This window comes from Lygodium microphyllum, chromosome 8 (genome assembly GCF_053477565.2).
Source record: "Lygodium microphyllum isolate KBCC chromosome 8, Lygodium_microphyllum_v1.1.10, whole genome shotgun sequence".
NCBI classification, from domain to species: Eukaryota; Viridiplantae; Streptophyta; class Polypodiopsida; order Schizaeales; family Lygodiaceae; genus Lygodium; species Lygodium microphyllum.
This window is the reverse complement of record NC_141142.1, coordinates 158,019,304-158,163,482: the sequence shown is the minus strand read 5'-3', so window position 1 is coordinate 158,163,482 and position 144,179 is coordinate 158,019,304. Positions and strand designations below refer to the sequence as shown.

General features: G+C 42.4%; 3 protein-coding genes and 1 pseudogene across 4 annotated transcripts; all 4 read left to right on the top strand.

The window, feature by feature from the left end:
* The first annotated feature begins 45,254 nt into the window (after positions 1-45,254).
* LOC148033047 (selenoprotein family protein) lies at positions 45,255-143,378 on the top strand. Of its 2 annotated transcripts, XR_015691773.1 has the most exons (5): positions 45,255-45,497; positions 101,583-101,641; positions 141,857-142,038; positions 142,875-143,057; positions 143,157-143,378. XR_015691773.1 is itself a non-coding variant. In XM_087684225.1 (4 exons), the coding sequence occupies exons 1-4, from the start codon at positions 45,335-45,337 to the stop codon at positions 142,945-142,947; spliced, it is 477 nt and encodes a 158-aa protein (XP_087540351.1). In that variant the 5' UTR covers positions 45,256-45,334; the 3' UTR covers positions 142,948-143,378. The 2 variants fall into 2 exon arrangements, 1 of the variants encoding a protein (XP_087540351.1); XM_087684225.1 differs by having other exon boundaries at positions 45,256-45,497; positions 142,875-143,378.
* On the top strand, positions 116,604-135,146 carry LOC148033049 (uncharacterized; annotated as a pseudogene).
* LOC148033050 (uncharacterized) lies at positions 133,461-134,179 on the top strand. Its single transcript, XM_087683857.1, has 2 exons — positions 133,461-133,771; positions 133,819-134,179. Exons 1-2 carry the CDS (start codon positions 133,473-133,475, stop codon positions 134,177-134,179), a joined length of 660 nt encoding a protein of 219 aa, XP_087539983.1. The 5' UTR covers positions 133,461-133,472.
* LOC148033048 (uncharacterized) lies at positions 137,337-137,900 on the top strand. The gene has a single exon (XM_087683856.1). It carries the CDS (start codon positions 137,337-137,339, stop codon positions 137,898-137,900), a length of 564 nt encoding a protein of 187 aa, XP_087539982.1.
* Positions 143,379-144,179: the final 801 nt, after the last annotated feature.

Sequence of the window (144,179 nt, the reverse complement as noted above, 5' to 3'; positions counted from 1 at the left end):
TCCTCTATTTTTATTCTCTCTATCTTTTTAAAATTTATCTTTTCTCTCTCTATAATTCTCTCTCTTCTTCTTCTTTCACTTTCTTCCCCCCCAAGTCTTTCTTAAAATGTGTAAATTTTATCTTTTTCTTATATATAATTCTCTTTATGTTTATATTCTTCTCTTCTCCTCTCTCTCTCTCTCTCTCTCTCTCTCTCTCTCTCTCTCTCTCTCTCTCTCTCTCTCTCTCTCTCTCTCTCTCTCTCTCCGCCCCCTTTTCTTCTTATTCCCTTTCTCCTAATTTTCTTTTTTTCTTCTCTCCCTCCCTCCCTTTTAAATTTTATATTTTTCTTCTCTCCTTCTCCCTCTTTTAAATTTTATCTTCTCTCTCTCTCTCTCTCTCTCTCTCTCTCTCTCTCTCTCTCTCTCTCTCTCTCTCTCTCTCTCTCTCTAAAAATATTTTGTTTACCATGTTTACCGCAGCACAGAGGAGCGGGAAAATCGAAAAAAGGAAATAGCAAAAAAGGTGCAAGATAAAAGAAGGAAAAGGCGCCTTGACCGGTAACCAGACCCTGAAAAATTTAAATGTTCGGGCACGACCCCCAGAAAGTCTCAGTGTCGCCGCGAGAAAGCAAAAGAGTAAAAAACGCACCATTAAATGTGGAAGCGCTCCCGAATCCTTGTAAAAGAGTGCCAGGCTCGCTCCTGTGCAAATTGTATACATTAGTTGGGAATAGGATAAATTAGAATAGTGGGAAATGAGAAATGGGCTTAGGCCAATGGCCGGCCATGTAAAAAAGGGGATGACTGCCCAAAGAAGGGAGGGCATGTATATAAAGTTCAAAAGTGAATGAGAAGCTCATTCTTGTGTGTGGCTAAAGCTTCTTCTTCTTCTTCTCTTGTTTCTTGCCTTCTTGCTTGTGCTTGAGAAAGGGAGTGAGGGAGTGTAAGAGGGTGAGGAAGTGAGTGTCTGAGAGTGAGGGATCGTGGAGAAGAAGCTCTCCATCTCTTTCCTCCATCTTCTTCTCTTCTCTTCTCCATATCTTCCCTTGTCTCGCGTGTGGCTATGGAGGATGGAGCTCATGGGAGAGGGATTGAGGTTGCTTGAGCTTGCCACAAGGATTGTGGAGCTACCAGTATGCAAGAGAGAGGAGGGTACTCGATTGAGCATCAAGGTAAGCTCACTACACTCATAAGGTAGGCATGGTGTGTCGGCTATGTGAGAGATAGTCATGGCCACTCGACTTGAAACACTTGATCAATAAGCGGTCCGTAGGTCTCGGGGTAGTACTTGTAGCTCCCCTTCATTTTGGTTCCATTGCCGGGACAGACGGAATCGACCCTTGAGCGCCGCTCTCATCAAATCGAGCATAGGAGTAGGGTATTTGCCCGAAATGATGCTTGAGATAGATAGGAGATTTAGGATGTTTAATTGTTAGAACAAGTAAGTATTTTGAGTTTTTTGATGAGTGCTTGAGTAGGTAAATACAACCCATGCTTGGTTTTGCGATTTTTTGTTAGCATTAGGTAGGATAGGATCAAGATTCAAAACTGAAATGGTAGGGTTTTTGCTGCTGTAAATCTGGTTGCAATACGAAAAAGAAGGTAAAAAATTGTGTTTTTTATGGGGGAAATCGCAACGGGAAGAGGCTCTAAGGTTAGAGAGTGGTTGGGCAATGCTATGTAAGGCTTGGGTAAGGGGAGAAGAGCTCATTTGCATTCTGACTTAGTTGAGAGAGGGCAAGAGAGAGTGAGAGAGCTACAGGCACAAGAGAGGAGCGGACGCCCTTCGATCACACTTCTGGGGTGCTACAGGTATACAAATCTCTTCCTCGGCATGCCCTTGTGTGTATTTAACAACCTAGAATAGCTAATCATCAACATAACACTAGATTCGTCACCATTTTCATTGTCGGACGTGCGCTGACCCTGACACGTTCGGACGTCCGAATCCTAGAATCGGGCAGTTGGTTGCCCCTAACCTAGGGTTCGGTGTTCGACCTTCGGGCATTCGGCCACGTGCCGTTCGGGATTCGGGCTTCGGGTTTCGGCCGCCCGAACGAAGGCCTTTCGGCTTCGGAGTTCGGCCTTCACGCCGTCTAGCTATTCGAACCTTATCATTAGGGCTTCGGCGGTTCGGCCCCTCTGAATTCGGGATTCGGCCATTCGGTGTTCAGACGGTTGAATAGGCCCGCCCGAACCCGGCCATTCGGCCCAACTCGAGTTCGGCCCTCGGATTTGGCCATTCGGCCTTTGGCCCGGCCGAACGAGACATTTGGATTTCGGTGGTTCGGACGCCGATTCTGGGATTCGGACCCTGCCATTCGGGCCAATTTTGGTCGAATGCATTTTTTGACATCATTTTAATAATTTAAGCCCAAATCCGCGTTGCTGACACTAGTGCGACCCTATAGATGCGAGAAAATCATAGAAAACTTGGCCGTGTGGCTAGGAAACCTAGCAGAGTGTGTTGTCCCAGCCTAGTCGCAACAGTAGACCAGACATCAGACCCCCACATACATGAGAGACGCAGCAGAGACCCAGATTTTAACCAGGCAGTCGTGTGCTGACCTCATACCCAGTGGCCAAGAGCTGAAGGTAACATTGACATCGCACTTGAGTGCCGTAATTCTGCACACACAGTAGGCCACATTGGTTGTGCACTGAAAGAGCAAAAAGCCTGATTTCACACCAAACGCATAGACACCACACTAAGTGTACATAATTTGAGGATTGGTTGTAATAACAATGTAGTATGCTATACTCTATAGCTTTGTTTCTAATTGCATTCAATGCAAACTACCTCTTGTCAACTAACTTAATACATGGCACCTTAGTGGGTGTTTGGGCATATACGTCTTATCTTGCTTTTAAAATGCGTGTATACATGTTCAAAATTTTACATTTTTAGACCTTCTTTTCATATTTTTCTTCAACCTACTTTTAGTTAGAGTCCCTTGTGGGTTTTGATTGGGTTTCTTCATCTTGATGGACTGGGTTATAGCTTTCATTATGCTTTTCTCCATGTGAATGCATTGGTGTTCTCGTCACAATAAACCCACTAGGTAAAACATCACTCATTGAGAAATCTAAGCATATGTGTGTTGTACCACCTTCTTTGCACCTCAGGTCATTATCTTCCTTCTTTAGCCACCTCTTATTAGATTTGTGATAGAGATTCGTTTCTAGTCTTCCTTGATTTACAAAGTTTCTTGTATGGCCAATAAACAATGGGATGAGAGCTTCTTTAAGAATATGGTTTGCTAGGGAAGACGCCTTTAAGGTTTATGCCTTTGGAAATTGGATGCAGCTCCACTCTAGGCTATATAGTGAATGCCTCTTAGCCCTCAATGTCTCGATAGGCTTTTTAAGGTCTTGTATTGTAAGGTCAAGCTTCTTTAAGGTTTCACTTTCAAGTACTTGTAGATTTACATGTTTTCTCTTAGATTAAGATTCAAGCTTCAATTTTTGACTCAATCTTTTAGCGTTTAAGCATCTTGAGTTTGGATGGCTTTCTCTGTGCTCCAAATCTCCTTTAGATTGTCAAATCAAGTCCATGGGTCTTTGTAACTTGAGTATGTTCCCCTTATCTACTTGGTCAACAACCTTCAATTAAGTGCCTAGTAGACTCAAAGTTTTCCAAAGTATGTTGGAGTACTCAAGGCACTTTTGCAATTTCTTAAAGGCCTTTTTGAGCTTAAATTTGATATAGTCTTGACTATGAATAGTTGTACGTCCTCTAGAGTGCTAAATGGTAAGTTAGGATTGGTTCTCCTTGCTTAAACAGGTCCAAGGGGTCAAAGTATCTACCCTTAGGGTACTAAGAACAAGGCTTGTGTGACTCAAGACTATTGTGTATTGTTAACGGTAGATCTATCTTACTTAGAGTGCTCATCTCAAGGCATTAAAGGTCCTTATTCAAGAATTAAGGCACTAAAAGGAATGAATCCTAAGTTTTTTTTATTAGCAAGCTCTCAAGGTAGTGTATTGTTGAAAGGTTTCAAGTCAAGTGAAGGTATTGACAATCATCCACAATCATTGTCTTGGCTTGAATCGGCCTAGGTTTTAAGGGGAGTTAAGGGTCACGGTATTGTGTGAACCCAAACAATGTATTACATTGCTAGTGGTTGTAATATCACTCGAGGTATCCAATAATGGTAATCCAATTGTGGTGATGATAGTCAAGGTGATCTAGTCTCGATGACCATTTTCAAGGTGATGATAGTTAAGGTGTCTAGTTTTGGTGATGATTGTTAAGGTGTCTAGTTTTGGTGATAATCACTCAAGATATCTAGTCATGGTAACAATCACTCAAGGTGTCCAATCACGGTAATGATCACTAAAGGTGTCCAACAATGGAAAATGATCACTCAAGCCATCCAATCATGGTAATCATCACTCGAGCTCTCCAATCATGGTCATATAGTCATGTGATGAGATCGAGGTGTTTTAGTCATGGTAATGACAATCAAGGGTGTTAGTTGTGGTAATGATCACTCAAAGTGACTAGTATCAATCACACAAAAGGTGTCCAATCATGGTATGATCACTCAAGGTGTCTAGCTATGATAATCACTAACTAGTATGATCACTCAATGTGTCTAGATATGATAATCTAGTCATGGTAGTGGATGTTGGAGTAGATTTGGAAGTCAAAACAAGCAAGCTACATAAGGTATACATCAAGATAAGGTAGTCCACAATGCACAATAACAAGCTACTTAATGGAGGACTCTCAAAAGTGGTCAAGCATCAAGAATAAGAGTTTTATTCCTTGAACTAAGATAAAACTGAAAATCTTAAGCTATTGTGTTGGGTCTCTATGAGCTTAACAATGGAACATTGTTATAACTTTATTGTTTCAATAGCTTCCACTCTTCTTACAGCTCAAGCTACCTCTCACAAATCTAGGTCATACTCTAGCTCCAAAGCGACCATGCTCTCACTTATACTCAAACTTATGAATGCAAAAGCCTAATAAAAAGCTCAAACTTGTAGTAGATTCACAAAAAATTACATTTCTTGGCATAGTCCAATATGTTTAAATGAACATTGATGAACTTTGATGGCCTCTTGATCCAAGTATGCCTTAGTGATGATCTCTTGAAGCTCTCAAGTTGGCTCTTCCATTAGATCCACTTTTTCCTCTATAGTTACCATAACAAGAGAAAAAGGAAGAGGAAGAAGAATAGAAGCAATAATGGAGGACATCTCTCTCTCTCTCTCTCTCTCTCTCTCTCTCTCTCTCTCTCTCTCTCTCTCTCTCTCTCTCTCTCTCTCTCTCTCTCTCTCTCTCTCTCTCTCTCTCTCTCTCTCTCTCTCTCTCTCTCTCTCAATATGGCTATGGGCACCTGAAGCTTCCCACATGGTGGTGGAAAGAGGGGAGAATAAGAAGAGGATGGAATAGAGAGCTTCTCCTTTGCACTCTCTCTCTCTCTCTCTCTCTCTCTCTCTCTCTCTCAATATGGCTATGGGCACCTCAAGCTTCCCACATGGTGGCAGAAAGAGGAGAGAAGAAGAAGAGGATGGAATAGAGAGCTTCTCCTTTGCGCTCTCTCTCTCTCTCTCTCTCTCTCTCTCTCTCTCTCTCTCTCTCTCTCTCTCTCTCTCTCTCTCTCTCTCTCTCTCTCTCTCTCTCTCTCTCTCTCTCTCTCTCTCTCTCTCTCTCTCTCTCTCTCTCTCTCTCTCTCTCGATTTGGTTGTGCGATGAAAGCAAGAAAGGAAGCAAGAGCTCTCAAATTTCCCTACATAAGAATGAGAGGTTCTTTTCAATTTACACATCATAGACACGAGGTTTCATGAATAGCTAGCTTGAACTCCTCTATCCTCTTAAGTTCAATAATCTAGTCTATCATAATGCCCATTGGCCTTCACGTTGATGAGTGCTTTGACATGGACTTCTATGCCTAAGTTACTTGTTGTGGATTCAGATTGCATGCAAAATTATTTGTATATACATAAGTAAAATCTAACTCTAAGAGATATTACAATGTGCATGGGAATGAACCCAACTTTAATATTTAACCAAGATGTCCTACCCAAGATTTGGGTGCCTAAGATCAACTTCAAAACATCCAAAAAAATTATGATATCATTTGCCAAAACCTCTCTAGATTTTTAACATGCCTCTTTTATCTTTAGGTCCATGGTTTGAACCCCAACTATTTTGCCCTTGATATGCTCTTGATTGGAGATTGAGGAATGAAGGGCTAAGAGCAATGAGAATACTAACTCTCAATCATGTTCTTCTATAACATTGTAGTGGTCTTGTAAAATGTAAAGACCAAACTTGATAGTTGAAGTCCAAGATATTGCATCTCCATGCTAGTTGGTCAATATATGTGTCCTTGGTTCTCATAGCATATTTGGCATGCCAATCCTTGCCATCATTGCAAGACTTGGGAAAAGTTTCCTTATCAATTTGGTCAAATCACACTCCAGTTTTGAAGAGGCTTACAGTGAGATAAGTAGAATGACTATGGTGGTAGGTTATACCATCTCGATTTTTTATGGGGATGTTGAAGTCAAACACAAATGGGAAATCATATTTGACTTGCATTGTTTGGAAATTCTCATTGGGTTTGTCAAATTCATCAGTCTCCTCAATCATTGTTGATAGCTCAAACTGGATGTATGTTGGTTGGAGATATGAGTGTCTTAATCATCTAGTTGACTAGCTCTAGGTTTGGTTGTGGAAGTTGTTACTATTTTGTCCCAACTATCAACATATACTCATGGTAGAGATACCACTCATGGAGATTCTAGTGTAGCTTATTTTTAAAGCTTTTGATCCAATGGTGGAAAATTATGTCTTTCTTGTAATAATAGGCGATTTGTAGCCTATCTCTCTAATCTCCCGAACTTGTAATCAAGTTCTCTATATCAAACCTTCTTTGGCATGATCATACTATACTCTTGGAGATGTGATGCCAAAGTTATGCTTTGAGAGCTACCTTTGTTGCAACTAGCTTCTTCTTTGAGCTCTCATTATCCATCTCCTCTACTAGCTTAATGGCTATTTTGATAACATTTAGACATATTTTGTATTGGATGAATGAGAAGTGGCTTGTGGCTACTTCCCTCTCCTTCAACACGTTTCTCTCTAGCAAAATCCATGTGAGGTTTAAGACAAGCCTATGAATTTTTTATTTTCTCTTCTCTTATACCTACTTCAACTTGCCATGAGAGGTTTGGGAGAGTTAAAGTATTTTCTTGGCATTGAAGTGATCACGATGTTTAAGGGGATATGCCATGAACTGTGTGGTGGATCTTGAGCTAGTGCACCAAACACACACAATATGCACAAGAGGAAGCTCACTCAAGGATATAAGGAGAGAGATGGAGGCCAATATGTTTTCTTGTTGGTTTTTATTCCTTCTTCTATTCACAATGCAATGTACACCAAGTATAAATTAGATATAACATAAAGAAAAGTGGTCTACTAAGTCAAATAGTGCATACTAACTATGCTTGCTATAAGTAGATGTAACTAACCAAATATAAAAAGTGATAAGTCAGTGGCCATGTGAGGATCATAATGACTACCAAGGTGCTAAGTGTAGATGTGTAGATCCATTTAACGAGGTAGTCCATTATCAATGTGTGCACGTGTTGAGCTTGCAATCTCAATGCTTCCCCTAAAGCTTAATTGCATCTCTACAACTGCAAGTAATCTTTGAAATCCTCAAATATTCTTTGTACCTAATGCCTTCATGAAAATATCAGCTACGTGATCCTATGTGGTGACACATACCAAGCCTATCTCTCCTATAAGTATCTTCTCTCTCACAAAGTGGTAATGCACCTCAATGTGTTTTGTCCTAGCATGGACCATAGGGTTCCTAGTCAATTGTATAGTGCTCACGTTGTTAGAGTGACTAACAACCAAACGATCTCCCTACACAACCAAATCACCTAATAGCTTTTGCAGCCATACGATCTCATATGCTGTCATAGTAGTACCTCTACAATCAGCCTTTATACTTGATAAAGAAATCATTGGTTGCTTTTTGTTGCTCCAAGTAACTGTTGCACTACCAAGGGAAATCGTAAATTCACTAGTAGATTTTCTATCGGACTAGCTACCAAGCCAATCTGCACATGTATACCCAAACACATGTACATCCTTACCTACCTCATAAAAATTTCATAATGCAAAGTGGACTTCACATACTGCAATATGCATCTAACTACATCCAAATGAGGCTTCCTAGGTACTTGCATCAACTAACTCACAAGTCCAACAACATAGCTTAAGTCTGGCCTTGTGGTGATTATATAGATCAGAACTCCCAACTATGTTCTTGAACATAGTATGGTCTTCTATCTCACCCCCAACCTCAACACAACTTTACATTTTTCTCCAATGGCACCAAAGGAGGCTTACATACCATCATACTATACTTGGATAACATATCCAAGCCATATTGCCTTTGGGACAGCCATATACCATAAGCACATCTGATTACCTCAATACCAAGAAAGTACCTTAGGCTCTCAAATCTTTCATCTCAAACTTTTGCCTCAAAAGTCCCTTGACATTAGCAATCTAACTATCACTATCACCTGCAATAATCAAGTCATCCACATAGATGACTATGATGACCAAACTTGCATCACTCTTTCTCACATAAAGTGAGCGATTTGCATTAGAAACATAAAAGCCAATGTTATCAAGATACTCTTCGATCTTGTTAGGCCATTCTCTAGTGCTTGTTTTAGCCCATAGACTACCTTCTTTAACTTGCATACACATATGGGATTCTCTAAATCCTCATGACATATTGGTGCCAAAGAAATCACACATTTGATAATTGCCATTCTAGCAACTGGACTAATGTCTTGTCATAGTCTACGCCATATGTTTGTGCATAGCCTTTTGCAACCAATGTTGCTTTATACATGTTATTAGAGTCATATGTATCATGCTTTATTTTATAGACCCACTTATAACCAATAGCTTTATTACCCTTGGGCAATGGCATTAGATCCCGATTCCTATTGGCCTCTAACACATCCATCTCTCCATCTATTGTTACATCCCAATGAGCATGACCAACAGTCTCCTCAAAGCAAGTGGACTCAACATCCTCAACTACATTTACCATATAATCATAATGGTGAGCTACATAACTCTCAAAACAAAATTAAATGTAACACATATTTTGCACATTCGTAAAGTTCTCCATTCTTGGAGCTTAAGGGTTTCATACCTTTCCCCTTAACATTGAGAGTGCATAATCAATGCCCACCATTGCAATGAGTGGGTTTTTTTACAACAGCCTCTCATTTGATTGTCACGATGTATATTGAATCAATTTAGCTATGGCCACCTTGTGTTGTTAGTTAATACAAAGTTTAGCTATGGCATTCAACTATGGCATGGCTATGACTAGTTGATTCATATACATTTTCTTGATTTTCTGTAACGAGCAAGATACGCGAGAACTAGAGGTTAGATAACCAGTCACATTGATTGGGGTATATAAGGTGTAAGAGACCCAATTTAGGGCATTCAGACATAATCGAGAGCTGACTCTTCACCTTCTCCTTCAACTTCCATGGCTTCCTTCCTCCTCCCCCCTTTTCTTGTCCTTCTCTCCCCTCTTCTAGTATTTCTCTTTCTTCTTCTTCCTCTCATTCTCTCTCTTCTGCTCATTCTCCTATCCACTTAGCCTCATTCATTACAAGTGGTATTAGAGCTTCAAGATTTAGTCCTTTTCTCCTTTCCTCTTTCTCTATCTAGTTCCCTTTTCAAGTCTAAAAACCCTAGTTACTTAGGCAACAAGTACAGCTATAGCAAGCACATGACTACAATTAGTGAGAGCTTTCTTGAAGCAAATAGGAGCTATGACTAGAGTCTCTTATATATCTAGAGATAAAATGGTTAGCTTAGTAGGTTGTCACTCTTTTCCATGCAACTTTTAGGGGTTCCAAGACAAAGTTGGAGGCTTGGGAGTTAGAGAAGGGCAAAAACCTCAATTACTTTTTACTCCATCTCTCTTTCTCTTCCTACTCTTGCAAGCTGCCATGGCTACCAGGTCCAAGAACCCTCAAGATCTCCACTCCCACTTCTCCAGGACCTCAATGACCATCAAAGCTTGACTCCTTGCATCCCTAGCATTAGGTAGAGCACCATATTGGTGGAAATCTTCCTAATGGTAGCAGCCATGGAGGAGCAGCTCTACCCCTCCTCTCTAGTGCCCTACTTAGCTCAAGCAACCTCTCTTTACTCCTCTTCATAATGCATAACAAAACAACCCAAAAACACTAACTATTGATCATTGGTGGAAGGATTACCCAAAACTCTCAAAATCAAGTTATAAATTGTAATATGTGTGCTTTTCTACAAAATAGCCACAAAATTTAGCCTATAGTGTGCTATCTATGTGGTACGCTAATCATCTCTACAAGATTAACATACACCTCACATGGCATATCAATCTAATATCATTTGTAATAGTGTGGAAGAGGCTTGCAAAGAGGAATGTTATAAAGCCTTTAATACTAATAGCCTACCCATCTCCACGAGACGTAAAGTTCACATCACCTAAATGCAGCAATTTGATGGCATTTGCAGTGTTTGGGATAGCCTTATAAAAATAGGGTTTGGAATAAAGGATCTAAAACAATTGCTAGAGACATTGCAAGAATACAACTACATAGCTTAGAGAAAAAGAAGCTTGAGAGAGCACAACTCAAAGTGAATATAGAGGTATCGATAAAGTAGATTTACAAGACCTACTATACTCTAAAGTGAATAGGTATATATACAAGGTCAAGGGAAAGAAACCTCTAAAGAGGGAAAAAAGTGCCCTAGCAGTCCTAAGTGTGTTCACATGCATCACTATCAAAATACGGTGTCAAGTGTTTTTCTGAAAACTGAAAAGCCCTAGTTAAATTGTAGTTAGGTTTTATTTTTGTTAGCTTAGTTGTTTGCGTGATAGTTTGTTTTGTTATTTCGTAGTTGGATTTCTTGTGTTTGTCTAGCTTAGAATTTGTTTCTGTCATTTTGTTTAATTTGTTGAGTGTGAAACTTGATAGCCTTGGTCAAGCTTGGTATTTTTTGAATAGGATAAAGTTGGATTTTGCTATTAGCTACCGAACATTGAGGAGCTAGATATGTATTTTTGTTGAGACTCTTGCACATCACAAGGGATAAAGGGTTCACGAGCACTTCACGTTGCACTTATTGATGCACTACACTCGGGGGTCGTCTCCTGTCCTTATCAAATATTTCCATGCCATGGGCTGAGATTAAGCACATTCTACACCATCATTGAGCACTAGCACGGCATGAGGTCCGCTGCAACTATATGCAGTAAATTTTAGATGCACGTGCACATCAGAGAGCACATGTCATTGAGCACGCACATTTTTTGCACGCACCATTTGGGATACTCATCACAAAGTTAGGAACCTCTGGTTGAGTGTGTAAGGAGGTTGGGTGAGTTAGAGGGTCGTGAAGGACGCCACCAATTGTGAGATGGGTTGTTCATATTTGGTCAACATCTTGAGGACCATGAAATTCTTGAGTCATTGTGAGATTTTGGATGGGTGGAGCGGAGATTGATATTTTTTTATGAGAGTTGAGAGGTGAGGATAAGGAATTTTAAATTAACAAGGAATTTTGTTTGCATTTTGCATGATGCACGATCATATCTAGATAGGCTAGACACAATTTCTTCAATGCATACATTATTTTTGTGTGTAGCATTGATTGATTGGTTGCATATCATGGATCCAACATTGCATATTTTACCAAATCATGAATGGTTGGGCACGGAGTTCATTTGGAAAACCATATTCCTGCTAGGGCACACTGCATAAAAAATAGGTTCATATCCAAAGAATATTTATTTTGAAAACTCAAGGATCAAAGAAAAAGATCATACGTTTTACATCGTCAATGAGTATTTCTTGAAGAAAAGGGGACATGTGTGCTGAAAGTATGTGCCATTACAAGAACAATAGACCACAGAAGGGAATAAGTTGTCCAAGTTAAAAGATGGAAAAAAACGATGCGATTTACAAAAATTAGTATTTTTGCTTGATTTTGATGGATTTTTGTAATTCTGCCCGCGTTAACTTGTCGACCAGTTAAATTCTGATCCTTTTGAGTACCCAAACAACTATATTCGGAGTTCAAATAACGAAGTTATGATCCAAACAAGTTGCAAACAAGCATAAAACAGAAAAAAATGAAAATAGTGAAAAACAGTAGAAAAGCAAAAGCCAAAAGCTGAAAGCAAAAAGCATAATGTGTGTGAGTGTGGATAGAAAACTATATAAGGAGATGAGAATAGCGAGTTAAGGGCCTTCCCCCTTGCTTACAATTGTATTTTGTGAGAGAGGAGAGTGGAGGGTCGCATGCTAGAGTGAGCTCTTGTCATGCCAATTTGGAAGTTGTAGCTTTTGGGTGTCAAAACGCCGAGCATCGGCTCAAGGTTGTTAAGGTATGAAAATATATCTCACTTGGTTTGTTTTTGAATTATTGGTATTTTTGTTGTGTTGTGGTTGTGTGATGCTCTACCCGCATACAGGTTTTAAAAAATTTTTGAGCTATAAGAGGCTTTGTTTTGTTTTTGTGTGGCTTGTGGTGTATTATCGAATATTTGAATTTTTCAAGTTGTGTTGTGCATTCGACAAAGTCAATTACCCCAATCGGCACTCCTTAACGTCTCGTTATCGGGTTGTGAGTGAGGCTTGCTCTCGATCACCGCTCGTGTAACATCTTTTTTTGTGCCCCTGCTGAGGAGTGCCGAAATTGACATCGTTGTTGTTTTGAATATGAGTTTGTTTTGATTTCTTGTGATTGTTGAAAATGGCTGATGATTTTCCTGAGTTCCATGGTAATCATATTGAAGATCCCGAAAGATTTTTAGAAAAAATAGAGCTGTGTTGTTTGATAGAGAGAGTGATTGACCCTAAGGATAAACTCCAGGTTCTTAGGTATCAATTGCAGGGAGAATCACGAAATTGGTTGCTTGACTTTGAGAGAAGACTGAAATTTAAGAGACAGAAATTGGACTATGAGACTATTAAAGATGCATTTCTATCTAGGTTGAAAAAAAGTGAAAGTCAAAGTGAGATTTGGGCGAAAATAGAAACTTGTGTTCAAAAAGATGATCAGTGTGTTGAGGATTTTGCTACGGAGTTTGAAAGATTGTGGAATCGATGGAGTTTAACATTGTTAGAAGGTGAGATAGCCCCAGTAATGTTGAAGATAATGTATTTTGTAAATGGGTTAAAATTAGAAGATTGGAGAGTAAAATTAGAGGTAAAAAACCCTAAGACTTTTGAGGAAGTGGTGAAGATAGCTCAATATCAAGAGAGGAGGACCAAAAGAAAAAAAGAGTTAGGGTTTGATGAACCAAGGGAAAGGTTAAGTTCAAGGCGAGTTGAGAGAAAAGTTTTTGAGGAGAAGAGAGTTAGTTATGCCTATCCTGAGAGAGGTATACTATATTCTCTATTTAGAAGAGATGAGTTGACTTGTGAGAAATCGATTGAAGTCTGTGAGGAGAAACTCCCTAGGGTGGTTGAGGAGAAAAATACTTGTTTGACTGATTGGAGTGAAGAGTCTAGGAGTGTGAATTCATGCCCATTGACCACATATACTTCTAGTTTAGTGATTTGTGATTTAACTAAAGAAGAGGGATCGACTGATGATACTTTGGAGCTTGAGGACTATAAAGATGAGCTAGAGATGGATCTCAGTTGTAAAGAAGAAAATGAGAGACCAGATTGTTTTAAGGACCAAGAGTTCTCATGTTCCTTGGGAGAGGATGAGAGTCAAGAAAGTTTTGATATTTTTGATGAGGGAAGGTGTGATGAAAATTCTGATAGTCATGGTAGTGTTGAAGAGAGTAAAGATAATTTAGAGAGTGAGCTTGTTTGCCTTGGTCATAGTATAGATGGATCTGATTGCTTGAAAGATGAAGAGAGAATTGAGGATGAATTTTTGAGTTTGTTAGAAGACCATGAGGGGGAGGGCTTAGAAACTGTAAGTTTTCAAGATGAAGTTAAGGGTTTGAATTTGTTGCCTGATGAGTTTGTTGAGATTTGTTGTGAGTTTGATTATCAAAAGAGTATTGAGGTTTTAGGTTCTGACTCTTGTTGTGATTTTGGTTTTGGTGTTGTTGACTCAGTTGAGTCTTGTGAGTTGGTTGGTGATGTTTTGAGTAGCCCTGGAGAGGCTTTTGTTTGTGGTGTTGATGATGTGGTTTTGAGTAGACCTAATCTCTTACTCCTTGATAGTTGTGATGATGATTGTTTGGTTGTTTTAGGCAACAATGTCGAAGAGAAAACTTCATTTTGTAGTCTTGTAGTTTCTTTGAATTCTCCAGAAGTTTTTGATGAAGTTTGTGATGATTCTGATTGGGGTTTTAAGGATCCTGAGAGTGACATTGAAGAGGATGTGAGAGCAAATTTGAATAAGGCTTTGAAAAGAATTGAAATTTTGAGGGAAGAGCGATTTAAAACCAAGGAAATAGAGCTGGAAGGTATTTGTGAAGAGGAAGTTAAGGATTTGGTAGTTGAGGAGTCTTTGGTTGAGGTTATTGATCCGAAGTTGTTGCATTGTGAAGATGTTGTTTGTGATGATGAAGAGGTGAAAGTTTCTTTAGTTTCTTGTGAGGGTGTTTGTAAGGATACTATGGAAGGTGTTTACTACTCTTTGTGTGTGAAAGACTCGACGGAGTCTTGTATTGTTGATGATGAAGTGACCCCATTTGTGGATGTTGTTGGTTCTTGTGGTGTTATGAGTCCGGAGTTAACTCCTTTTGATGTTGTGTTTGATTTGGATATTGAGTTGGGACATCCTTACATAGTATCTTTAGGAGAAGTTGTAGATGAATCAGTGGATGAATTTGAGATTGGCAACAAAGAAAGGGTCAAAACTTTATTTAGAGACTCTAAAAGTACCATATTTTTTCCTAGGGAGGATGGGTGGGATATGAAGATTTTGGATTATGGTTGGGATTTGAAGAATTCGGAGGATGATGTATTTTCCTTAGAAGGAGAGGATTGTCTGAAGGATTTTGATGAGAATTTCATGGATGAGTTTTGTCTACATGTAAAGGAGTTGTTTGAGAGAAATATGCCATTTGTGTTTGTTGAGAAGATTGTGGATAGATCATTGGATTTCATTTTTTATTGGCTTATAAATGTTGCATCGTTTTATGAAAGTAACTGCTGCACATAAATGTTTGCAGACTAGGGGGAGGGCTAAATATGTCAAGTGTTTTTCTGAAAACTGAAAAGCCCTAGTTAAATTGTAGTTAGGTTTGATTTTTGTTAGCTTAGTTGTTTGCGTGATAGTTTGTTTTGTTATTTTGTAGTTGGATTTCTTGTGTTTGTCTAGCTTAGAATTTGTTTATGTCATTTCGTTTAATTTGTTGAGTGTGAAACTTGATAGCCTTGGTCGAGCTTGGTATTTTTTGAACAGGATAAAGTTGGAGTTTGCTATTAGCTACCAAACATTGAGGAGCTAGATATGTATTTTTGTTGAGACTCTTGCACATCACAAGGGATAAAGGGTTCACGAGCACTTCACATTGCACTTATTGATGCACTACACTCGGGGGTCGTCTCCTGTCCTCATCAAATATTTCCATGCCATGGGTTGGGATTAAGCACATTCTACACCATCATTGAGCACTAGCACGGCATGAGGTCCGCTGCAACTATATGCAGTAAATTTTAGATGCACGTGCACATGAGAGAGCACATGTCATTGAGCACGCACATTTTTTGCATGCACCATTTGGGATACTCATCACAAAGTTAGGAACCTCTGGTTGAGTGTGTAAGGAGATTGGGTGAGTTAGAGGGTCCTGAAGGACGCCACCAATTGTGAGATGGGTTGTTCATATTTGGTCAACATCTTGAGGACCATCAAATTCTTGAGTGATTGTGAGATTTTGGATGGGTGGAGCGGAGATTGATATTTTTTTATGAGAGTTGAGAGGTGAGGATAAGGAATTTTAAATTAACAAGGAATTTTGTTTGCATTTTGCATGACGCACGATCATATCTAGATAGGCTAGGCACAATTTCTTCAATGCATACATTATTTTTGTGTGTAGCATCGATTGATTGGTTGCATATCATGGATCCAACATTGCATATTTTACCAAATCATGAATGGTTGGGCACGGAGTTCATTTGAAAAATCATATTCCTGCTAGGGCACACTGCATAAAAAATAGGTTCATATCCAAAGAATATTTATTTTGAAAACTCAAGGATCAAAGAAAAAGTACAAGAACAATAGGCCAAGGAAGGGAATAAGTCGTCCAAGTTAAAAGATGGAGAAAAATGATGCGATTTACAAAAATCAATATTTTTGCTCGATTTTGATGGATATTCGTAATTCTGTCTGCGTTGGCTTGTCGACCAGATATATTCCAATCCTTTTGAGTACTTAAACAACTATATTCGGAGTTCAAATAACGAAGTTATGATCCAAACAAGTTGCAAACAGGCATAAAGCAGAAAAAAACGAAAATAGTGAAAAGCAGTAGAAAAGCAAAAGCCAAAAGCTGAAAGCAAAAAGCATAATGTGTGTGAGTGTGGATAGAAAACTATATAAGGAGATGAGAATAGAGAGTTAAGGGCCTTCCCCCTTGCTTACAATTGTATTTTGTGAGAGAGGAGAGTGGAGGGTCGCATGCTAGAGTGAGTTCTTGTCATGCCAATTTGGAAGTTGGAGCTTTTGGGTATCAAAGCACCGAGCATCGGCTCAAGGTAGTTAAGGTATGAAAATATATCTCACTTGGTTTGTTTTTGAATTATTGGTATTTTTGTTGTGTTGTGGTTGTGTGATGCTCTACCCGCATACAGGTTTTAAAAAATTTTTGAGCTATAAGAGGCTTTGTTTTATTTTTGTGTGGCTTGTGGTGTATTATCGAATATTTGAATTTTTCAAGTTGTGTTGTGCATTCGACAAAGTCAATTACCCCAACCGGCACTTGTTAATGTTTCGTTATCGGGTTGTGAGTGAGGCTTGCTCTCGATCATCGCTCGTGTAACAACGGTAACAAACCCCCCCTTGGAGTGATGTAGTGAGCAAGAGGTGGCACTCATGTATAGGAGGGAAGTGCCAAGATCGATAGACTAGATCAATCCAAAAGGGGGAGTAAGCCTAAAAATTCGTGGAAAGCCTCAAAATTCTCATGAGGCAAAGCCTTTGTGAAAAGATCCATAAGTTTGTATTGTATTGGCATATAAACCAAGTTGATCTCTCTTGTAGACTGCCTCTCCTAGAGATAATGATAATGCACTTCATTGTGCTTAGTAGATGCATGAAACACTCAATTCCATTAACTGCGAGGCTACAAAATTGAATGCCAAGCTTGGTAATACATAGATAAATCAAGCATCCAACAACCCGTTGTTAGAAAAAGACATCAAAATAATCTTTGGTATCATGAATGCTCAAAGTATACAAACCAAATACCTCTATGTATACTTTGCCCTACTATCTAGGGGGTATGCCTACTCACTAACAGATGATTTGTGACATGTTTGGGTGTTTGCTCAAGGTCTTGATGGCTGTTTGGTGATGAATTATGCCCATTTATGGCTGGTCATGTCTTGGTTGTCATTTATTGACTTGGTACAGTGATTTGGTCAGAAATTGACTCTCATAGTACCCTGTTATCATTTATTATAGCAAGCATATAACTCCAGATTGACATGTATTTTTCATGCTGAAATATTCTGAAATGATGTACTTTCACTAGTACTTGGTGGGCAGCAGCTTTGGTTACACTTTTCTCGCCATTTTTCTCTCGATTTTGGTGATTTTTTGGTCATTTACTGCAGTAAACAGCAAGCAGTTTTAAACTGTCTGTTGTCTTCCAGCCTGCATTATGGCGAGTTCGACCACTGATCATGCTATTTTCAACATCACTAAGCTTGATGGTACGAATTACTCTTATTGGAAGAGCCAGATTTGACAGGTGTTGGTGCAGAAATCGTAGATCAAACCTTTGAGGTTGAGCATGCATCCGCTTACAACTGTGCTAGATGAGGAATGGCTTGAGCTTGATGAGTTACGCAAGTCCACTATTGTATTATCTCTCACAAAATAGGTTTACAATGTATTTGAGGAAGAACAGAGTGCATGGCAATTGTGGGATAAAATCAAGAATCTCTATGACAAAAGTCCAGCGAGTTAGATGTATTGGCTGAAGCAGCTTATGGATTTGCGCATGAAGGAGAATGTGACTATGTCTGCTCACTTGAGCTAGTTCCATGCTATACTCAAGAACTTGACTTCATAGGACATCACTTTCGCAGAGGATGTCACTCCTCTTTTCTTGCTTGGTACTCTTAATGAGTCATGGGATGTATTCCGCACTGCATTATGTGCCTCTACTGCTATCTTGAAATTATCTAATGTTGAGAGCACCCTTCTACAGAAAGAGGTTAACTGTAAGAATTTGGATGCCTCTCATGTGTTGCATGCTATGACAGTTAGAGGTAGGAATGATGGATATGGAAAGCATGGCAGTGGCAGTGGTCGTGGATGGGATTCTAAAAAATATCGGTCCAAGTCTCGTGGGAAGTCACGTAGCAAATCCCGTGGCAGGAATGTAGATGTTACTTGTCACCATTGTGGGAAAAAGGGCCATATTAGGCCACAATGCCATGAACTGCGCAATGAAAGGCACAAAGATAAGGGGAAAGACAAAGTGCAGGATAAGTCTTTTGGTCGCAGCATAGTGCCTGCAAAGTCTAGTGTTAAAATTGAAGAGATCAATGTTATGCAGCCTGAGGATATTGATGATGATTATATCCTTGCAGCTTCTTCTAGTGCTTCGCAAATGACATAGATACACTCTATGTATGCACGGTGTTGGCTCTTGGACTTAGGCGCATCCTTTCATGTGACATCTTGTTGAGAGTGGTTTCATTCATACCGTACTGTTTCGGGTTCTGTGCGCTTGGGTGATGATAGCTCTTTTGATATTGTGGACATTGGTGATGTTAGGCTGCAATTTCCTTCTGGCATCAGTTTTGTTATACATGATGTAAGTCATGTACGTGCTTTGACATGTTGGGGGTAAAGGCGCCTTCGCCTAGCCACCCGTGTATTACTACATTGACAGTCATCGCCACTGCACACTGCAGGTGGCGGGCGCCCGTTATTGTCACTTTATTCTTTATTCTTTTAGTGACAGTTTGAATAAAGGAAGGCTCAAACACACATTGTGACTGTTGGAGTTCCCATTTCTTGCCTCTCTCTTTCTTGCTCTTGCTCTCCTGCCATAGCTCTCGAGTGCAAGCTTCGATCCTTCTCACCTTTCAATTGGTATCAGAGCTCGGCTTCCCAACTCTTGAGCTTGGTTTGTGGCATTCTCAACTTCCCATGGACTCCCTATTGACATTGGGTCTCCTTCTCGACAGCCATATCTGACTCCTTCGAGCTCTCATCACTCCCCGGCTTCCCGAGCACCTTCCCGGCCCCTTTGGGCACCCTCAAGGCATTCACACAGAGGTATTGCTTCACTCTTTACAGGGTTTACCTTAGTTTTTAGCCCTCTTGAAACATGACAGCCATTACACTCCCAACTCTCATTTCATATGTGGGCTGCTCTCCCCTTGCTCAAGCTTGTTTGAGGCCTTCCTTGGTTTTAACCGGACCCCTTCGAAGCTTGGCCACCATTTTTTGCAGCCCCAGGACTAGCATTTACAGTTGGCATAATCGTGTAGCCCTACCATATGTGTCTTCAGCATTGACAGTCACAACAACAGCTCTCCCCCTCCATTGGCACTTGGAAAGGCTTCATTTCGGGCATATGAACATGCTTTGATGCTTGATTTTGATGGTTGATGTGTTGGCATAGTATTTGGACTGATTTAACACTGTTTTGGGACTGTCATAACAGTCCAGAGGCAATTTATGATAGTGTTACACTGATATTTGATGCTACAACTTGTTTGGCATTGTCATTTGATGCCCGGTTGGTCCCGTTTGATGCCCGGATGTTAGGGGAATGTATGCCTATTGTTTGGCAACCATTTGGAGCTGATTTTGGTGCTGAAATTCTCAGTTTTAAATAATAAATCACTGCTATACACAGTTGGGCTGAATTCATTTTACTCATGTATGCTTATGCCTATGCTTTTTGGGCTATGTTTCGGATATATATGGTGATGTATTGACACTTGGGGCTCGGCATAGAGCTTGGTTTTTGATTCGGGATCGTTGGTTGAGCTTGAGCTCGCTTTGCAAAGCATTTGGATGCTTCGTCTTGGATGTACTTATGACATGTATGTTGCTTATGTCTGACCAGTCTTGACATGCTTAGCCTATGCCATTACTACATGCTAGTTACATTGCTTGGAGCCTATTGCTAATGGAGCTTGGTCTTGGCTTGACCTTGGATTCCCAGAGCTTACTTGAGCTATTTTTTGGCTTGCCAGAGTTGTATCTTGGGATGTACTTGATGTCTTACATGCTTATGGATGCTACATATAGATGCTCTACTGCCTACATGTCCGGGATGTACCATTGATACTTGATCTTGGACACTTGTCACCATTGCTTGTACATGCTTTGTTCGAGCTTTGTTGCTTGATATTTATGGCTTTTGTGCTAGTGGGAGCATCTTTGGATACTTGACAGCCATTGAGCAGGCAGTCTATGCTCTTTGATCTTTTGAGACTATTTGGGATCTTTTACTCTTCAGGATGATGCATGGTTCATATGTCTTGGTTCCTCTGATGCTTATGAGCTGACTCTTTGCTTTGGGTCCCTCTCTTTGTGAGCTGACACCTACTTGTGTCAAGTCTTGGTAGTGGCAGGAACACTTTCCCTCTTTGACTGGGAGGTGTATCTACTCACTAGCAGATGTTTGTATGACATGTTTGGGTGTTGGATTCATGCTTATTGACTGTCATATGCCTATGTTATGCCCGCATGATGTTGGCTTTGGTCTTAGCAGTATCTGATTGACTTGGGATCCGATTTTGGTATTGTTAGCTCTCATTTACTGAAATCTATAATTTATTACAACAAGCATATATGTATGGACTGACATGGATTTTTCATGCTAAAATATTTTGAAATGATGTACTTGCACTAGTACTTGGTGGGCAGCAGCTTTGATTACACTTTTCTCGCCATTTTCTCTCGATTTTGGTGATTTTTTGGTCATTTACTGCAGTAAACAACAAGCAGTTTTGAACTGTCTACAGTCTTCCAGCCTGCATTATGGCGAGTTCGTCCATTGATCATGCTATTTTCAACATCACTAAGCTTGATGGTACAAATTACTCTTATTGGAAGAGCTAGATTTGGCAGGTGTTGGTGCAGAAATCGCAGATCAAACCTTTGAGGTTGAGTGGGCATCCGCCTGCAACTATGCCAGATGAGAAATGGCTTGAGCTTGATGAGTTATGCAAGTCCACTATTATATTATCTCTCACAAAACAGGTTCATTACAATGTATTTGAGGAAGAACAGAGTGCATGGCAGTTGTGGGATAAAATCAAGAATCTCTATGACAAGAAAAGTCTAGTGAGTCAGATGTATTGGCTGAAGCAGCTTATGGATTTGCGCATGAAGGAGAATGTGACTATGTCTACTCACTTGAGCTAGTTCCATGCTATACTCAAGAACTTGACTTCGCAGGACATCACTTTTGCAGAGGATGTAACTCCTCTTTTCTTGCTTGGTACTCTCAATGAGTCATGGGATGTATTCCGCACTGCATTATGTGCCTCTACTGCTACCTTGAAATTATCTGATGTTGAGAGTGCTCTTCTGCAGGATGAGGTTAACCGTAAGAATTTGGATGCCTCTCGTGTGTTGCATGCTATGACAGTTAGAGGTAGGAATGATGGATATGGAAAGCATGGCAATGGTAGTGGCTGTGGACACGATTCTCAGAAATCTCGGTCCAAGTCTCGTGGGAAGTCACATAGCAAATCCCGTGGCAGGAATGTAGATGTTACTTGTCACCATTGTGGGAAAAAGGGCCATATTAGGCCACAATGCCATGAACTGCGCAATGAAAGGCACAAAGATAAGGGGAAAGACAAAGTGCAGGATAAGTCTTCTGATTACAGCATAGTGCCTGCCAAGTTTGATGATGATTATATCCTTGCAGCTTATCCTTGCAGCTTCTTCTAGTGCTTCGTAGATGACATAGATACACTCTATGTATGCACAATGTTGGCTCTTGGACTTAGGCGCGTCCTTTCATGTGACACCTTGTCGAGAGTGGTTTCATTCATACCGTACTGTTTCGAGTTATGTGCACTTGGGTGATGATAGCTCTCTTGATATTGTGGACATTGGTGATGTTAGGCTGTAATTTCCTTCTGGCAATAGTTTTATTATGCAGGATGTACGTCATGTACCTGCTTTGACAGTTGGGGGTAAAGGCGCCTCCACCTAGCCGCCCGTGTATTACTACACTGATAGTCACCGCCACTGCATACTACAGGTGGCGGGCGCTCGTCATTGTCACTTTATTCTTTATTCTTTTAGTGACAGTTTGAATAAAGGAAGGCCCGGTCACACATTGTGACTATTGGAGTTCCCATTTCTTGTCTCTCTCTTTCTTGCTCTTGCTCTCCCGCCATAGCTCTCGAGTGCAAGCTTCGATTCTTCTCACATTTCATGACACGCAGTCTCATGACAGTTGGACAGCTTGCTGACGTAGGTTATCATGTATCTTTTGGAGACTTTGCATGGAAGATCATTAGACGCGATAGGCATCAGGGACTCCTCTACTTGTCACAAAGGGAGTACATTCATAAAGTCCTTGAGCGCTTCCGCATGCAGGAAGTAAAGCCTATTGGCTATCCATTGCCTTCTTATGTGAAGGTATCACAGGCTGATTGTCCGCAGACAGATGAGTAGAGGGCCGAGATGGCCAAGATTCCCTATGCACCCGCAGTGGGTAGTCTTATGTATGCCATGATCACCACTCGTCCAGATATTGCCTTTGCAATTGTGTTGTGGCACGCTATATGGCTACACATGGCAAGAAGCATTGGGATGCCTTGAAGGGTATCATGAGGTACCTGAAGGGCACTGCAGATATGTGCATATGCTATGGCAGCCAGGATACAGGAGTCATGGGGTACACTGACTCTGATTATGCAGGATATGCAGATAGTGGGAAGTCCACTTCCGGCTATGTATTCACCTATGCTGGAGGTGTTGTTTCTTGGATGTCCAGGGTGCAGAAATGCATGCCCTTTCTACTACAGAGGCTGAGTATGTTGCAGCCACTGAGGCTTGCAAGGAGGCCATTTGGTTGGGTCGTTTGGTTGCTTACCTTGGTATTGGTGCTATCCCTACACTGCATTCGGATTCTATGAGTGCTATTCAGTTAGCTAAGAGTCTGGTCTTCCATGCGAAGACGAAACACATTGAGGTGAGGTATCACTTCATACGTGGGGTCGTTGAGGACAAGTCTGTTGACCTTGTCAAGATCTCGACTGCTGACCAGAATCCTACAGATCTGCTCACGAAAAGCCTCTCTACAGAGCGCTTTGCCTTTCTCAGGAGGTTGATGGGCGTGGGATGAGATGACGTCTTTCCTCATCCTGTTGTACATGTGTACATGTTGTACTATCTTTTTTTTTCTTTTTCTTTTCACTCCTCACTAGGGTATATTCGCCTTTAAGTGGGAGGTTGTTGGGGGTAAAGGCGCCTTCGCCTAGCTGCTCGTGTATTATTACAATGACAGGCACCGCCACTGCACACTGCAGGTGGTGGTGCCCGTCACCGTCACTTTATTCTTTATTCTTTTAGTGACAGTTTGAATAAAGGAAGCCTGGTCACACATTGTGACTGTTGGAGTTCCCATTTCTTGTCTCTCTCTTTCTTACTCTTGCTCTCCCGCCATAGTTCTCGAGTGCAAGCTTTGATCCTTCTCACCTTTCAGATACATGTTTGGTTACCAGAAGGACTTTCATGCGGTGGGTTACAAGACCCAATAAAGGTCTTGTTGCTCCATAGATTTCACATGAGTTTGAGCATAGATTTGACCAGTTGGATACTGTAGAGGAGAAGGTTCTAGAATATAAGAAGATATACTTGTTTTTACAAGATGTAGATCTTGCTTTGCAATTGAACTTGGAAGAGCTCCTTGAGGATGAAACCATGGAACATGGTTTAAAAATAGAGTGGCAAGATGTCAAGGATGATGTCTCTATGCTTGTTTAGAGACAAAGGAGATGGGCTAGGATGCATATTGGGCCTATGTCTTTGGCCTCTAGCAAGGTCATAGAGCATGCAAGAAAGCACCCTATTTCTACATGTTCCTCTATAAAGGAGGATGTGATGGATGAATTGGTGAAGGGTATGCATGACTTGTAGTTAAAGCTTGCAAAGTTGGAGGATAAAGGTCGATTTGTTGCAGCAAGAACCTCAGTTCACATCACAAGAATGAGCTTATCCATTCAATTTTAAATGTTCATGCATGGCATTAATTTTTTGGCCACCCTCTTATCCTTTTGGCCCAAATTGGTATTCCCTCATTTGGTGTGTACTCTTTCCTTTTTATATGCCTTTTTGAGTTTTATTGAGTTAGAAATTCATATAATGATACGTCCCTCAATTAATATTAAAATTTACATGAGAGTGAGCTTGGCTTTCTCTCAAAGTAATTTACAACAATTTTTTAAATTAAATCTATGATTGTCGAGAGGTGCTCTTGTGTCCGCTTTTCCCTTTTTTGAAATTTTGGATTTTTCCTTGAAGTCACTTGCTTGCCTTGCCTTTACATCTACGTTCATAGAAGGGATTAACAATAGTTTGTTAGCATGGCTAAAAACATGTCAAAATGTAAATTGGACACTCGATCATGAGGGGAGTACATGTCTAAGGAACTTAATGCATGTTTGGCTAAACATGGGATAAAACATTGATGCATTGTGTTGTATACACCACAACAAAATGATGTAGTTGAGAGGAAAAATATATTATTTATGGAGATGGCATGATGCATGATTAAGAGTCATGCTTTGCCACATAGTTTTTGGCTTGAAGTTGTTTTATTTATAGCATATGTAATTATAGCTATCCAACTAAGACTTTGAAGTCTATCACTTCATACGAGGGTTGGCGTGGTAAAAAGCCATATGTAGTGTACTTGCATACTGTTGGCGACTTGGCTTATGTTGCTTTGATACTAATACAACAACACAAGAAACAGATGTCAACACTATAAAATGCATTTTTGTTGGATACAATAATGAAAGCAAAGGTTATAAGTTATACCATCCATAAACTAACCATATCCTGGTTAGTCGTGATGCTGTCTTGGGGGAAGATGATGTTCAAACCTTTACTTCCATGCATGAAAGAGACAATTGTATGCTCATATGGTATCTATGACACTTTGTTGCCTCTTTTTAGTGGTATGTAGTCACATACAGTGCCAAATGATATAGTTTTTCAACCCATGTAAGCTTCTTATGATAATGCAGATAAATCTATTTCTAATGTAAATGCAAATGATGTCCTTCTTGATAAGAGAGTAGAGATTGAGCAATCTAGGACTATGCTGAAATGACTGATGCAAATAGTGTGTAATAGTAAGTTGGACACACCATTGGCTAGCCATATTCATTAGATTCTCATAGTACTTCTTATGCATCGGATTGTTATGCATTGGTTGTTTCTAGTTTGTGTGACGAAGATGAGCTTGTGTCCTTTGAAGAGGCACAAACTTCAAAAAATTCGATGACTACTATGCACTTTGGGTGTGATGCTATTGTAAAAAATGATACTTATGTGATTTGACTCTTGGCAAGAAGGCCATAGGTACCAAGTGTATTTACAAGTTAAAGTGCAAACTAGATGGTAGTCTTGATTGCTACAAAGCTAGATTTGTGATGACAAGCATTATGCTCAACTAAAGAGCATTGGTTTTGATAAGACCTTTGCTTCCACCTGCCATATGACAACTATTCGTAGCATTGTGCATTAGCAACTCATAATCTTGGAATATACATGAGTTGGATATCACAATTGGATTGCTGAATGGTGATTTACATAAGTGTATGCTTTTTAGCCTTGTGGTTTTGTGTAGAAAGAGAAAGAAAAAAAAGGATGCACATTGAAAAATGTTTTGTATGGCCTAAAGCAAGCACCTTGGGCTTGGTATAAGAAGATAAATGTATACTTGATTGCATGTGGTTTTGAGAATATACATTGAAGATACACATTGAAAAAGGCTTTGTATGGTTTGAAGCAAGCACCTTGAGCTTGGTATAATAAGATACATGTATACTTGATTGGAAGTGGTTTTGAGAATAGTCCCATTGGAGAGTACATTATATGTCACACGTGAGGGTGACATGCCTTTGATCATTGTGGTTTATGTTGATGACATACTCCTCACTAGTCCTAATGGGACACATATTATCGATTTTACAGTTGAATTGATTTCAACTTTTGACCATGTATGAATTGGGCAGCGTAGTGCATAATTATTTGGGCATTCAATTTAAGTAGTATGATCAACGTATTGCTTCATGTCAAATAAATACATTAATACATTATTGTAGAGATTTAGTTTGGAAGATTGTGTCCTCTCTCTCCCTCTCATCATTTTTCTCTCATGTCCTTTCTTATTTTTTCTCAAGTCCCTTGTCTCTCATCTTTTTTCACCTCATATTTGTGCATGTTGTGTATGTATGTTTGAGCACGTGTATGCATATGTGTATGTGTGCAAGTATATGCATGCATGGATTTAAAGTGTGTCCATTTGTGTGGTCTCATAAGTGTATGTGTCTCCTCTCTCCCTTGAATCATTTTTTTCTCATCTCTTTTTTTTCACATGTTCCCTATCTCTCATCTTTGTCACTTTATATGTGTCCATGTTGTGTGTATATGTGTTTGCATGTATATGCATATGTGTGCATGCATACATGTATATATGTAGATATGTGTGTGTGTTGATGTATGTGCGTGCATGTGTATGTATGCATGTATGTTTATGCATGTTTTACAAGTTTGTATCCATTCTCTCTCCTCTCCTTTATTTCCTATATTCTCTCTCTTTCTCAAATTTTCTAGTCCCCCTTTCCCCTCTCTCTAACTCCATTTTTCTCTTGCTCATATGTTTATGTATGTACAAGAATGTGTGCATATGTGTATACATGAGTGTATGTGTTTGCACACGTGTGCATATATACATGTGTGTGTGTATATATATGTTTTGTGTGTGTGTGTGTGTGTGTGTGTGTGTGTGTGTGTGTGTTTTTAGTATATGTACATTTGTGGGTGTTTTTAGAATATGCACGTATTACATGCATGTGTTAAACAATAATATCATCTCATATCTTCGATAAGAGAAGAAATTAATCTCTTTAGGAGAGAAAGAAAGAAAGCTATATTAATGTCTACAAAATGCAAAATCATCCTACGAGACTAAACCGTTACATTGAAAAGTCAATGAATTTTCCCAAGTCCCAACCCACTAATGCTTATAGTGTCTAGGCTATGCATAAACCTATTGATCTATGAGATTGCAAAGTGAATGTCAAGCCTCATAATGCATACAAAAATCAAGCATCCAATAGCTTGTTGATAGAGGGATATAAAAGGTATCTCCAGCATCATGAAGACTCAACTTCAAGCATGTCTCTATAGGAGTAGCAATAGGTTTGTGCACTTTGATGAGACCACACAAATGGAAACATCCATATTAAACACACACATACATATATACATATGTGTGTACACATATACCCACACACGTGTGTGTATATGTGTGTATTCTTTCTCCCTTCTTGTGTTGTTTCTCTTTACACACACGTACACGTGCGGGCATGCGCATACCACACACACACACACACTCTCTCTCTCTCTCTCTCTATCACTCACTCACTCTCTCTCTCTCTCTCTCTCTCATGGGTTGACAATGACCCTATGTGGTTGCTTAACCTGTATGAGGCCTCTCATAGTGGTTTAGCCATGTTGCCATTTGAATAAAAGGCATGAGGCATTTCAAGATTCTAGGTTGTGTAAAAGTGCATAATTCCTCTTGTCAAATAAATACTCCATGGTTGCTAAGAATCAAAACACTTTCTCCTTTGTCTTCAAGGGCTTAGCTAAGTGATACAAATCACTTGGGAATTCAACTATCATCATGGATGAGACAAATCATATGTATGTATGTATGTATGTATAGAGAGAGACAAAGAGAGAGAGAGAGAGAGAGAGAGAGAGAGAGGAGAAGAATAAGAATAAGAGGGGAGGGATAGGAGAGCGAAAAATAAATAAGAGACAAGAGAGAGAAAAGAGAGGGGAAAGAAAAATATTGAGCTTCTAAGACCAAACAAATGGACACCCCCACATATATATTTTTGGAATAGATTTGGATTTTAGTTTTTCAGAAGCTTTAGAGGCATTCATATGAAAACCTTTGTTACCGTGTTTCCGACCGCGTTACCGTAGCACAAAGGAGCGGAAACTAGGAAGAAGGGAAAATAGCAAAAAAGGCGCAGGATAAAAGCATTAAAAAATAAAAGCAGAAAAAGGCGCCTTGACTGGCAACCAATCCCTGAAAAATTCAAATGTTCGGACAAGACCCTCAAGAGGCTTCGGTGTCGGGCCACGGCAACAAAAGAGGAAAAGGCATACCATTAAAATGCGGAAGCGCCCCGAATCTGTGTAAAAGAGTGCCAGGCTCGCTCCTGTGCAAAGTGTATGCATTAGTGGGAATATGATAAATTAGAATGGTGGGAAATGGGAAAGAGAGCCTAGGCTACGGCCGGCCATGTAAAAGAGGAAAAAGGGGATGACCGCCCAAAAGGGATTTAGGGTTTTGTATATAAAGTTGAAAAGTGAATGAGAAGCTCATTCTTGGGTGTGTGGCAAAAAGAGTCTTCCTCTCTTCTTCTCTCCTTCTTGCTTGTGTGTGCTCTTGAGAGAGGGAGTGTGAGAGTGTGAGGGAGTGAGAGTGTGTGAGAGTGAGGGATCAAGAGGGTGAAGCTCTTCACCATCTCCTCTTCTCTTCTTCCCTATCCATGCATGTATCAACGATTGCATGTTGTTTTGAGGAGACTGCGGAACTATGAAGACATGTCCAAGTGTGCTCACAGGTATTGGCAGGACTTGCAAGGGAAAACCATCCCTCAAAAAGTTCTTAGACACTTTCCACTTATACCACATATACATCACATGTTTCGTACGTCGGGCATGGCGAGCTTGACAATGTGGCATGTGCAAAATAGATCCATAAATGGAGTCCAACGAATACGACAGATTCACACGCATGGAGCCACATTGACTCTACCTTTCCAGGCTTTGCACGAGAGCCAAGGAATCTTCAGCTCCGTCTGGCTATGGATGGCGTAAACCCATTTGGTCTCCGCTCAACTTCTGATAGTGTGTGGAATGTAGTCCTTATTAACTACAACATCCCACCATGGCTTTCTACAAAGAAAGGACACCTGATCCTTAGCTTGCTCATTCCTAGGCACTATAAAGTTCAGAATATGGATGTCTATCTCCATTCATTAGTTGATGAGCTCAAGATTTTATGGGAGGAGGGGATCACTGTGGAAGATATGAGCAAGCATAATGGTCAACGGTCCACCAATATACGAGATATTCTCATATGGACCATGCATGACTTTCTGTCCATGTGGATTTCTAGAAATAGATTCGGAGAAAAGATGGACGGATCTGCACAACACATTTGTCTTACCGGCCCATTGTGAACAGTGCATGACCTATTTTTTCAAATTTTTCCACGACACAGAACTGTCACAAATATTGAATCACTCTTATGTGTGATTTTGAGCAAGTAATTTTCTATCCAAACCCCCGAAAACCTCGATAGTGGTATGTTGTGTCGTCGACTCCTCGAAGTGTGAGTGTGTATGATAAAAGCAATGTTTCCAGCGTAAATGCAGAGAGTATGTAGGTGGAGGGGTCAATATTGCAGAGGGTGGAGATCGAAGAGGGCTTGGAGCATATAGAGAACATAGATTCGGGTAACAATGATGGAAAGACAAAAGGCCATGAATTCTTTGAGAAAGAGGTGGACTCTTCCTTCTGTAGTGGCCTATCTATAGGCCTTTCAGTGTGTACGTGGAGTTGTGCTAGGAGATTGACATGGAACCATAGGTTAGGTCATACTTGTTGCATCCGCCTACTCAATTCGTTGATGAATTGCTTTTAAGGGTACTTTAGAATATGCATTTTAAGGACATGATTGGAGATAGGGGTTGTTGTGCATCACACTTGGGGAGTGGCGACCACAGGACTTATTTTGAGGACTTTGTAAGTTTTTCTTTTGTTCGTCTCGCTTTCTTATTTGCAATATTACTTGTACTAACAATCGTGTTTTTAACAATTGTATTCTATTTTATTTGCAGCACTCCATCATGAACTGCGATCCCACCAACTTGGAGACTTGATATTCAAAGAGATAGGCTCTCACTCCACTAATCAATAAACTGTATGCACATGGCAACCCAATAAGTCAATCATCTTTCTTGTTCGTAGTTACTTTTTTTAAAAAAATGCATTATGTATGGTGGACTGATGTGTAGTTGTTCATTTTGCAGAGTCCATTTGATGCTCCTTTGTGTCGAGACGAGCTTTCTGAGATGATGGCAAGGATCTATAGCTCCCGTTTGGATTCGTGGAGTACACACCCTCTTCTTTTTTGGTCCTGTGATCTGTGCAAGCATCTTCCGTGTGCTATTCCTTAAATATACTTATCATCCTTTGTATAAAATTGTATCTTGCAATAATTACATATAGAATTTCATGTTAGTTTTGGCTCTCCTCTCTGTTCATGGTTCCATGTAATGTCATGAGTTTTCATCAGCGGTCTTGTATTTATTTGATGTATCAGTCTTGTGGGTTCAAATATATTTTGCGCCCATCTTGACAACCATTGCGTACCCAACATGTAATTCATTTGTAGAATATTATTCAACACACACACCAAGCTACCCTGCCACAAAAAAAAAATCTTTGTAACCATCGCTATTACCATCGCTAATTTCTTTACACTCATCGCTATTGCCGTTGCAATTTACGTCGCAAACCATCGCTATTTGCATCGCAAAAGTGACTCAAATAGAGATGCTTATACTGACGCTTTTAGTGACAACAGGGGTAATTTTTTTTATGAACATTTGTGTCACTTTGAATGTCGGTGTGAGGCTTGTATCTTGTAGTGATTGCCACGATTTTCAAGGTGGGGTGCTTGTGGAGTAAAACCTCGTTTCACACACGAGATATATATCTCACTTCCCTCTTGTATTTTGAACTATGCAGCATAGGCCCTTGTTGCACTTGATGAGTTTTGTAACATGCAAGATCATGAACATGTGTTATCAACTTCAACTTGTCAAATACGTTCCATTTCTATCAATCCCAGCACGATCCATGTCTAGTAATTCTAACCTCTTCTTCCCAATGTTCTTAAGGGAGTACCTTTATCAAATCTATCTTGTTTAATGATGGTGCTTATAACTCATGTAAGATATTGTAAGTGCGACCAAATGTTTCATAATGTTTATGTTTCATTTCAATGTCGTTAAATATAATGAATCGCGACAAAGACTCTATTCCATGTCAAATCAAAGTATTTTTATTTTAGACAACAAAAACAAAATCTAACTATTTGTGTGTATTTTAGAGTTGACATGTGTGCACCTTCTCCTATTTCGCCATGTAAAGCAAGTAAGCAACTTCATAGTAGATGAGGTGTCCATTGTCTTGGAAATACAATCAAAATATTGCACTTCATGAGCTCAACATCAGAAGAGTTGGACAATGCACTGTCACATGGCTATCTCTCACCTAGCCAACTTATGCATGAAACCTAACAATGAATCTTGATTCACCATTTGCAATAATAGATAGACTCAAAGCTTGGGCTTGTGAGACTTACCATGTTATAGTTATGATACCACAGTAAATGACACTCCATGATCCTCCATGCGATGTTACTTGGTTCAATCCACGTCCTCATGTTTACCTTCTCATGCAATATGGAGAGGAGAAAATGAAGAAGAAGGGGGAAAAGTAAAAGCGAATGTGTCCCTCACTCTCTATCAGCTCATTTCACACTCTCAATCTCACGTCTCACTATAAATAAATGGATAGAAAGACAATAGAATAGTAATAGCTTTTGTCTACCATGTTCCTCGCTCTCACACTTACTCTCTCCCTCTCCTTCACTCTCATGCAAGCATGAAAGGAGAAGCAAGAACAAAGAGTCCCAAAGTTTGCACTCATGAATAGCCTTCTCTATAAGGTTTCATCTTGTGAGGTGCCTCCTCCAAGAAACCCGGAGGAGTCCTCTTAGTAGTCGACTGAAATTCATACCCATGCATATCACCATCCCATCTCCTCATGGGAAACCTTGGACTTAATTGAACATGGGAATATCAATTCTACTTCACAAGGGAAGTGTGGACAACTCACTCCTAACAACAATCTAACGCCCACCTAAGAAAGACCACTTTGTAATCAAGCAAAGGCAGGAGTGAGGTTAACATAGCACTTGGTTCAAAGAGAGTGAGAGACGAGGGAGAGCGTAACTCAATCCCCCTACCCATAAGGTAAAATCTCAGCTCCGGTCCCCTAAAATGATTTTAAACATGGTAACTAATCCTACCAATATTATGAGGGTCACGATTTAACCAAGTCTATCTAGTGTTGGAAAGTTACCCGACTTATTGGGTCCAGCAGCTATAGGCATCCACCAGGATCAAAGCCTCCCACTTTCCTCGATGGGGTTTGCTTAGTTTTCTAATTAGCAAAGCATACTACCACGTTGTTTAGACATATAAAATCAACTTCCTTTTACTACTTTGTTAAACTGGGTTCGTTAAACTCAATCTTTAGCACATAAAAAACAATTCAAAAATTAGATACTTTATTTCACCATCACTCTGCAAAGTGATACAAAACCATATTTTCGTAAAAAGACATTGTTCAGCAGCCTAGGATAGGACCTTCCAATCCCTCGATATTGGACTGTATATGATTGTACTTCATCCACGGTCAACAGGGAATTTATTGGCTAAGATCCCCTCTAAGCTTCCCTGAGCCTCCAGAGCCATCCTACATAACAGGAGCACTTATCACTCGGCCATTTGCCCTCTCAAGTGCTCGAGTGATCAAATATAAAAAACACCTACCTCCCTCGAGAGCGTGGGACCCCCACCCGCAAGTGAGTTATTCCATACTCCGTAGAGTGTTAGGGAGCATTGGGTTGGGGATCCCAATGTCCCAAACCACCATAATCCACAACTCGTCTGGTTGTGCAAGCCCAAAATCATAAGAGCCATAACTCATCATTCACAAATCCAAAAGCAATCATAACCATAAAACATTTTTAACACAGTTGTCAATGTATGCGATACATAGAATCTTTCCCCTTCATCAATTTCTGTGATGCTTTTGTAAGTTTAATAACTAATTGTAATGCTTTTCTAATGTACTAACCTAGTTATCTCCATTCGGCCATCCATTGTGCTTACGGGTTAGGACCACAACCTCAATTTGTTATGGAATAATTGGTCCCTTGGGTTGATTGGATTCAGGGTTAACTTTCGCTTGCTCTTCAACAGCGACTACTTCCTCACATTGAGGAGCTCTTTGAGCATGACTTCACTCAATATCTCAACGTCTCTTGGGAGCCATGGAAGAAGCTTGATGGATTTGGGCAGCACTTGTGTGTAAGGGTGGAGGTGGAGAGAGAGAGAGAGAGAGAGAGAGAGAGAGAGAGAGAGAGAGAGAGAGAGAGAGAGAGAGAGAGAGGCTGATTGCAGCAAAGTTTCATCGCATCAATAGCAGAGAGACTTCTACACCGATCATTGTGTATTTGTGTGTGTCTCCGTGTCTGTCATGATGCTCTACCCCTGTTTATATAGTAACCGGGGGGTAAAGAGAGGATGCTTTCTTTTTTAGCGTTTTTTTATGATGTCATCGATGATAAAGAGAGAACACTTTCTTTTACCTTTTTTTATGATGTCACTAATGACATCAGAAAGGGGGCTCCATTTTTGTAGCATGAAGATAAAAGTTGACAAATATATGGGTGAGGATACACCACGTGTTGCGTCATCGCGACGAGCGTTACTCTAAGGCATATGATCGGCGGTGACCAAGGTATAGACCTTTGCATCTTGGCCTTGGCATACTTGGCAATGGGCTACAAAGGCTTCGTTGGCTCCATTGGCTACGCGTGGGAAGCTCCCACTAGCTTGTAGGAAAATCTTCCCAGGAGGTCACCCATCCCAAGAGTGTCATCATCCAATGCACTTAACTGCTAAGTGACTATCCACTAGGCTAGTTCTTTTTTGTGTTCTATACTACAAACATAGTTTTAATAAGCTAGACTTGGGAAGGTTTCCCAAGTCTTCATTCCCTGAATTGGCATATAATACCTCATTAATAATAACAAGTATCTTAAAAAGTAGAGCCAGTTTCATAATTAGAGCTAGTTTTTTAAAAAATATGCAACATAAATCAATTTTCTTTGGAATGTATACGCACATTGTTTACTAAGTAATGGGGACATTACATTCTTCACTCCTTAGAGAAAGCAAGATATCCTTATCTCAAGAGAAACTGGCAGTATTCTTTCATAAGGGTTGCCTCATCAACCCAAGTGGCATCTTCTTTAGGATAATCCTCCCCTTCCATTATACTAGGTGTTCTCTTAGGATTCGGCTTCTTAGAGGTTTCCCCCTTGTATCTAGAATCTTCTCAGGTTGCATTTCCAAAACTCCTTGGGCACATATGACCGTTTGTTCATCATTAAGCACATGATTGGGGTTTGGTACATAAGGTTTCTATAGACTTCCATGAAATATATTGTGAATCTTCAGATGGGGTGGTAATTTAAGCTTGTAGGCTTGCCTTTCCATTGCTTTGATTACTTCATATAGTCCACATTACTTTGGACTAAGCTTTTTGTATTTTCCCAAGGATAATGAGCTCTTTTCAGGCCTTACCCTTAGAAACACCATGTCACCTTCCTTGAATGTTCTTATGGATCTTTCAAGAACTGCATAGGTCTTTTGCCGATCTTGAGCAACTTGGATGTCATGTCGCATCAATTTGATTTGTTGGTCCATATCTTCAAGCATAGCCTTAGAAGCCTCTACCTTGAGAGTGGGATTTGAAAATTTTAGAGGTGTACGACATTCTTGCCCATACAAGGCTTGAAATGGCGGCATCTTGATTGTTTGTTGAAAGGTAGTGTTATAAACAAACTCCACCAAAGGTAAATGTTCAATCCACCATTTCGGTTATTTGCCACAATAAGACCTTAGAATATCTTCAATGGTCTGGTTCACTCTCTCAGTTTGGCCATCAATTTGAGGATGATAAGTAGTACTAAAGCATAGTTGCGTTCCAATTGCTTGGAATAGGCAAGTCCAAAACTTAGAGGTAAACCTGGAATCTCAGTGATTATGCTCTTTGGCAATCCATGTAACCTAAATACTTATTTGGTAAAGACTCGAGCAATGCCAGATGATTTATAGGTTGTTTTAACTGGGATCAAGTATGCAACTTTTGTCAATCTATCAATCACTACCATGATGGAGTCATATCCAGCCATAATAGTAGGTAATCCAACAACAAAGTCCATACTTATTGACTCCCATTTCATTTGTGGAATGTCCAAAAAAGTTGTAACTCTCCAGGCATCTTGATCCTTTCTGCCTTGACTCATTGACAAGTCAAGCACTGAGTTACATACTTTAAATCCCTTTTCAATCCTGGCCAATGATAGCTCTTACAAACTGCGTTGAGTGTCTTGGCATACCCTGGATGTCCTGCAATGGGGCTATTATATGCTTCCCATAAGATCTTGGCCTTCACTTCTGGTCCTTTTGGGACACAAAGGCGATCATGGTAATATAGATAACCATTGCTAGCACGATAATCCTTAATCTCAAACCTTTCTTTATAAGAGCTTTCTCCTTGAAGTACCTTAGCCATGAGTCCTTCATATTCCTTATCTTGAGAAATAGCTTGGCGTACAAGCTCAAGTACACAGTTATCATATATGGATACAGTTCTTAATCTTCAAACTTCTACAACGCTATTAAGAAAGGATTTTTGGCTTAAGGCATCTACAATAACATTATCCTTCCCTAGAGGATATTTGATTTTTAAATCAAACTTTTGTAGTATCTCTATCCATCTTCTTTGCCTCATGTTTAGGTCAACTTGGGTGAAGATCCACTTAAGAATTTTATGATGTGTCTTCACTAAAGTGAATTCCCTTCCTAATAGATAGTGTCTCCATAGTTTCAAAGCATGGATTACTACAAGTAACTCAAGGTGATGAGTGGCATAGTTGGACTCGTGGGATTTCAATTTTCTGGAAGTATAGGCCATTGGTCTTCCTTCTTATACTGGCACCCCACCAATTGCAAGTCCACTTGCATCAGTGATCACCTCAAATGGTTGATTGAAGTCAAGGAGTTTTAATACAAGTGCAGAGGTTACATCTTCTTTAAGCTTATCAAAGCTTTCTTGATGCTCAATGGTCCAAAGGATTACTATATTTTTCTTCAAAAGATTTGTCAAGGGTGCAGGGATGAGGGAATAATCGCTAATGAAGATTGGGTACCATCCTGTCAATCCCAAAAATCCTCGGATTTCTTTTACTGTCTTAGGTATTGGCCATTCTAGGATATTTTTGACTTTGGTAGGGTCTACAGAGATTCCATTAGTGAAAACAATGTATTCAAGATATTCAATCCTGACAGTGAGAGAAATATACGTTTACTCATCTTGGCATAGAGCTGATTTTCACAGAGTGTTACTAGGGCGATCTTTAAGTCACCTTCATGTTCCTCTATTGATTTGGAGTATACTAGTATATCGTCAAAAAATACTAGCACAAAATCATCTAGATATGGTCAAAAGATGTCTTGCATTAGATGATTGAATATAGTTGGGGCATTAGTCAATCCGAATGGCATGGCTAAAGATTCATAATGACCATACCTAGTGCTGAAGGCAGTCTTTGGGATAACTTGTTCCTTGATTCGAATTTGATAGTATACGAACCTTAGATCTATCTTGGAAAAAACCTTGGCTCCGTGTAGGCGATCTAAAAGTTCATCTATCCTGAGTATAGGATACTTGTTTTTTATCGTAACCTGGTTTATTCCTCTGAAGTCAATGCATCGTCTAAGTGTTCCATCCTTCTTTTTGTGGAAGAGGACAGGCGCTCCCCGAGGTGAATTACTTGGGTGGATAAATCCTTACTCTATCACTTGCCTCAATTGTTCTTTAAGCTCAATAGCTTCAGGAGTAGACATTTTGTATGGTCGTTTTGACATTGGCTCAGCTCTAGGAATCAATTTTATTTCATGATCAAAGTCATGCTTTGGAGGTAGTTTAATCAGTTCTTCTAGAAAGACATCCTTGAAGTCGTTGATCCAGGAAGGTAGAGTGTCTTCATTAGACTTTTCGACCTTATTCAACAGGATTATGTAGGTTAGTTGACCTTTCTTCAATCCCTTCCTGAGTCAACTTGCCTTAGCTAGTTGGACTCTAGTTCTGCTAACTTTCCCATATGCCTTTACGGGTTCTCTTTCCAAGTCTTGAAAGACTATTTCCTCTTCAGCACATAGAATTTGGGCTTTGTTCTTCTTGAGCCAATCCATTCCTGGAATGCAATCGTAGCATCCTAGTGGTAGGATTCAAAATTCTGCTTCTGTTATATGGCTGTCTAACTCAATTTGAAGTTTTCCTACAGTTTTTGTTGATGTGATTTCCTTCCCACTAGCCCATTTCTACTATCATTTTCCTTGTCCCCCTGGATTCTAGATGCAATCTTTTAACTGTCTTGGGTGCAAGAAAGAAATGTGTGCTACCACAATCAATTAAGATTCTAAACGACATACCCTTCTAAGTAGTTGGAGATTGAATTACTGAACATTTATGTTCCACTCCTTTCCTTTCCACGGCAACATGAATGGATCCTCTTTCAATTTCTTCACCTAACGTGCATTCCTCGGAATCATGGTATTTACGTGGGCACTAGTTGTTCTTCCACGTCCACAACCTGGGTTATTGTTGTCATTCCATCGGCCTCTTCTGCCAACTTGGTTTGGGCTAGGATTTAGGACAGTTATGACAATTTTCCCTTAGGTGTCCAATCCTTCTACACTAGTAGCATTGCCTGATTCCTATCCCATTTGGTCCTTGGGTGATTGCATTAGCTCTACCATTCCCTCTGCCATTGGCCATGTTGACACCACATTTTGGGTAGCCCCTTCCATAGTTGTTTATCGGAAAGTTCCTTTGGCCATTTCGAGCAATTTCCTTGGCCATAGGTTTTGCTCGCATAAGAGCATCTTCGAGAGTTATTGGTCACATTGATTCAAGGCGAATGTCCAAGGTGGATTTAGTCCTTGGCAGAACCTTACAATCTATTGAGACATTGTCATTGGGGGTGCATATTTGCGCATACTCACAAACTTAAAATAGTATCCTTCTAAGGTTAGGCTTAATTGTTGTAAGTTGTAGAATTCATTCATCTTGATTAATTCAAAAGATGAGGGAAGGTAACATCCTTTCACAGCTTCTTTGATCTTCTCCCAAGTTTGAGAAGCTTCTCTTACCCCTTTATCTCGACAAAACTGTTTCCACCAAAGCTTAGCTTCACCAGTAAGACAAAGACAAGCAGTCATGGACTAATTTGCAAACAGTAGTTTCAGCGTGGCTAGGAAATAGTCATGTAAAGCCTCAATCCAGCATTACACATCTTTTTTACTTACTCAAAGTGCATGCACTCTACCTAGCCTAATCCATATCTTTAAATTAATTTGTGCATGTTGTAACCTTGTGGTGCCATCAAAAGAATTTATGACTTTGCATAAGAGAGAGCTCTTGGATCTTTAAGTTTTTACTTCAAACTAATTGTGCAACATGTCATATTCCAAAATAAGAGTACAATTCTTTTGTTGCGCAGTGCCTATAGTCGTTTTTATACCATAAAAAGTATCCATAAAAATTTCTGGTATGTCCTTTAGTCAATCTTACATATTATTGCATATTGTCATCGACAAGTTTCCCAAAATTTCTCAGTATACCACCTATTCTATAGAACATCCTTGCTCAAGGGGGATGAGAGGAGGATAAGTGTGAGGGAAATACCGAGTAGTCAAGGTATGGAGTGTAGAAGTGAGCTATATCATGAACTCCTCCAAGGGTATGTATGGATCCATGTCCTGCATGGATACATGTATGTATGGATCGTGAAGTGAGCTACATCATGAACTCCTCCAAGGTATGTTTGGATCCATGTCATACAAGGCTAAATGCAAATGGTCAGAGTAAGCGCACACCATCTCTTTGGTAAAATGATACCTAGGGAATGATAGAGAATATCTCCATGGTGAGGGTGAATCGTATTGGTAGGTGACACTAAAATGAAGGTGGGTATGATGCAAACCTACTACAATGGGATGTGGAGAGATGGTAAAAGCCTTTAAATATGAGATAACAGGTAAGGATCTTAATAAGGGGGGAGAGAGAGAGAGAGAGAGAGAGAGAGAGAGAGAGATATATATATATATATATATATATATATATATGAAATTAGATGATATATCAACGTTTGCAAAAGATATCCAAAATCCCATATACACAATGAGTACAATGGTACTATCCAAAAAGCTATAAAGGCATGTACTTGACACTCATTTCCATGTAGTGGTACTTTTAGTTTGAGTCACTCAAGATTGTGTTTATGAGTCCAAGCTAATCTATCTTGGAACCTAATTCACTTGAGTTACAATCTCTTCTCTTTATCATGTATCGTGTATTTGATTTGCGTCCAGCATAGCCCATCTAGTTCTAGGTCCATGATTCTCAACATGGTATCAGAGCCATGGTTGAGCTAGGTAGCTAGTGGTGTGATTTCTTCCTTAATGAATCATAGGTATTATTACTTCTCAAGTTCCCCTTCGATCTCTTTATCATATTCATGTGCACCTGCCCTTAATAGGTACTCGTACATTTTTAAAGGAAGAAATCATGGTGCAAGAAGAGAAAGTACGAACTTGGAAGATAGCTAGCCATGACCAAGATGTCAAGTAACAAGACAGTGCGTAAGATCCGGGTTAAGGGTGGGAACTTCAAGTTCAGGCTCTTCGGCTTGATATTGGCAACTACTCTTGGGGTTCTGAGGCTCCTTGGCTTCAAGATCAGGGCTCTTTGGCTTGATACTGACAACTATTTTTAGAGTTATGACGCTGTAACTCACAAGATTCGTATTTTGGATGTGGTATACAATGCCTCCAACAACGAGCTTGTTTGAACCCAGACACTAGTGAAGTCTGCTATTGTTCAGGTGGATGCTACTCCATTTCATCAATGGTATAATCAGCACTATGGTGTAGACATTGGAAGGAAAAAGTAGGCTTCTAGTGCAAAGAAGAAGGGGATGCACCCACCCCGCTTACCAACCCTCGGGCTATGGCAGAAAGAGGCCAAGATGCGTTCTCCCTTGCACTCTAGCATGGTCGCGGCGTAGTAGCAAGGATGAAGCCCGCAGAGCCACAAAGAACGAGAAAGAGAATCGGAGAGAAGACTGGGAAAGAAGTCTAGATTTGGTGGGTCTCTTAGCAAGTCAATGCATCATCGATGGAAATCCGTGCCAACAAGATATGGCTTTTGTTTTGTTTTCTTTCTTTCTTTCTTTCTTTCTTTTTTTAAAGGCCTTAGTAATCTAAGCCTTAGCTTATAAAGCCTATTCGCACCTCCTTCTCCAAAACCACTCCATTCACAAGCCTATTTCACACTCTATCTCTTCAAACAAGCCTACTCATCTCACACAAGATCATCAAATTGCCTTCACATTTAACTAGCCTTCACACTATATGTCTCAACTTGGCTTGAACTAAAAGAATGGATTGTTAATACTCTTGATAATTAGTTATCAAAAATCCTAAGAGGTTACTTGTGATTAGAGTCTCTATTGAACTCCTATTCTTGTAAGGGACTAGACACTGCCGAGTATACTCGCGATAAGACCTTCCCGCATGAAATGATTTGCTTGCACAAGAGTTTAAAAGGAAAGCCAATGCCAAATGAAAACCCAAAAACCATGTATCCTAAAATTCATCTCATGTGTGAGAGTTTGTCAAACAAAGCCCATGTATCCATCAATGTGCTCACGTGTAAAAGCATGAAGCAAAACGACCGTGTCAAGAAGATTGAAGTAAAAAGAGAAGTACCACACATCAACAAAAGGGATAAGGAGTATAACAAAAGCCAAGGAGCATGAAGATAAAGAAGTCCAAAAAAGATGAAGAAGGTCAAAGGTTGCTAAAGAAGCAACAAAACAAAAAGGAGGAAGAAAATATTTTCCGCTGCTACAAACCAACAAAATGTTTTGCCCAAAAAAAAAATCCCATAGAGGATCTCGAATTCCGTGAGTGGATCTACTTTCCACAGTGAATGTAAAAGCCTACCAAAGATGTAAAGTCTCAAGCTTTAACTTGACTAGGTTGCCAATGAGCTAGTCTCCTGGTCCATGTCTACATGTAGGGGAGGCAAAAGCCATCAAGGGTAGAGACTCATCATTTGAGGGGGGGTGTCGAGAATAGCAAATGATGGTTGCCCACAAAGGCTAGATGTATGCCCTGAAGAGGTTAGGAGATATGACAAAGATGTATGCTCTAGAAGCTCTAGGAAGAGATGTCCAAAATCCCATATGCATAATGAGTACAATGGTACTATCCAAAAAGCTATAAATGCATGTACTTGACACTCATTTCAATGTAATGGTACTTTCAGTTTGAGTCACTCAAGATTGTGTTTATGAGTCCAAGCTAATCTATCTTGGAACCTAATTCATTTGAGTTACAATCTCTTCTCTTTATCATGTATCGTGTGTTTGATTTGCGTCCGCCATAGCCAATCTAGTTCTAGGTCCATGGTTCTCGACAAGAGGGAGGGAGAGAAACAAAGAGAGATGAAGGGAGGAAAACAAAGAAAGAAAAAGAGAGAGAAAGAGGGGTGGAGAGAGAAATAGAAAGGGAAGAGAGATAAAAGGGCGAGGTAAAGAGAGAAAGGAGAGTGAAAAGAAGAGAGAGGGAGTGATAAATAAAGACATGGAGAGAGAGAGAGAGAGAGAGAGAGAGAGAGAGAGAGAGAGAGAGAGAGAGAGAGAGAGAGAGAGAGAGAGAGAGAGAGGGAGGGAAACAAAGAAAGGGAAAGAGAGATAGAAAGAGGGGTGGGGAGAGAAATAGAGAGGGAAGAGAGATAAAAATAGAGAGGGGGAGAGGAAAGGAAAGGGGAGAAATAGAGAGATAGAGGGAGGGAATAGAGCGAGGTAAATAGAGGAAGGGAGACCTTGCTTGCCATTTCTTTGTTTTTTAGTTTTTTACTTTCTCTATGTACTTTTCTTTGTGGGGAGATGGATGGGAAAGAAATAGAGAGGGAGGGGGTCACAAATAGAGAGATGGAGAGAAATATAAGAATAGAGAGCGAGAAAGAAAAGTAGAGACTAAAATGGGGAAAAGAAAAACAATGAGAAAAATAAAAGCATATTGTCTACCGTAACATAGACGAAATGGAGTGTTGGTTATCTATAGACCATATGCGATGCTTTGGCGAGTTTCAATTAGAGATCATTGACCAAGAAATCATTAAATATCACATGCAACAATATTAGATGTGCAGCCCATAAGAAGAGTTTGTGGGCATGGGATGGATGGAGTACTACCTAAGTTGATAAACCCATTAGAGGGCATGCCGCTAGCTATGTCTTAAATACTAGAAAAGATGGTGGACCTTACAGACCTTCCTCCAATCCTGGAGCCCAAGATGAAGGCAATGATCAATGCATTACTACCCATGGATACCAAGTCATTTGATCCACTGAGAGAGGAAGTGCCCATACCATTGTATGATGAATGTCGAGTAACTCGCTTAAAGATGCTACTTACACTCCTAAGTGTATAGGCAAAGCACAGATGGAGTGATGTGCGTGTGACTGAGTTGTTTATGTACATACTATGCTCCTTAGTCTTTGACTCCATTATAAAAATGGTTTTTATGCTCTTCAAAGGTGTTTGGTTTTTTTTTACGTTGCTAAAATATCGCATATTGCCACCTAAAAACATGATGCCTAAGTCCTGTGATGATGCACGAATGGTATTACGAAAGCTTCGCATGGACTACAATGGCATCCATGCATGTGTCAATGATTGTGTGATGTTTTAAGGAGATTACAAGACTATGGAGACATGTTTGAAGTGTGGTGCTCATAGGTATCGACAAGAGTTGCAAGGGCAAACTGTCCTTTAGAAGGTTCTCATTCACTTTTCACTTATACTACATATATTGTTACATGTTTTGTACGTTGTCAGGCATGGAGAGTTTGACAACATGGCATGTACAAAATAGATATATAAATAGAGTCCAATGAATATTAGCAGATTCATGGGCAACATAGATCCACAGATGGAGTCCAATGAATATTAGCAAATTCACCCACATGGAGCTACATTACTCCACCTTTCTAGGCTTTGCACAAGAGCTAAGGAATCTTTGGCTTGGTATTGCTATGGATGGTGTGAATCCATTCGGTCTCCGCTCAACTTCTTATAGTGTATGGCATGTAGTCCTTGTAAATTACAATATCTTGCCATGGATTTCTACAAAGAAAGGACACTTGATCCTTAGCTTGCTCGTTCTTGGGCACTATAAAGTCAAGAATATGAACGTCTATCTCCGTCCATTAGTTGATGAGCTCAAGATTTTGTGGGAGGAGAGGGTTCTTGTGAGATACATGAGCAAGCATGATGGTCGGTGATCCACTACTATACAAGTCATATTTATATGGACCATGTATGATTTTCTAGGATTTGAGGAGTGCTCAAGTAAATGGGCTTCGGTTATTGTTGCTGATATCTAACATGGCTCGTCAAAGTTTGTTGAAGAAGCATGTTGGTCGAATGAGAACTTGATCATATCTCTTTGGATCTAGATCACCATCAAATGAGGCGTTACAAATGTTTGGATTTGTTGGCATGTTGTGTGGTGTTTCATTGTCTGATCCAACAAGTCAGACATTATCTCAATGTATTTTGATTTCAGAGAGGTTTGACGTATATCTAGATCTCCAATGTATTGAGAGAGTTTGTGATGTTTGAACTCATGTGTTATCTAATGTACTATTGGATACATAATTTAATAGTATTCACTAGGGCATATTCTGAGTATTTCATCTCTTTGTCTTTTTGTTTTCTTTCTTGTGGGGTTGATTGTCATAGCTCATGGATTTGGGGATGACTAGATTCACCTATTTACATACCATCTTGTAGCTTGTTGCAACTCACTAATTATATTAGCATCAATTGAAGGGGTTGAACATTTGGTAGGTCCCTAAGACCTACACCATTGAAAACTCTAAGCTCATTTGGTTATTGTAAGCAATGGTTGGCTTTAGGGTAGAAAATACCACATAAGATGCAATTCTTGAATCTTCATACACCTATGCTAGGCTAAATACATATTTCATTAATTAGTTTGGTTGCCTTTTGTATTGTCAAATGGCAATTAGAGTTGTCCAAACCTCCTTTCTTGCTTGAGAATGTGGGTGGTGTGATCTAGGTTGGCGAATATACTACCCATAAACGTGAGGATACATGTGATTCTACAATAGGTCGATATTTTTCTCTTGCCATTGCTAGCTCCTTGCATGACTAAGAGGGGTTTCACATGAGGCGTTTGAAACAACCCCCTATGTGTTTTGTGTGTGATGGAACATTTAAAGATGTGATTTTTTTTTCAGCACCTTTCCTCGAGATGTTTTAGTTGCTTCATGTACCTTCTATTATAGGTGAGGACGAGCCTCCAATGGGTTCAACCATCTATTGAGAAGGGAAAAGGTGCATTTAGTAGGGGAGGAGGAACCTCCAACAGGCAGTTGTCTATCAAAACAAATAGGACACTTGGGTAAGGAAAAGGAATCCTCCATCCCTTTTTTTGCGGATGCTAATGCAATACATTGTGTGAAGGTTTGAAAAGCGAGCCAAAGTGATGTGGTTCCTTTGTGGAGCTTGTGGCATGAAGGTGCTCTAAGATAAGTTGTGGGACCCATGGCAACATTTAAGCCTATTTTGAGATTGCACATGAGAAGCGGTGCTCAAAGAGTGCACAAAGCATTTATTCCACGTTTTGAAACTAAGTCTATTACATTTATTCCATGTTTTGAAGCTAAGTCTATTGCACTTATTAAGTCCACTTCATTTACTTGTTTGCTTAATCGATTGTACTCAATAATACATCTTCGACCTTTGATATCGATCAGAGTCATTAGATCAGCGATCACATTAGAATTTACTCACGGAAACAATGGATGCCTGTAGACGCTGGATCCTGCGTCCACTGATCATCTTTCTGGTGATTACGCTCGCACGTGCAGAGGCGGCATCCCAGACATGCGAAGATTTGGGCTTCACCGGACTTGCGCTATGTTCCGATTGCGATACCCTCGTCGAGTACGTGAAAGATGAAGGTATGGACTTCCTGCACAATCTAGTCCGGTACTCGTACTGGGCCTGTGAGAAAAATCATTCTTACAATACAAAGCTAAACACTCAATAGCACACGGTTGCTGTCTGGAGGTTCATAGGGACACAATAATGTTGTTTACATGGATGTGTTAAGAGGAAATTGAGCATTTCAGTGCTACAGTATTGGACAGAGGTCTGGTGCCTATAAAAGGGGGCTTCACGATTATGAGAGCGTTTTAGGGGGTTTGTGGATGAGCTGGTTATGGGCAGAACAGATAATCCATAGTCACAAGTGACAGTCATTTTTGGACTTGAGGATTGTGGGGTCGGTGTCATTCCATGTGACTACTCACAAGTGACAGCAATTCCTCCCCGTCCACATCCCCATTCTGTGACTATGCACAACACCCTATCTTATCTAAGAGATGAGAGATGAAAAGAGTATACTCAAGCAAAGGAAATATTAGCCTGCTAAATAGTCAAAAGAAAGGGAAATGCTGCCAAGGAGGCTAGGTCAGAGAAATGTATCAAAGATAATGGAAAACACACCGATGAGGGAATCGTCAACATCATCAAGTGAAAAACAAGCATTACAAGATCTATGGAAGAAGAGAATGGACAGAAAAGTCAAACTGCAAAATCGGCATGTGGTGTGTTTCTAAATTTTCCACCAAAGATTTTCAAATAGCTAGGAGGCCTTTCCAAGTTCCAAATGGTGTGTCACGAAATCTCCCATTGATTCGGTGATGCAATAGGGATTGTGAATGAGGACAACTCCAAAGGAAGTGAAGCATAAGTGCAATTACAGCCCCATCTCTTACAAATTTTCAAGTTTTCTTTGTTGTAACACCTTGCCTGTTGACAAAGCTCACACAAAGCATTTCTAAGAAAGCAACTTGAAAGTGGCCCTTGATATGCTCTTTTGGCTAAGATGTTATTCAAAGAGTAGTAGTAATCGCCAATGGCTATATTCCAATCCTCCAATGAGTTGGTTGGATCAAATGGAGAGGAGAGCTTCAATGTTGTAATGGGTGTATCAATCCTATAGTCCTAGAAATTCCTATGTGCTTGCAGGAAAGAAAAATGAAATTCTATCTCTGTTTTAGATCACATAAATAAAGGCAAATGGGACGGCACACAAGTCATCAATATAGACTGGAATATTGAGAGCCGAGCATAAAGTCGGTGAGTTCGAGGTTGCTCCAACATGGGGATGCACATAGATTGGGAATGAGGGACAATGACAACATCCCACAGGTCAAAGGTGTTGAGGTCACTTGATGTGGGAAGAGAGGATAGGATGGGCACTTGTAAAAGGTGGTGTCATAATCGCCAATCATGCACTCAAAAGCCATGAAAGGGGGAATAGGGAGAGAATGGTATGAAGGTGGTCGGGAAGGAACTTGGTCACAACCCATTTTTCGATCTGTGTCATGATCTGTTGCAAATGTGCTCTGATTGTTAGTGAAGATGGTGGTGGCAAATGACTTTCCAATACTCAAGTTTGCCAAAAGGTGTATGAGCCCCAAACACATAGATGTCCTAAATTATAGCAATATGTGGTCTCCTTTGGTTGAAGTCTCCACATCCTCACTTAGGCAATGACACCATGTGAGTGATCAAAGGAAGAGCAACATGAACACGGAGAGGAAAGTGAAGAGAGAGATAGCAAGAAAGAAGAGAATGAAGTGATAATGTGTAGTGAATCTAAATGGAATGCTGAATATAATGATGGATTGATCAATGTGTGCACGGAATCGAAGGCTGAAGGTTGGAGTAAGTTGAACCAATAAGAAGATAGTGTACTCAGCCAAGTGTGGGGACCGGGGGGGGGGGGGATCTATAAATATTTGAAATCTGCCTAAACTAGTTGACCCCAGCTGGAGTTGGGCATTAAAATGCGAATGACCTGCAAAAAATAATAAAATAATACTGGGAAAAAAAATAAAGAACATGCTTCCCTAATAAACCCCCACTGGCCATTGAAAAAGAAATGCAGAGGCTGGTATACTGCACTTTGCTAGTGTGAACACTCCTTAAACTCACTGAAAAACAAATGCACATAGAAATAATAGGCTGGAATAGTGAGAGCTCTTGTGTCTCCATCAGACTTTGATGGAGTTGACAGGAGATGATAGATTGACAAAATACAAGCTAACAATTTCATGTTGATCGTCAATGACGACAATAGGAAGATGTGGGTGTACTTCCTTCATGATAAGGCTCAAGCTTTTGGTAAGTTTAAAGAATGGCTAAACTTGTTGAGAATGAAACAAAGAAAGTGCAAAGAAATTTAGAATAGATGGTGGTGGTTAGTTCAACTCAAAGGAGTTTGAAGATGTTTGCAAGGGCAAAGGGATTAATTGTCAATTGATAACACCTCATACACCTTAATAAAATGGTGGTGTTGAATGCCAAAATCATACCATTGTGGAAATGGCTAGGTGCATACTTAAGGGCAAGGGATTGCCTAACGTGTTTTGGACCAAAGCTATTAATATTGCAATATGTATTTTTAACTAGAGTTACACAAAGGTTCTCAAGGAAAAAAGACCACATGAGGTCTACATTGCTAAGAAACCATCTATCTTACATTTTTGGATGTGAATGTTATGTACACCTTTCAAAGGATAACTAGAGCAAGTTAGAATCAAAAAGCACCAAATGTATCTTCTTGGATTATGGTGACGGGCAAAAAGCTTATAAATTGCATGACCAAGTGGTAATGAAGATCATAGTGAGTTGTGATATGGTGTAGAAGAAACAATGATATACAATGAAGGAGGAAAAGGCAATTTCTTCCACTTTATCATCAAGAGAAGTGGTCCATTGTGAACTTGTCCTAAGAGCTATCCTTAGGGAGGAGGAAGATACACATTGGGAATTTATAGTAGAAATTAGGATTTAACAGTTAGCTTGGGAAGTGTGCTTAGAAATTGAAGGTCTAGATACTTGAATTTTAGTCATTGAAATTGGGGCAATTTCAGAAGATTCAAGTGCCGTTCATTAAGCAGAATTTTGGGGCTGATTCGTCATCCAAGGAGCACAATTAAGGCTAATTTCCGAGTAAATCAAGGGGCAAATTGGTTTGAAGGCTTGCTGGTCATTTATGACAGCAAGAGGTAATTGGAGAGTGAAGGAGACTCGGGGAATCTCATTGTATTCCATCTAGATTGCAATTCAAGATAAATAAATGCCAAAAGGGGCACTAGTTTTGGGGCCAAGAGGCTCTCCATCATCCAAGATTAAATGGTAATTATTGCATTTTCAATTTATATGAATTTTATGCTTGTAATTGTTGATTAATTCGGTCATTACCACTCTCTACGAGAAGGAAGGATGGTTTCATGAGTGCAATGATTAAAACATGAGAATCTGTTGTAATTGATTGCGCAAACACGAGAGAAAAGAAACATTGCAAAGAAGAACATTGTAAAAGAACTCCAAAGAGGAATGCTTGGGAAATGAAATCCATAAACCAAGATAAGAGATAGTACAAACTCAATAATGAGTCATTGGCTGTGTAGGCATTGGTACTAGGTCTCTCTCTATAACAAGATTTGCAGACATAGGTGTATGATGAAGTGACTATGGAGGGAGCACCTAGCCATAAATAGGCCATTAGTATGATTAGGTTGGCTAGTAATTTGGCATTGCAATAATAAAGTTAGCTAGTATGAAATTGTAAAAAGTACACAACACAACGTATAGAATCTGAGCAAGAAATAGAGAGTACATATTTTTTTAGAACTCCAAACAAAAAGTACACAGTGCAATATATAGAATTTAAGAAAGAAATAGAAAGCACATAGCAAACGAGAGAACAAAACTTTTTAAACTTCCAAACAAAAGTACACAATGCAACATATAGAATCTGAGCAAGAAATAGAGAGTACATAGCAAACAAGAGAGCACATTTTTAAAAAACTCTAGACAAATTGGTACAAAGATGGCTTTGTCCACTTGTGTGCTTTCATGTGAAGTTTAGATGGCAATCTAGATAGATGATAGGTGAAAAGCTTAAGGCTAGCTAGAAATACTCTGATTGGGTGAAAGATAGATAATGATGGCTCTGAAGGTGTTTGCTTTTTATAGCTTGTGAAGGTGGTTAGGTTAACTTATCTAACCTACCATATTATAAATCTTGGCTAGTCAGCTAGAAAATATTCTAGGCCCCAATAAATATTTCCTTTACAGTTAGGTTGGGGCTCCTTGAGGGCTCCCAACTAACGGCCACTTTTGCAGTTCTGAGACCCCAAAATAGGGTTCCTTAATAATTCCCATACCTTGCAACCCAATGTAATATGTCTCAAGTTGCTACAAGCATAAGTACTCAATCTAACATGAAGGGTAGTCTCACAAAGGTCACCTTTTTGCTATCTAGTCACATAGACCTCATTTGACATACAAGTCAGGACCTAACTAGTGTTCGGGCTCACGCATGGCTTCTCCTTATAATGGAGGCCTTGCAACTTTAAGCACCGTGGATCATTGGTGACACCTTACGAGAGTGGGGCATTGAGCATATGACACACCCCCACCCATACACCATCCCCTCTTTTTGTGAAGATATGCTAGGGTTTGCGCATTGAGGAAACACAGCATGTGCAACCAAGATTGAAACACAAAGACATATATGGAGACAAGCAAAACTCAAACCCTAAATGCAAAATGCAAAGCTCAAAACTCAAACATAGAGAGAAGAAAATTTGAAGTGAATGAATGTTGTAAATGAAGGTAAGAGTGTATAGAGTGCCCAAGGGCAGACCAATGGAGTGTCAGGGAGTGACATTCACTGGAGACGGATCCCAAAGTGCTGTGACCACTAGTCAAAGTGTTGGAAGGCCAGAAAACACCAAATGCTGATAACTAGTGAGTTAGAAGATTGAGGTGACAACATAGATGATACCTAAAGAAGAAAGTGCTAGTAGGAAGCTGTAAACGTAGTTGTAGGATGGCCACTAGCAGGGAGGAGATGGTTGCTAGCTGGTAGAAGATGGTTGCCGGTTGCCGCCTGAGGGTGAAAAGGCCGAGGGCAGACTGCAACACTGACACCTAATGAAGAGGGAGGGTTGCCACCTGTCGCCTGGCTGATGGAGAGTCAAACGTAGGAAGAAGGAGTTAGTTTGTGGGCTGACGATGGCAGATGGACCAAATATAGTAGAGGAGTGAGAACTTGCATTTGAAGGGATGAGGCTAAATAGTGGGTAGCTTGTTTGGGTGCCCCAAAAATTAGGGCTTTGGGGGATCACTGAAACTCTCTCGAACTGTGCAGCAATTTTGCTTTTTGTTTGTTTTGGGACTATATTAAGATGCTAATCAGCTGTAAAGTGTGTTTTAGCTCAACACCCCCTCTTATTGTCAGAGTGAAGCAATGCGGAAGCGAATGACCGTGACAAAGAGTGAACAGAGAGAGAAGAGAGAGAGAGAGAAAGAGACAGTGAAACACAGAAAATCTGCAGTGAAGAATGCTGTATAAGGATGCAGAATTATACACGGGTGTAGAGAATATCTGCGTATGTCTTTGCCTTGAAGACCTCGATCTCTGTCAGCCCCAAGTGCTGTTTCTGTCACCAGCAGGCTGAAATTTGTTAGATACAAGTATAGAACAATGTGCTGGAGAGTTGCTATATATAGCAGAAAAGAAATGCCAAATAATGACCAGGTCGGGTGCATTAAATGCAGTCAACTGGTACAGAACTGTCCTACCTGTACTAGCCAACTGCACCTGTCTGAATGCAGATTACCACATGGCATCTACCCTGGCAGCAATGACGTGGCTGCTGATGTGGCACGTGTGTCTGCTGCTCTGACCTCAACGTGCTCCGCACACTGTAACACTCTTGAATGGCTGCTTGACTGGAAAATACATATGTACACAGCCTAACTGAGGAAAATGTCTGTCCAGGGGATGACAATCTCTAACACCCCCTCTTAGATCTTGGATAGGGCATGAGGCTGACATGAGGTTGAGGGATCTGGCATGTCTCAGAAGAAGAGCCTAGAGAACCGCCTTCGTGAACAAATCTGCAAAGATTGTCCTCCGTCTTGTAGTACTCCACATCTATAGTCTCATCCAGATGCTTCTCCCTGATGAAGTGGTATTGGATCTCTATGTGCTTCGTCCGAGCATGGAAAACAGGATTCCGTGCCAAGGCAATGCAACTCTCATTGTCGCTTGGTAGAAGAGTAGGACGAGTCTAGGGATAGCCAAGCTTCTCCAACAATCTTCGAAGCCACACAACCTCACATGTGGTGGAAGACATGGCCTGATACTCCGCCTCAGTAGAAGATAGGGCTATTGTGGGTTGCTTCTTGCTACTCCAAGAGAACACCTGCACCCAAGGTAAAACAATAGCCTGTAGTAGACTGTCGATGGTCCACATCACCAGCCCAATTTGAATCGCTCCAACCTGCAAGCACAAGAGCTGAAGCACCTGTGCCGGTTGGATAATGAATCCCTAAGTTGGAGGTCCCTCTCAGATACTGTAGTATCCTTTGAGTAGCCAGCCAATGCTCCTGCTGAGGTGTACTCACGAACCCAACCAAAAGACCTATAGCAAAACATAGATCAACCAGTGTGTTAAGGAGCCAAATCAATGATCCAATGAGCTGACGGTAGCGAGTAGCATCCACCAAAGGAGAATCTATGTGTGAAGTGGCCTTCTAGTTTGGATCCATAGGACTAGAAATGGATTGACAATTCTCCATCTCAAAAGTCACCAAGAGCTCCTGTACATATCTCTGCTGGGAGATGAAAATCCCTCTCTGAGTTCGGCCGTAGAGCGCCAATATCCCAACTGGGCTCGGAGAAACGAATCAATCTTCTCGTTCCAAGCACGTGGAGCGTGCTTTAGGCCATACAAGGCATTCTTTAACTTGTAAACCTTCCCATCCAAGGAACCAAAGCCAAGAGGCTGCTCTACATAGATCTCCTCCTTCAAATCACCATTCAAGAAGGCCGACTTCACATCCAATTGAAAAACATGCAATTTCCTATGATGAACCAAGGCAAGAACATCATGAATAGTTGCCATGCGAGCTATAGGGGCAAAAGCATCATGGAAGTCAACACTTGGGCGCTGTGCAAAACCTTTAGCAACAAGGTGAGCCTTGTGCTTGTCCAATGAGGCATCACTATGGTACTTGGTCTTGAAGACCCATTTGACACCAATCACCTTCTTATGAGAGGGACGAGGCACGAGGAACCAGGTGCCATTCCACTCAATAACCTCCAACTTGGCTTCCATCGCCTTCCGCCAATGATCAGACTATAAAGCCTCCTTCACTGATGTAGGCTCTCTATCCTATATAACACAGGACATCAAACAGTAGTTAGAGCAAACAAGCTCCGTAGAATATGCCTGGTGCCTCCGTGACCTCCGCGGTCCATCCTACAGTTCCCACTCCTCAGGGACCCCCTCGATCCCTGATTCACGGAGTGTGTTAAGGGCCCAACGAGGAGGAGGCCGGATCTCTCCTCGGCGCTCCCCATCTACTGAAGACTCGGGTACATCCACTAGCGGGATCTCCATTGGGGTAGCCGGTGGAAAAGAAGACTCGGAATCTGAAGAAGAATCTCCATCAAGAGGCTCTGGCTCCAAAGGAACTGTCTTGGGAGCCCAACTCTCCTCTGGATCTCCAAGTACGGGGTGCTCCTCACCCCCTTTGTGGCCAGAACTTCCACGAACCGTACATCTCGGCTTGTGTAGACATCCCGCTTTACGGAATGATATAAGTGATAACCTGGGGACTGGGAGTTGTGGCCAACAAAGACCTGTTGTCGGGAAGCCGCCTCAAATTTGTTATCTTCGGGATGTGCACATAGGTGTCACACCCAAAGTTCCTGAAATTAGAGACATTAGGCTTAGTCCCAAAGTAAGCCTCAAAAGGTGTCATCTTGTTAGGGGGATCGATTTAGGATGTGGACTGCAGTAGCCATTGCCTCGGCCCACAGAAACTAAGGTGACTGTCGGTGTTCCATCATAGTGCGTGCCATCTCGATCACACTTTGGTTCTTCCGCTTCAAAATGCCACTCTCTTGAGGAGTGTTGGTATTAGCAAACTCTTGGTGAATGCCTCTATCTGCACAAAAACGAGCAAACTCATTAGAAACAAATTTACCACCCTTGTCTGATCACAAGGTCTTCAATCTCTGGTTCGATCGGTTCTCCTTGAAGAGAAGCCAATCCTTGAAGTGGGAGAAAGCCGTGGACTTCAGTGTCAAGAAGTAGGCCCATGTCATCCTGCTGTAGTCATCTACAATCAACATGAAATACAAGCTCCCCTTCAAGGACTCATTCCTCATCGGGCCACAAAGATCCGTAGATACAAGCTCCATAGGTGAAGTAGATCGCCTCGAAGCTTTGTGGGGAATCGCATCCCTATGTTGCTTCCCACAAATGCAGGAGAGACATGGCTGTTGGCTCACCACTATGTCTTGCAAACCTCAAACAAGCGATCCTCGTGATGCCTTTTGAAGATACTCATAGTTCAGGTGGCCAAACCAAGCATGCCATAGCTCGGACTGTGTCTGTGAGGTAAGAAGAAGAGAGGTAAGAGCGGAAGAAGGCTTCAATTTGTAGATGCCATTCTCCTCATACCCTGAAGAGAAAACCTTCCTCGATCCACGATCAAGAACTCAAATAGCATCATTGTCAAACTCCACCGAGAGACCAAGAGAACAAATCTTATGTACTGAAAGCAAATGATACCCTAAACCTGGCACACACAACACCTCGGAAGTGTGGGTATCACCACGTCCATTTGGAATCAGCTGCATCTCACCCTGTGTAGCAAGACACAGAAGAGCTGTCTCCTATGAGAATTTGCCCACACGAGGGTCGCAAATGGGCAACACCAACTGTCGAAGGAGTCATGTGCCGTGAAGCATCAGTGTCCACGATCCACTCTCGAGCTTGGGGAGTTGTCATCGCAGCATCAGAAGTGTTTGGTGTAGAGTTCTCAATGACCGCTAAGTATAGAAAAGCAGTTGATGAGGGTGCAGCCACTACTTCAAAATCCGTCGTGTCCTTCTTCTTGGTGTCCTTCTTGTCCTTGTCGGGGCAATCCTTCTTCCAATGGCTGGTCTTTACCACAAATATGGCATGTCGAGTCTTTCTCTTTGTCCTTCTTAGATTTGTTGTCCTCCTTCTGTTAGCTTGTCTTGGCCAGTCGGTCAGCTCCTGGGAGTAGGCAGTCGGCCCATTTTATGGGCAGGTTGGACATTATGGTGCAGCCCGCCAGTTTTAGGCCAAGTCGGCCAGTTTTGGGCCAGATCGGCTAGTTTGGAGGCTGGGGGGCTATATATTGCAGCCCCCCCCATCAGTCCCTTACATTGTCTTGCAGATTTCAGCACACTCTCCCTTCTCTCCCACTCCGGCATTGGTGCTGCCATTGCTTCCAGCTTGATCTGGTGCCCTCACTGACGCTCCGGGCTGCGTGCAGGGACTGATGAGTCCACACCTTTGTATTCAGCATTCATTTCAGTCAGTGCAGATTTTCTTCCTTCATTTTCTGCTCTCTCTCTCTCTTTCTCTATGTTCATGTTTCTTCTTCCGTTGCGCACTCTCACATGGTATCATCGCCTAACTAAGAGCACGGAGGAGAGCTTTCAGAGAGAGACACCATCCCCTTTCTTCTGCTGCTGCCATACCTTTACCATCAGCTAGGCGGCTCTTCCTGTAGGTCCCAACCCTTGCGTTTGCTGCAGGCGCCTTCTCCAGTGGCTGCCACGTCACCATCTACCTCCTCCGGGTTGCGTTTTGCTGCAAGGCGGCCTTCTATCAGCTGGGCGACACTCTTGGTGGCGTTTTGCTCTTTAGGCGGTTTTCTCCTCCTCTGGTGGCCCTCTTCTTGCAGGCGACTCCCCCCTAGGTTGCGTTTTGGTGTCTGACGGCTTTTGCATCAGCGTTTGCATCATCTCCAATTGCATTTATAGCTTCTGGTTCTTGGTGACCTCAGTTTCTTGCCGTTCACAGTCTAATTGGTGTTTGGTGACCCTTCTGGTGGTTATGCCTCAGCATCAGCAATCTTTGTTTGGTGTTTGCAGTTTTGGAGGATGTCTTACCAGTTTTCAAGCTTCGATGACTCAGAGGATGAGCTTCTTTCTTATCATTCCTCTGAGCGGAGACGGGATTATCAGGAGTTTCGTGATCGACGACGGGAGGAGTCTCCTTGTACCCGTCCTACTCCAGTCCATGCATTTCAGAGGGTTCCATCTACCGTGAAGGTTCCATCAGCAAAGATTGCTTCAGATGTTCGTATGACTTCCTTGATTCCCTCGATACAGGTGCCCATACTCCCTTCCTTTCTGAAGGAAGACAAGTTGGATGGCTCCAACTACTCCCTCTGGTCGTGTAAGGTGGAGTGCATCCTCGACACATTCGACCTATGGGAGCTTGTTTCTTCATCCATCGACCGTCCCTCGGTGGATCCGTCAGATGGGGCTTCTATGGACCGTGCAGCCTTGTGGGATAGGCTCAACTCTCAAGCCCGTTCCTTTCTCTTTATGATTCTTCACGACTCTGTTCTTGTTCATGTTCATAGGTTAAAGACCGCGGCGGAAGTGCGGAAGAAGCTTGCGTCTTTGTATCAACATAAGACGTTCGCCCATAGGATTTCGTTGGAGAAGAAATTGCAGATGCTCAGTCTTGATGATTCTTCTTCCATGAAGGAGCACATCGTGAAGATGGAGGATATGAGAGGTGAGCTAGCCTTTCTTGGTCGGGTGATTTCGTTTGAGGATATGGTGATGATTCTATTGACTCAGCTGCCCTCACCGTATGATGTCTTTTATGTTAGCAGTCATGTTTGTCATGCCTTGTCATCTCCTGCCTGTGAGCCTCAGTCTGAGTCAGACGAGGACATTAGAAGCTCTAACATGTCTGTCATGTGTTATGATGGGGGAGGCTAGTCACTCTTGACTGGCTGTCTTAGGTTGTGTATTTCTTTTTGGCCTCTTTTAGTGGGCAGCCACTGGCTGCCCGGCCACCTTTTTGGTCACTGTTGTGGGGCGCCCATTTTAGGGCACTTTTAGGGTTTGCGCCCATTTTAGGGTTTGCGCCCATTTTAGGGTTAGGGTTAGGGTTTGTCCGTTGCCTATATATTGGCAGCCCCCCTCCCCACTTGGTCAGTTGTCTTCTTGCAGATTCCGACACTCCTTCTCCCCCGTGGTGGTGCTGCCATCGTCGTCAGCCTAATCTGGTGCCCTCACTGACGCTGTGGGCTGCGTGCAGGGACTGATCAGTCCATTTCAGTGTATTCAGCATTCATTTCAGTCAGTGCAGATTTCTCTTCCTTATTTTCTGCTTTCTCTCTCTCTCCCCCTCCGTGTTCGTATTTCCTCTTCCGTTGCGCACTCTCACATGGTATCATCGCCAAACTGAGAGTACACGGAGCTGAGTTTTACGCGGGAGAACACCCACAACTCTGCGTTTGCTGGTCAAGACGTCTCCAACAGCTGAGGCGTCATCCTCTGCATCATCTCCTTGATCAAGGCGGCGTGTTTTGGTGTCAACAAATTTGCGTTTGCTGCTGGCGCCTTCTCCAGTGGCTGCCACGTCATCACCACCCTCTTCTTGCCTGCGTTTTCAGCCTGGGCGGCCCTCCTCCAGCTGGGCGACACCTTTCCAGCCTGCGCCTTGCTGTTCTGGCTGTTGTTCCATCGTCCAGCGGCTCTTTTCCTGCTGGTGACTTCTTCCCAGGCTGCGTTTTCAGGCAGGCGGCTGTTTTTCTGTGGTGATTGCATCATCAACATTTGCGTTTAACATCATCCTTGCGTTCTGTGCAAGGCGGCCAGCTCAGGAGCTTCTGGTGTTTGTGTTTCGGCACCGGCAACCTTCCCTTGTTGTGTTTTGGTGTTTGCAGATTGGAAGATGTCTTCTCATCAGTTTACAGGTTTTGATGACTCAGATGATGAGCTTTTGTCTCGACATTCATCTGAACGGAGGCGTGATTTCTATCGCGAGGATCGTCATATGGAGTCTCTTCCTCGTTCTCGTCCCCCTTCTATTCATGTATCTCGGCGATCCCCTTCCAGTGGGCCGAAGATGCAGCCTTTGGTACCCCCTATACAGGTACCCGTACTTCCTCAGCTGCCCAAAGAGGACCGGTTGGATGGCTCCAACTTTTCTCTATGGTCGTGCAAGGTGGAGTGTATCTTGGACTCCTTCGATCTTTGGGAGCTTGTTTCTGTTCCTATTCCCCGGCCTATGGTGGATCCCTCAGATGGGACATCTATGGATCGTGCAGCCTTATGGGATCGGCTCAATTCTAGAGCCCGATCGTGCCGTTGTTATTGAGGATTCTTCTACAGGAGCTGTCTTATCTACAGGTTGGCAGGAGAGCGGGCTTTACAGGCTTCATTCCCCTTCTTTGATGCAGGGTCCTCCGAGGCAGTCTATTGCTACACCCGTTCCTGCTTGTGCACCTTCTATTCCACAGGTTCCTTCCCATCCCCCACCTTCTCCTCCGGTGGTTCCCTCGTACCCCCCATCCCTTTCAGAGGGGGACGATCTCGGTGATGCGGCTGTGGATTCCCTGGCCCCTAGTGTTTTAGAGTGGGCTTTCCAGGATCGTGAGGAGCTCCTTCAGCGGCAGTCTACATCGACAGACTTCATCGACATTGGCATTCCTCTTGCCACCCCAGGATCTATTTCCTCTTCGGCCTTCAGCCACATCCAGGATTTGAGAGGGGGTGTTAGCAGTCATGTTTGTCATGCCTTGTCATCTCCTACCTGTGAGCCTCAGTCTGAGTCAGACAAGGACATTAGGAGCTCTGACATGTCTGTCATGTGTTATGATGGGGGAGGCTAGTCACTCTTGACTGGCTGTCTTAGGTTGTGTATTTCTTTTTGGCCTCTTTTAGTGGGCAGCCACTGGCTGCCCGGCCACCTTTTTGGTCACTGTTGTGGGGCGCCCATTTTAGGGCACTTTTAGGGTTTGCGCCCATTTTAGGGTTTGCGCCCATTTTAGGGTTAGGGTTAGGGTTTGTCCGTTGCCTATATATTGGCAGCCCCCCTCCCCACTTGGTCAGTTGTCTTCTTGCAGATTCCGACACTCCTCCCCTGTGGTGGTGCTGCCATCGTCATCAGCCTGATCTGGTGCCCTCACTGACGCTGTGGGCTGCGTGCAGGGACTGATCAGTCCATTTCAGTGTATTCAGCATTCATTTCAGTCAGTGCAGATTTCTCTTCCTTATTTTCTGCTTTCTCTCTCTCTCTCCCTCTGTGTTCGTATTTCCTCTTCCGTTGCGCACTCACACATTTTATACCAGCCTGATCACCTCAAGGACCCGCGAGAAACTCCTATGGGAGAAATTTTCCCCGCTTGTCTTGGAGCATGACAAGCGTCTTAGAGAGGTGGGTGCCAGTGGCTCCACCAAGGCTTTTACTGCAGGTACTGGTGGCGGCAAGAAGTAGCAGCAGCATAAGGAGAAGGCCAAGGACACGAAGGAGGAGGACAAGAAGGATGCGAAGGAGAAGAAGCAATTGGCAGACATGCACCAACGAGGAGAGGCAACCAGGCCAGTGCAACCACCACTAGGCGTGCGCTGTGCATGACGGACACGGCAGTCGACAGGAGCCATGCGGCCGGATTAGGCGCCGTCAGTCCTGACGGGTCAATGGACAAGTCATTTCGTGGTTCTTTTTTCAAAAAACCTATATTTTCTTTAAAATCTTTTTTGAAACTCCTTCCTCTAATCTGAGGTCATGCGCTGGAGGCACAAATCTCAGATTTGTGCAAATTTGAGCTTGGAAAATTGGGGCTGCTTGTCCATACCTGGCAGTGACATTCAAGTTAGAAATTGCAGACATTGCGTGTGGTGACCTCAATTAAATTGGTGATTTTGCCAAATTTGCCAGGATTTTACTCCTTTTGAGTAAAAAATTTCTTGACATTGGATCCCATAAATTTGGGGCTTTTCATGTATTGGTAAAATTTTGCTCAGCTGGGTCAGATTGGCTGACACTTATGCAATTTTGGACCTGAAAATTTGGGAATTTGTGCAGAATTTTGTAAATCTCTGCATTTTTGTCCGTGTAGTGGCTGGTTCATGTACAAACAGCAGAGATTTATTTCTGTTTGAGGAAGAACAAGAGTGTGCTTACTGGTTCAGTTTGTGCTTTTGCAGTTCAAGGGCATTTACTCTTGTGTTCGTGAAAAAATGGCTGCAGCTTCTTCCAGTTCAGATATCAAGAGTTTGATGGAAATCAAACGTTTTGATGGTCATGGCTTTGACCTTTGGAAATACCGTATGCAGGGCATATTGTTCCTAAAGGATTGTGAGGATGCTTTGCAGGAAGATAAACCCGCATTAATGTTTGATGCAGATTGGGCTGGAGTCAACAAAAAAGCTGTGCTTACATTAAGATGGGTGTCACTGATGACATCTTGACGAACATTAAGGGTTTAGATACATGTTATGCAATATGGGAGAAGCTGAAAACTACCTATGAGATCACCACACCTGTTAATCAGGTGCATTTAATGCGCAAGTTGGTGAACATGCGACTGGAGGAGTCAAAGCCTATAGCTGAGCACTTGAGTGCATTTACAGGCATTTTAAATCAGCTCAAGGATGCAAATTTGGACTTTGATAATAAGTTGAGAGTGATCTTTTTGATCATGACATTGCCTGATTCTTGGGAGACCTTGGTGGTTTCTCTCAGCAATAAACCCAATCTCTCATATGATGGGTTGAGGGGTTCAATCTTGAATGAAAAAATTAGACGTATGTCTAGTGGAGAAGGCAACAACTCAGCTTATAATGCAAGAGGCAGGGCTGAAAAGAAAAATGCAAATGTAGGACAGAGAAATAGGAGAGGAAAGGAAAAGAGCGACATTACTTGCTACCACTGTGGACGGAAGGGCCACAAGAAATTTGATTGCAGGTATTACAAGAAGGAACAAGAGAGAAAGAAGAATGCAGGAGATAAAAAGGAGGAGGATAAGACAGATGCATTTGAAGTAGCCAAAGGCAAGTTAAAGGCCAATGTGGCCTCTAGTGTGGTCATAGAGGAGCTTTTAGATACGGAGGCTGATGTATTATATGCAGTTGATTATGATGCCCTTGTATATCACATGCAGGATATGCAGATTACCAAGGTTGATGTGATTGATGCAATTTTGTGAGTTGATGATGGTGTCACTCAGACTTGGATTGTAGACTTTGGTGCCTCTTTCTATGTAACTCCTTGCTTGGAGTGTTTTGCTATGTTTAATGTAGGCAATTGCGGAAAGGTGTATCTTGGAAATAACATGCTTGCAGCATTGATGGGATTAGCATTGTACACTTGTCTTTAGACAATGGGCAAGAACTTGTGTTGAAAGATGTCAGATATGTGCGTGGCATTAAAAAGAGTTTACTATTTGTTGGTCAGCTTGACTTGCATGGTTACACTACATTGTTTGGTGGTGGTTTGTGGAAAGTGAAAAAGGGTTCCATGCTGATTGCAAAAGGAACCAAGAAGGGCACTTTGTATTGTTTGCTCTGTAAAGCCTTGAATGGCAAGTTTCTTACAGTTGCTGAAATTTGCAGTCACTTGGAGTTATGGCGTAAGAGATTAGGCCATATGAGCCAGAAAGGACTTGATGTCCTTATCTCTCTGAAGAGGGTTGATGGAAAAGGCTCTAAACTTGACTTTTGTAATGAGTGTCAGTTTGGAAAGCAAATAAGAAATTCCTTTTACTCTGGTGTCTCTCGTAAGTCCAATGTCTTGGACTTAGTGCATTTTGATGTATGTAGTATGCCTGTGAAATTGTTGGGTGGTGCTGCATATTTTATCTCCTTTATAGATGACTGTTTCAAAAAGATTTGGGTATACCTGTTGAAAAAGAAAGGTGAAGTGTTTGCTTTTTTTAAAACTTTTCATGCATTTGTGACCACGCAAACAGGTAAAAAGTTGAAATGCTTGAGAACTGATAATGGGGGTGAGTTCACATCAACTGAATTTAAGTCCTTTTGTGACTTGCATGGTATTAAGAGGGAGCTTACAGCCCCTTACAGCCCTTCTTCAAATTGGGTGGTTGAAAGATATAATAGGACTTTATGTGAAAGAGTGCGGTGCATATTGTTCACTGCTAATCTCCCTCATAAATTTTGAGGAGAGGCACTTAAAACTGCGGTTCACATTTGCAACCATTCTCCTTCAAGTCCTTAAATAATGGCATCCCTGAGGAGGTTTGGTTTGGCAAATTGGCCTTATATGACCATTTACGCATATTTGGCTGTGATGCTTTTGTGCATGTTAGAGATGAGCTGAGGAACAAACTAGACCCAAAATCCACCAAAGGCATCTTCATGGGCTATGGTGATGAGGGTGAATTTGGCTACAGAGTGTGGTTACCTCAGTCCAAGAAAATTATTCACACCTGTAATGTTGTGTTTAATGAGGCAAAATTGTTGAAATGTACTTTAGTCTCTAATGAAGATATGAAAAAGGTCAAATTTTAGAGTTTGCAGCCACCTATTACTTCAGAAAATGAGCCTCATGGTGCTGTACCACAGGCTGAAACTGATGATCAGTCGGTTATTTTTGAGCCGGATGATGATGGACACAAATAGAAACAGAAGGAGGTCATGGACTGTTGGGGCCCCCTAAGTTATGGTAGCCCAATTGTAATCAAGCGTGAGAGCCTTTTGTTCACCTCCCAGCCTTGCTTAGGAAGATGCAGGAAGAAGCGTACGAAGCCTTTTGCTAGCCGTCGATTTCTCATGAGTTATATTGTTTATAACTCACTTACTAATTGCCTTGTTTCCACTTACATTCCTAAGCCCTTCGAACCCCATACGGGTGCCCAAGGCCCCCGGACGGTCATCTCTCGTGTTGTTTTCCCATAAGTTACATTCATTAATGTAACATTTCCTCCCCCTTAAGAATCGGTTTCGAGTGTTGGGGCCCCCTAAGTTACGGTAGCCCAATTGTAATCAAGCACGAGAGCCTTTCATTCACCTCCCAGCCTTGCTCAGGAAGACGTAGGAGGAAGCGTGCGAAGCCTTTTGCCAGCTGTTGATTTCTCATGAGTTATACTAATTTATAGCTCACTTACTTATTGCTTTGTTTCCACTTACATTCCTAAGCCCCTCGAACCTCGTACGGGCGCCCAAGGCCCCCGGATAGTCATCTCTCGTGCTGTTTTCCCATAAGTTACATTCATTAATGTAACATGGACAGCAAGATAGACTTGCTGATTATGAAAATGCAGGTGCTGGTAATGAAAATGAAGGTGATGTACAGCATGAACAACATGCTGAAAATGGCTTATAGCAGTCAATAAATGCTGAAAATAATATACCTCCAGATGTAGATCCAATTCCTGAAAATGTTGATCATTGGGTATGCAGGTCTATACGCATAAGAAGCAACCACATAGGTTTGACCCCTCCTCGCATTATGTGATGCTTACAGATGAGGGTGAGTCTCTTACATACAAAGAGGTCAAGTCATGTGAATTCAGCAGTAAGTGGGAGCTAGCTATGTAGGAAGAGATTAAATCTCTATATGCAAATGATGTTGAGAAACCCTTCACTCTTCACCCGCGTTTCTGCGTTTCTGGTTTGCATTTAGGGTTTGCAACCCTAAAAAGGGGCGCCCTTGTAGACTGATTGTGCCTATTTATAGGCCGCTCTCTCATTCATTCCTGACGGTTGATTCATTTAGTCTGTCACCTCTTCTCTCTAGTCTCTCTACTACCCTCACACCCCTTCAGGAGAACATTGTGGTTTGTGGTTCGTGGCTGTCTTCATCATCTTCCTTGTGCTACGGTACCCTTGTTCCCTTGTATTACATTCACTCCATGATTCAGATCTTCATCATTCTATTCATCAGAGTTTCTTCTCTCTTCTCTTCTCTTCTCCATGTTTGCGGAGTTCACTCCGTGTTTCTCCCCGCAAACTCTACTGTCTCGCTGGTACGTCATCTTTTGACATGGTATCAGAGGTGGATCTGCTCATCTAGCGGTAAAGATTCTCCACTCCAGTGAAGGCAAAGACCGGTGGCGGGTTCGACATCCACTTCTCTTCTTCTTCCATCGCATCAAAATCTCGTTTTTGTAGATTTCAGGTGTTTCAGCTTGTTGCTCGCACCCCGTTCGCGGAGGACATCTCAGCCGAAGCTGTCCATTGCTGTCTCCATCAGTTGGCGCCTGATTTCTAGCCCTCTTCATGCAGTTTGGAGCTGATTCTAGCCAGACGATTGTTGTTCTTGTGCAGAATTGTTGCCGAACAGCCTGCCACATCATCACAGTCCTGCTGCCTGCGTTTTTAGTCTTTCTCTCTCCTCACCTGCGTTTTTCTACTGGTTGCAACCTCTTATTGCTGGTCGCATCCTCCTCCCACTAGCAGCTCGCTTCCAGCCCTTTCATTGTCCTCCCACCCCTTGAGGCGGACATTGTAGTTCGTGCTTCACACTGCCCTCACATCCCTTGAGGCGGACATTGTGGTTTGTGGTTCATGGTGGCTGACCTCTTCCTTCTTCAATAAGGCACATTGGTATCCATGGCTTCTTTACTAACAGATGACCAGACTACTGGGTGCTTCTACTGTGGCATCACTGGACACACCACCGATGCTTGCTGAGTTCGACCTTTGCTCCCCACCCCCCCGGAGTATATGCATCTTCCACCAGACACTCCTTGCGCCACCTCTCCTTTCTGGGCCACAAAGATTGTTTTGCATCGGCTATCAGAGTATTATGCTCAAGGCAATAAGGCGCATCCGATGCGCACTAAGTCCTTTCGAGCACATGGAGGATCGATTGGCGCTACAATCTCCTGGAGATCGTTGCAATGCCAGCGGTCGTCTTCTCCCACTTATTTTCAGGTACAGTGGCTTCCACGACCTACGGATCTGCAGTCCACTCCATCGAGAGACAGTGATTGTTTGATACCGTCTCCTCGTCAATCTGCTCCTTCGAGAGACATTGGTTGCTCGACTCCTTCCTCTTCTTTGGCTACCTAGTCCACTCCATTGAGAGACAACAACTGTTGCTCATCTCTTGCTCATTCTGAGCCCCACCCTTCCCCACCCTCGACTACTCAGGCTACCTCTGGAAGCTCTTCGGCACCTCAGATACCTTTTTCGACACGACCGGCGGCACTTCCTTTGTCATTAGACATTTCAGAGTCCGTGATCCATGAGTTTTTGGATTCTCTATCTACTTTAGAGGGAAATGTTATTTCTTCGCCCTCAGAGGGGGCATCTACTTCTTCCACTTCAGCGAGGGGCTCTCCACCTCCCACCTCAGAGGGGGAACCTACTTCACATGAAGTTCTTCACCCATCCTCTACTTTCTTGGGATGGCTGTCTTCGACCAGTCATCTCTTCTACTGATACCCGGGATTTTCAAGTACCACCTAGATCGGGACATCAGAGGTTCAACCGCGACTTGGTGGCGAGGCCTTCATATTCCTTCCAGCATGGATGCATAGAGCTAGTGGCTTCTCTCCCGAGGTTGTGTTTCGGGTTCTCCAGTTCACTCTGTCTACTGGTATTTATTGTAGGTTCCCTTTCCAGTGGAAATCTTGGATCTCAGGGATTCTCTACATCTTCTTCCTCCTCTTTTCTTCTTGCCTTCGTCCCTTGGTCAGTATGGAGCCACCTCCCGAGATCGAGTACGGGCATATCCTTATGGTTCTTGGCACCACACAAAGTCCGACATTCCTACTATGCATTGCATGTTTTCATCATCTTTGTACTAGGGCGCTTGGGCAAGTGAACAATTTTCCCACGAGGGACACTGTCCAAGTGACACCTGTTGCACGAGCATTCTTCAGCATGTAGCATTCTTTAGCATGTAGCATTGCATGTCCATCTCACTCTTCTCTTGTTCCCCTTTTTGGGCGTGAGAGGGGGTGTTGAGAAACCCTTCATCCGCAGTTTGTGTTTTTGCGTTTCTGCATTTTGCGTTTAGGGTTTGCAGCCCCAAGAAGGGGCGCCATCCTAGACTGACTGTGCCTATTTATAGGCCACTCTCTCATTCATTCCTGACGGCTGATTTATTTAGTCCGTCACCTCTTCTCTCTAGCTTCTCCACTACCCTCACACCTCTTCAGGAGGACATTGCGGTTCGTGGTTCGTGGCTGTCTTCATCATCTTCCTTGTGCTACGGCACCCTTGTTCCCTTGTATCACATTCCCTCCATGATTCAGATCTTTATCATTCCATTCATAAGAGCTTCTTCTTTCTTCTCTTCTCTTCTCCATATTTGCCGAGTTTCTCCCCACAAACCCTACTGTCTCACTGGTACGTCATCTTTTGACAAATGATACTTGAGATCTTGTGTCATTACCCAAGGGAAGGAAGCCACTTCCAAACAAATGGGTGTACAAAGTAAAGACAATTGATGGGAAACCCAAGTACAAGGCAAGACTAGTTGCCAAAGGGTATGCACAAAAGGAAGGGATTGACTTCCAAGAGGTCTTCTCACCTATTGTGAAGATAACTACTCTGTGTGCTTTTTGCTCTCATTGTTGTATTGGACTTAGAGCTGTATGAAATGGACGTAAAAACAGCTTTCTTGCATGGTGACATTGATGAGGAAATTTACATGAAACAGCACGAGGGCTTTGTAGTTCCTGGAAAAAGAGCAGATGGTGTGTAAACTAAAATGCAGCCTGTATGGGTTGAAGCAAGCGCCACGGCAGCGGTACAGAAAGTTTGACACTTTTATGCTATCTCATGAGTTTACACGCAGCCATGCAAATCATTGCTTGTACATGAAAAAGGATACAGATGGCAGCCCCATCATACTTGTTTTGTATGTGGATGATATGTTGCTAGTTGGGAAAAGAAAGACTAGCTTGGATGCTCTAAAAAAATCAGCTGAAATCAGCTTTCTCCATGAAAGATTTGGGGAATGCAAAGCATATTTTGGGCATGAGGATTCGCAAAGATAGAATGCAGAAATTGTTGTTTTTATCTCAAGAAAAGTACATTGAAAAGGTATTGGACAGATTTAACATGGTTGAAGCTAAGCGTTTTTGGGGTACCCTTACCTCCTTACCTTAAGCTTAGTAAAGCCAACAGCCCAAAAGATGACGTGGAAGCAAATGCTATGAAGGAAGTCCCTTATGCATCAGCTTGTGGCTCTCTTACGTATGCTATGGTTGCTACTCGTCTAGACATTGCTCATGCAGTGGGAGTTGTTAGCAAGTTTATGTCAAATCCTAACAAAACACATTGGGAGGCTGTCAAGGATATTCTTTTATACCTAAAGGGTAGGCAAAGAAAGTGTATTTGCTATGGGCAGAATGCACTTAGTTTGCAGGGTAACATCGTTGCGCTCAGTATCACTGAAGCTAAATGTATATTAGCTACTGAAGCTTCTAAGGAAGCTATATGGTTGAGCAGATTTACAGAGGATCTCAGCATGTCTATGGGTACTGCAGTTTTGAGATGTGATAGCCAGAGTGCTGTGTATCTGGCTAAGAATGCCATGCATCATTCATGCACAAAGTATATAGATGCACGATATCACTTTATAAGATAGATTTTGGAAGATGGTCAAATCACATTGACCAAGATAAAAACATAGAACAACCCTGCAGATGTTCTCACTAAAAATCTAAGCAAAGCTCAACATGAGCATTGCATATGACTAGTGGGTATTGGTTAGAGGTTCACTTTGGACCTTTAAGTGGGAGGTTGTTGGAATAAAGGCCCATTTGACCTCCATGTAAAGTACATGCACATTATTTAGCTGTATATGTGAATGCACCCTTATGTGTCCTAAGTATAAATACATTTTATTCTTTGTGTACCAACACATTGTTGGCACACTCAAATCTAATCGTACTTCACTCTCCCTCTCTGACTCTCACTAGTCGTCACACTCTCATGCTTACTCCTCGAACTTCTGCTGCATCCAGCTGAGCTCCAACAAACTCAAAGACAAACAGAAGAAGGGATAGAAAAAACACAAACTTTGAAGTGAATGAATGCTGTAAATGAATGTAAGAGTATATGGTGGGCCAAGGGTAGAGCAGCGTGTCAGAGAGTGATGTCCACCGAAGAGGATCCCAAGTGTTGTGACCACTACTCGGAGTGGAGTGAGAGAAACACCAAATACTAATCACCAGAGTGTGAGGAGATTGAGGCGATTACAGAGAGCATGATGCTTGATGATGTGGGCGAAGCAGTCAAATATAGGAGTAGAATATCGTAGTAAACCGCCACAGTAGAACACTGTAGTAAAGCGCGGCTGTAAAACACCACAGTATCTGCACACAAGGGTGAGAAACTTGCACGAAGGAGATGAGAATGAATGGGGGCAGCCTGTCTATATGGACCCTCCCAAATTAGGGTTTCATTGAACTTTCTCAAACCGCTCCCCGTTTTAGGCTTTTCATTAAATTAAGCTCATTTTGGGGTTGTCTAAGTGGCTAATCAACATGGAATGCATTTCTTAGCTTAACACCCCCTCTCAGGCCCAAAACAGGATGAGAAAGGAAGGCCAACCCATTTTGCCCAAGGCACCTCACCTCAAAGCAGCCAAGGCATCGGACAGAGGTGTACGGTGACTGCTTAGTGGCCTACCAAGACTACTAAGGCGATGGTTATCTTACCAAGGGAGTCCAAGTAGTCACCCTAGAGAGGACATGACATTGGACAAAGGGTGCTCATCGGCTGCCCAGTGGCCTACCAAGCCCTACAAAGGCAGATAGAACTACAATGAACTTTGATTTTTAAAAAATTTAATTTTGTTTTTTAATTTTTGGTTTAAGTACGAGATGGTTTGCAGTTAATTGAGAAGAAGACATGAGAATGAGAAGGGATGGTTAGGTCCAACCCATCACAAAATAGACAAGTTATCCATCCACTCGAGGATGTTAATGATGAGGGAATGGTGATGAATTAATGGTGCTATGATGGACAAACTGCTGGTGGAAACAGCTTAGGATCCATCTACCAGTGCTTTGCACAATGAGTGTGCTACATGTTGTGAAATGCTCATACAGCATGTGTCACTTGGACAGTGTTCCTTGTGGGGAAATTGTTCACTTGCCCAAGCATCCTAGTACAATGATGATTAAATCATGCATTGCAAAGGGTGAAGGTACAATGGGAGGGAAGGCCGATGTCGAAGACAAGTGTCAAAACCTGTAGAATACCAAGAAGGGTAGGAATCCCATCTCAACGTGGAATGACGATGCCAAAGGAGGAAGAGGAGCCAAATGTCAGTCTTCATGTGGTGCTGAGAATCATGACGAGAAGAAGCATCCTGACTGGAAGAGTGAGGTAGAAATCATTGCCATGATAGCATCGAGAGAGATGTACGATTTGCCTTGAGGAGGGGAAGCCTCCGTATTGGTAGAAGAACAAAACTCCTAGGAAGATGAAACCATGAATGGAATGGTGCATATCCCATGTCTCCAGCCTAGGTAGGACGAGACTAACTTGTATGTTAGCCCTGCACTGAAAACAAAGTTTGCAAAAGACAGTAAGATCTACAATCACATAGGTCAGTAGTGAGATGCTCTAAAAAGAAAAAAAAAATTGAAATGAAAAATGATCTGAATGAGCAATGCAAATGTGTATGTGTGTGTAAATGTAGCGGAAGACTTTAAAATGAAAGGCGAAGTGTGTGGCCATCATTGCATATGGTGAGGTGGGGAAGAAGGCCTAGAAGGTGCAATGGAGTTCTTGGGAATGGATGCGCAAAGTACAATAGGATCGGTGCTAGTAGACCAATCAGTCAACCCCTCAGGAGTAGAGTACGATGGCGGCTAAGGCCGTCTATGTGTCACATATCCAGTAGCCGTGGGGGGTGAAGGAGGAGATGGGGTAGCAGCGGGAGACGTAGCCCCACTAGACTGTGTAGTTGTAGTAGTGTGTTGTGGTTTTCTAGGAGGAAAACCTTGGGCCTTGGTACGACACTTCTCGTCCACATGGCTCCTGACCTCTAATAGTGTGTGCAACATCTATTTTCCTTAGGAATTTGCTGCCAAAGGGGTCGTGTTTCTTTGTTTTTATCGGAGCAAGTGGTGTCACCTTGTTTTGGCTTGCCTTTGCACCTTGCGAGTTCTTGCCACTGTTGGTTTTCCCTCCCGAAGAAGAGGCAACCGACCTTCGCCCCTTTGAATGGATGTGAGTGGAGGACTTCTTGTGGACTTGATCATGCAACCTCGCATAATGCAAGAATTGACACTCAAACTCGTAGAAGGTTGGCAATCTAGGCAGTGAGATAATGTGCGCGATAAAATGGAAGCATTTGTCGGGCAACTTGTTGAAGAAGAATGTCACATGATCGATGTCTGACTTCAGAGAGCCAATAGTGGCAAACTTGGCTAGTAACTGCTGATATTTGGCCAACTTGACTTTCAGATCATCCCCTTCCTTAATGGAAAACTCTTGAAGCTCAAAATCGATGTTTATACGCGGAGTATGATCTCGGGCCGCATAGCGGTCAATGAGATAACTCCAACGTTTCAATGCAAGAGGGAAGTGCTGTAACTAAGAGTGAAACTTAGGAAGCAAGCCCTGTATCAGCTCGACATTGGCTGTGGCATTGCGAGCTCTCCATAGATGGATGCAATCAAGGTGGGCTAGGTGAGGGTTAGGCATAGCCTCAAGACTAACAACAAGGTCCCAAAGACCTTGAGACTCAAGCGCTTGTTGCATATAGTTCGACGAAGTAATGAAATTTGACCCGTTGAAGGCATTCTTGGCCAAGGCAACAGGAGTGGTAGGGCTTGGATAGGTGGGTAGGGTGGGTATTGTGGTGGAGAGGAGTACACTTGGGAATGGGTCCCATAGTGCCCACTAGGCATTCGAGAAGTGTGCTCGGTGGATCCAAATGTGTGCATGGGATGACTAAGCATAGGCATTGTCACTGCATGAGGACCCCATGGTGGAGAGATAGGGACACGTGGAGCAGAGTATGAAAATCCTTGTATAGGAGTGACCCATGGAAAGTGTGACGGCGTACCATAAGCAGAGGATGGAAATCCTTGCATCTGAGAGGTCATGTGTATGTGTAGCTGGGGGTAGTGAGGAGGATGCCCATCACAGCCGTCCCAAGTGGAAAAGATGTGCCTACGTGAGGAATGGTAGATTGATGTTAGAGGATGGCATTCCTTGTAACGAAGTCCCATAGTGCAGAATGGCTTGTGGAAAAGGGTAGGTGATAGTGTTAAGAGGTGGAATGCCTCCTAAGGAGGCACCATGATGTGAATATGGAATAGAGAATGAGAATGTGCTAGGAGCGGAGATAGAAGGTTGAACTCCCAGTGTGGTAGAGTCGGATGTGGAATGTAAACCGAGGTTTTGAAATGAGTGTGATATGGCTTCAAGAGAAGAGGGTGGGATGGGAGGGAGAGAATAAGAGTAATTGACATGCTCAAATGAAAAAGAAGATGTAGGTATACCTGATGATGAATGTTTGCTTCTTGAGCCTCCCGGGCTCTTTTATAACTCTCTCTTATTAGGAGGACACTGTTGAGATGACAAGCTCAACACATGCGGACATTGATGATGGACCGCCTGGTTAGATGGGTCCACATGTCTACACTTAGCACGTCGGTGGTCATTATGACTCTCACATGGCCACTGACTCATTACTTATTATATTCAGGTTGTTACACCTATTTACAGCTGGCATAGTTATAGCGCCAGTCGACTAGTGTAGTCGGTTATGCATTGTTTGACTTAGTAGGCCACTTTCCTTTTATCTTGTATCTTATCTATACTTTGTGTACATTGTGAAGTGTGTGAAAGAATAAGAAGAAATCAGCAAGAAAACGTTTTGGCCTCTATCTCTCTTCTTGTCTCTTGAGTGAGCTTCTCCTTGTGCATTCTGTGTGTGTTCGGCGCATCATCTTGAGCAACCCCCTCCACCACGCGATTCTTGACATGGTATCAGAGCCGCGCCATTGAGAGAGGCTGATTTCGAAGGTTGAAGTGAAGGAGAAGAAGCAAGGTTCGAGCAAGCAAGCTACGGGTAAGAATCTCTCCCATTCTTCCACTCCTTCTCTTGGATAGTGCCTGTGGAGGCACCGGAAGCAGGGCAGAGCAAAAATCTCAGATTGCAGTGAGATTTGGTGTGCGCGAAGAGCACTGTATATTCTGCAGATAAGCCCTACAGGTCCAGGGTTGTAGAAGATTTACTTGCTGTTTGGTATTATTATTGTGATAATGGCAGAGAACAGTTGAAGCCCCATTATTGAGAAGCTTGACAAGAACAACTACCCTTCATGGAAGTTCCGTGTCACGAACTTTCTTATTGGAAAAGGCCTCTACGAGTTCGTTTCAGGTGAAGAAAAGGAGCCGGAGGTGAGTGATCCTCCAACTGCAGAAGAGATAAAGGCACGAAAGGAATGGAATGCAAAAGACAAGAAGGTCATGTATTGGTTGTCTGCAGTAATTGACAATAATATGTTGGGACACATTAGAAATGCAGAGAATGCATATGCAGCTTGGACCATACTTGAAAGTATGTTTTCTGTAAATACAAAGGCACGAAAGATTCAACTCAAGCAAGAGTTGAATACATTGAAGAAAGGGAAGATGTCTATCAATGAGTATGCATTGAAGGTAAGGAGCATTGTAGATGCATTGACAGCGATTGATGCAATGCCCGATGATGATGATTTGGTGTCGTCTACCTTGGGTGGACTTAACAATGAAAATGCTTGGAAGTCTTTTGTAGCTTCCGTATATGTCAGAAAGCCATTTTCAGATTTTGATGAGTTGGTCTCTCTAATGATTACTGAAGAAATCAACATGCAGAGTGAGACATCTGAAAGAAGTGGTGAACAGGTCCAGGCTTTCTACTCCAGTTCAGGAAGGGGACGTGGCAGGTTCTCTTCAAGAGGCCGTGGTACAGGACGTGGTAGTGACAACCAGCAAAATAGATTGAATCAGCAATTTGACGATATGCAGGTTTCAGGAGGTCGTGGTAACTTTAGAGGCAGGGGGAGCTTTAGAGGAAGAGGTGGATGGCAGAATAGAGGTTCTAACAACTCTGGTATTGTGTGCCACTACTGTGGCAAAACAGGTCATATTGCAGCCCAATGTTATGCTAAGAGAGATGATATCCGCAGTGGTAAGTTGCAGCAAGGAAACTATGCATCGTCTTCACGACAGAATGAAGATAAAAATGAACGTTTGTTCGTTATGCAGCATATGCTGAATGCTGTTACAGGAAAGGGAACACATGAAGATGTTTGGTATGTTGATTTAGGTGCATCCAATCATATGACCAGCCATGCAGAATGGTTTGGGGAGATGCAGGATTTGCAGAATGCAGGTTATGTGCAGACGGGTGATGACTCATGCCACCCAATTTCACACATTGGAAAAGTTCCCTTGTCCTTGCATGATGGTAAGACAAAGAGTCTTTCAGATGTATTGTATGTGCCATCTATTACAAAGAACTTGGTGTCAGTCGGTCAAATGGTAGAGCAAGGGCTGCAAGTCAGATTTAATGCAAAGGGTTGCTTTGTAGAAGACTTCAATGACAAGTGCAGGTTGGTAGCAAAGGGAAGTAGAGTTGGACGTATGTTCACTCTAGATGCTGGAATTCCTACTATGAATGCTGCTATGTATGCCAAAGGAAAATGTGTTGTTGCAGACATTGAAATTTGGCACAAACGCATTGGACATGTAAATGTACAAAGGCTGAAATTAATGCAGTCCAAAGGGTTGGTTACAGGTTTGCCTACTTTTAAAGTTGCAGAATTTCAGAAGATATGTGAAGCATGTCAGTTTGGTAAGCAGGCAAGACAACCCTTTTCACTTGACAGAGATGTAAGCAGAAATATCCTTGATGTTGTGCATACAGACATTTGGGGGCCTACACAAAATGTATCTCTTGGAGGTAGTTCATACTTTGTCACATTCATTGATGATTGTTCTAGAAAACTGTGGGTATATTTTATGAAGGAAAAGAGTGAAGCTTTTGAGCACTTTAGAACTTTCAAGGCTGCAGTTGAAAGAGAAACAGGCTTGAAAGTAAAGTGCCTGAGGTCAGATGGAGGGGGAGAGTACCTCTCAAATGAGTTCAGTGATTTTCTGAGGTCTCATGGGATAAAGAGACAGTTCACATGCAGGTATACCCCACAGCAAAATGGGGTTGCAGAAAGGAAAAACATGCATATTGCAGAAGTTGCACGCGCCTTGATGGCTGAAAAGAATATGCCTAAGCATTTTTGGTCTGAGACTGTTCATACTACTGTTTATATTATGAACAGAACTCCCACAGCTGCAGTTCATGGTATGACCCCCGAAGAATGTTTTACAGGTAAGAAGCCTGATGTTTCACACTTGAAAGTATTTGGCTGCATTGCATATGTTCATGTGCCAGATGAGTTGCGGAAGAAACTGGATCCAAAGGCTGAAAAGTGTATCTTTATTGGATACTCTTTAGAGCAAAAAGAGTATCGCTGTTACAACCCTGTCACATGTAAGTTCAGAGCGAGCAGGGATGTCATCTTTGATGAAATGAGCAGTTGGTATGCATCTAGTGGTGATGCATTGGATGTTGATGATGATCATGACACTCATGTGCAGGCTGAAAGGCAAGAATCACGGACTCTTAGTGGACCAGAGACATCATCTGGTAGTCCTTGTTTTGGGAGACTAAGGAGTACCTCTACATCTTCGAGTGCATCTAGTAGCACTACAGGTAAAGACAAAGGAAAGAATAAAGTGTCAGAAGGCATTGATGCAGTTCTTGATGGAGACTCCAGTGGCTCAGAGAGCTTGGATGATGAGCTTGGCATTCTTTCAGTGAGGACTCCAGGTGTGCAGAGAGTACGTGTTAATGCAAAGACTCCATTGAGTGATCCAGTGGTACGCAGGTCTAGCAAGGTGAGATACCCTGTTAAAAGATTTGGTTTTGAGGGTTATGCAGCTCACCATTATGCTTATATGGTGAAACTAGTTGAGGATGTTGAGCCCACATGTTTTGAGGAGGCTGTTGGTCATGCTCATTGGGATGCAGCAATGGATGAGGAGATGGCTGCATTAGAGGCCAATAAGACTTGGGATCTAGTATCATTGCCAAAGGGAAAGAAAGCTATTGGATGTAAGTGGGTTTATAAGATTAAGCACAATGCAGATGGTTCTATTAGCAGGTACAAAGCTAGGCTGGCTGCAAAAGGCTATGCCCAAACATATGGCATAGATTATGATGAAACCTTCAGTCCAGTTGCTAGGATGGCAACTGTCAGATGTGTGATTGCTTTGGCAGCAGCCAAAGGTTGGAGGTTGCGGCAAATGGATGTAAAGAATGCATTCTTGTATGGTGATTTGCAGGAAGAAGTGTATATGGATCAGCCAGCAGGTTATGAAGATTTAGAGCATCCCACGTATGTGTGTAGGTTGAAGAAGACACTCTATGGGCTCAAGCAAGCACCAAGAGCATGGTCTGACAAGATCAGAGAGTATCTTGTCAATATTGGCTTTTATGTTTCTGATGCTGATCACTCACTTTATGTGAGAAAGGGAGATGCAGGTTTGGTCATCATAGTCATCTATGTGGATGACTTGATTATTACAGGTGATAGTGATAGTGGGATTGCTGAAGTCAAGGGCTATTTGAAGATGAAGTTTGAGATGAAGGATTTAGGTGAGCTAAGGTACTTTCTTGGCATTGAGGTGATCAGATGTGATGATGGTATATGGCTGTTCCAAAGACAGTATGGCTTGGATATGTTGTCCAAGTATGGTATGACTGCATGCAAACCACTTTCAGTCCTGTTGGAGCAGAATGTAAAGCTGAGTGCTGATGTTGGAGATGAGATAGAAGACTCTACTATGTTCAGGAGGATAGTGGGGAGTTTGATCTACATGACCATTACAAGGCCAGACTTGAGCTATGCTGTTGGTCTTGTGAGTCAGTTTATGCAAGTACCTAGAAAGCCACATTTGGATGCAGTCAGACGCATATTGAGATATGTGAAGTCCACATTACATTATGGACTTTTCTATGAGGCAGGTACAGATGTACAGGTGTTTGGATACACAGATGCAGATTAGGTTGGTAGTATGTCTGATAGAAGATCTACCAGCGGATACATGTTCTCTCTTGGTAGTGCAGCAGTTGCATGGAGCAGCAAAAAGCAATCTACAGTTGCTTTGTCGAGTACAGAGGCTGAGTATAGAGGTGCTGCTATTGCAGGATGTGAGGTAGTATGGCTGCAAAAGCTATTGGCTGATTTGGATGTCCAGGTGAAAGGTCCAGTTGTCATTTATTGTGACAACATGAGCAGTATACAGTTGGCTAGGAACCCTGTGTTCCATGCCAGGACAAAACATATTGAGGTACACTACCACTTTGTGAGAGAGAAGGTACTAGCAGGTGAGATTGACTTTGTGTATGTCAGCACACAGGATCAGATAGCTGACATCTTCACGAAGGCCTTGGGTACAGAGAAGCTTCAAAAGTTTCGAAGCTTACTTGGAGTTGCAGAGATGCAGTTGAGCTTGAGGGGGAGTGTTGAGATGACAAGCTCAACACATGCGGACATTGATGATGGACCGCCTGGTTAGATGGGTCCACACGTCTACACTTAGCACGTCGGTGGTCATTATGACTCTCACATGGCCACTGACTCATTACTTATTATATTCAGGTTGTTACACCTATTTACAGCTGGCATAGTTATAGCGCCAGTCGACTAGTGTAGTCGGTTATGCATTGTTTGACTTAGTAGGCCACTTTCCTTTTATCTTGTATCTTATCTATACTTTGTGTACATTGTGAAGTTTGTGAAAGAAGAAGAAGAAATCAGCAAAAAAACGTTTTGGCCTCCATCTCTCTTCTTGTCTCTTGAGTGAGCTTCTCCTTGTGCATTCTGTGTGTGTTCGGCGCATCATCTTGAGCAACCCCCTCCACCACGCGATTCTTGACAGACACCCCCTCTATTAAGATTTACATACATTCAACCATTCGGATCCTACACACCAAAAGGCAAAACAGGAGAGGGTTTTGATTCGAACGACTCAAAAGGTGTACAAACTTGACATAGAGCCTGATAAAGACGATGATGGATCACCAGTCGTCCCAAATGTCGTATTGCCTCCATGATCAGAAAGGTGGCCGGCCTCACCAACCGGTTTGGAAGGAGTAGCAAAATTGGAAGAAGGGATGTCGTTGGGTCGATACGTGTTACGTAGGTACTCCTCAAACTCCTTTGTGAGCTTAATAAAATCTGGAATATCTAGCATAGGTGTAAACATGGACGGTGATGATGAGGGTGAGTATGAAGTGTTGTCTTCCTCACGGAGTCCATAATGTCTCCCTAGGGTCTCTAGTGATGGAGAAGCTTGATAAGACATCATGGAGTCACAAGAAGGTGTTTGTGACATCATGATTCGGTTACGAGTCGTATTGTGTGCCTTGTGCAAAGACTAGCACTCCACAATTCGTAGGATACTCTTTATAAGAGCACCGGCTTTGGAGGCATTGCTAGGGTTGCACTGAGGAAACATAGTGTATGACCATGGCAAAAGCACAACGAGACAAACACAGACATAGAAAGCAAAACTTAAACCCTAACGCAAAACTCAAAACTCAAACACAAAAACTTAAACACAAATACAAGAAGGGATAGAAAGAACACAACTCTGAAGTGAATGAATGCTGTAAATGAATGTAAGAGTATATGGTGTGCCCAAGGGCAGATGAGTGTGTCCGAGAGTGAGGACCACCGGAGACGGATTCCAAGTTTTGTGACCACCAGTTGGAGTGACGGAGTCAGAGAAACACCAAACGCTGATCACTAGAGTGTCAGGAGACTGAGGCGATTGTAGAGGTTGATGCCTGATGATGTGGGTGAAGCAACAAAATGTAGTAGTAGAATGCCGTAGTAAAATGCCACGCTAGAACACCGCAGTAAAACGCGGCAATAGAACGCCGCAGTAAAACGCGACAATAAAATGCTGTAGTAGAATTCTGCAGTAAAGGAGTAAACGAGGTGATGGCAGTAGTTGCGAAGGCTGGACCGCCATGTGGTGGGTGATTGATGGCTGAGATCTGCACACAAGGGTGAGAAACCTGCATGGAAGAGATGAGACCGAATGGGGGCAGCCTATCTATTTATAGATGAGGATGGACCCTTTCAAATTAGGGTTTCACTGAACTCTCTCGAACTGCTCCCTGTTTTAGGGCTTTCATTAAATTAAGATTGTTTTGGGGCTGTTTAAGTGGCTAATCAACATGGAATGCATTTCTTAGCTCAACACAAATCACCTCGTGGAGTCAAAGACTAGAAGCTCCACTATCAACCAGCCAAGGCCTCTCGGAAGATGAGGCAACCACAGAAGAAGGCTCCTCCAAGTCAACAATATGAAGGAACACTGATTCATGGGTAATTGTTGGAGTAGAGGTAGAAGGCTCAGATGTTTTAGCTCCATCCTTTGCTCCCAGACGAAGGTGAGGGTATTTCTTCCAACATTTCTTGTCTAAAAGTGTCCCCTTCCCACAATATGGGCATTTAGGCTTCTTTGAGCTAGAGTCAGAGCCTGAAAAACTCTCGTGTTGTTTAGCCTTTGACTTCCCTTTCAGCTTCTCCCCTCCTCTCGAACTTGCAACAAATTCTTTGGTGGAGGTGGATCAATTGGCTACCTCTTTGACGCGCTCGTCATGCTCCAAAACAAGCGGGGCAAGCTCCTTCTAGAGAAGCTTCTCATGGGTCCTCGATGTTAGACGGCTGGTGTAGAAGACATCAAATCGAGAAGATGGCAACTGAGTCAAAAGAATCCTAGCCATATCCTTTGAAGAGATCATCCTGCAAAGGGACGCAAGCTCATCCCGCATGTCCTCCAACTTGTTGATATGATCCTTCATGGAAGAAGAATCATCAACAACAAGCATCCATAATTTCTTCTTGAGAGTAATTTGGTGGGCAAATGTCTTCTAATGGTACAAAGAAACAAGCTTTGTCCACACTTCCATTGCTTTGCGCAACCTGCGCACATGCACTAGGACAGAATCCTTAAGGCGGCCTATTCATAGGTGGACAGCTTACAATGGATAGGCTTCTTTCTTTGTAAACAAGGTGGATATGCGTTTACTGTAGGCATTGTACTTTTGGGCGCTCTTGGTACAATACCAGCCTTGGATTGGCTGTGTTTATAGGTTGAAGACCTATATTCATTTGCATTTACTGCTCCCTCCCCTTGTTTCTCATCGAGTCGTCTCTCTCACCTCGGATACTCCTTGTGTATGCTATTAGTCATCAATCCTTTTTGATTAGAACACCGACGGACCCCGTACAGGTGGAGGATATCCTAGTTGTAGCATCTTCACTGTTTTTTGCAAGTATTTCTTGAAGGATATTTATGGCCGATGTGTATGCTATGGGGAATTGTGTGTGTTCGGGATGATTCAAATTGACCACCATCCTATCTCTCTTTCATGCGATATTCTTTTGGGGCTTCTAGTCCTTGATTGGTATTGATGGCATCTCCTGAGTAGGTGCCAGTTCCACCCTCTCTCTCCATATCCGACATGCTGGATGGGATGAAATACCCTCTATGGTTGTGCCGCATGGAGTGTTCCCTTGATGATTGTGACCTTTGGGATTTTGTTATTGTCTCTCTACCTCGACCTACCGTGAATCATGATGATGGTGTAGCCATGGATTTGGCAGCTTTATGGGATCGGTTGAATACTAGAGCCCGATCTTTTCTCTTATCGAGTTGTGCAAATTTTGTGCTCCTGCATGTTAGACATATCCACATTGCCATTGAGATTCGGAGGAGATTGGGATCTCTTTTCCGGATCCAGATATTTGAGCATTGATTATCTCTTGAGTTGAAGCTATGATAGCGTTCTGTTCATAGATTCCCCTACGATGAGGGATCACATCCATAGGATGCAGGAGCTTTGAGATGATCTTACATCCCTTGGTACAGACATTTCTTTGGAGGACCTAGATGTGACACTTCTCTCACATCTTCCATAATCGATATATGAATTGTTCTACACCAGTCTTCTCACTTCTCGTAGCCGATCATCCACTATTACCACCAAGTTTGTATTTCTACACATTCGTCGGATGGAGAAACTTTCTACAATTGTCTTGTCTTCTGAGTAGCCTTGGCTCATTGACAATGGTGCATTGAGTCCTATGACTTTCTAAGTTGATTTCTTATAGGATCTCGGTCCGTTAGAGGGTATCATCACTATTGGTGACATCTTTTTCGTGCCTATTAGTGGTGTTGGCACCTTGCCTCTAACGTCTGACCGTCCATCGACTTCTGTTTTTGAGGCCCTACAAGTTCTTGACTTGGGCTTCCCTCTCTTCGTTTATGGCCTCCCTAGACTCAGGACCCATGTTGTCTCTATCGAGCCGGTCGTCTTTATTGAGGATTTTTCTACAGGAGCCACTTTTGTGATAGGTTGGCAGGAGAGGGGGCTATCCATATTCCATTTCCCTTCTCTTGTGCAAGGCTCTCCGAGGCATCTTTCTATTGCTGCACCCGTTTCCAATTGTGTACCCTTTATCCCACAAGTTTCATCCCATCCCCCACCATCTCCTCTAGTGGTTTTCTCATACCCCTTTGTGTTTTATATGGGGCTTTGGAGTTTTCATGAGTGATCCCTTTGAGGCCTCTCCATTTCCTTTGCCCTATGGAGAGGGGGTCTTGCTCCTTGGCTGGCTTTCTTCATGGATGGACTTCATCAGCATTGGCATTCTTTGTGCCACCCTTGGATCCACATCTCCTTTGGGCCTTTCACTACATCTAGGATTTGAGCGAGGGTGTTAGCAGTCGTGTGTCTTGCGTGGTCATTTCTTACTTGTGACCCTCAGTTAGAGTCAAACAAGGATACTAGGAGCTTTGACATTGTCTTTGTTTGTCATTTTATGTGTTTTAGACATTTTAGATAGAGGGTAGATTAGTGCATTTCTTTTTGGACACTTTTGGTCCTTTTTAGGGTTTTGACCCTATTTAGGATTTTCCCACTTTTTGCTTATATATAGGTGGCTAGTCCTCCCACTTTCATCATCCATCATTGATCCTTCATGATTAGCCAGTCCTCCTTATGCTTTCATCCCCATGCTACCATTTGGTTCCCACATTGATGCATAGAGCTATGCATTGGTGTTGACTGTTGCAGCCTTGTAACTCCAACCATAATAGTCACATTGTTTCTTCTCGCTCCTGTGTTCTTCGTGTCTCCTTCTCTTCCTGTTTACTTTTCTCTTTCCATTGCACACTGAAGGAATCGATTAGGCACGGAGATAGAGGTAGACAGACCTTATGCTCAGTGAGAGACAGAGAGAGTGCGAGTGTGCAGAGTAGAGAGTAAACACGTTTTTCGGTACAATGACGAGTGTACCACTTTAGGTTTTAGATAGATATATGTATGAAAGTACAATGTGCTAAGGGTGTGTTCACACCCGTACACATATAAAAGGCAGGATGGCCCTTTATTCCCAACAACCTTCCACCTAAAGGCAATGTATCTTAAGAGGAGAAAAGAATCAGCTAAGTCTAAGTATGTACAAAGCTGAAATAAATATATCTATCCAACTCCCATCATCTGTCAGCAATGAGCAAACCGCTTTGCTGGAAGACCCTTCGTGAGAAGGTCTGCAGGATTATCATCTGTATGCACTTTGACAAGCTCAATGCTCTTCGTATCAAGTACATCTCTAATGAAGTGATACTTCACCTGTATGTGCTTTGTCTTTGCATGAAAGATAGGATTCTGTGCTAGTATGATAGCACTCTGACTATCACAATGGAGAACAGGTAACTCTGTGATGCTAAGCTCTCTCACCAGACGTGAAAGCCATAAAGCCTCCTTGCATGCCTCAGTGGCAGCTACATACACTACCTCTGTAGTAGACAATGCAACACACTTTTGTAGGTTGGAGATCCAAGAGACCGGTCCTCCTATGAAAGTAAACACATACCCAAAAGTGGACTTCTTGCAGTCCGTATGACCAGCATAGTCTGCATCCGTAAAGCCAACAACAGATGCCTTCTGCTTTCCAAAGCAGATGCACAACTCCTTTGTGCCTTTGAGGTATCTCATAATACCTTTCATTGCATCCCAATGCTTCTTGCCAGGGGTTGCCATGTATCTGTTAACCACTCCCACTGCAAAAGCAATGTTAGGACATGTAGCAACCATAGCATACATCAGACTGCCAACAACTGAAGCATATGGTATCTTGGCCATGTCAGTCTTCTCATCATCAAAAGTAGGGCTGTCCTCTGCACTGATTTTCACATATGGAGGCAATGGAACCCCAATTGTTTTCCCCCCCTCCATATTGAAACGCTACAAAACTTTGGAGATATACTCTTGTTGAGATAGATAGAGTAAACCGTTAGATCTATCTTTGAGTATTCGCATGCCAAGAATGTGATTTGCATCACTCAGATCCTTCATGTCAAAACTGCCATGAAGACTTTGCTTCAATGAATCCAAGGCATTAGTATCCCTGCCAGCAATCAGCATGTCATCAATATACAAAACCAAGATAATCAGACTGTCATCTGCTGCCTTCTTGGTGTACAAGCAGTGATCCACTTGACTTCTATGAAAGCCTTGGGATTGCATGAATGTGTTAAACTTATGATACCATTCTCTTGGTGCTTGTTTTAGCCCATACAAACTCCTTTTGAGTTTACATACCATTTGTTCTTTCCCTTGTTCAACAAACCCTTTAGGCTGCTGCATATATATGTCTTCATGCAGATCACCATGTAAAAACGTAGTCTTTACATCCATCTATATGAGCTCCATATCCTCAACTGCAACCAAGCCCAAAATGGTTCTCAATGTAGTCATCTTGACTAGAGGAGAGAAAATCTCATCAAAGTCAATTCCATGCTCTCGCTTGTACCCCTTTGCAACCAATCTTGCTTTGTACTTTGGTGCGGAACCAGAAGTGACCTTCATTTTGTAAACCCATTTGCATGGAAGGATTTTCTACCCTTTAGGCAACTGCACCAAGTTCCAAGTGCCATTTTTGTTAAGAGATTCCATTTCTGACAGCATGGCTTTATACCATTTCTTGCTGTCCTGTCTGTGCATTGCTTCCTTGAAGCAAGACGGTTCACCACAGTCTGTCAACATGACATACGCAGCCACATTAATTGCACCAGGAACAAATATGTCGGGTTGTCTAGTAGCCCTAGACGATCTCCTTTTTGGTTCCTCCTCCAATGGGTCGTTGATTATGGTGGTTGTAGATGCGTGTGCTTGTTGTTTCCCCTTCTTTGCAATTTCAATCGATTGCTCTGCCTCCTCTACTTGCTGTTGGCTTTTCTTGAGCATCTTTGCCTAAGAAATGGCCTCCTTTGTGGTCAAAGAGAGGGCTATTCCAGCCTTGTGCAAGTTGAGAGAGAGAAAGGTTGCCATTGCTGTTGCAATAGTTGATAGGCCATTTGCAACTAGGAGAGTCTAGATAGCTCATGTGTGAGTCTGTGTTATGCTCGCATGGCTACGTTGTTTAGGCATTTTATTGTGGCATTTATGCTGCTTATTTGTGGCATTTTATGTCGGTCGACCAACATTAATGCTAGCGGATCTGCTCCTATTTTTGCATTGTTTTCTCCTATTTATATCGGGTTTCCTCTTCATTCAGTCACATCATCACCTACAGGTTTTGTGGGGAGAGGGAGCTAGTGCCAGTGCTTATGAGTTTATGACCCTTTGTTGTATGCATCATTCTTGTGTTTGGTATATGGATTCCATTTCTTGAGTGTTCTTTTGAGTTCTCTTCTTTGTAGTGCTCTTTTGTGTTTTTCTCTTCTATCCTTGTGTTCAGCAGTTTATTACAGCATTTGCTTATGCTTCCATTGATGCATCCATTTTTGACACTTACATTAGTGGAGATAGCTTTCATGGTTGTCTAGATAGGGCAGCGGTTAATTTCTTCCATTTTCTTGTGTTGGAAGTTTGAATTGTTTCTCTCCTTAGCATTCTCACTCATTCTCTAACCTATTCTCATCCTTCCTTAGCAATTTCCAGAAAAATCAGCCATTGGAGATGGAGATTTTGAGTAATCTCTACTAGGGTTTATAGCAAAAATTAGGGTTTCACAACCACCTTGTGAAGCATGCTTAGAAATTGAAGGCCTACAGGCTTTAATTTTAGTCATTGAAATTGCGTCAATTTTAGGAGATTTAGATAGTGAGTATAGGGCCAATAGGATCTCCATTGTCCAAGATTAAGTCATAACATTTGCACTTTCAATTTATGTGAATTTTATGCCTTCTATAATTGTTTATTAATTAGGTCATTACCACCTCATTGAAGAAGGAATACTAGTTGTAAAGATCCTAGATCCAGTGCACCAATGGCCAGCCATTGATGAACATGATACCTCCTTGGGGAAGACCCCTTATCAGCCTCCTTGCTGTGGCACTACCACCGTTAAAAGCAACTAAGGTTGGTTTGGTGGATAGAGCATTGTCTTTCAAATAAAGACCATAATGTCTCAAAAAAACATCCATTGAAGGAGTAGCTTGAGAACACATCAGAGTATCAAAAGATGGAGTGGTTTGAGGCATCATGAATTGGCATGTGATGTATAGTGTAATCAGAAACAAACCAAGTAATCCACGATATTCTCAGGTTACTCTTTAGAAGAGCACCAGCTTTGATACCATGTAGAGATATTTTAGGGTTTGCAAAAGAAAACATCGAGTGTACAATCACGAGTGAAACACAAAGTCAAACACAAATGCAAAAACACAAAAACACAAAAACACAAAATACAAATATATATACAAATACAAACAAAAAAGAAAAGTAACTCTAAAGTGAATGAATGAATGCTGTAAATGAAGGAAAGAGTGTACAAGTTGCTCAGGGGCAGAGTTGTCCAACAACCGATGGCTCTCGTGGGAGTAGACTAAGGGAAGTGGTCAAAGTGTGACTTTCACTGGAGACAGATCTGGAGTGTTGTAACCACTAGTCAGAGTTGAGATGATGCAAAAATTGGAAGGGTAGTAGGCTAAAAACCAAATTGCAGGAGTCTGTGGGGTTGGAATTGGTAGACGTAGGAATGTAACTGCTTGAAGATGATGGCAACGATCATTGGCAGCAGTGGGGGGTTTGGCGACAGCTGTAGTAGGAGAATCTGGTGCAGATCGAGCCTACATTGCAGTAAATGCAAGCTATATGATACTCGGGAAGAGGCTAGAAGTAAAGCAACAATAGTGGCCAGGGTGCTAGGGCTGGTTATGATGTGGCTGCAATTGTGATGGGCTGGACATGTTGGAAAATGGCAGCCAGCTATGGAGAGAGAGAGAAGAGACAATGACAGCAAGAAAGTGAGTTGAAGCAAAAAGAGAAGAGTGTACTTAGCAGAATAAAAGATAGAGTGAAAGTACAACTTATGTTTAGGTCAAGGGTTGAGCTAACCAGCCTTCCACCAACTAACTAGAGTTAGGTTTATTTTACTCTAGAGCCTAGTGTCACCACTTTAAGTTTCTAAGACACTAGGTGTACACACCTTACATTGACAGTTTAATAAGTGTCCACGCCACACAAATTACATTGGGCGCTGCCCATAGAATCGGCAAATTCTAATACCCCCTTGCAGTGCCAATGTGATGAAGTACAAGGATGATCAATCACCAAAGGGTAACAAGTTTAAGGACTTACGAAAAGCCTTAAACTTCTCTCGTGGTAGTGCCTTGGTGAAAATGTTTGCAACATTTTTCTGTGTGGGTACATACATCAAGCTGATCTCTCCTGCATAGCATGTCTCTCTGACATATTGGTAACGCACCTCTATGTGTTTCGTGCGAGCATGAAACACAGGATCTTGTGCTACTACAATAGCACTCTGACTATCAGAAAGAAGGGGTGTAGGACCCTCCAATGGTAAATTAGATCAGCCAACAATTTGCGCAACCATACACAATCCATTGTTGCCATGAAGGTTTCCTTGTACTCAGCCTCACAAGATGAGGTACCCACTGTAGGCCGTTTCTTGCTCAGCCATGAAATGCATGAACGGCCTAGAAAGAAACAGTGTCCACTAGTAGACTGCCTAGTGTCTTCATCACCAACCCAATCTGAATCATTGTAAGTCTGTAAGTGCAAGTCTCCCCCCCAGGAAAGAATAATGCATGTGATTGAGTACCCTACAAATATCTGAATATTTGCTTAACAGCATCCGCTCCTCTCTCCACGGGACCTCCAGGTGGTGAATTGACCAACTAAGGAGGAGGAGCCCAGAATAAATATGCATGAATAATGCCATAAAATATGTTAGGTCGGCCATCAATAAATGCCCAATATGACCATAAAATGACAATAAAAAATACCTAAATAGTCTAAATAATGTGCCCAAGCCTCTACAACTCAAACTCACACATGAGCTGACATATCTACTAATATCCTCTCTCAGGTCATGGGTGATTTGATACAATACAATGGTACAATGAGAATGAATCATAAATCATACAATATAGAACCACCAAGTAGAACCATGGATACCCAAGCAGTGGGTGATCAAGCCACCACCAAGGTGCCTCGGAGAGAACCTAATGTTGATGTCAATCATACCAGCTCCTGAAGATAGAGAAGATCATAGCAGCTCTTAGTGTCTGTCAACAATGCCACTGATGTAGCACACGTGACTATCCAGTCACCAATGCCACAGCACGTAAATGACCATGGATTCCCCTCCTTTGGCCAGACCGCCAAAGTGTCCCCTCATGTGAGCTCCAGACGAAAGCTACCCATTCTTTGTCAAGTAACTACATGAACCTGGATGTCAATTCTAGCTCTAGGATTTGTACCTGCTAGACTTTGGTTGATGCGTTAGGGATGTCCCTCTCTGGATCCTGCGCATCTGTATAGAAATATAGATGAGGCATGGTTGCCCCATCTCACCATCCTCTCACACTCCCTCTTTGGCACTGGAGAGTTGTGAGGAGTGACCTCATCACCACCACTAGAAAGTAGCCGAGGAAGGGGCCATCAGCCCTTCCCACGATCCGAAGTAGAGGATCCCTTCCGTGCCTTGGACTTCACCTGTTGAGCTTCGAGGGAGCACGAGGATCGAGACACACAGTGCTTGCTAGCAGCAGAGAGAGTGAGAGAGAGTGTTGAGTAGCGAGGAGAGTGAGCACGACTTGTGGGTACAATGACGAGTGTACCTCTTTAGGTTTTAGATAGATATATATATGAAAGTACAAGTGTGCTAAGGGTATGTTCACACTCGAGCACATATAAAAGGCACGAGGGCCCTTTATTTCCAACAACCTCCCACCTAAAGACAATGTATCTTAAGAGGAGAAAAGAATCAGCTAAGTCTAGGTATGTACAAAGTTGAAATACATATATCTATCCAACTCCCATCATTTATTGGCAATGAGCAAACCGCTCTGCTGGAAGATCCTTCGTGAGAAGGTCTTAGGATTATCATCTGTATGCACTTTGACAAGCTCAATGCTCTTGCTATCAAATACATCTCTAATGAGGTGATACTTCACCTGTATGTGCTTCGTCTTTGCATGAAAAACGGGATTCCGTGCTAGCATGATAGCACTTTGACTATCACAATGGAGAACATGTAACTCTGTAATGCCAAGCTCTCCCACCAGACGTGAAAGCCATAAAGCCTCCTTGCATGCCTTAGTGGCAGCCACATACTCTGCCTTTGTAGTAGACAATGCAATACACTTTTGTAGGTTGGAGATCCAAGAGATTGCTCCTCCTGTGAAGGTAAACACATACCAAGAAGTGGACTTTCTGCAATCCGCATGACCAACATAGTCTGCATCTATAGAGCTAATGACAGATGCCTTCTGCTTTCCAAAGCAGATGCACAAATCCTTTGTGCCTTTGAGGTGTCTCATAATATCTTTCACTGCTTCCCAATGCTTTTTACTAGGGTTTGCCATGTATCTGCTAACCTTTCCCACTACAAAGGCAATGTTAGGACGTGTAGCAACCATAGCATACATCAAACTGCCAACAGCTGAAGCACATGGTATCTTGGCCATTTCAGCTTTCTCATAATCAAATGTAGGGTTGTCCTCTGTATTGAGTTTCACATATTTTTGCAATGGAACCCCAATTGTTTTCCCTCCCCCTCCATATTGAAACGTTGCAAGACCTTGGAGATATACTCTTGTTGAGATAGATAGAGCAATCCTTTTGACCTATCGCTGAGTATTTGCATGCCAAGTATGTGATTTGCATCACCAAGATCCTTCATGTCAAAACTGCCATGAAGACCTTGCTTCAGTGAGTCCAAGGCATGAGTATCCCTGCCAGCAATCAGCATGTCATCAACATACAGAACCAAGACAATTAGGCTGCCTTCTTGGTGTACAAGCAGTGATCCACTTGACTTCTATGAAAACCTTTAGACTGCATAAATGTATCAAACTTATGATACCATTCTCTTGGTACTTGTTTCAGCCCATACAAACTCTTTTTGAGTTTACATACCATCTTTTCTTTCCCTTTTTCCACAAACCCTTCAGGTTGCTGCATCTATATGTCTTTATGCAGATCACCATGTAAGAATGCAGCCTTTACATCCATCTGTATGAGCTCCGTATCTTCAGCTGCAACCAAGCCCAAAATGGTTCTAAATGTAGTCATCTTGACTACAGGAGAGAAGATCTCATCGAAGTCAACTCCATTTCCTGCTTGTACCCCTTCGCAACCAATCTTGCTTTGTACTTTGGGGAGGAACCAGAAGTGACCTTCATCTTGTAAACCCATTTGCATGGAATGATTTTTTGCCCTTTAGGCAACTGTACTAAGTCCCAAGTGCCATTTTTGTCAAGAGATTCCATTTCTGACAACATGGCTTTATACCATTTCTTGCTGTGCTGTCTATCCATTGCTTTCTTGAAGGAAGGCGGTTCACCACAGTTTGTCAACATGACATAATCAGCCACATTGTTTGCACCAGGAACAAATCTATCAGGTTGTCTAGTAGCCCTAGACGATCTTCTAACCCAATGATCATTTTTTGCTGGCTGTTGAGCATTTTCAGCTTGCTGTCTTGGCATTTCAGTGTGCAAATCAGCATTAACAGCTTGCTATCCAGGCTGTTCTTGTACATCTAGTGGCTCGTCATTATGGGGAATAGCTGGCTGATCATTTCCAGCATTATTTTCTGCATTTGCAGGTTCATTTACAGCAGGTATCTGTTGCTGTACAATGGGCACATTTTACTGTCCAAAAGGTATTTCTTCCTGGAATACAACCCTATGGACCTCCTAAGTCTTTTCGGGCTGTTTATGCATGCGATCTTTCCGGAAGATAACATCATTGTTGCGTACTACTTTCCTTTTCTCGGGATCCCATAATCTATATCCCATTTCACCCTCGTCACCATATCCTAGGAAAATGCATTTACAAGACTTTGGCTCGAGTTTGCTGTGTTTTTCTTTACGAATGTGCACAAATGCTTCGCAACCAAACACTTTCAAGTGTGCATACAAAGGTGGCTTGCTTGGTTACGCTTCTTGGGAAACTCCCCTCCCCCCAAAGATCTATTTGGTGACCGATTAATCAAGTGTACGGCTGTCATAATAGCATCTGCCCAAAAGCCATGGGGTAATGCAGCATGAGACAGCATCGTACGGATCTTATCCTTTATGGTCCGATTCATACGCTCTGCAACTCCATTTTGGGATGAATTATGAGGGGCAGTGAGCTCTCTCTTTATTCCTTTGCTATCACAAAATGCCTGAAAGGCCTTGGACACATATTCCCCACCATTGTCAGAGCGAAGACACTTAAGTGTCTTATCAGTTTGATTCTCAACCAATTCCAATAATTTTTTAAATGTGTCAAGTACTTCATCCTTGCTACGAATAGGGTAAACCCATACCTTTCGTGTAGCATCATCGACAAAGGTGACAAAATATTTCTTTTTCCCCAAAGATAACCGTGGCATCTGACATGCATCGGAATGTACTAACCCTAGAGAAAAAGATTTCAGCGAAAGAGACTTCTTATGAGAGGTCTGTGCATGTTTACTATAAACACAATGATCACAATACTCAAAATCAGCAATAACGAAGACAAGGCAAGTAACCCAAATGAGAAAGCACTTTCTTCTTGAGCTGAGATACATGCTATATGTGTTGAAGTGTGAAGACAGAGCCATGTTGAAACTGCAACTGCACATTGCCAATACTTGCAATGTCACATGCATAGTTGTCCCCAAGATGAACAACACCATATTGACCCCCTATATAGTTAGAAAACCACTCACGATGAGGGGTGACATGAAAAGAAGCACCGGAATCTAGAATCCAGGTATGCATGTCATCATCCGTATATGCAAGTAAAGCATGTATACTAAAGTGTGAAGAGACCAAGAGTACGTCATTCCCACTTTCATTGTCATGAGTGACTACATTTTCCTCTTCAATTTTGACACTGCTCTTCTTAGGTTAACCCTCTTTCTTCTCTTCCTTGCTATCATTTGTCTTCTTGCCCTTTGCTTTTTCTTTCTTCCATTTGTAGCAGCCACGTTTAAAGTGACTCTTCTTGCCATAATGATGGCATTCAACATCCTTGCCATGTGATTTACTGTGTCCCTTGCTATCAGATTTGCCTTTCTGCAATGATCTGCCTCTAGTATGCAAAGCACTGGAAGACTTATTGGATGCATTGTTTTGCCGATTCATTTCTTCCATGAGTAGATCACTCTCTACATCAACATAGAAAAGAATCGTATTAGAATTGCTCATAGCAGTCCTGAATGTATCCTAATTCTCCAGGAGAGTGCAAAGCAAGAATGTAGCCTTAAATTCTTCATCAATCAAGAACTTCAAGGCAACCAGCTGGCTGAAAATGGAGTTAAACTCACTCAAGTGAGTAGACATTGCTGTACCCTCTTTCATACGCAAATCCATAAGCTTTTTCAGCCAATACACTTTACTTGCGGCACTCTTTTGTGCATACAGTTCTTCTAGTCGAGTCCAAATAGCATATGCAAAATCCAAATGTTCAATGTTTTACAGCAAGGTATCAGAAATCAATAGCTCGATGGTTGAGCGTGCAAGCTCATTTAACTCATCCCAGTCTTCTTGTTCCATATCTACGGGCTTTGTCCCTTTGGTCTTAATTGGCTTTGCTTGCTTCTTCTGCAACAAGATATTGTAGCACTATTTTTGCCAGACTGCAAAGTTATATGCTCCTTCAAGCTTCTTAATGTGCATGAGATTATTGCTATCACTGCTGCCAGCCATGATTTTCAGCCCAAATGTGTATATTTCAGCCATAGAAACTTCTAAGGAAGCTATTTGATTTGGCCATTTAGTCAAGGATTTTGGTCTTTCTTCCCATACTCCAGTGCTTGGTTGTGATAGCTAGAGTGCTGTATGTCTGGCTAAGAATGTCATGTTTCATGCACATACCAAACATAGATGTTCAATATCACTTCATTCGATAGGTCTTGGATGATGGTCTTGTTACACTGTGACTGAGGTCAAAATCCAAGATAACCTTGCAGGTATTCTCACTAAGAGTCTTACAAAGGCTCAACATGAGCATTACATCCGATTACTGGGAATTGGGAGCTTCAAGGTACCACTTCAAGCTTTTAAGTGGAAGGTTGTTGGGTGTAAAGTCCCTTCGAGTGTAAAGTCCTTTAATCTCCGTGTGTATAAACTTATGGATGTAAACACATCCTTATTTGTACCCTAACATATAAATACATTTTATTCTTTGTGTACCGTAACTTACCGGTACACTCATCTTGGGATTCTCTCTCTCACTCTCAAAACTGCTCTTGCTCCATTTCTGTCTCGCACTTCATTGCGCACTCATCCCAATGTTTTGTACTTGCCACTTGGCACTTGTGACTTTCTATACTATGATCCAAGAATCATGATCCATCATTGCAACTAGCTTCTTTTTTTGATCCATTGTACATGTCTTCAATCTTATAAATGAAATAGGATCTTAGAAATTACTTGTGACTAGAGCCTTGGATTTACATTTTGTCTCAATCCCTCATTATATTCATGACTCGTTGAAAATTGAAGCAAATACATTTGTGTTTTATAAACTATATTAGTATTGAATATATAATGAAACCGACCTTTCTCCTCGGATAGGGTGGTAAATAACTTGATTAAGCACTATTTACAGCAATTAGCAAATTCACAAAACTGAAATGCACACTCTACCATATAATCTTGGACATTGGACACCTTGTTGGCCCCAAAACTACTGCCTCTTTCGGTATTTATTTAACTTAATTGAAGAAGAAGTTGATATACAATGGGATTCTCCCAATCCCTTTCGGTATTCCAACTCCCCCTTGCTGTTCAAAATGACCAACAAGTCTTCAATCAGATTTGCCCCTTGATTCGGGCAGTCAATTGGCCTTCACTTGCTCTGATGGAGATGGAAAATACCCCAAATTCATTGATTTGCTGGTCCCTCCATCTGAATTTGCCTGAAAACAGCTTTGGCCCTATTGAATCCAAGTTTTGGAACTTCCAATTTCTCGCACAGTTTTCAAGGCTGTTTCTAAACCCTAATTTCTATTGCAAATTAGAGATTATAGTAGTGAAATCTGAAATTTCTCAGCCTTTTTGTGATCTCAATGTTATAATCTTCGGACCAAGGTTGTAGAAAGGCTGGGAGATGGGAGAGAATGCTGAGGAGAGAGAAAATTCAAACTTTCTTCCCGAGAATTGAAGAAAATCTGTCATTTACTGTGGTTGCCCTGTCTCAATAGCTTGTAGATGAATAGAACTGAAGAAAATTAGTTGTTTATTGTTGTTGCCATGTCTCAACAGCTTGTAGATGTTGTCACATACTGTTGATTGGTCTTCTCCTACCCTTGGCTGCTGCAGAAGGTGCTCCAATGGCTGCAAATCAGACCAGCACCATCTCCTTCCCCTCTCTTGCAGGCTGAATACACTAAAATGCCTCTCTCCAACCTCTAAAGATGCCTTTCAGTCTTGCATGGGCATTTTTAACAAATAACAGCCTTCCCAAATGGTTTTCCAGCATTATCCATAATTAAATATTAATTTTCAGTCTTTAAATAAAAAAATCTAACTAGCCAATAATTAAATTGGCTAGGTAACTTCCATTTCCGAGTATTTTTGCGTCATCTTTGACCATTAGATTGGTGTTAAGTACCATTAAACGCCACTTCTCTAGTATCACTAACTAACACTTATGACCAAATGAATGACCTAGGCCAACAACTGGTACCAGATACCACCAAGTACTTGTGCGGCATAACTTATAGCAACTTTTGCCTTTGACATCCTGTGATTTCCTTGAGTCTCGGGCTCGTAAATTTACTCTAACCCTAGTTACACATCACATGTACAACATTCACTTAACCATATGATTAAAAATTAATCTACATGTTAAGTGAGATTTCAAAAATACATGTCCTCAGGATTTGAGTGGTATCCTGGCAATGGAACCATGAAATGCCACTTCTCTAGTATCACCAACTAACACTCGGCCAAATGAATGACCTAGGCCAACAACTGGTATTAGATACCACCAAGTACTTGTGCGGCATAACTTATAGCAACTTTTGCCTTTGACATCCTGTGATTTCCTGGAGTCTCGGGCTTGTAAATTTACTCTAACCCTAGTTACACATCACATGTGCAATATTCACAACCATATGATTAAAAATTAATCTACATGTTAAGCGAGGTTTAAAAAATACATGTCCTCAGGATTTGAGTGGTATCCTGGCAATGGAACCATGAAACTAGCCATTCTTCTCGGATAGAGTGGTAAATAACTTGATTAAGCACTATTTAGAGCAATTAACAAATTCACAAAACTAAAATATATACTTTACCATATAATCTCTGACATTAGACATCCTATTGGTTCCAAAACTGGTGTCCCTTTTGCTATTTATTTAACTTAATTGAAGAAGTTGATGTACAATGGGATTCTCCCAATCCCTTTCGGTATTCCAACTTCCCCTTGCTGTCCAAAACACTAGTAAGTCTTCAAAGTCTTCAATTTGATTTTCCCATTGATTTGAGCAGTCAATTGGCCTTCACTTGCTTTGATGGAGATGGAAAATGCCCCAAATTCATTGATTTGTTGGTCCCTCCACCTAAATTTGACTGAAAACAGCTTCATTCCTATTGAATCCAAGTCTTGGGACTTCCAAATTTTGGCATGTTTCTCGAGGTTGTTGTTAAACCATAATTTTTGCTCTACAGATTAGGGTTTACAGTAGAGAAATTTGAAATTTCTTAGCCTTTTTGTGATCTCAATGCTATATAGGGTTTAGGGTTTAGGGTTTATAATCTTCGGACCAACGCTGTAGAAAGGTTGGGAGATGAGAGAGAATACTGAGGAGAGACAAAATTTAGAATTTCTTCGTAAAAATTTGAAGAAAATTTGTCATTTACTGAAGAAAATCAGTCATTTACTGCTGCTGCCCTATCTCAACAGCCTGTAGATGCTGTCACTAGTTGTTGATTGGTCTTCTCCTGCCCTTAGCTGCCTCAGAAGGTCCTCCAATGGTTGCAAATCAAACCAACAACATCCTCTTCCTCTCTGTTATAGACTAAATACACTAAAAATGCCTCTCTCCAGCCTCTAGTGACGTTTTTCAGTCTTGTATGGGCATTTTTGACAAGTGGCAGCCTTCCACAATGGTTTTTCTAGCATTATGCATAATTAAATATTGATTTTCAGTGTTTAAATACTGAAAATTAATCTAATAATTATTTCGGTGCCCTGAAAAAAAATATGACCGGCCAATAATCAAATTGGCTAGGTAACTTCCATTCCCGAGTGTCTCTATGCCATCTTTGACCATCAGATTGGCATTAAGTACCATTAAACGCCACGTCTCTAGTGTCACCAACTAGCACTTATGGCCAAATGAATGACCTAGGCCAACAACTGGTGATAGATACTGTCAGAGTGCAGCAGTGCGGAAGCGTAGGACTGAGAGAGAGAGAACGCAGAGAGAGAAGGGAGAGAAAGAGACAGTGGACGATGAAGATCTGCTGTATAAAGAATGCTGAATACAAAGATATACACGGGCGCAGTGCGTTGGACTGCGTGTCTCCACCTCAACGATGCAACCTGCTGTCCACCTCGAAGTCTGCTGCAGTCTGCACTGTCTGCTGTCTGAAATCTGTGAACGGAGACAGAATCTGCGCGTCACTGGTCTGTAATCTGCGTCAGAGAAGTGTGTCCAGACTGCTGAAAGTGTCTACTATAAATAGCCGAAATCTGACATGAAATAGGGCGCTAGAAATAGGGCGCAGCCAGAAAATAGGTCGGCTGCATTAAATGCAGCCGAATGGGCTGCAGGCAGTCGGACTGCCACGTGGCAGTCCGACTGTGTAGCTTCCCTGCTGGTCCGACTGTGCAGCTGCCCTCCAAACAGGCTATGATCTCTAACACCCCCTCTCAGAGCCTGGACAGGGCAGAAGCTTGAGGGATCTGGAATGTCGCCGAAGTAGAGCCTGAGGAAGCGCCTTCGTAAACAAATCCGCAAGATTATCCTCCGTCTTGCAATACTCCACAGTGATGGTCTCATCCAGAAGCTTTTCTCGGATGAAGTGGTACTGGATCTCAATGTGCTTCATCCGGGCATGAAAAACAGGGTTCCTTGCCAAGGCAATGCAACTCTCATTGTCACATCGCAGCAATGTAGGACGAGTCTGGGGGCACCCAAGCTCCTCCAATAATCTCCGAAGCCACACAACCTCGCATGTGGTGGAAGACGCGGCCCGATACTTCGCCTCAGTAGACGAAAGGGCTACCGTGGGCTGCTTCTTGCTACTCCATGAAATAACATCGGCACCCAAAGTAAAACAGTAACCTGTAGTAGACCGCCTGTGGTCCACATCACCGGCCCAATCCGAGTCGCTCCAACCTGCAAGTACAAGATCTGACCCATCTGTCCCTGCGGGGTAATGAATCCCCAAATCAGACGTCCCCCTCAGATACCGAAGTATCCGCTGAGCAGCCTGCCAATGCACCGTCTTAGGTTCACTCATGAACCCTGCCAAGAGCCCAACAGCAAAACATAGATCAAACCCGGGTGTTGAGAAGCCAAATCAAGGACCCAATCAACTGTCGATAGCGGGACGCATCTGCCAAAGGAGAAGCTGAATGGGAAGTGGCCTTCTAGTTCGGATCCATAGGAGTCGAGAGGGCCCGACAATCTGCCATCTCAAAAGACACCAAGAGCTCCTGTACATATCTCTGTTGAGAGATAAAGATCCCCCTCTGAGACTGATAAATCTCATGGCCCAAAAAGAAATGGAGTAGACCCAAATCCGTCATCCCTAAACCCTAAACCCTAAACCCAAATCCGATGTAAAGCTGACTTCGTCTCCTGGACCTGCTGTGCATCATCACCTGTGACAATCAAATCATCAACATATAATACAAACAGCACACAACCATCCTCGGAAGTGTGAACATACAGCTGCGGATCGGCCTTGGACCGCCGATATCCCAACTGAGACTGGAGGAACGAATCAATCTTCTCGTTCCATGCACGCGGAGCCTGCTTGAGGCCATACAAGGCCTTCTTCAACCTGTAGACTTTCCCATCTGAAGAACCAAAGCCAGGAGGCTGCTCAACATAGATCTCCTCCTTCAAATTACCATTCAGGAAGGCCGACTTCACATCCAACTGATAAACAGGCCATCTCCTATGGCCAGCCAAAGCAAGAACAGCTCTAATGGTCGCCATACGAGCTGTGGGGGCAAAAGTGTCATGACAGTCAATACCTGGGCGCTGTGCAAAACCTTTAGCAACAAGGCGAGCCTTGTGCTTATCCAAAGTACCATCACTGAGGTATTTGGTCTTGAAGACCCACTTGACTCCGATCACCTTCTTCTTCGGGGGGCGGGGCACGAGTGACCAAGTGCCATTCCTCTCAATAGCCTCCAACTCAGCTTCCATAGCTTTCTTCCATGGTGCGGACTGTAAAGCCTCCTTCACAGAGGTGGGCTCTCGATCCTGGATAACACGGGTCATCAAACAATAGTTGGAGCAAACAAGCTCCGTCGAATGTGCCTGGTGCCTCCGTGACCGCCGCGGACCATCCTGCGGTCCCCACTCCTCAGGAACCCCCTCGATCCCTGAATCACGGAGTGTGTCACGGGCCCAGCGAGGAGGAGGCCGAACCTCCCCTCGTCGTGCTCCATCAGCAGAAGACTCTGGAATATCCACCAGTGGTAACTCCTCAGAGGCGTCCGGTGAAACAGTAGACTCTGTGTCAGAAACAGAATCATAATCAAAAGGCACGGGCTCCAGTGGAACTGTATAAGGAGCCCAACTCTCCCCTGGATCTCCAAGAACGGGATGCTCCTCACCCGTTAAAGTAGCCGGAACCTCCACAAACCGCACATCACGGCTAGTGTACACATCCCGCGTGACGGGATCATACAGTCGGTAGCCTTGGGACTGGAGCTGTAGCCAACAAATACTTGTTTTCGGGAAGCTGCTTCAAATTTATCACGGTGAGCCTTGGGAATGTGAACATAGGCATCACACCCAAAGACCCGAAAGTAAGAAACATCTGGCTTCTTTCCAAAATAAGCCTCAAATGGGGTCATCCCTTCCACGGCCGAAGTAGGGGATCGATTAAGGATGTGGACTGCAGTAGCCACAGCCTCGGCCCACAGAACCTGAGGGGTCTGTCGGTGCTCCATCATGGTGCGCGCCATCTCAATCACACTGCGGTTCTTCCGTTCAAGAATACCATTTTCTTGAGGAGTATTGGTATTGGCAAACTCCTGGTGAATTCCTCTATCTGCACAAAACTGAGCAAACTCATTAGACACAAATTCACCTCCCTTGTCGGATCGCAAGGTCTTCAACTTCCGGCCTGATCGGTTCTCCTCAAAGAGAAGCCAATCCTTGAAGTGCGAGAAAGCTTTTGACTTTAGTGCCAAAAAGTAGGCCCAAGTCATCCTGCTATAGTCATCCACGATCAACATGAAGTACGAGCTCCCACGCAGGGACTCATTCCTCATAGGGCCACATAGATCCGTAGATACTAGCTCCATCGGTGAAGTAGACCGCCGCGAAGCTGTGTGGGGAATGGCATCCCTATGCTGCTTCCCCCGAATGTAGGAGACACATGGCTGCTGGCTCACCACTATATCCGGCAACCCTCGAACAAGCTGTCCACGTGACGCCCTCCGAAGATAGTCATAGTTCAGGTGACCAAACCGAGCATGCCATAACTCAGACTGTGACTGTGAGGTAAGAAGAAGAGTAGAGAGGGCAGTGGAAGACTTCAGTTTGTAAATGCCGTTCTCCTCATATCCAGATGAGAGTACCTTCCTCGAGCCATGATCAAGGACTCGCACCGTAGAACTGTCAAACTCCACTACAAGACCAAGGGAGCAAATCTTATGAACTGAAAGGAGATGGTACCCTAATCCTGGTACATGCAAAACCTCTGAGGTATGGGTACCACCTCGTCCATCCGGAATAAGCTGCATCTTACCCCGACCTGTAACAGAAACTGAAGAGCTGTCTCCAATGAGAATCTGCCCACGCGAGGGTCGCAGCTGGGCAACACCATCTGATGAAGGAGTCATGTGCCGTGAGGCACCACTATCAACAATCCACTCTCGAGCCTGGGGAGCCGTCAACGCAGCATCAGAAGCATTCGGTGAAGCGTCCTCAATGACAGCTAGATTAAGAAATGCAGCTGATGAGGGTGCAGCCACTGCTCCAGAATCCTTGGTGTCCTTCTTCTTGGTGTCCTTCGTGTCTTTGTCAGGGTAATCCTTCTTCCAATGGCCAGTCTTTCCACAAATATGACATGTGGAGTCTTTGTCCTTGTTCTTCTCCTTGTCCTTCTTGGACTTGTTATCCCCCTTCTTCTTCTTTTGGTCCTTCCCCTTCTTCTGAGAGGCTTGACCTGTCAGCGCCTCCGACTTGGAAGCATTCTGTCTCTTTAACTGTTCCTCTTGGTCCAAAACCATAGGAACCAACTCTTCCCAGCGAAGAGTAGACTCTCGCCCCGAAGCAATAAGGACAGAGTAAAATGACCTGAATCGTGGCGGCAACTTGGATAATAGTGTGATCGCCATGTCTTCGGAGGAAATCGGCTTCCCCGCATTCTGAACCTGCATCTGTAGCTGCCTTAGCTTGTTAATGTGTTCCCGTAGCGAAGAAGACCTATTGACGGACAAGGTCCGCATCTGAACCTCCAAAGAAACCCTCTTCATTAGGGTCATCCGATTGTACATCTAATCAAGCTCCAGCCATATCTCCCGAGCCACCGTCAAGTGCTCGATGTGAGCGATCACGGCTGTAGTGCATGATAGAAAGAGAAAGGATCGAATCTTGGCATTCAGTTTGTCCCAATGAGACTGGGCCCTGGCCAACTCCGCACGAGCATCGGAAGAGAGTTTGGACTCATCTCTTACCGAGGGCCGGTCAATCTCCTCCTGTACCAACTCCGCCAAATCATAGGACTCAAGGATGGCCAACATCATGACGCGCCAAATGCGGTGGTTGTCGCCGTCGAGCTTCTGATTTGTAGGAAGAGCCGGTAAGACAGGCACCTTCTGGTCCATAATCGCATGGAACTCCAAGTCCATCTCTGTAGACATCTTCACCTGCAATGCCTTCTCAAACGCAAAAGCAGCCCCCTCTGACTGGGAAAACTCAGCCTGCTAAGGCTCTTCCGTGTCCTGTAGCTTCTTCACCCGCCGGAGGCGATGAAAAAGCAAAACCTGCACTTGTGGGCTGAAAACTCAAACTTCCTCTGCATCAAACAGCAGTAAACAGCAGCAAATCCACCACCTGTACTCCTTTCCTGTGCGCCCACACTCGTTTCAGCCTTGTTCCAAGGCGCAGCCCTCCTGTCTGCCCTTAAACGCAAAAAACACAAATTTGTGTCGCGATGGAAACTCCTCTTCAGATTGATTCTGCGCTCAGTCAGCCCTTAAAAACTGCTCTGATACCATGTCAGAGTGCAGCGGTGCGGAAGCGTAGGACTGAGAGAGAGAGAACGCAGAGAGAGAAGGGAGAGAAAGAGACAGTGGACGATGAAGATCTGCTGTATAAAGAATGCTGAATACAAAGATATACACGGGCGCAGTGCGCTAGACTGCGTGTCTCCACCTCGACGATGCAACCTGCTGTCCACCTCGAAGTCTGCTGCAGTCTGCACTGTCTGCTGTCTGAAATCTGTGAACAGAGACAGAATCTGCGCGTCACCGGTCTGTAATCTGCGTCAGAGAAGTGTGTCCAGACTGCTGAAAGTGTCTACTATAAATAGCCGAAATCTGACATGAAATAGGGCACCAGAAATAGGGCGCAGCCAGAAAATAGGTCGGCTGCATTAAATGCAGCCGACTGGGCTGCAGGCAGTCGGACTGCCACGTGGCAACATTCACTTAACCATGTGATTAAAAATTAATCCACATGCTAAGTGAGGTTTCAAAATACATGTCCTCATGATTGATAATGCCTTCTGACACTATCTCATGGGTAGCCACTTGTGTTAAAACAAATAATATTGACTAGCCTAACCTTTAATTTTCTATGTATTTTTGAGTGACCGAATGAAATGTTGGATTTTATCTAAGATTTTTTTGTGTATGTTTGGTACTTTACTAAGTCCATGGATCCGACAGATCATACGAATTGTACTTAACTACCTTGGATGAAGCTAACAAATAGGCTGAAATGGAGCCCTCATATGCGCAAGTCAGCTAGCTAGTAATAGGGCCTAAAATGCAAGTTGTCCAGCCTCATAAATGCCCTACCCAGTCAGTGAGAAAGGCGCCCAACTCGACCTATTAAGCTGCCCATAGAAATGCCTGTACAACCCATGATGTACAATGCTAACAACCCTAGAGTTCTTGGTGAGTGATGTTGTCAGAAGAGACCCAATGAGAGATCATCTTGCAGCTTGTAGATCATTACATGGTCAAATTTAGTTCTATTGATGTTGATGCATAAGACATCAAGGGAATTACGGACTTCATAAGTGCCCTTTAGATAAGAAGTTAATGACTTTCCTAATTGCAGACAATTTGATGTGGACAATAGGAGAGAGGGTGGTGTTTACATGTTATCTAGTTTTAAAAAGGGATGAGTGCTTTTGCACCACCAAGTGGTTTCAAAAAGGCTCCTACTGTGAACAAATTTCATGATGGCATGTGGCAAGGCCACAACTCAAAATTCTACAAAGGAATCGTTTTTGAAGTTGGAAGAGGAGGGGAAAGCCCACATGTATGATGTTTGGAAGCTCATAGGATCATAACCCGTGGTAGGAGGACACCCCATTTTTTTGGGATTGAATCTAGTGTAGCCTCGTGCAAAGGCACACCTCTTCCCTTTCAAAAATAAGACCAAACTCATGATTACACACATGCAAAATTTACACTATGGCCCCCATAGTAGCACACACTTGCCTTACCACTAAGGCAAATGCCCAACCACGTCTCAAAAACTAGAGAAAATAATGATTCAAAGGTGCCATTTTCAAAATGAAAGGCCCACAATCAAATCATGGCAAGTGAAACCACCTTTGACCATGAGACTGGTTTTCTCTAAAAAGTTATTTGGCTAATCTCACCCTTGATTAACTCCTTAACATGGCCCTTTTGGAGTCCATATTTCACCCAATGGATTAGGTTCACTAGGGAGTTGCATTGTTGTGGGGGCACTTTAGAAGGGCATGAACATTTTGGATCCATGGTGTGGTCATTCAAGAATTACATCATCTTAGCAAGTTCAAGCTTAGAAATACACAAGGCTGATCATTTTGATCTTTGGTCACCTTGTTTTTTTTATTATGATTCTAAATTGTGATTGCATATAATTTTGCTTTTTGCTTGTCCTCATGATCCACATTGGACGAGGTATTATCTTTATCTCAAGGAGGATTATTAGTTCTTCATGCCATCTTGGTAGTTGTCTATGCTATATTTTTCTCAAGGTGATAGTTATTTCATCCTTTCCCCTAAATTTCTCCAATATGAAGTGCCAATACAGATTACACTTAGAGCACTCAATTTGGTAGAATGAGTAATAAAGATGATAATGGTGCTTGCTCATAGGATAAAGTTGAAGCTTAATGACAATACTAATTCAAATCAAGTTTTTGAAGTTTATCATGAGTCACATGTTTTGCTGCATTATAATGAATCGGCTTTTGATTGTGTGCACAGAATTGGTTTCAGATTGTCGAATGTGTTGTGCTCAAGAGGCAGAAGATTCTATAAGTAAGGTAGATTCTTCGGCTTGACTATTGCCTGCAAAAGACAAAAGTATTGTCTAGTATTTGCAGCTTTTTTGTAACTATATGGTTTTGTGGAAATAAATGTAATTAGTTAGCTTTTTTGGACAAGGATAGTGATTAATTCAGTTTAGTATCTTACCCAAAAAAAAGAGCAGCAGCAGCTCACTTACAGAGTACAGTTCTCAGAGACAACGTCAGAGTCTTCCATGGAATGTACAGCATGAAAGAAGGCATCATAATATGGATACTTATATTTTTGGGAAGGTAGAACCCTCGATACAAGTCAATCTGGACAGCCAAAATGCTAAGTCTTTTTAAATGTTCATATTGAGCTCAGTTTCAAGTAGATTCATGTCGGCTTTCCCTAAGGGAAAAAGCTTTTCTGCAATAATCATCAGTGAGGTAAAATAGAGCACAAACTTCCCAATAATAAACCAGTCATAAGCATAGGGAATAGAGATTTCCATGTTGTTTTAGGTGACTTAATACCACCTACATATGCAACTATGGCTTTGACCATTCTTTGCCACCAATCTACTCAAAGTAGATGATATGGATGATTGCACTCAATGATGGTGGGTGCAACTTCCATTTCCACATTCCTTTGCCTCTCTTTGAGTAATGAAAAAGGGATGGAAAAACCTCCCGAAGCTTCTTGTAGAGTGGATACCCTCTTGGGACTCTCATTTCCAATGTTGGTGGTGGAGGCCAAGGTGGTTGAGGTGGAAGGACTAGGAGATTTGGAAGCATCTACTTCCATGTCGGGGGCAACAACCTCCTCTCGAGCCTTTGCCATGCTTGAAGAGACCTTGCCACTTTGATTGAAAATGGGAGAGTACTTCTTTATAATCTGATTGGCTAGTGCTTTGATGGATGCTAGGACATGGGTGGATTGTCCACCCAGTGTGTACTAGTGAATAAGAAGCCTCATCACATTGCTTATATAGGACTTTTCACAAAACTTGCAAGTCGATCGGTACTGCTTAGCCTTGTCAAGGAGACTTAGGCATTGTGGTAGAGTAAAAGTAGGGATACCCAGAGGCATATATAGAGGTAGAGGTAGAAGGGGAAGTGAAAGAAGAAGAGATGGAGATAGAGGTCTAGGTAGATGAAAGGGAAGAGAAAGGACAGGTCTTGCAATAAAAAGGCATTCTAAACTTAATTAGCTCTTAATAACAGCCTCAAAACTCAAAATTATTAAGCTTTTACAAAAACAAAATGCAATTCTAGAGAGTGTTTGTCCCATGCACCAAACCCTAATTTGGAAGGGCCCATCCATCTACCAATAGACAAGCTGCCCACCACTTAGCTTTAATCTCGTTTTTGCGGATTGTTGGTGCCAAAACTTTGCTATCAACACCCCATATGCAGTATATCTCAGTTCGAGTTGCTGTCCACTGCTATATACTATTGGTGCTTGCTGTCCAGCCCTCCCGAGCTGTTTGCAGCTTCTGTCCACTGCTGTGCAGCCTGCGTTTATTGCTGTATGGCTATCAGTTGCTGCTGCTCATACTTTCAAGCCTGTTGCCAATTGCCGCATGGCAAATTTATCTGAATTTGCTGCTGCAGTCTGCTGCCAAGAGTGCCACATCAGTAGCTGTACTTGTATTTTGCTGTTGCACCATGTCGACTTGCTGCCATGTCAAGCGTTTTGCTGATTTCGCTCCCAATTGCTCCATCAAGTTGTTAGAATTAGTCAATTTTGGGTAGTGCCCTATGTATTTTGTATGGTGTGGACACTTATTAAAGTGTGACTAGTGCAGCCTCCTGTGACTCCTTTGCTACCTGCCAACAGCACCACCATAGTGGTAGTCCCTGCCTAATCCACTAGTATCCAGCCACTGCCAGTGCCTGTCACTCTGCAGTGATCCCCCCCACCTGTCCTCTGCCTCTTGTGCTGCTCGCCTGCAGTGTTGCTTGTGTTGTTTGAGCAATGCTGCCTGCTCAACCTCCTGTGCTGCCTCCACCTCTACCTATGCCTCTTGCTTTGCCTAACGCTCGAGTTCGCACCTGCCTCGGCACATCTTCGCCTGCTCAGTCCAGCCTACATTGTGAGTTATCCGAAGGTCCCAAAGTCTGCACACGCATCCAGCGGCACTTGACATTTGGGGCTTTTGACGGAATCAACATCCTTCGTGCGAATCGACACCAGGAAAGCTGACATTGCATAATTCCCCCAAGATTTGTGCAAGAAATTTGGGGCTTTTTGGGCTTCGGTATGCATTATGAGGTAGATTATAGCTATGGGTTCCTGTCGGCACGCATCTCAAGGCAACATTTTGACAGAAATTCAAGTTGTAAGGTGAACTTTCTTCTTTCTTAAAAAATTTTGGGAAGAAATTTGAGGCTTTTGCTTGACACGCATTCCAAGGCAAACGACATATGTTACAACAACATTATCTTGTTGCATCAGTCAAATTTGGTAGTGGATTTTGGGGGTTTTCAATGAATTTTGGGGAGATTCAGTATCAAATTGCTGTGAATTGTCTTTTTGGGCACACATTTCGAGGCAAGTGTGGTGCAGCAGTGTTTCATTGTAAATTGCAAGCTGAGTGCTGATTGATTTATGCAACCTTCGGCACATTTATAAAAAACTGTAACAGCTTGGTACTTGCATTCGAATCCCGTGTGGGGATTTTTGGTACTCGGCAGAGTACATTCTATACTTCAACATGAAGTATTTGGTTGTTGATTTTTTTGAATCATTGGTAGTATGGCACGTCAAGGGCATAATGACCAAAGTAGCATCCTTGGTGTCCTCACTCAAAAGGACAAGTTCAATGGTACCTACTACCCTTTGTGGAGATTTATGGTTCGTAATCTTCTTGTGGCGAAGGATTTGTGGGACTGTGTCACTGGTGATCTACAGTGATTAGGAGGTCTTGCACCTTAGACACCTTAGCGTAATGCTAGAGGATAGACTATTGTTGTTGTTGCTATACTTCCTTCTTCACCTACAAAGGATCAACGGAGGTGGGACTCTAAGGATGCACATGCCCTAAATTTGATTGCTATGTCAATAAAAAGAGCTATTATTCTACATATTCGGTCTTGTAAGATCTCAAAAGTAGCTTGGGATATGCTAGTGCGTATGTTTGCAGTACATAATGAGGTCAGGGTATCTTATCTACACAAAGAGCTTACTAATGTAAATATGGATGAGGGTGATAGTATGATCAATCACCTTATACATATAGGATTTGCGTAAGTAGCTGCTTAATGTTGATGAGGTTATTCAAGATGCAAAAATGGTAAATATCACACCGAGCTCACTTCTCGAGTCATATCTTGGATTCCACACCTCATTAATGTTATCTTTTTTTTGGGGGGGAGGGGGGGGGCGGGAAGCAGTAGCCCCTTACATTTGTGTAATTGGAAAGCCTCTTGCTACAAGAGGAACAAACTCGGAAGGATGTTGCATTGCGTTCAGATGATGTAGCTATGCTCTCAAAGTATAAAGACAAGGGGAAAGTCAAGTAGAATGTGAAAATTGCTGCCCTATCTCAATAGCCTGTAGATGCTGTCACCGGCTGTTGATTGGTCTTCTTCTGCCCTTGGTTGCCTCAAAAGATCCTTCGATGACTGCAAATCAGACCAACATCTCCTTCCTCTCTCTTGCAGGCTGAATACACTAAAAATGCCTCTCTGCAGCCTCTAGAGACGTTTTTCAATCTTACATGGGCATTTTTGACAAGTGGCAGCCTTTCCAAATGGTTTTTTCAGCATTATTCATAATTAAATATTAATTTTTAGTCTTCAAATACTAAAAATTAATCTAATAATTATTTCGATGCCTTGAAAAATAATGTGACTGGCCAATAATTAAATTGGCTAGGCAACTTCCATTCTTGAGTGTCTTTGTGTCATCTTTGACCATTAGATTGGCATTAGGTACCATTAAACGCCACGTTCCTAGTGTCACCATTTGACACTTATGGCTAAATGAATGACTTAGACCAACAAGTAGCACCAGGTACCACCAAGTACCTATGCGGCATAACTTATAGCAACTTTTGCCTTCAACATCTTGTGATTTCCTTGGGTCTCGGACTTGTAAATTTACAACACTAGTTACACCTCATATGTGCAACATTTACCATTTGACACTTATGGCCAAATGAATGACTTAGACCAGCAACTGGCACCAGATACCACCAAGTACCTATGCGGCATAACTTATAGCAACTTTTGCCTTCGATATCTTGTGATTTTCTCGGGTCTTGGGCTTGTAAATTTACAACACTAGTTACACCTCATACGTACAACATTTACTTAATCATGTGATTAAAAATTAATCTACATGTTAAGTGAGGTTTCAAAAATATATGTCCTCATGATAGCCCTCCCCTTAAAATCCTTGTAATCGTCCACGATTGCACTGCCAAATGCATCAAAAGTAAAATAGTGGATTGGAATTTTCACAAGGTATCATAGTTAACACAACATTATGCATTGTTGCTCAATCATTCTATATGCCTAACACATGTTGAAAATTATCAACCATTCATAAGACAACTTAAGAGTCATAAAGAAACTTATAAAAAAAACAATGCCAGATTATCATATGACAAGTCTATTTCTGATGAGCTCAACTCATCTCGCAAAACCAAACCATAGCATAGCATAACCAAGCTTAAACCATGGCTAAAACATCAATAGTATCATAACATATGCTGTTGTCATGGAACTAGATGTAAACCATTGAAAAGTGAGCATAATTTGATCACTTACTGATTTGAGAATTGATCACAAAGTGCTGCAAATGTGACCGCAAACTAATCATAAGCTCATTGCAAAAACTGACCAGCAATCAATGCAAAAAACTGATCTAGAAAGTGACCATAAACGGTTCTCAAGCTTTTAAAAAACTGATTAAAATTTTTGTCTCAAAATTGAGGCAAAATTCATGCCAAATTGATCATAAGTTGATGCAAAAGTATAGTTTCAGTGCCCTGGTGAAACTCATACTCATCTGCATATATCTCACAGTGACTAATACACTAAGTAGTGACCTCATGGCAAACATACTATCAGCGCAGTACCTTGGATGCATCCTAAATACATCCGAGATCCACTACATATGAGAGCTGTCCATAATTGGAGGAGTGGAAGTGCTATCTCCCCCTTGAGCCATCAGGCAATATTTTAGACCTTTGCTCTACTGAACTTAACAGAGCCCAAACTAAAGTTGGCTCTAACTGAAAGGCATTTAGGTAAAGCTGCAACAATTGAGGATGGTTTGCCAAGTCATTCTCTTCCATCCATTTGGCATCCATTGGTGAATAATTTGAAATTTCACCAAGTATCTCCTGGAAACTTTACCTTTGACTTTTTTTTCTTATGTGTCAAAATCTGCTCACATACCAAAATCTCATCTAGCTCCTCAACCTTAGGCTGAATTTCAGCAAACATATCCTTTGACACATCACCATGAAAAGACATCAACAAATTGAGATGAAAGGCATTGTGTTTCTGCCAATGTGGAGGTAATTTCAGTTGATATGCCACATCGCTAATCTTCTCCAACACTTGGAAGGGCCCATAGTATCTCATACTTAACTTCGGATAGAATCTTTCTCTTTCTTTTATCTTTTTCAGCCTTGCCTTTTCAAAATGTAGCAATACATAATCACCTTGAGCAAACTGCAAAGCACGTCCATGGCGATCAATTGCTCTCTTTTGCTTTTTTTGCTTTTTTTGCGATCTCTGAAGTGCATATTTTATCTTTGCATAGGCTACATCCAAGTTTTCCACATAACAATCAGCCTCAAAGATCTTATCCTTAGTTTGCAGAATAGGTGGTATCTTCTTGCCACCCTCAACCACCTCAAATGGAGCTTTGCCCGTAGAACTATGCATTGTGTTGTTGTAAGCAAACTCAACCAAGGGCAAATACTGCTCCCATTGTGTCTTGTGGTCTCAAACATAGCACCTGAAAAGATCTAACACTGTGGAATTTGCTTCCTCAGATTAACCATTTGTCTATGGATGAAAGGATTATGAGAATTTCACCGTGGTACCCATATTCTTAAACAAGCCCTTTAAAAATAAACTGGTCATCCGGGGGGGTCTCGATCACTAATGATCGACTCTTGCATACCATGATACTTAAAGATGTGCTGCAAAAATAATCGTGCCATATGATCAGCCTTTATTTTCTTCCTCACCAGAATGAAATGGGCTTGTTTGCTAGACCTGGAAATGATAGTTCATATCCCATCATTCCCTGTAGGTGTCTTAGGAAGCTAAAAAATGAAGTCCATTGCAATGCTCTACCAAGGCCTATCTGGAATAGGCAAGGGCTGCAACAAGCCCGACATCTTTTGCTTATTATGCAACATAAACCCAAGAAGCTGTGGACCTCATGCACATTCCTTAGCATCCAGCTTATTCCAAGCTATCATGATGTCCATCTCAAAGGTACTTGTCAATCAATTTGATGAAAACATTTACTTGAATTGTACCCACGTTGACAGTGCTCTACCTTGCATCAAAAGAGTGAAACACCATGATAATGCATTCCCTTTCAAGAAAGTGGCTGCCTTTCAAATCTTCGAGGACTCCATGAAGTTCCCCCTCGAATAGGCTGCATCAAATTGTTGATGAAAGTCAAAGCTTTCATCCTATCTTGTACACCGTTGAAGGACTCAAACTTCATTGCTTTTCCATCCTCATCATAGTCTTTTGCTACCCCTTTGGGTGTCAAGTTGTCATACATTGGCTGTTGCAAAAAGGGTGCATTTGCTGAATTTACATCAAAACCAATGCCAAACAGAGCATTTGCATGACCTGTAGTGACGGCTTAGGCACGAAGATTGAGACAATAGGTGTTTGTTGCACGCGAAGAGACAGAGAGAGTGAGAGAGAGCAATCGCAGAGAGTGAGCACGTTTGTAGGTACAATGACGAGTGTATCTCTAGGTTTTTAGATAGATATATATATGTGTAAGTACAAGTGCTAAGGGTGTGTTCACACCCGAGCACATATAAAAGGCATGAGGCCTTTATTCCCAACAACCTCCCACCTAAAGGCAATGTACCTTAAGAGGAGAAAAGAATCAGCTAACTCTAGGTATATACAAAGCTGAAATACATATATCTATCCAACTTCCATCATCTGTCGGCAATGAGCAAACCGCTTTGCTGGAAGACCCTTCATGAGAAGGTCTGCAGGATTATCATCTCTATGCACTTTGACAAGCTCAATGATCTTCTGTCAAGTACATATCTAATGAAGTGATACTTCACCTGTATGTGCTTTGTCTTTGTATGAAAGACAGGATTCCGTACTAGCATGATAGCACTTTGACTATTACAATGGAGAACAGGTAACTCTGTAATGCTAAGCTCTCCCACCAGACGTGAAAGCCATAAACCCTCCTTGCATGCCTCAGTGGCAGCCACATACTCTGCCTTTGTAGTAGACAGTGTAATACACTTTTGTAGGTTGGAGATCCAAGAGACTGCTCCTCCTGTGAAAGTAAACACATACCCAGAAGTGGACTTTCTGCAATCCTCATGACTAGCATAGTCTGCATCCGTAAAGCCAATGACATATGCCTTTTGCTTTCCAAAGTAGATGCACAAATCCTTTGTGCCTTTGAGGTATCTCATAATACCTTTCACTGCTTCTCAATGCTTTTTACCAGGGTTTGCCATGTATCTGCTAGCCTTTCCCACTGCAAAGGCAATGTTAGGACGTGTAGCAACCATAGCATACATCAAACTGCCAACAGTTGAAGCATATGGTATCTTGGCCATTTCAGCCTTCTCAACATCAAATGTAGGGCTGTCCTCTATATTGAGTTTCACATATGGAGGCAATGGAACCCCAATTGTCCCCCCCCCTCTCCAAATATTGAAACGCTGCAAAATCTTGGAGATATACTCTTGTGGAGATAGATAGAGCAATCCTTTTGACCTATCGCTGAGTATTTGCATGCCAAGTATGTGATTTGCATCACCAAGATCCTTCATGTCAAAGCTGCCATGAAGACTTTGCTTCAGTGAGTCTAAGGCATGAGTATCCCTGCTAGCAATCAGCATCTTTTGGTGCTTGTCTCAGTCCATATAAACTCCTTTTGAGTTTACATATCATCTTTTCTTTCCCTTTTTCAACAAACCCTTCAGGTTGCTACATATATATGTCTTCATGCAGATCACCATGTAAAAATGTGGTTTTTACATCCATCTGTATGAGTTTCATATCCTCAACTGCAACCAAGCCCAAAATGGTTCTCAATATAATCATCTTGACTATAGGAGAGAAAATCTCATCAAAGTCAATTCCATGCTTCTGCTTGTACCCCTTTGCAACCAATCTTTCTTTGTACTTTGGGGAGGAACCAGAAGTGACCTTCATCTTGTAAACCCATTTGCATGGAACCCCCTTTAGGCAACTGTACCAACTCTTAAGTGCCATTTTTTCCGAATCCCAAGAGATTCATTTCTGACAACATGGCTTTATACCATTTCTTGCTATCCTGTCTATCCATTGCTTCCTTGAAGCAAGACAGTTCACCATAGTCTGTCAACATGACAAAATCAGCCACATTATTTGCACGAGAGACAAATCTGTCAGGTTGTCTAGTAGCCCTAGACGATCTCCTAACCCAATGGTCATCGTTTGCTGGTTGTTCTTGCAAATTTCCATTTTCAGCATGCTGTCCTGGCATTTCAGCCTGCAAATCAGCATCAATAGCTTGTTGTCCTAGCTGTTCTTGCACATGTAGTGGCTCATTATCATGGGCGATAGCTGGCTGATCATTTCCAGCATCATTTTCTCCATTTACAGGTTCATTTGCTGCTGTATAACGAGTACATTTTGTTGTCTAAAAGGTATTTCTTTCCGGAATACAGCCCTACGAACCTCCTCAGTCTTTTCAGGCTGTTTATGCATGCGATCTTCCCAGAAGATAACGTCATTGCTACGTACTACTTTCCTTTTCTCGGAATCCCACAATCTATACCCCATTTCACCCTCGTCACCATATCCTAGGAAAATACATTTACAGGACTTTGGCTCGAGTTTGCTGCGTTTTTCTTTACGAATTTGCACAAAGCCTCGCAGCCAAACACTTTCAGGTGAGCATACGAAGGTGGCTTGCCCAACTGCGCTTCTTGGGGAACTCCCCCTCCCCCCAAAGACCTGTTTGGTGACCAATTAATTAAGTGAACGGCTGTCATAACAGCCTCTGCCCAAAAGCCATGGTGTAATGCAGCATGAGACAGTATCGTACGGACCTTATCCTGTATGGTCTGATTCATACGCTCTACAACTCCATTTTGGGGTAGATTATGAGGGGCAGTGAGCTCCCTCTTTATCCCTTTAATGTCACAAAATGCTTGAAAGGCCTTGGACACATATTCCCCACCATTGTCAGAGCGAAGACACTTAAGTATCTTATCTGTCTGATTTTCAGCCAATACCAAGAATTTTTTAAACTTGTCAAGCACTTCATCCTTGCTACGAATAGGATAAACCCATACCTTTCATGTAGCATCATCGACAAAGGTGACAAAATATTTCTTTCCCCCTAAAGATAATCCTGGCATCTGACATACATCTGAATGCACTAACTTTAGAGGAGAAGATTTCAAAGAAAGAGACTTTTTATGAGACATCTGTGCATGTTTACCATAAATACAATGATCACAATGCTCGAAATCAGCATAGCGAAGACAAGGCAAGTAACCCAAATGAGAAAGCACTTTCATTCTTGTTTGACTCATGTTTCCCAACCGGCCATCCCATAAAGAAACGCTTGGCTACTGGGTCACAACAACAATATGGTGACGCACACTAGATACATGAAGTGGATACAAAGTATCACTTTTGCAACCTCTAGCAATCACTCTAGATCCCTTACAGATCTTCCATTTTCCATCACCAAAGGTGGTATGAAAACCATCATCATCTAGCTGCCCTGTGCTAATCAAGCTCTTCTTGAGCTGAGGTACATGCCGTACATGTTGAAGTGTAAAGACAAAGCCATGTTGAAACTGTAACTGCACACTGCCAATATCTGCAATCTCACATGCGTAGTTGTCCCCAAGATGGACAACACCATGTCGACCCCCTCTATAGGCAGAGAACCACTCACAATGAGGGGTGACATGAAAAGAAGCACCTGAATCTAGAATCCAGGTATGCATGTCATCATCCGTATGTGCAAGTAAAGCATGTGTACTAAAGTGTGAAGAGACCAAGAGTACGTCATTCCCACTGTCACGGTCATGAGTGACTACATTCACCTCTTCAATTTTGACATTGCTCTTCTTAGGTTGACTCTCTTTCTTCTCTTCCTTGCTATCATTTGTCTTCTTGCCCTTTGCTTTTTCTTTCTTCCATTTGTAGCAGTCACGTTTAAAGTGACCCTTCTTGCAACAATGATAGCATTCAACATTCTTGCCATGTGATTTATTGCGTCCCTTGCTATCAAATTTACCTTTCTGCTATGATCTACCTGTAGTATGCAAAGCACTGGAAGACTTACTGGATGCATTGTTTTGCCGATTCATTTCTTCAATGAGTAGAGCACTCTCTACATTAGCATACAAAAGGATCACATTAGATATGCTCATAGCAGTCGTGAATGTATCCCAACTCTTTGGTAGAGTGCAAAGCAAGAAAGTAACCTTAAATTCTTCATCAATCAAGAACCTCAAGGTGATCAATTGGCTGAAAATGGAGTTAAACTCACTTAAGTGAGTAAACATTGTTGTACCCTCTTTCATACGCAAATCCATAAGCTTTTTCAGCCAATACATTTTGCTTGCAGCACTTTTCTGTGCGCATACAGTTCTTCCAATCTAGTCCATAGAGTAGATGCAGAATCCAAACCTTCAATGTTAAACAGCAAGGCATCTAAAATCGATAGCTCAATGGTTGAGTGTGCAAGCTCATTTAACTCATCCCAATCTTCCTGTTCCATGTCCGCAGGCTTTGCCCCTTTGCTTTTAATCGGCTTTGCTTGCTTCTTTTGCAACAAGATATTGTAGCATTATTTTTGCAAAACTGCAAAGTTATGTGCTCCTTCAAGCTTCTTTATGTGCATGAGATTACTACTGTTATTGCTGCCAGCCATGATTTTCAGCCCAAATGTGACAAAAAAAGAGCAAATGCAGGCCCAAAACTGTCACCCAAGTGACCAATGTACAAACAAGTACCAACCAACAATAAATAACCACGTAGAAGCACAGATTTCAGATCTGTAATTAAATTTTCAGATGCACCAAACCATGTGCGACAGCATTCCACAACCGATTACAGCTGTTCCAAGGGCATATACATCACATTATATGAGAAATCCCAAAATTTTAGCTGCGATTTCTGTTGTACATGTACCCACGGGCATAAAATTCGACACGAACGGTCAAAAGCCCAGAAATTTTATGCTCAAAGCATCAACCACACATCTGCATTTTCTCTGTCATGCATAGAATAGGCCAATTTTGCCAAAATAGAGCAATTTCAGCAAAACCCCCAAATTTTACGAAGTGTTGATATCCAAATTGCGTGGAATTCAACCTGCATGTACATAAAATGACCAAATGCTACACAGATTTTGCCCAAACTGCAAAAACCCCAAATTGCACAGGGTCCAATGTGCATGTACATTAAAAGCCCCTAATGTCGGGGACAAAATGTCACAAATTCCTGCAATTTCTGAGACAAATTGTCTTGTCCTGCATCACAATCCCCAAATCCGGGAAAAACCCCAAATTTTCGGGCTAAGATTGCATAGATTTCAGTGAAATTAACTCATCCAAGAAAAATCTCACTTGCATTTGAGAATCCCCCAAAAATTTCTGAGGCCTGCGCATTCAATGTCTGCAATTTCTAGTCCAGAGAACACTACAATGTGTGTTGGGCACAAATTTGGGAAAACCCCCAAATTTCAAGACACAGATTTGCCTTCTGTGCTTGTAGGTGTGAACACACGATAACAGGAAGTAAATCAGACTGAAATTTTTTAATTTCAATTAAAAAAAAAACAGGCGTTGACTGTCCGTGGTTCGTGCAACTGCGTGACGTCCGTCACTCGTGCAGCCCCCTTGTCGCCCGTTATGTGGTAGTCAATCGTAGAACGCCTGTTGACTGCAGCCCGTTTCGTCTGGTCCTAGTCGTCTGTCTGCAGTGTGTCGTCTGGGGTCACTTGCAGCGTGCCTTCAGGCCTAGTCACCTGTCGTTTGTCAATTGCTGCAACGGACTGTCAATTGCTGCAACCGACTGCCTCCTGCGTGCTTGCCAGGTCTGAAAACGACCTCACAACCTACTCGCCTGTTGATTGTCACTTGCTGCTTATCGAGTCCACCTGAGACTCCTACAACGCTTGAGTTGTCTCTTGCCTGCTCTGATACCAGTTCATAGTGACGGGTTAGAGACGAAGAACGAGACATTAGGTGTTTTTTGCGCGTGGAGAGACTGAGAGAGTGAGAGAGAGCAATCGCAGAGAGTGAGCACGTTTGTAGGTACAATGACAAGAGTGTACCTCTAGGATTTTAGATAGATATATATATATGTAAGTACAAGTGCTAAGGGTGTATTCACACCCAAGCACATTTAAAGGCATAAGATATTTATTCCCAACATGACCAACATTCATTCCTAGAGCCCCATAAGCATTCGGGGGTGTAGATGCAGTACCAATCGTGCTACTTTGTGCCCTAGGTATCAAGCCAATGTTGCCATACATAAGGTTTTGCATATTTCCAACCATGCCTGAATACATTGGGCCTTGCATACCATGCATTGGTTGTTGTATACCATAGGGATTTGTACCATACATTCCCGTATGCGATCCTTGTCCAACTATAGCATGAAAAATCGTACTTTCACGAAAATATCTTGGCTGCCCCATCATAGCATGCATACCCGGCTGTCCAAAATCCATTGAATTGGTACTTTCGTGATGGCCTTGCTTTTGCGTTCCTTGCCCCGTAGGTATCATTTATTTTATTTCATTAGCATCTTTGGGAGCTTCAAATGAAGGGTTTGGCATTATCTTTGGTATATCTTGTTGTCTCGAAGGTGTAGAAGGCGTCTTCTTCTTCTTGCCTTTGCTGTCATTCTTTGGAGCATTCAAAAATCGGGTAAATTGAGGATCCTTTGCCAATTCAGCAAAGAGATTTACTGCTATCCTCATTCAATTCTTAAACTGGTCATCAAATTCCTCTTTGCTTTGCTGGCCATCAGCCTCCTTATGCCCTGAAGGCCGTGCATCTTGCCCAACAACAACATTTTCAGCTTGCTGTCCATAGTCTGAGCCTTGTCCGAGGTCAACCATTGCATTTTCTTCATTCCCATGTGAATGTTCATACTGAGAGGCAACATCATTGCTTGAGTCTATCTCACTGTATGAAGACATATTGTTGTAATTTCTTAGCTGAGAGTAAAAATCAATACTAGCAGAAAGCTTTGGCTTGCAATCAGGTATCTCGGGCCCACCAAATCAAGGGATTGAGTAGTGTCCTAGCAATGGAACCATGGAACCAGCCTTCCTCCTCGGATAGGGTGGTAAATAACGTGATTAAGCACTATTTAGAGCAATTAACAAATTCACAAAACTGAAAAGTACACTTTACCATATAATCTTGGACATTGGACACCTTGGTGGCTCCAAAACTGCCGCCCTTTTTAGTATTTATTTAACTTAATTGAAGAAGAAGTTAATGTACAATGGGATTCTTCCAATCCCTTTCGGTATTCGGGCAATCGATTGGCCTTCATCCGCTTTGATGGAGATAGAAAATGTCCCAAATTCAATTATTTTCCGGTCCCTCTAGTTGAATAGGCTAAAAACAGCTTCAACCCTGTTGAACCCAAGTCTTGGAGCTTTCAATCTCTTGCACGTTTCTCGAGGTTGTTGTTAAACCCTAATTTCTGCTGTGCAGATTAGGGTTTACAATAGAGAAATCTGAAATTTCTCAGCCTTTGGTGATCTCAATGCTGCAATCTTTGCAGCAAGGCTGTAGAAAGACTTGGAGATGAGAGACAATACTGAGGAGAGAGAAAATTCATACTTTTTTCACAAAGAACTGAAGAAAATCTATTATTTATTGCTGTTGCCCTATCTCAACAGCCTGTAGATGCTATCACCAGCTATTGATTGGTCTTCCCCTGCCCTTGGCTGCCTTAGAAGGTTCTCCAATGGCTGCAAATCAGACTAGTAGCATCTCCTCCCTCTCTCTTGCAGGCTGAGTACACTAAAAATGCCTCTCTCCAGCCTCTAAAGATGTCTTTCAGTCTTGCATGGGCATTTTTGACAAGTGGAAGCCTTCCCAAATGGTTTTTCCAGCATTATCCATAATTAAATATTAATTTTTAGTCTTTAAATACTGAAATTTCGTCTAATAATTATTTCAATACCTTGAAAAATAATGTGAGTTGCCAATAATTAAATTGGCTAGGCAACTTCCATTCCAGAGTGTCTCTGCGAAATCTTTGACCATCAAACTGGCATTATGTACCATTAAATGCCACTGTGTGGCATAACTTATAGCAACTTTTGCCTTTGACATCCCGTGATTTCCTTGGATTCGGGGCTTGTAAATTTACTCTAACCCTAGTTACACATCGTATGTGTAACATTTACTTAACCATGCGATTAAAAATTAATCCACATGTTAAGTGAGGTTTCAAAAATACATGTCCTCATGACACAGGGAAAGGAATGCAAATGCAAGGTCATCACGGAAGTGCCAATCCAATGGATTTTGGATAGTTGGGCATGCATGCTATGATGGGGTAGCTTGGATATTTTGGTGGAAGTATGATTTTTCATGCTATGGTTGGACAAGGACCGCAAATGGGAATGTATGGTACAAATCCCTATGGTATGCAGCAACCAATGCATGGTATGCGAGGCCCAATGTATTCGGGTATAGTTGGAAATATGCAAAACCCTATGTATGGCAGCATTGGCTTGATTCCTGGGACATAAAGTAGTATGTTTGGTACTGCATCTGCACCCTTGAATGCTTATGGGACTCAAGGAATGAATGCTGGTCATGCAAATGCTCCATTTGGTGTTGGTTCTGATGTAAATTCAGTAAATGCACCCTTTTTGCAACAGCCAGTGTATAACAACTTGACACTCAAAGGGGCAGGAAAAGACTATAATGAGGGTGGAAAAGCAGTGAAGTTTGAGTCCTTCAGTGGTGTACAAGATAGGCTAAAAGCTTTCTGACGTACACAAAGTTGTTAGAGAAGCATATGAGATGGGCAAATTTTCTCTTTATGTTTCATTTTCAGATTGTACATATTGATGGTAAAAATAATGTTGTGGCTGATGCATTGTCACGTAAGCAGGGTTGTCTCCGTACGTAGTATGAATTGATCCGTACGGTATGGTATGTATCCATACGATTTAGTATGAAAAAATAAGCTCTTTTTGCACTCTCTCCTTTAAGCTTGCAAATTTATTTTTTTCTTTCTCCTTTTTTTTCCTTCTTTTTTTCTTATTTCTCTCCCCCAAGCCTCTCTCTCTCTCTCTTTCTCTCTCTCTCTCTCTCTCTCTCTCTCTCTCTCTCTCTCTCAAGCTTCTCACACCCTCTCTTTTCTCTCAAGCCTTTTCTCTCTTATGCAAAAAGATGAGGAGGCCCAGTTCATGTGGATCCGGATACACATAGATCGCCCTCGAGACATCTACATGGCGGTGTGCTACTTCCCCCCAACACAATCCCCATACGTGCCACAGAAGGGGGAGTCACCATACCTACCACTGTACGAGAACATCATACACTACTCCAACTTGGGGGATGTCATGTTGACTGGAGACTTCAATGCCCGCACAACACAGAGATAGACTCCCTTCTTCGAGAGTAAAGACCACATATACAAAGAGATAGCACCGGAGGAGATAGGGCTCATCCATATATCACAAGATACAACTGAATGCACCGAGTATGGCAACCACCTACTGGTGCTAGGGGGCGTGAACGGATTAGCCATCCTCAACGGGTTGGACAAATGGCCAGGCTCGAACGCCCTCACATGCTTCCCACATAAGCATGCGGTTAATTGCAACAAACGAGGGGCACCAGGAGTACCTACACAGAAATTGGGAGCAAGCATAGTGGACTACATACTTAGGCCCCTATCACTTATCCTTGACATCCAATCCTTCAGAATATCACCCCGCCCGCTCACAGTGGCCGCCGACCATGCCTACCTGCAGTTTGACATCGCTTGTAGACATGACCCAATCCCCCCCAGCAAGTAGTCTCCCAAGATTCCCTAGGTACCACTTCACTAAGTTAACTACGAGTGCTTACGCCGACCACCTCTATTGGAGCTTACTGGAAATGAACCCCTACTCACCCTTAGAGGAGATCACATCACAACTGGCGGGAACACTCCACACCTCGGCGGCCAAGTACTTTCCCTACCCCCCCCGGTTCCTACCCTTTGAAAAAGAATGTCCCATAGAATAGCTGGTACGATGCAGAGTGCAGGGAAACCCGGCTCCGTCTTCAACAGGACGAAGCATGGGGAGTACACACACACAAACAGGCACGCCTGATCTTCCGTCACCTCGTACGAAGGAAGAAACGGGCCTACCTATCCAAAGTAGAATGCGAATTCTACGAACTATTATTGGGACTGGACTACAAGGAGGCATGAAAGGCATTCCAAGAGCCCTGTGCTCAAATACCCATTACCTCCCCGGACACATGGCATGCATATGTGACCTCACTGTACCAAATACCCGAGCAGCCCCCGCTGCCCTGACCACCAGGGAGCAGACCCGAGGCATCTACATTCTTTAGAACGGAGCGGGTTCAAGACGCCATTGATAGACTACAGAATGGCCGAGCCCAAGACTATGAAGGCTTAGTAGTAGAGCACCTGACCCATGCCTAGGATATACTTGCACCCCTTCCAGCCCACATGTTCAACAAAGCCTTATGTGAGGGCTTTCCTGCCAGCTAGTCGACCAACACCATAATACCTATCCTGAAGGCTGGAGATTCCATGGCCCCCACGAACTACCGAACAGTCATGGTTGGCCATGTACTGGCCAAGCTCTATGGATCCATCCTGGACCTTGAGTTAAGCAAGTGGGCGGAGCAGCACCAATACCGGGCAACTAGACAAGCAGGGTTCAAGAGGGGGTATTTCACTCTTGACCATATCCTCACACTTAGAGCCATTATAGAGGAGGGTAGGGCACACGAGATGCGGGTTTACTACTGCTTTGTGGACTTCCGCAAGCCTTTGACACAGTACCATGAGACAGGCTCATGCAGAGACTACAAGAACTGGAGGTCCCGTCCGAAATGTGTTGGGGGATATTGGCACTATACGAATCGGTCATGGGCCGAGTCCGAACACTAGGGAGCCTGTCAAAGGAGATAGCCAACACCATTGGAGTTAAATAGGGATGCCCACTCTCACCTACTTTATTTGGTCTCTACATTGATGAGATATCAGAGTACATGGATAGTTTGGAAGGGGAGGGATCTAGCCTAGGAGGGATACTGATACCCGTCTTACTATATGCGAACGACATTGTTCTCATCTCTAGCACGCCCGAAGGGCTACAATGCCAATTGAAAGCACTACAGGCCTTTTTCCAGGATAAAGACCTCATCGTGAACCTGGGGAAGACCAAGGTCATGGTGTTCAACACTTCAACCCAATGGATTTGACTGTCAGTACCCCTCTTCACATATGGCGGGGAAAACGTGGAAGTGGTCCAAAGATACTTCTATATGGGGATTACATTTTGAGGACCGAGATTCACTTTGAGAAAGTCAACATAAGATAGATTGACACGAGGCTATGCAGCCCTCGGATCCATGGAAAACCAAATGCGCCGGCATACAAATCCAGGAGCCCCGTACAAAGCTTTGGCTATTTGACACTCTAGATACACCAGCACTCTTGTACGGGGCTCCCATATGGGGATCCAGTCTTTACCACATGAGGAGGGCCACACAAGACCAGCCACTGTCTTAGGAGGAGGCCACCTATGAGGGATGGGAGCAGATGGAGAGACCCCTGGTACTTATAATCTCACGGATGATCCGGAGCGAGCCCTTTGTGCCACACGAGATCATCAAAGCAGAGATGGGGGCACCGCCCATTGTAGCTGAGGCCCTCTTCCAAACAGTGGTCTTCTTGCACGGACTATGGGACTTGCCCTGGCATCGGTACCCTAGACTTAGTTGTCCAAATAGCTAGCATTGCAAGGGGATACTGAATGCTGGTATGCCCAAACAGAGACCTAGCTACGGCTACATGGCCTACACATGGACCATCTCCCTCCGCTACAATACAGCCTAGATTGCTCCCACCTGGAGCTCAACCGGGAGGAGGTGAGCCGTATCATCAGAATGGACATCATTGAGCTACACACGACCAAGACATGGGTGACTCCTACAGAAGACCTAGGAACAAAGAAGGCTTTCTACAGGGAGCACTTCCTGCACATATATCCGGATGGCTTCATTACCCGCCCAAGCTACATGGACACACACTTGTCCCATGGAGTCAGAAGTACCATTGGACAGATCCGTACATCTTCACACCAGCTATGGGTCGAGACAGGTAGATACAGAGACCACCCCCTCCCCCTAGAAGATCGGATGTGCCAAATGTGCGAGCTCGAGCCGGAGACAGAAGAACACTACATATGCAGGTGCCTAGCGTACTACGAGATCCGGGACGCTTCCATCACTTGTTCAAAGAAGGATTTGGGCCACTCTCCAGAGTGATGGATTTCAAGGACCAGAGATGCCTTGGGCTCTTCCTGCTGGAAATACGGCGCCGCAAAGACCATCTCCTCCGGAACTCGGAGCAGAGATAGGGAGCCGCCCAACACCTGCTCATAGAATTCTACCGAGAGCCAACTACCATTCCCACCCCTGAGCCCCCACCAGCCCCATTGACCTCTCGGCCGCAGGGGACCACCCTAGCCATAGCCACGACAAGAAGCAAAGCCCGGCGCCCACACCCACGCCCAACCGCCCCCCGCCCCCACAGGAGGCACATGTCAAGGATACAAGGGATACTGCGACGCCACCGGAGGGCCTTGCCCCGCCGATTCATTCTCTCGATGTTAGATAGACCCATGCGAGACATTTTAGGATGACCAAGATCCATGGGCAGTTTCACACCATACTTGGAACACATATGAATTGTACCCAGCCTATATACCACCTTGTACCTACTCAATTAGTTTATCATAGCATTAGATGGTAGCTAACTAGGACCTGGAAAGTTTCCCAGACATTTTGTATGTAACGTTTTGGTCTCATAGGCCACTTTGGCCTTTGGTAGAGGTTAATATAACTTTCTTTCTCTCTCTCTCTCTCTCTCTCTCTCAACCATAGTTGCACTAGTATCACGTACGAAAGGTTTCATACTATACCATACTTCAGGTACCGTACCTTACGTATTAGTACCATAAGGTACCAACTTAATGGATACTTTTCCATTCGAACTGCACTTTGGGACTAGCTAAATGCTCCTTATATTAATATGATTCTCCCATGAGATTAGGTTATTTGAGATTCAAACAATTTCTCTCAACCTTCTCTCTCTCAAGCCCACACTTCTCTTATTTGTATGATCATGCATGTATGATGTAACTGTTAGACTTCAAGCTCATCTTTCTGTCTTTGGTATGACTATACCTGACCCTTGAGTTGTCCAACTGTACTACATGATGCGGACATTAAAGAAGTCGGTGCTTAGGACTTAGTTGTTTGGTATGAATGGTCCTTGAGACCTTAGGTTGTAAACAGTCATTTCAGTTATGTGTTAAGATAATGCAAGATATGTGTGAGAGCTCTCAGCTCCTCACCGTGTTAGCTCCAACTCTTCTCTGACTTCAAACATGGTATCAGAGCCTCATCCATGAGGCTGTGAGAGATGGAGAATAACTATTCCGCACTATGAAAAGGAAAAAGCCTAACCTGAAGAAGAAGATGATGACCTGCAAGTGAAGTCACAACTCTTCATTTGGTCTTTGCAGACTGTTGAGCCTATTGAGGCTTGGTCCTTGGTTTATTTAGCATATGAACAAGCTTCTAAGGGTGAAGCATTGACACAAAAACGTGAGGTGCTTGAAGATGTGTTGATAGATGGATTACGCCTGTTTCCTGCTGTTGACAATGAGGAAAGAATGGTGATTGTCATGAGCTATGTTTGAAGCTCATTGGGTGAGTTTGCATTTAGAGTGAATGCTCATGTATGAGCTGTGAAGACGAGCAGCATAAAAAAAGGCGTGAGATAGGAAGAAAATGTCATATAAAATACACCGATTTGCAGCCTAAAATGTGCCGATTTGCAGCCTAAAATGCGCCTATTTTCCGCCTTTGTGATGCTTGATATGAAGCATATTACCCCTGCTAATAAAATACCATATGATGAAGCATATAATCAGTAGTATCCAGGCCTGAATGTACATAAGCATCTTCATCATTAGAGTAGTTGTTGTTGGTGCTGGTTACTCTGGTGTTGAACTTGCTGCAACATTGGCTGAAAGGCTTGGTGAGCAAGGCGAAGTGCAGGTCGTTGATGTGGCATCAGAGATTTGCCCTTCTGCCCCAACTGGGAATAGAGAGACCGCTTACAAGGTTCTTGCATCCAGAAATGCCCAGCTTATTCTTGGTTTTTTGGCAAGTAGCATATGTAAGGAGGCCCTACAGGACGTGAAACCGGCCTGTTCACTGGAAAGGGGGGTAGTGTACAACCAAAATATATAAATGCTTTCACCCAATTCACAGTCGCCCACTTTACCTGAACTTAAAGACACAGAACCAAGAAGAAATACAGGAAGCTAGAATGCTCGTGTTGTGACACAGACACCCTGTTGGACCCTAAGTCAGGCACCCCTTGCGGTATTTCTTTATTCATTAACAAAGGGATAATCCCACAATATCCTACCTACAAGCTGTCCCTGTACAAAGTGGAGAAGGAAAACACAGTGCCAACCTGATTTCGACACCATAACGGCAGTACAACTTGACCTGGTCATTATCCCTACTCAATAGGTGCCTCCATACACCTAAACACACTCAATGAAGTGCCTGGTAAGAAATTCAGCACGCTGAATTTTCTGGTTTTTGTCTTTAAACTGCTCCAAAATACATGTACAGTGTCCCTGGAGCTTCCTTGAAGCTTCTGGAGCAAATAGACACCAAAAATGTCCAAAAACCTAAACCTGCAAAAATATACAGCAGGCTGTAATTTCCTGTTTTGAGCCCTGTTTTACCTGCCAATCACTTCTGTGCGTAGCCAGCGGGCTCCCGCACCTTATGGGCCACTTGCCCTTTGAATCCTGTGAGATTTCACCCGAGAAATCTTAGGAAAACAGCGTTTTCCACACAAGTATCTGCTTGGGAATGCAATTAGCAAACCCTGTACTTGTTCAAGAGGCTCTTGCCTCAGCAATTATGCATAAACCCACAACACTGTACATGATCCATTTGATCAGCCCACAACACTGTACATAATCCATCTGCTCAGATAAGGAGAGAGTGACCTAGGAGGAGCAAGCTCAACCTCTATACATGAGTCAGAGATGAAGAAGTACCCTCCATAGAGCTGATGTATTTGCAGCAATCTGCCCTCAGCCCCATGAGTTCCATGCTCCAATTTTCCCCTCATGCATTGAAACTCGTTTTTGTGTTGCTCTCTCTCTCTTTTGGGAATTTATGCCCAAATTGTGACACATGGCATACACGTAACAATTTTCCTGTTTAAACCTTTCGGTCTAAAATTCTCTATGATCGGTGCAAAATTTGACCTCGGCACGACGAGAGAATTAATCCTCGTGCAAAAACGAAGATAATGACGCGAACAGATTCTGGGTCCAAAAATAGTAACTCCCTAAATTTTAGGAGCTGCTTCCATTGCATCCCCACTAGTCTTCTGACCATCTTTGCAGACTATGGCTACATCCGAATTTGCAATGTAGCTCAACTGAAAGTGAATTTCCACTGATGACCCAACATGGACTAATCTCTTGCAGATTTGTCCATCTTCACTTTGAACTAGTCTCTTCCAGGCTAGTTCTTCAACACACTTGTCCATATACACTTTCACAAGTCTCTTCCAGGCTTGTCAATCTACAGTGCCATCAGTCTCTTCCAGACTTGTACTGGACCTTAACTGTCCAGTCTTGACTCATTGGACATTCCTGTCTGTTTCACATACTGGCCATGCAACTCAGGCGTTTAGATTTTAAGAGGGATCCTTCCAAAAAGAAAAACCAAATAAAGTAGTAATAAAGAAATCAGCAAAAAGGTAATAGTTGTCACAGTCTTGTGACAGGACGACCCTTCTGGAGGGCCCCAAATAGGCCCCTACATACTCGATTTGAGGTTTGCAAATAAGAGCCATAAGCACACTGGACGTGAGGCTTGCAAATAAGAGCCGTAAACGCACTGGACCTAGTGACATTACATTACATGCTGATTTAATCCTATGGACTATTGGTACTAAGCCTGCCCTACCTTCAGCATCAACACTGCAAAGTGGGCCTATTCAAACAACGTGAGAATTGCATATGGCACCTGAGTGACAGGCTGAATGCTTGGTTGAAATCTTGGGGCTGGATGACTACTATGTGGTTTAATGCTTGATAAAGCATCCTTGGGATGATGTTGAAGACCTTGGAGCTCTAATGCTTGCATGGGAGCCCAGTTATGAACTGTGGGACAGTTGTACAGGACTGAAATAAGGTCAGATCTGCTGTTAATATTGACAAGGCAGCATGTATTTGGACATGCTTGAAGCATTGAAGGTATATGACATGCATTCTTGGCTCCATTGAAGCATACATAAATCCTGGAAGACATATGCATAACTTTCATGCCTTTGAGTTGAGATTTTGTAACCCAAATACATGCTGGTTTTGCATTGAATGCAGTCCATACATGCAGGCTGCAATACCTAGGTGATTGCCAAGTGTCAGAAGGTGTATGTACCCTTGTTTTTCAGGCTGAAATACAGACTGTCTGAGCACATAGAGTGCTGTAAACTGTCATGAACAGTTGCAGGGGTTGAAACCGAATTGTCAGGAAGATTTTGGCTTGTAGGTAGTGAGGCAAAGCATACGACATGACAAATGCTGACAGGACATACAATATTACCCAAATTGTGGGGGAGAAATTGGACAGCCATAATTATGCTATATGGAAGTTCCGCATGGAGAACTTCTTAATCGGGAAAGGATATTGGGAGTTGGTGACTGGAGTAGAAGCCGAACCTTGGCTCCTAGAGAGACCTACCGTTGATCAAAGACGACTACACCAAGCTTGGACGGAAAGAGCTCGCAAGGTGTTGCACTGGTTGTCACTATGTATATTAGATGCCATGGTAATGCAGATAATGAACTACAGCTCTCCTAAGGATGCTTGGGACATCTGGGTCAAGTACTGTGGCACGACCACAAGTGCCAAAAAGATCCAGTTAAAGCAGAAATTTAACAATATGGAGAGAAAGAGCAGATCTATACACGTTTATGTCACGGAGATCAAGACCATTGCAAATCAGCTGGCATCTGTTGGATCACAGGTTAAAGATGAAGACATGGTTGCTGTGACTTTGAATGGCTTGGAGCATAAGTATAAGTCTTTTGATACCTTTGTGTCTGTGCGGGCTGAAATGCCTGATTTCAATGAACTGGTTTCATTGCTTATCCATGAGGAGGTTAAACTTGGCTTGGGTACAGGCTCTAGTAGTACAAAAAGCAAGGATGCAATTTTTTATTCCAATCAATGGGGCCGTGGCAGCTGTGGTAGAGGCTATGGTTCTGGCAGAGAAGGCCAGCAAAATGCATCCTATGGCAATAACAACCAGCAGGTATCGAATGCAAGAGGTGATGGAAACTTTAGAGGTAGAGGAACATCTAGCTCTAGAGGCAGAGGCTCCTAGCAGCAACAGTGCCCATCTGACAATCCGAATAAGGATAAGGATTGTCACTACTGTGGGAAGTATGGTCATATTGCCAAGTACTGCTGGAAGAAGCAGGGTAATTAGAAGGGCAAACAACATGGACATTTTGCTACTTCCAGTCAGGTAAATGATGCTTCAGAAGATAGATTGTTTGCCATGCAGTATGTGAAAGATAGGGCTGCTGAAAAATCCATTGATGATGCAGTATGGTACATTGATTCAGGGGCATTGAACCACATGACCCCTCATGGTGATTGGTTCACTGATATGGTAGCTGAAAGACATGGCTATGTATGCACAGGTGATGACACGCAGCATAGCATTGAGCATAAAGGCAAAGTGCCTCTTGTGGTTCATGATGGCAGAAAGAAAAATTTGCATGATGTATTGCATGTCCCATCGATAACGAAGAACTTACTATCTGTCGGTCAAATGACAGAGTAGAACTTGCAAGTTAGGTTCAATAAGCATGGATGCTTTATTAAAGAGTTTGGAAATGGATGCAAGTTGATTGCTCGCGGTCACAGGAATGGCAGAATGTTTACTTTTGATGCCACTTTGCCAAAGCTGAATTCAGCTATGTTTGCCCATGGTTCTGGCACTGTCAGAGATTTGGAAATTTGGCATAAGAGAGTGGGACATGTGAATTTGCAGAGGCTGCAAATTATGCAGAAAAAACAGCTTTCCAAGTTCCAATACACTGACATTGGTCGTATATGTGATGCTTGCCAGTTTGGTAAGCAGTCGAGGTTGCCATTTGTCAGGCATGTAAGGCAGAGTACACATCCGTTGCAGTTAGTGCACTCTGATGTCTAGGGGCCAGCCCATAATGCATCTATAGGAGGCTCGAAGTACTATGTGACATTCATTGATGATTACAGTCGCTAACTTGGGTGCATATTCTACAGACAAAGGATGAGGTGTTTGCTGTTTTTCAGCAATTTAAAAAGCAGGTTGAAAAGGAATTTGATTGCTATACCTCTTGCTTGAGATCAGACAGCGGTGGGGAGTATGTGTCAAATGAGTTTAACAATTTTCTGGCTGAAAATGGCATACGTATGCAGCTTAGCTGCAGCTGTACTCCACAGCAGAATGGAGTGGCAAAGCGTAAGAACAGGGTATTGATGGAAGTTGCTCTTGCCATGATAAACGAGATGAAGATGCTACTCTATTATTGGGCTGAGGTTGTTATGACAGCCATGTATATCTTGAATCGGACTCCCACTGCAGGTATTCATGAGATGGCACCGTTTGAGAAGCTGTATGGCCATAAGCCGGATGTAAGTCATATGAAAGTCTTTGGCTGTCTTGCTTATGTGCACATCCCAGATGAGAAAAGAAAGAAGCTGGATCCAAAAGCGCATAAGTGTGTTTTCATTGGATATTCGCAGGAGAAGAAGGCATACAAATGCTATGACCTCTCTACCAGGGAGACTTTGGTGAGCAGGGATGTTATATTTGATGAGATGGCCTCTTGGTATGTATCACCTGCTGCAGTGCCGTCAGATACACCTTCTTCTCATGTATCTACAGCTGATTTGCAGCAGAGTACTGCTATGACAGGTTTTAGTGGTCAGACAGTATCTCCTTGGACATGTAGATTGAGGAGCTCTGGCTCACCGTCCATTGACACCGGTATGTCAGTGAGGGAGAGATATGATATCTTGGACAGCAAAGGAAAAGAGAAAGCTATTGAGGATGCATCTGGTATGATGACACTTGGTAGGATGACTTTTGGATATGATTCTGTTGACACTTTAGACAGTGAGCTTGGTATTCCGATTGTCTATATGCTTGGCACGAGGCAGAGCAGGTACATTCCGCCTCATGAGAGAGGGGAATCGAGCAGTGCACTACAGCCGCACCATAGCCTAGATGCTCATAGAGGGTTAGATATCTTGTTGACTGGTTGGCGTACAGTGGCTACTCTGCAAAGCACTATTCTTACATGACAAAAGTGATGGAGATCAAAGAACCAGGTACATATGCTGAAGCAATAAAAGATGAGAACTGGTGTGCAGCTATGGATGAAGAAATGAATGCCTTGGTTGAAAATAAAACATGGGATCTTGTGCCACTGCCTGAAGGGAAAAAGACCATTAGCTGCAAATGGGTCTACAAAATCAAATGCAAGTTGGATGGCAGTGTGGAAAGGTACAAAGCCAGGCTGGTTGCTAAGGGGTATGCCCAACAGTATGGACTTGATTATGAGGAAACATTCAGCCATGTTGCCAAGATGGCAACCATACGCACTGTGATTGCTTTGGCTGCTGCTAGAGGCTGAAAATTGCAGCAAATGGATGTGAAGAATGCATTCCTCAAGGGTGACTTGGTAGAGGATGTCTATATGGATCAGCTGGAAGGGTATGTACACCCTGATTTTCAGCACTATGTATGCGGACTGAAAAAAACATTGTACGGGCTGAAGCAGGCTTCGAGAGCTTGGCATGCAAGGATCAGTAACTACTTGCAGAGCTTGGGATTTACTGTTGGCAGGGCTGATCACAGCCTATTTACGAAAAAGACTAACAATGGCTTGGTAGTGCTGGTCAAATATGTTGATGATTTGTTAATTATTGGTGATGATGACTTGGACATACAGCATGTAATGAAGATGCTGAAAACTGAAATTGACATGAAAGACTTCGGTGATTTGAAGTATTTCTTGGGCATTGAGGTGGTTACAGCTGAAAATGGTTTATGGCTAATGCAGAAGCACTATGTCATGGAAATGTTGAAGATGTATGGCATGGATGAATGCAAACCACTGGATACACCTCTTGATCAGAATGTAAAGCTAGACATGAGCACTGGGGCTGAAGTTGAGGATGTGACTATGTACAGGCAGATGGTTGGTAGTCTAATTTACTTAACCATCACTAGGCCTAACTTGAGCTATGTTGTAGGGCTCATAAGCTAGTTTATGCAGAAGCCCAGACAGCCATACTTGGATGATGCAGTTAGACGCATTATGAGATATGTTAAGTCCACTATAGATTATGGGCTATTCTATGTGAGAGATAAGCCCTTGAAATTGGTTGGATATACGGATGCAGATTGGGCAGGATGCTCATATGACCGTAGATCTAAAAGTGGCTATGCTTTCGGGTTTGGAAGTAGAATGATCAACTAGAGCAGCAAGAAGCAGCCTACAGTTGCTTTATCGAGTACTGAGGCAGAGTACAAAGGTGCTGCATTGGCAGCATGTGAGATTGCATGGCTACTCAAGCTTATGACTGATTTGGACATACAGGTAGATGCTCCAGTGACTCTGCTATGTGATAATCTTAGTAGTGTACTCCTGGCCATGAATCCAGTATACCATGCCAGGACAAAACACATTGAGGTACACTACCACTTCATCAGAGAGATGATTCTTTCAGGGAGAGTTGATCTCATGTATGTGAAGACTGATGAACAGGTTGCGGATATCTTTACCAAGTCTCTAGGTAAAGATAAGTTCAGTGTTTTTAGACAGCTGCTTAGTGTACAGATGCTGTCTTGAGCTTAAGGGGAAGTGTTAGACTTCAAGCTCATCTTTTGTCTTTGATATGACTGTACCCGACCCTTGAGTTATCGAGCTGTACTATATGATGCGGACATTAAATAAGTCGGTGCTTAAAACTTAGTTGTTTGGTATGAAGGGTCCTTGAAACCTTAGGTTGTAAACAGTCATTTTAGTTATGTATTAAGATAATGCAAGATATGTGTGAGAGCTCTCAGCTCCTCACCGTGTTAACTCCAACTCTTCTCCGACTTCAAACAGTAACCACTCCTATCTATGTAGTTATAAGTTGTAGATAGCAATAGCACATGTTGTGCATGCAACATTAGGTTTTGGCATGTTACCCTTAAGTACTCATCTTATTTACTCTAATAGCATTGCGATTTAGACTTAAAATATCTATTCTATTATCTTTAGTCCAAAATAATCAAGTTATTTTTTTTTCGTACTAATATCGTGTTGTACCTTGTAAAATCTTAAGGTATCATTTAGTACCGTATTTTATCATACCGTACCGTATCATACCTTTCGTACCTGACAGCTATACATATAAGCCACAAATTTCAGCCGTTGTCATGGTTAATCACATTGAGTTGGATGCTATGAAAGAGCAATATGATGCTAATTCGGACTTTACTAATATTTATGATCAGCTTTGCAATGGCCAAAGGCATGAACACTTTGTGCTAAGAGATGGATTTCTGATGATGTATGGACGACTGTGTGTCACAAAGCAGTTAAGGCCTAGAGTTATCATTGAAAGTCATGCTTCTCCGTATGCAAGACACAAAGGTATTGATGCCACGGTCAAGGCAGTGGAGCATTTCTTTTATTGGCCAGCTTTGAGGCATGATGTAGAATAATTCATTAAGACATGCATTGTATGCTAGAAGATAAAGCATGATAGGCAAAAGATGTTGGGTTTGTTGTAGCCCTTGCCTATTCCAGATAGGCCTTGGGAGAGCATTGCGATGGACTTTATTTTTTAGCTTTCTAATACACATATAGGAAATAATGGGATATGGACTATCATTTGGAGGTTTAGCAAACAAGTCCATTTCATTCCGATGAGCAAGAAAATAAAGGCTGATCATATGGCATGATTTTTTTTGCAGCTCTTTAAGTACCATGGTATGCCAAAGTCGATCATTAGTGATCGAGACCCCCAGATGGCCAGTTTATTTTGGAAGGGGCTATTTGAGAATATGGATACCACTCTAAAATTCTCATCATCCTTCCATCCGTAGACAAATGGTCAATCTAAGGAAGCAAATTCCATAAAATTAGATCTTTTGAGATGCTATGTTTGAGACCACAAGACACAATGGGAGTAGTATTTGCCCTTGGTTGAGTTTGCTTATAACAACATAGTAGATAGTTCTACGGGCAAAGCTCCATTTGAGGTGGTTGAGGGTGGCAAGAAGGTACCATCTATTTTGCAAACTAAGGATAAGATCTTTGAGGTTGATCTTTATGTGGAAAACTTGGATGTAGCCTATGCAAATATAAAATATACACTTCAAAGATCGCAAGAAAAGCAAAAGAGGACAACTGATCGCCACAAACGTGTTTTGCAATGTGCAGAGGGTGATTATGTATTGTTGCGTTTTAAAAAGGCAAGGTTGAAAAGGATGAATGAAAGAGAAAGATTGTATCCGAAGTTGAGTATGAGATACTATGAATCCTTCCAAGTGTTGGAGAAGATCAACAATGTGGCATATCGGCTGAAGTTGCCTCCACATTGGTGGATACACAATGCCTTTCATATCAGTTTGTTGAGGCCTTTTCATGGTGATGTGCTAGGGGATATGTCTGCTTAAATTTGGCCTAAGGTTGAGGAGCTGGATAAGATTTTGATATGCAAGTAGATTTTGACACATAAGAAAAAAAAATGTCAAAGGTAAAGTTTCCAGGAGATACTTGGTGAAATTTCAAATTATTCACCAATGGATGCCAAATAGATGGAAGAGGATGACTTGGCAAACCATCCTTAGTTGTTGCAGCTTTATCTAGATGCCTTTCAGTTAGAGCTGACTTTAGTTCGAGCTCTTTCAAGTTTAGCAGGGCAAGGGTATGAAGTATTGCGTGATGCTCAAGCGGGAGATAACACTTCCACTCCTCCAGTTATGGGCAATTCTCATATGTAGTGGATCTCGGATGTATTCAGCATGCATCCAAGGTACTGCACTGACAATATGTTTGCCATGAGATCACTACTTAGTGTACTAGTCACTTTGAGATGTATGCAGATGAGTACCCGGGCACTGGAACTATACTTTTGCATCAGCTTATGATCAATTTGGCATGAATTTTGCCTCAATTTTGAGACAAAAATTCTGATCAGTTTCAGCTCAGTTTTGTATTAGCTTGAGAACCGTTTATGGTTATTTTTGGGATTAGTTTTGCATTAGTTTTTGCATTGATTGCTGGTTAGTTTTTGCAATGAGTTTGCGATCAGTTTGGGGTCACATTTGCAGCAGCTTGTGATCAATTCTCAGATCAGTAAGTGATCAGTTTATGATTAGATTATGCTCAATTTTCAATGGTTTACATTTGGTTCCATGGACATAAGCATATGTTATGATGCCATTGATGTTTTAGCTATGGTTTATGCTTGGTTATGCTATGCTATGGTTTGGTTTTGCGAGATGAGTTAAGCTCATAAGAAATAGATATGTCAGATGATAATCTAGCAATGTTTTTTGAGATTCTTTGTGAGTCTTATGCATAGTTGCCTTCATATGTCGTACGGATAGATTCGTACAATACTATACGGTACGTATCCGTACGAATTTGTACGTTCTTTTGCGCCCATTTAGGCTACGTCGCCTACGCGTCTTGCATCCCGCGTCACACGTTTCTTGCGTCCCCATGTTTACTCCACTTGCCTACGTGGCACTTTTTGGGGAGTGGGAAGCCTTGGATACCTCATCCCACCCCCTTTTCCAACCGTGCACTCCCCTCCCTAGCCCTCTTTGGATTCCTTCTAGCTGGTAGCCCTCTCTTTGACCATTGACCCCTCTTTGACTATTTGAACTTGACCCTTCTCTCATCTACAAAAGATGCTCCTCTCCTCTATATTTCTACACCAATTCAGCAAGCACTTACCATTCTCATCTTCCTCTCTTGGATCTTGATTCTTGAATGGACATCTGATTTGTCATTCTCAAATTTCACCTTCCATCCCCTTTTTCTCGCACCCTATTGAAGCTTTTGCCATTCTCAAATCTCATTTCCCATCCCCTCTATCCCACACCCTATCAAAGCATTTGCCATTCTCATCTCCCATCCCCTCTCTCTCACTCTTGTTCTTTCAACTTTACCCCAACCCTCGGGCCTTTGAAGTCTCCCTCCCTTTCAACTTTCAAGACTCAACTTTCAAGTTTCAAGAGTTGAGACTCAAGCATTTCTTTTTTTTTTTCGTAAAAGAGACTCAAGCATATCTCTCTCTCTCTCTCTCTCTCTCTCTCTCTCTCTCTCTCTCTCAATAGCCACCTATGCAGCCTCCACAAGCTTGTAGACCAACACAGTGGTCTTTCTTCACATGGAAAATGGTTAGTGATGCAATTTATAGATTACAAAATTGGAGGGCACAGGATAAGGATGGACTAGTAGCAGAACATTTCTCACATGCTTGTGACATATAAGCATCCATATTAGCACATATGTTCAATAGAGCAGCATGTGAAGGTTTTCCTACGAGTTGGCCAGACAATACTATAATCCTGGTATTTCAAAGTGGTGATCCCTTGATTCCAAGCAACTACAAGACTATCATGATCAGTCATACTTTGGCCAAGATATATGGATCTATATTGGAGCACGAACTCAATGAGTGGGCTGAAATGCAAGGCAAGAGAGCACAAGGACAGACAGGTTTCAGACGAGGATATACCACGCTGGACCATATTCTCACACTTACAGCCATTATTGAGGAGGGTCGAGCCAAGACAACAAGCCTGAGACATGAGGATCTATTGTTGCTTTGTAGACTTTCGCAAAGCTTTTGATATAGTGCCTCGTACATGCATCATGCATAGATTGCAGGACATTGGAGTACCAAAGGGTACACGATGAGATGTCTATGCATTATATGAGGCAGTAACAGGTCATGTACGAGCACCTGGGGGTCTATCAAAGAGGATTGATAGTACCATAGAAGTGAAATAAGGATGTCCACTTTCACCCACATTGTTTGGTCTATACATAGATAAAGTGTCTGATTACATAGACCGAGGAGGAGCTGGCAGGGGTGTTGATACCGAGATACCGATATTACTATATGCAAATGATATTGTTCTCATTTCAAATTCACCTGAGGGATTGCTGTGCCATCTAGACGCTTTTCACATCCTCTATAGAGATAAAGACCTCACAATGAACCTTGGGAAGACCAAAACCATGGTTTTCAATACTTCAGTAGCATGGGTGACTAGATCTATGTACCGGTTCACAATTGGGGGAGACATATTGGAGTATATGAGGGAATATATCTATTTGGGAGTCACCTTTTCTGACCCACGTTTTTCGTTGAGAGGGGCATTAGAGGCACGTCTGGCATGTGGATATGCAACATTAGGGAAACTCAAGAGTCAATGTGCTCACATACAGTTCCAAGAGCCCCGCACCAAACTTTGGTTGTTTGATACCATAGTCATACCTGCATTACTATATGGAGCAGAGGTATGGGGTTGCAACTTGTACCATAGGCGTCTTAGCCTACTCACTGATTAGATTGAGTAGAGAGGGATTATTATGATGGTTGGGATAGCATGGAAAGACCATTGATAATGATGATAGTACGCATGATGAGGAGTAAGCCCTCCACTCCACGTCCCATTGTCAGAGCAGAGCTAGGGACAACACCTATAGTTATGGAGGCACTCTTTAGGTCAGTGACCTTTTGGCACAGACTATGGGAACTTCCACGCCATAGATACTCTAGATTGACACTAACCTCATCTAGACAACTAGTAGTAGGAGGCAAGAAGAACTGTTGGTTTTCACAAGTGGCTATTTGGATGAGCCTACATGGCTTGGATATTGACTTCCACCTTTGGATTATAGCCTTGACTGCCCTACACTTTCTATCAGCCGATCAGAGTTGAACCAGGTGATCAGAGGTGATATCTTGAGGATTGAGACAGCAAGGACATGGATCCATCCACCACTCCCCCTAGGATCAAGGATGGAGTTCTACAGGAGTCATTTCTTGTCTCTCTCTGATGATGGTTTCACTATTCGGCCAGCATATATGGACACCCATCTCTCCCATAGCATACGGGTTGCTATCGAACAGATTCGCACCTCCTCACATAGGCTTCAGATGGAGACGAGCAAATGGACAAATACCCTAGCAGAGGATAGGACTTGCCAGCTTTGTGGTCGAGAGCTGAGACGGAGGAGCACTACATATGCAGATGCACAGTATACTATGACATACGAGGACGGTACCACTGCCTCTTTTATGATGGATTTGGACCCCTTCGTCGCATCATGGAGTACGAGGATCAGAGATACCTAGGTCTTTTCCTCCTAGAGCTCGAGAGGCACCAAACTGCACTACTGCGAGACAGGAGGCCAGCTCATCCAGAAGGACACACACAGAGAGCAGTGACAGACTTCTTCTACAGAGCCAACCCTATTGACACTACCAGCCTAGCAGAGACAGAGCCACCCCGCCAGACATCTTACAGGTCACGCCGTGGAGTCACATTAGATAGAGCCATTTCCCTTCATCGAGCACGACGACCCCGTCTGTCAAGACCACATTCGAGGAGGCCACACCACGATCAGATTAGAGCCATTATCACGAGACATCGAAGACTCACCACCAGGCATATCAGTGAAGCAGCTAGGGACCACATCATAGCTGAGATCATGTACAGATCTTGAGATCAGCTACAACCCATAGTCTCCACCACACTTTTCTACATGGTTCTATCAAATTTGGTTCTCCTTTTCTTTCTTTTCTTTTCTATCAATGAAACAACACTACACATGGTTCCACCCTAGTATAGTCCCATTGTATAGTTATTTTCAGTATTGTTTCATAGGCCACCCGCTTATTTGTAATATTATCTTTACCTTACTGATGAGATGACATTAGACATGGATGTACTTTGTATTTTGTCTCATAGGCCACATTGACCTTATGTAGACGTTAATCTCTCTCTCTCTCTCTCTCTCTCTCTCTCGGGCCTCTTTATCCATCATCGGTACCATGACTTGTGAGAAGCACGAGGCTTTCAATTTGCATGCGATCCATGTAGAGAGGGACACAAAGAAGTCCAACTCCCACCATTGGACATGCAAGTATTGTGGGAAGCGCTATACAAGTGGTGCAACTCGGCTTCTCCAACATCTTTCCAAGACAGGAGGGCAAGTTGCTTCATGTAAGGAAATCCCTCAAAACATTGCGGAGAAGATTCTCGCCGAGATGAGAGGGGGATCCACAAGAGGAGGAGGAAGTGGCTTATTGGCACTAACTCCTATGCCTACTAACAAGGAAGCATTCAATGTGGGTGTATCTTTAACCGATGCGGGAGAGGCCTCTACCATTGGTGGTGGGGGCTCCACATCTGCATCTGGCTCCGGTAAAAGATAAAGAGTGGAGGCTCATGTGGTGCCAAAGAGACAATCCTCTCTCTCTCAAGCTCCTGGTCATGTGCGTGGATCGGTTGAACGACTTGCGGACATTGAAATTGCACGCACGGTGATTGAGTGCAATCTTGCATTCAATGTCCTAAAGTAAGAGCATAGTTGTTAGGTACAAAAGGTACGGTACGATAAAATACGATACTAAATGGTACCTTAAGATTTTATAAGGTACGATACAATATTAGTACGAAAAAAATAACTTGATTGTTTTGGACTAAAGATAATAGAATAGATATTTCAAGTCTAAATAGCAATGCTATTAGAGTATATAAGATGAGCACTTGAGGGTAACATGCCAAAACCTAATGCTGCATACGCAACATGCGCTACTGCTACCTACAACTTATAACTACATAGATGGGAGTGGATACAGTATATATGCATGATCATACAAATAAGAGAAGTATGGGCTTGAGAGAGAAGGTTGAGAGACATTGTTTGAATCTCAAATAACCTAATCTCATGGGAGAATTATATTAATATGAGGAGCATTTAGTTCGTCCCAAAGTGCAGTTGAAATGGGAAAAATGTATCCATTAAGTTGGTACCTTATGGTACTAATACATAAGGTATGGTACCTAAAGTATGGTATAGTATCAAACCTTTCGTACGTGGTACTGGTGCAACTAGAGAGAGGAAGAGGCTAGAGAGAGAGAGAGAGAGAGAGGGACTCTTGGGGGAGAAATAAGAAAGAAAGAAGAAAAAAAAAGAAAGGAGAAAGAAAAAAAAGAAAGTTGTCGACTTAAAGGAGAGTGGTCAAAAAGTGCCCATTTTTTCGTACTAAATCGTACGGATACATACCATACCGTACCGTACGGATCAGTTCGTACTAAGTACAGAGACAACCCTGAGTAAGAGCAATGGAAGATGGTAAAAGCCATTTCCAATGTGGGTCCATGTGAAAGATGGACCGGTGTTACATACAATGACATAAGGACGAAAAAGATTGACGAAGAGAAGGAGAGGATTGATAAAGCCCTTGATCCTATTCGGGCCGCATGGATAAAATATGGTTGCTCCATTCTCACCGACGGTGAAGTGATCATAAGAAACGTGGATGGAGTGACAGATGGTTGCTCCATTCCCACTGACGGATGGAGTGATTGTAAGAAACGTGGCATCATCAATATACTCGTCTCATGTCCACTCGGCACTTACTTTTTGCAGGCCATAGATACCGGCAAGAGGGGGGAGAAAAACGACGGGTGCATTCATCTACCGCCACATTCGACAAGCTATCATTGAGATATACATTGCAATTTGCCTTTTAAATTTGTTTTACTTTCTTTCATTATCATAATATCATGATTCATAATTGAAATTTAATTTATGGATAATGGCATATGCATAACTATCTATCTCCCTATTCTAATAATTAATTTCTCTCTAGTATCTATGATCTATCTTGATTCTCTCTTTCCCGCCAAGCCGCAAGGCTCAAGTTTCAACTCTCTCTAGACTCTTTCTCTCTCTAATCTCCAATTTTCAAGTATTGTTAGTATTAAGTAATAAGTATACTTACTTGTAATTTGTAAATTATGGTTGTTGGTGGACCCCTCAAATGTGGTGCAAGTTGTTACCGACAATGCATCGAATTGTCGGCACATGAGCCGTTTGCTTGAGTCGGAGTTTCCTACGATTGTGTGGACTCCATGTGTAAGTCATTGTTTGGACTTGCTCATGGAGGACATTGGGAAGCTCAAGTGGGTAAAGAGGGTGGTCTACAAAGCTACATCAATTGTCACATTCTTCACGGTAAAGGTAAAGGTACTTGCGATGTATCGTGAGCATAGCACATTGGAGTTGAAGAAGCCATCTTCAACTTGCTTTGCTTACATATGGTTATTGCTAGAGTGCCTTTATGAGGTGCGGTCCGCCTTGCGCCAGACAGTGGTGTCTACTCTATGGAATGAGTGGATTGAGCATGAGACAAAGGAGGCCAAAGCCATGCAGCGCTTATGCCTTAATGAGCAGTTTTGGCAAAAAGTCCGTGCCGTTATCATTGTTGTGACTCCCTTTTATAGAGTATTACGTATGAGTGAGTGCGAGGGGTCCACCATGGGCCTTCTCGTTCACTTCTTTAGAGCAGTATTGGTGGAGACATATGCTTGTACAATGATCACAGAGACACAGCGTGCACATGTTTTAGAGATAGTAGAGAGGAGATAGGCGTGGATGCATAAGCCCATCCATGGTTTTGCCGCATTGGTACATCCGACCTACAAGTCATCGGCGGTCATGGATGATAGAGAGTTTCTTTCGGACCATCTTGCTTATTTGACTCGTGTGGTTCCTGTGGATGACCACAATTTAGTGCTAGAGGAGCTAGGATGCTACACAGATCAGAGAGGATATGTGGCTTTTGCTTCTCCCCCTTGTTGGAGAAGAGAGTTACTTGTGAAGCCTTTTTTTTTTTTGGGCAAAACTTTGGATATGCACTGGGGATCCTTCAGTCCTTAGCCATGAGGATCCTTGCCCAGGATTGGTCTTCGGGTGCATGTGAGAGAAACTGGAGTGCCTATTCTCTCATTCACACAAAGATTTGCAATCGGCTTAGCACACGACAATTAGAGCGGCTAGTCTATTGCCGCACTAACTTACACATGATGAACATAGGTAGTTCGAAGCAGGTAAAGTTTAAACACTTAACCATAACATTTAAATTTTAAAATTTATTGTTTTAACTTTTAAACTTTGAACTTTGAAGTTTAAACTTTAGTATTTACAATGATCAATCTTACGTACATCACTGCATTGTGTAGGTGAACATTGATACATTCAAGTTGACGAGCGACACTCTTCCAAGTATACATAAGGAGGTGGACAAGGAGGAGGATATGATTTTTGCAGAGCTCTATAGAGAGCTTAGAGTAGCAGATACTCGTGACACTCGCAGTCAACGTGCTCGTGGGCGAGGAGTTCGAGTAGATGGTAGTAGGGGCATGGTCATTCGACACCCTCCATCATCGAGGAGGGGTGGTTCGAGTGGCTTGCAAACATATGTAAGGTGGGGCTCTAGTAGCTCACATCCTGTCTCTCATGATGACATCCCCCCCCCTTGCCTACACAGCCACCACCTAGGGAGCCATCATTTGATGATGATAGTAATCTCATCAGTGAGGATGAGTATGAGTATGTCTCATCAATCGGATGCCAAGGAGTCATCTTCAGACTCTCTTGATGAGCACTCAAATGGTTCTGATGATGATGATGATGATAGTGATGCCTCATCATAGATTTATATGACATAGGTCTCTTTTTTTTTTTATATCAAATATACTAGACTGTAGTTGTATCGCATGTTTTGCGCAGCCCATGCAACCGCAATGGTCACTCCATGTATTCATCTTATTTTATAATGAAATGGCTATTTCCACTTTAAACATGTATTCTATTATCTATCATTTAGTGATTTATGGTTTTTGTTATTTAAAAAATTATCTTAATTTTTTTTCGTACTAATATTATACCGTACCTTATAAAATCATAAGGTACCATTTAGTACCGTATTTTATTATACCATATTGTATCATACCTTTCGTACCTGACAACTATGGTCTTATGTTATGTGATGATTGGTTGGTTATGTTTAGCATGTGTTGGGCATATGGAATGGTCGAGCAATAGTGTGTAATGTTGTGTTAACTATGATGCCTTGTGGAAATTCCAGTCCACTATTTTGCTCTTGATGCATCTGGCAATGCAATCAAGAACGATTACAAGGATTTTAAGGGGGAGGGCTGTCATGAGAATATGTATTTTTGAAACCTCACTTAACATGTGGATTAATATTTAATCACATGGTTAAGTAAACGTTGCACATGTGAGGTGTAACTAGGGTTAGAGTAAATTTACGAGTCCAAGACCTAAAGAAATCACAGGATGTCAAAGGCAAAAGTTGATAAAAGTTATGCCTCACAGGTACTTGGTGGTATCTGGTGCCAATAGTTAGCCTAGGTTATTCATTGCTATAAGTGTCAGTTGGTGACATTATAGATAATGGTACTTAACACCAATTTAATGGTACTTAACACCAATTTGATGGTCAAAGATGATGCATAGACACTCGAGAATGAAAGTTGCCTTGTCAATTTAATTATTGGCTAGTCTAATTACTTTTCAAGGCATCGAAATAATTATTAGATTAATTTTCAGTATTTAAAGACTGAAAAGTAATATTTAATTATAAATAATGCTGGAAAAACCATTTGGGAAGGCTGCCACTTGTGAAAAATGCCCATGTAAGATTAAAAAACATCTTCAAAGGCTAGAGAGAGGCGTTTGGGTGGTATTCAGCCTGTAAGAGAGGGGGAGGAGATACTACTAGTTTGATTTGTAGCAATTGGAGGACCTTTTGAGGCAGCAAGGGGTAGGAGAAGACCAATCAACAGCAAGTGACAATATCTACAGGCTGTTGAAATAGGGCAATAGTAGTAAATGATTGATTTTCTTCAGCTCTTTGCATCTACAAGCTGCTAAGATAGGGCAACAACAGTAAATGATACATTTTCTTCAGTTTTTTGCGAAGAAAGTCTGAATTTTCTCTCTCCTCAGCATTCTCTCTCATCTCCCAGCCTTTTTATAGCCTTGCTCGGAAGATTATGGCATTGAGATCACGAGAGACTGAGAAATTTCAGATTTCTCTGTTGTAAACCCTAATCTGCAACAAAAATTAGGGTTTAGCAAAAACCTTGGGAAGCATGTCAAAAGCTCCAAGACTTGGATTCAAAAGGACTGAAGCTGTTTTTAGTCAAATTCAGGTGGAGGGACTAGCAAATCAATGAATTTGGGGCATTTTCCATCTCCATCAAAGCAGGTGAAGGCCAATCGATTACCTGAATCAAGGGGCAAATCTGATTGAAGACTTGTTTGTCTTTTTGGACAGGAAGGGGAGTTGGAATACCGAAAGAGATTGAGATAATCCCATTGTACATCTTCTTCTTCTTCAATTAAGTTAAATAAATACCTAAAGGGGTGCTAGTTTTAGGGCCAATAGGGTGTCTAATGTCCAAGATTATATGGTAAAGTGTGCATTTCAGTTTTGTGAATTTGTTAATTGCTGTAAATAGTGGTTAATCAGGGTATTTACCACCCTATTCGAGGAGGAAGGCTGGTTTCAGAGAGTGTGGGTGGGGTGGGTGTGTGGTGGTGATGGTGTATGGGGCATGCAGCAGTGTGGGGGACAAGCAGGAAAGAGTGCAAACATGACACATGGGGGGGGCGCTGTTAGCAGCAACTGTCTATGAGCAGGCAGGGCAGTGGCCAACAGAGATGGGAGTGTGCAGCAGGAAACAGGGCACATGGCGTGCTGGAGACTGGTGGAGGGCAGGGAAAGATGGTGCAGGGTCTGGGGGGGAGGTGCAGCGCCTAGGTGCAGCCTGTAGGCAGGCAGGGCGGGCAGGGGCAGGGGCAGGGGCAGAGGGAGGTGATCCTGTGGTCAGTGCAGGTGAAGAGGGTAGGGGCAGAGGGCAGTGTATCAGGTTGCAGGGGTGGTGGGAGCAGCAGCATGACAGAAAAAATGATACCTGTAGCCGAACATATATGTATCTTCCAATGTTTTAGCTATCCACTAACAGGAATTCAGAGGTCTCACTACAAGGCTGATGTGGACTTCTTGTTCTTACAGTTTTCTGGGCTGTCATTTTTGGGGCCATGCTTGTCACAGTGAAAACGGCAATCTACCTTTCTACAAGCTTCAACCTTTGTAACAGAAAAAGCATCTGCTTCTTTGTTTAGCAGAGTTGTCCTCAACTTTTTCTTTGTTTGTTCCTTCTCAGGTTTTATAGGGCACTTACTCTCCTGCTTGCCCTCTGCATCATTTGCTAACGCAGGCATTCATCCAAGTCCTGGGCTCAAATGAGATTATAGAACTTTCAGGGGGACCACATTCATGTCTACTTGATAACTTTTGGGGAGGATGTATGATGAAAAACTGCATGCCTAATATTTTGACACTTCATATTATTCCAATACATGCAAGTTGCATCCCATATTTATGGGACTTGCTTGAAGCTCGACCATAGAGCTGATTTTGGAAGTAGCATTGTAAAGTGATCTTATCAATCTCATTTAGCATTGTAAAGTGATCTTATCAATCTCATTTGTATGTCTGCCTTTTGCAATAGGCTACGTATGCTGGGGCAATATTGGAGGTATGCATGAGGAAGCTTGCTTTTTATCCAAATATACAGTCGTTTCTTGAAGATGAAGCACATCGATATCCTTCCCTAAAAGCCCAATATCTATATGGCTCACCTCCCAAGCTCATCATGCTGGACGAAGATGGAAACAAGAAGGAAACTATCAGGTGTGTAGTTTTCTCTTTGAAAGGATATCTGTAGATTGTTTCTAACCATGGAAAAGTTCTTGAATGATATTAGGACACTTGCATTGGTAATCTAATGTGGAAAGAATATGCAATTTCACAATATTTATGGGAAGACAGAAGTCCCTGATTGATGAGTAGGCAATGAACTTATTACTATAGGCAAAAGTATGGGACTGTTTCAGTGTGCTAAGCATGATGAACTCATAGAGTTCAGTGGAGACCACATGTCTACAGCTGCACCGTATATTTGTTTAAGAATGATCTGGTTGACTCTCTACTTTACTGAGCACATACAAATGCTTGTATAAAATGAGTTTAGATCTTACTTTAGTGAACGCACACCACTATGAGCATAGATCACATATATTTTGAGATTGCCTTGACTGATTGCTGATAAGCAGCCAAGCCCACGTAAAAGCAGAGGTCTTGATTCATCCACAGGGAATCAAAAATTGGGGAGTTTATGATACTCTCTCGACTTTTAAGGGGCCTGTTTGATGGGGGGCAAGCCAGGGTGTGAATTGAGATTGTGCAAATTTTCTTTGGTGTTTGACATACTAAGGGGTTGATGCGTGCATATATATGTGAGTGCATTTTCCATACACATGGGTGAAGAGAGAGCTCTTGGTTCAAATCTAAATCTTTTTGTTCAAACTCTTGTAGAGAAATACTGTGCTCTGGTTTGATTGAGTAATTGTTTCCTTTTCCATCCACGCTACAGTTCTGAGCACTCAGTTGTATAATGGTTTGTTTTTCATTGATCATACAGTTGGCACTTCTGATCTTTATTCAGATGTTTTGCTTTGCACTTGCAGGATAGATAATTGGAAAAAGGAGCACATTGAACAGTTCTTGAAGGAGAAAGTCAAATTGAAGTCATCACAGTAGCCCCACAAAACTCAAGGTGATATAAGGGCATGGCAATGTTGGACCTGCAATGAATTTAGTCATGGTTGAAATCATCTCAGTTAGCTGGATCTGGCTGGATGGAACACACAGTATGTCAACAGTCACTTTCAAGCATGATGAGTGGTGCACTCCTAATGATTTCGAGAAATCATTTGATTGAATTTTCTTGTGTTGGTTTTCATGTTTAGTGAGGCCTATATGAAAGAAAGAAAGGCAGAATTTTCATGTTTAGTCAGGCCTATAGCAAACAAAGAAGGCAGGTTGTGCAAAGGCAGCATGCATTAGCAAGGTTCCAACCTTGGTTGTACATGATGAAATTAAGGGCATACTTGCCATGCCAATCTGATGCAGGAAGCCTAGGCTACTCTTCCTGTTTTTGTGCAACAAAATGCAACTAATTACTTTGTTCCAGCTCTACACTAATTTTCTCTAGTTCTTAAGAGACTGCTGCTAATCATTGAGGTAACATGGGCTTTGAGAAGTTACTCATTGAATCAGAGCTCCTTGTGCTCACGCCTGATTAACATGGACTTGATGAACCAATACACCTATTTTCATATTTATGGTACAACGTTTATTTATGGCACAGAAGCCTTAGCATTTGAATAATTCCACAATCTTGACTTTCTTACGCAAAAAGTTCAATTCAACTGAAGTGATATAAGGTCACCACACGATAGGGTTAAACATTCTACTTCCTTAGTAGATAGTCTAGTAATCTCTCTCCTGTCAGGTGCCCAGTATCAGGAATATAGGGGTCAGCAAGCAGAGAAAATAGAAGAGCCTGACATCCAAAGTTGTTATTATGGTTACTGTCATCATTTCATTTTGTCTTTTTTAATGTGTAACACTATTACAGAAGTAAATATTTACAGCATCCTTACAGGATTAGAGCTTGTTCAGAGCTGCACTTGCTATTCTGACAGCAAGCCATGACTTTTCAAGAACTTGTACAGGGCCTTGTCTCTCTAAAGCACTCGTCCAACATTGGCAATGTCATTTGCTGGACCTAGGACCTCCATGGACTAGAAAAGTTCATATCATTCAGTACACTAGTTTTGAAAAATTTTGAACTTCTAAATAGCAATATTGACATCTCAAAAAGCTGCTTCCAAGAGTCAAATAATGTATCACCCTTACCAATAAAATCTTGCAGATATTTATGAACGGCTGCTTCCTAGTCCACCACAGCTTCTTGATAACGACTCCCC

Bases quoted from the DNA above. Each gene is read 5' to 3' on its own strand.
- LOC148033047 (XM_087684225.1), top strand. From the start codon at position 45,335: ATGGATGCCTGTAGACGCTGGATCCTGCGTCCACTGATCATCTTTCTG. The intron at 45,498-101,582 runs GTATGGACTTCC...TTGTGTGCACAG, and splicing joins CGAGTACGTGAAAGATGAAG to AATTGGTTTCAGATTGTCGA. The intron at 142,039-142,874 runs GTGTGTAGTTTT...TTGCACTTGCAG, and splicing joins AACAAGAAGGAAACTATCAG to GATAGATAATTGGAAAAAGG.
- LOC148033048 (XM_087683856.1), top strand. From the start codon at position 137,337: ATGAGCCGTTTGCTTGAGTCGGAGTTTCCTACGATTGTGTGGACTCCA.
- LOC148033050 (XM_087683857.1), top strand. From the start codon at position 133,473: ATGGTTTTCAATACTTCAGTAGCATGGGTGACTAGATCTATGTACCGG. The intron at 133,772-133,818 runs GTACCATAGGCG...TTGAGTAGAGAG, and splicing joins GAGGTATGGGGTTGCAACTT to GGATTATTATGATGGTTGGG.